At 44.7% G+C, this 144,179-nt stretch overlaps 4 protein-coding genes, 1 non-coding gene and 6 pseudogenes across 10 annotated transcripts in view; 6 read left to right on the top strand and 5 right to left on the bottom strand.

Annotated features, from left to right (window-relative positions):
- Window positions 1-18,708: 18,708 nt before the first annotated feature.
- Window positions 18,709-23,078, top strand: LOC136504514 (probable inactive purple acid phosphatase 1; annotated as a pseudogene).
- A 20,330-nt stretch (window positions 23,079-43,408) lies between these two features.
- Window positions 43,409-49,100, top strand: LOC136504313 (uncharacterized). 6 transcript variants are annotated; one of them, XM_066499190.1, is made up of 6 exons: window positions 43,409-43,666; window positions 44,571-44,702; window positions 44,971-45,868; window positions 47,721-47,927; window positions 48,011-48,165; window positions 48,246-49,100. In XM_066499190.1, the coding sequence occupies exons 3-6, from the start codon at window positions 45,049-45,051 to the stop codon at window positions 49,005-49,007; spliced, it is 1,944 nt and encodes a 647-aa protein (XP_066355287.1). In that variant the 5' UTR covers window positions 43,409-43,666; window positions 44,571-44,702; window positions 44,971-45,048; the 3' UTR covers window positions 49,008-49,100. The 6 variants fall into 6 exon arrangements, with proteins under 6 accessions (XP_066355287.1, XP_066355286.1, XP_066355289.1 ...); XM_066499189.1 differs by having other exon boundaries at window positions 43,409-43,770; XM_066499192.1 differs by lacking the exon at window positions 44,571-44,702.
- Window positions 49,101-58,927: 9,827 nt separating this feature from the next.
- Window positions 58,928-60,251, top strand: LOC136503726 (NAC domain-containing protein 20-like; annotated as a pseudogene).
- A 3,621-nt stretch (window positions 60,252-63,872) lies between these two features.
- On the top strand, window positions 63,873-66,626 carry LOC136503725 (uncharacterized; annotated as a pseudogene).
- A 10,965-nt stretch (window positions 66,627-77,591) lies between these two features.
- LOC136505837 (uncharacterized) lies at window positions 77,592-80,545 on the top strand. Its single transcript, XM_066500977.1, has 4 exons — window positions 77,592-77,850; window positions 78,625-78,813; window positions 78,887-79,110; window positions 79,834-80,545. Exons 1-4 carry the CDS (start codon window positions 77,694-77,696, stop codon window positions 80,440-80,442), a joined length of 1,179 nt encoding a protein of 392 aa, XP_066357074.1. The 5' UTR covers window positions 77,592-77,693; the 3' UTR covers window positions 80,443-80,545.
- A 7,758-nt stretch (window positions 80,546-88,303) lies between these two features.
- LOC136503724 (uncharacterized) lies at window positions 88,304-93,166 on the bottom strand. The gene is made up of 6 exons (XM_066498714.1): window positions 93,068-93,166; window positions 92,711-92,965; window positions 92,165-92,589; window positions 91,828-92,111; window positions 89,642-91,323; window positions 88,304-89,548 (listed from the first exon to the last, which is right to left on the bottom strand). The coding sequence occupies exons 1-6, from the start codon at window positions 93,164-93,166 to the stop codon at window positions 88,304-88,306; spliced, it is 3,990 nt and encodes a 1,329-aa protein (XP_066354811.1).
- Window positions 93,167-107,848: 14,682 nt separating this feature from the next.
- LOC136503723 (probable inactive purple acid phosphatase 1) lies at window positions 107,849-111,645 on the bottom strand (annotated as a pseudogene).
- Window positions 111,646-112,092: 447 nt separating this feature from the next.
- TRNAK-CUU (transfer RNA lysine (anticodon CUU)) lies at window positions 112,093-112,165 on the bottom strand. Its single transcript has one exon. It is a non-coding gene; the product is annotated as a tRNA-Lys (tRNA).
- A 182-nt stretch (window positions 112,166-112,347) lies between these two features.
- Window positions 112,348-117,056, bottom strand: LOC136504256 (diacylglycerol kinase 1-like; annotated as a pseudogene).
- A 2,770-nt stretch (window positions 117,057-119,826) lies between these two features.
- LOC136503722 (L10-interacting MYB domain-containing protein-like) lies at window positions 119,827-121,875 on the bottom strand (annotated as a pseudogene).
- An 18,368-nt stretch (window positions 121,876-140,243) lies between these two features.
- Window positions 140,244-144,179, top strand: part of LOC136502544 (uncharacterized) — an 8,410-nt gene continuing 4,474 nt past the window's right edge. Inside the window, exons 1-6 of the mRNA XM_066497809.1 lie at window positions 140,244-141,064; window positions 141,151-141,196; window positions 141,271-141,377; window positions 141,527-141,646; window positions 141,947-142,009; window positions 142,124-142,183. Of these exons, the coding sequence (XP_066353906.1) occupies window positions 140,762-141,064; window positions 141,151-141,196; window positions 141,271-141,377; window positions 141,527-141,646; window positions 141,947-142,009; window positions 142,124-142,183 (699 nt within the window). The 5' untranslated portion in view covers window positions 140,244-140,761. The remainder of the gene's footprint in view (window positions 141,065-141,150; window positions 141,197-141,270; window positions 141,378-141,526; window positions 141,647-141,946; window positions 142,010-142,123; window positions 142,184-144,179) is intronic.

The following is a 144,179-nucleotide window of genomic DNA, read 5'->3' as shown; positions in this document are numbered from 1 at the left end:
CTGGCGCTGATCGAACCCGCGAATTTGGTTCCTGAGTTGTACCAAAGGTAACCCACGGCTACCCTTGCTAAGTATGCCAGGGTGAGAGTTAGGAATACCCCCTCAGCTGAGTTGCAATTCGATTCGAATCGCCATCTCTCCCGGTTAGTGAGAACTTGACGGGTTTATCTCCAATGTAGATACACTTAATAACATAATGGTTCGGAAATGATGATATGATGATGACAGCCTTATTATACCTGCTATGGTTAATATTGTTTGCTCCTAATAAGTGAGTGCTCTAGTACAGGTGCTAATCTAGTAGACAGGTAAATAATGATAAGCTTGATGCTAAGTTTAAATTGGTTACTGTAATCATAAGCTCTTTTATGCAACTGTGTCAAGCTAGCCCACCTGAAAAGCCTTGCATGATCCTTGGTGTCTTTTGTTTCTGATTTTCGTCGGGTAAGTCTAGCTGAGTACCTTCTCGTACTCAGGGTTTATTTCCCACCTGTTGCAGATGACCAGTTCTACTTTGGTTGCTGCAAGTACTGCCTTCTCCCTGCCGGGGATGAAGACTAGACCGTTGGGCGCGGTTTCTACTAGTTCTCGTACCTGATAATGCTTTTGTGGGACATGACTCTGATCTTGGCAATGTATTTGAAAACTATGATGTTTTGTACTAAACTATGTTGCTTCCGCACACTCAAACTTGGTTTGTAATATTTATTTGACTCTGATGGATGTAACCCGAATGCTACTTATGAAATGTTGTAACGGATGATGTGTTGTGTTGAATCATTACGATCTTGGTTTGTATGTCGAGAGTTGGTTGAAATCCTTCGTGATTTCCAGACTACCGGGATTATGGGAGCTTAAGTACAGGAATTTGATCGCTTCGGTGATTGTTTTTGTACTTACGTTCTTATGATTTGGTCGGTTCTGTTACAGCTGGCATCAGAGCAAGATTTGACACTAAACACGTCATTTGTGTATTTAAAACAAAAGTATTTGTGAAAATCCTAAATTAAATACTAAGTATTGCCAGTGGTCATATCCCTTATGCCCAAATAAGGACTCTTAGGTGGCTTATTAAAGTACTAACTTGGGGGTTCCTGCTTGTTTCTGTTTCGTCGTCCATACGGCGTGCTATAGTATGGATGCCATCCACTTGGGTGGTAATGTATGGATCAAAATACCTCTACGCTCTGGTAAGTGTGAGTTGTGAGAGCATGACCGTCCAATCGTCGGTCTAGGGGAGAGTAGTTGTGGTTGCTCGCATACTTACATGTTTAACCATGTATTTATGAGAGTACTTAATTGTGGGTATCTCTGACGGGTAGCTGTGATACTAGGGTATATACATCAGGGGATGTATGTATGAAAGTATTTAGTTATTGCCTGCTTTTATGCATTTTGGGAAATTACTGGGCTGAAATGAAATCTTCTGCAGGTACGCTAACAACGTATCGTTGTAGATCGACTAGTTATCGTATACGAGAGAACGTATGTATGCCACCGTATATTTCGCTAGCCTTTAAATTTTTCTAGGTTTGTGAGGACGTACGGATCGTGCATGCATCATGTTCAAGCATACATGGCATTTCTTGCATTACTCCCTCCTTAAAATTGATGGTCCCGAATAATTAAATTTCGCATCCCTTAAATGATTCTTCCCTTACGTTATAACTTTTTGCTACAGATGGCGCGCACGAAACGCACTGCTCGCAAGTCCGCTGGAGGTAGGGCGCCTCGTCATCGTTTAGCTCCTCGTGAGCCCCGTCCTGAACCTACTGAGGCAGAAAGGCTGAGGGCAGAGCTAGCTCAGGTGACTGCTGAAAGGACTGCAGTTCAGCAGCGTTTGGAGCAAGTCATGCTGGAACGGGATCAAGAGAACCTAGAGGTTCAAAGGTTGACAGTTGCTCACCGCAACTGTGAGCGTATGTTGGTTCACATGTTAAACCAACGGAATGAAGCCTGGCACGAGGAGAATGTGTTGAGAGCAAGGCAGGTTGAGCTAGAGCAGCAGTTGGCAGCTGCAGAAGAGTACAATGACAATCTCCATGAGGAGGTTCACCTACTGCATAATCAACTTCACCCTATCCTGCCACCAGATGATGAGAATGAGATGGGTTCTGGTGTCATCATGGCTGAAGGTGATGATGACATGGAAGTCAATGGACCTGAGGACGCTCCACCTGATGAGGAGGAAGATGAGGAGTTAGAGCCTCCTAGTGATGAAGATGGAGGAGAGATCCTCGACACTGACTCCGAGGACGATGCGTAGTTTAGCTTACTACTGAGCTAATGCACTAGATCTAGTCTTTTGTTGATCATCATGCATGAACAAGTAACTTTGTAGCAAGTTAATCGTTGGGATGTAATATCGAACCCTATGTTACCCTTGATGTAAGTTGGGACCACTATGGCTCGATGTAACTTATCAAACGTATTATGCTTCACGTATGTGAGCTTTTGTGGAATTTCGCCTTTGCGATTTATGGATCTCATTGTTGGTTAAGTTCATCGCATTCATAGGTCAATTGATGCGCTTGATGAGTTGTGTGATTGTGATGAATGATTGTGCCTCGGTTGATTATTTAAATACATTCCCTCCAATGGACCCAGTTTGGCATAATTATACGGTTCATCTACAAAAATTTCCACATCGTCAGTGCTCATTGGCTATACATTTTGCAGATGGCTCATAACCTTCGTCGCGGTCGTGGCATGGGAAATGAGGAACAACCACCTCCGCCACCGCCCACACCAGCTGAGCTAATGCAGACAATTGTGGAGAGTCAGCGCATGCTAGCTGAGGCTATGCGCCAGATGGCCAACCGTGAGGATCGGCATGCCCGCCAGGGACCCGAGCCGAACCAGTATAGCACTTTTAAGGACTTCATGGACACAAAGCCTCCTATCTTTCGTGAGGCAGAAGAACCCTTACAAGCGGATGAATGGTTGAGCACGATAGAGCAAAGATTTGGATTGCTCCGTTTGACTGAAGGCATGAAGGCTACGTACGCAGGACACCAGCTCCAAGGTCCTGCAGGCATCTGGTGGACCCATCATAGGACCACCTTCCCTGCTAACGTTGAGATCGTCTGGAACCAGTTCCAGGCAGCCTTCAGGGGACACTTTATCCCTCCTGGTCTCATGGCCATCAAGCATACTGAGTTTATGAAGCTCACCCAAGGCAATAAGAGTCTCAATGAGTACCTCCAAGCATTCAACAACTTAGCAAGATATGCTCCTGAGTTCGTCGATACTGACGCCAAGAGAATAGCTAGCTTCAAGAGGGGACTTTCCCCAAAACTAATGAAGTCAATGGGCAACTGCAAGTGTGTCACCTTCAATGAGTTTATCAGTGACACTCTGACTCAGGAGAACAATGACAAGATATATGCTGCTTCCAAGAACCGAAAAAGGAACTTTGAGGCTGGTGCTTCCCAGTCCAAGGCTCCAATGGTATCTAAGGCCCCGTACCGTCCACCCACTGCTAATGTCCGGTACCGCCCACCGCAGAAGAAGAACCAAGCTAAAACCGGTTTCCGCAAGGGGTATACCATTTCCTTGCCGAAGAATACATCTGGGCAGAGTAGCTCCAATGTTCCACCATCAAACAGGCCGTGCTGGAACTGTAACCAACCTGGTCATTGGGCAAACAGATGTCCCCATCCTCCTAAGAATGCTCAAGGAAACGTCCGTCAGGGGCGTGTTCACTATACTACAGTGGAGGAAATTCCTGCTGGTGAAGTGGTCACCGCTGGTAAGTTTCTTGTTAATGATCACCCTGCAGTTGTGCTCTTTGATTCGGGTGCTTCGCACTCCTTTGTGAGTTCTACTTTTGCATCTGAGCATAATATGAATGTGATTACAATCGTCAAGGGTGGGTATTGTATTAGTGCTGCTGGAAATAATATCCTGACGAACCAAGTAGTTAAGGATGTAAAGATTGAGATCGGGGATCGAGAGTTCCTTGTGGATCTTGTAGTTCTACCGGGGGTAGGAATCGATGTAATCCTAGGAATGAAGTGGATGAGCGGGAATGGAGTGTTGATCGATACATCAACCCGTGTGGTTATGTTGAGGGATCCTGTGGATAAGAAGGGTTTTCTAGTGCAGTTACCTCGTGATATTGCTATCCACAGTGCAGCCAATGCTACCTTAGCCAAAGCCATTAAGGATCTACCGGTTGTCTGTGAGTTTCCAGATGTCTTTCCTGATGACTTGCCTGGATTACCTCCGGACCGTGATGTAGAATTTAAGATAGAACTCATTCCGGGTACGGCTCCCATTTCTCGAAGGCCCTATAGAATGCCGCCCAATGAGTTGGCTGAGCTGAAGAGTCAGTTGAATGAGCTATTGAAGAAAGGGTTGATTCGGCCTAGTTCTTCTCCTTGGGGTTGTCCAGCTATATTTGTGAAGAAGAAGGACGAGTCTCTACGCATGTGCGTGGATTATCGCCCCCTTAATGCTGTTACTATCAAGAACAAATACCCTCTTCCTCGCATCGATATTCTGTTTGATCAGCTTTCTAAAGCTAAGGTATTCTCCAAGATCGATTTGCGGTCTGGCTATCATCAGATCAAAATTCGTCCTGAAGATATACCTAAGACGGCTTTCTCTACTCGTTATGGCTTGTTTGAATACCTCGTCATGTCATTTGGGTTGACCAATGCTCCGGCACACTTTATGTACCTGATGAATTCTGTATTCATGCCGGAATTGGACAAATTTGTCGTCGTGTTCATTGATGATATCCTGGTATATTCTCAGAATGAAAAAGAGCATGCTGAACATCTGAGAATTGTTTTAACTCGGCTACGTGACAACCAGCTTTATGCTAAGTTCAGCAAGTGCGAGTTCTGGTTGAACAAGATACCTTTTCTTGGTCATGTACTATCTGGTGATGGAATTTCGGTTGACCCTACTAAGGTGCAAGAAGTTCTTGAGTGGAAGGCACCTACTACGGTCACAGAAGTCCGAAGTTTTCTGGGTCTGGCTGGCTATTATCGTCGCTTTATCCCAGATTTCTCAAAGATCGCCAAGCCCATGACTCGACTACTGCAAAAGGATGAGAAGTTTGAGTGGACTCCGAAGTGTGAAGAGGCTTTCCACACTTTGCGGACCTTACTAACCTCTGCTCCTGTATTGGCACAGCCTGACATCGGGAAGCCTTTTGATGTCTACTGCGATGCATGTGGCACCGGTTTGGGGTGTGTCCTTATGCAGGAGGGTCGAGTAATTGCTTATGCTTCGCGCCAGCTCCGAAAGCATGAAGTCAACTATCCTACCCATGACATAGAACTGGCCGCAGTTGTTCATGCCCTGAAGATTTGGAGACATTACTTGCTGGGTAATGTGTGCAACATCTATACTGACCATAAAAGCCTCAAGTACATTTTTACTCAACCCGAGTTGAACATGCGTCAACGGCGCTGGTTAGAATTGATCAAAGACTACAACCTTCAAGTGCATTACCATCCTGGTAAGGCAAATGTGGTTGCTGATGCCTTAAGCAGAAAGGCCCATTGCAATTCCTTAGTTAGTGAAGACTTTCATCTGGCACACCTCCTTCATCCTGTAGTACTCCACAATATCACTGTGGATTGCTCTCTTAGAAGTCGAATTATCGAACTCCAGAAGACGGATGTGGGTGTGTTTCACATCAAGCGGAAAATGAAAGAGAAAGAGACCAAGCACTTTAAAGTCGATGACAAGGGAATTCTCTGGTTTAATGATAGGCTTGTGGTACCCAAAGATAAAGAACTTAGAAATCAAATTATGAATGAAGCCCATTCTTCAAAATTGTCCATCCATCCTGGTAGCAGTAAAATGTATCAAGATCTCAAGCTATATTATTGGTGGACCAAGATGAAGAAAGAAATCGCAGCTTATGTGGCAAGGTGTGATAACTGTTGCAGAGTCAAGGCTATTCACATAAGGCCCGGACTATTGCAGCCACTATCTATTCCTGGCTGGAAGTGGGAAGAAATTAGTATGGATTTTATTGTTGGACTACCCACTACCAAAAAGGGTTGTGATTCCATCTGGGTTATCGTAGATCGTCTAACTAAATCTGCTCACTTTATTCCGGTCAAGTCTACCTATCATCCTCACAATTATGCTGAGATTTATTTTCAACAAGTGGTACGTCTCCATGGTGTACCCAAATCCATTGTTTCTGATAGAGGCCCTCAGTTCACGGCTCGCTTTTGGGAGTGCTTACATCAGAATCTTGGCACTCATCTAATCCGCAGTTCTGCCTATCATCCGCAAACATCAGGACAGACTGAGCGTGTTAATCAAATTCTTGAAGACATGCTTAGAGCTTGTCTTATCTCTTGCAAAGGCTCTTGGGAAGACTGGTTACCTCTCGCTGAATTCTCTTATAACAACAGTTATCAAGAGAGTATCAAAATGGCTCCTTTTGAAGCTCTTTATGGCCGCAAGTGTAGAACTCCTTTGAACTGGGTGGAACCCGGAGAAAGAAGATTCTATGGCATTGATTTTGTAAAAGAAGCCGAAGAGCAAGTCCGAACTATACAGAAGGATATGACTGCCGCTCAGGCTAGACAAAAGAGCTATGCTGACAAGAGGAGAAAACCTATTGAGTTTGAAGTAGGTGACCATGTTTATCTGAAGGTATCCCCTATGAAAGGAGTCAAGCGTTTTGGAATTAAAAGGAAGCTTGAGCCCCGATATGTTGGACCCTACCGCATTATCGAGAAAAGTGGAAGAGTAGCCTATAAACTCGATCTACCCCGTGAGATGGGAGCTATATTTCCGGTATTCCATGTGTCCCAGCTGAAGAAGTGTCTTCGTATTCCCGAGGAAAGAATAGCAACAAGGAAAATCAACTTGAAATCTGATCTTTCTTATGAGGAAAAGCCCGTGCAAGTTCTGGATACTCAAGAAAGAGTGACTCGTACACGAGTGGTTAAGATATACAAGGTAGTTTGGAGTAATCATAGTGAGCGGGATGCAACCTGGGAGCGGGAAGATTATTTAAAAGAAAACTATCCAGCTTTTTATATTAAATGGTACGCTTTCCAAATCTCGGGACGAGATTTTTCTAAGGGGGGAGGGCTGTAACACCCTAGGTGTTTGGCTTCCACTAATTGCATTTCATTCATAAGCATGTGCATTATCTATATCATCATGTCATTATCATTGAAACATACATATGCAACATTTGAAATTGTATGTGTTTCGTACTTGAGTGCTTATGAATGATAGTAGTGCAACTTGAGAATGCAACATGAAATTCTTATACTTGGAAACATGGCAACATGGTAGAAAGATGACAAGTGTAGAATAACAACCAAGCCATGAAACATATGAAACATTTCATTGCAACATATGATTGAATTGTTTGTTTTAATTGTTTTATTTCATGTGATCATTAGAAGTGATATAACAACTTTGTAAAATGGTTGATCATGGTCTAATACACCTTAACTACATTTAGTTTACTTGTTGGAACATTGTTCATGTAGGTCAAAATGACAGAATTGCCCTTGAATGGAGGTTTGACTAGAATTGACCATAAGAGTCTCATTGTTTGACTGTTTAAAAAGTGCAACTTAGAGACTTTGCATGGCTGTGCACTCTTTACAAAAGTTGTAGCAAATTTATCAAGGAACAAAAGTTGTTTTATAGCCAAGTCATGAAAATGTGTGGAACATGGTCAAACATGGCCCACAAGTCAGAGATACACGCTGTTTTCAACACTTAGAAAAATATTCTAAGTCATAGTGTTTTCCAGTTGCATCAAGCCAACTCTAGCTTCATATAACTTCGGATCCATGACTTTTTAGGTGTTGATCTTTGAAAAGAAAGTGTAGAGGGCAGATAGGTCTATAGTTTTGATGTTCAAATCTTCCACTAACTCGTCACGGTTTGGGAGCAAATGATCGTTGAAATTGCTCTGTCAGTCACCTTCGACGATGACTGAATCGCGTTTTCAGAAGAACGATTCAGTGAACAGGGCCGACCGGGTTCAGAAAGCGCCAGACGCGTGTGCGCCGCGCGTCGACGGCCGGCTGACCGCGCTGGCCACGCGCCGTGCACCTCCTGGCGTCGCAGCCGCGTCTTGAGCACCCCGCGCGCCTGTCTGACGCACTCGCCTCCCCATTTCGTTTTCCTCTCCTCCCACAGAACGTAGCAACGCACGAGCTCTGCGGTCCGCCATTGCCGACCAAGCATCGCCGCTGCTGTACGAGCTAACCACCGCGAAAACGCGTTGCCCCGTCCGCCTGCAGCCTCGCCGTGACCCCCTCCACCTCCTCCACCCTTCAGCCGGGTCGTTTGAGCCTCGGTAAGAGCGCATTTCCATTTTTTCCCCACCGCAGCCATGGCGGGAGCTCGCCGGAGTTGGCGCTCCACGTGGCCAGCTGCCCTCGCGCCGCTCCCATTCCTTCCTCGGCCGCGCGCTAGGTCATAGGAACACCACTAAAGCTTGTAGGGTCACCGCTAGGAACTGTGTCGTCGTCGGTCCACCGGAGCCGGCCGTGCCGTGGTCGTGCGCCGCCGTGTCAGTCGCCGACCCCGCTAGCCACCACCATAGCACCGATTGAGGTCACCAATAGATGCGCATGTTCAAGGCGAATGTCGTAGCGTAGATGGTCTCGCCGGAGGAGCCACCGGCGGCGAGCTACGCCACCGACCGACGCTCCTCCCCTGTTTCGCTCACTGCCGAGCGGGCCCTCCCTGTCAGCGTCGTGGCTCAGGCCGGGAGTCCAGCTCGGGCCGCGCCGTAGTCTTGGGCCGCCGTTCTTGGGCTGGCCCGTGTAGGGCTGAGTGTTGTTTTCCCATTTTATTTCGTTTATTTATTTCACAGATTTATGTACATCTTGAAAAATATGTAGCTCCTAGTATATAAATCCAAATGCTATGGTTCTAATTTTGTTGGTTTCCTGGTCATGTCTAGTATTTAACAAAAATATTATATGGGCACTTGTTTTAGAAATTTTTGATGATTTAAATAGGACTTTGAAATGTGTTTTTAGGAGCATGCAAACTTGTTTGAATTTTATCTTGAGTTTCTGTGGTCCAAAAATTATGAAATTTTGTGGGTCCTCTATTTAGGTCTATTAGAAGCTCTGGTAAAAATTTCGGAGCTAGTGCATGTGTAGTTTTTAAGTTATAGAATTTCCTTTTATTAATAGGTGGATCTTGTGTGAATTTTCATAATTTTTCTATAGATCCAGTGAAGGTGAAATTTTATGGGTATTATTATTATGCTATAATGATGCTAGGAAAAATGTGAAATCTGTTGCTTGACACTTTTCATTAGGATTTCTTAATTATGCCATTTTAAGCTAGTATGCCTTATTATTTTTGTGTAGACTGTTATACTTACTCAATGGCTTTGAAATTTTTATAGTAGTCTATGTGAAGCATGAAAAAGCTACTGTAATTTTTGTAGATTTTTCTGAACAGGTTTACTATATATTGCTTTAATCACCTAATTAACTAGATAAATTAGAAAAGGATATTAAAGAATTTATTTAGAAGTTAGCACTGTACTTTCTGATGTTGCTTAGGTATGAAAAACAAGTTGGTTAACTTGGTTTGGTCAAATTAGGCTTTTGCACCATCATTAAATAATTAAGTTAGCAACCCTGTCATTGCGGGACAGATTCTAGGTCTACGGAAATTGGAGTTGGTCAACTTTAGAATCATGCTTTGATGTTTACAAATAAATTGTAGAGAATTTCATAAGCTTTCCAGAATGTCCTCTTGTACGTCATTTGGAGTTATAGAACTCGGGTTATGATAGATTTAAGTTGCTACTTGTTGCATATGAAGCTTTAACTGTTATTTTAAGTATGTCTTTACTATCCTAAGTTCATGGTACTGTTCCTAGGTGTTAGGCCTTTAACTGAAGATGAGCATCTTTATCTTAGGTTATGCAAGCTAGGTAAGTTGCTCTTGTTATTAAGTTAAGTTGGATACATGCTTAAAGTGATTTGAATAGAGCTAAGTACTCGGTAAACGAGTGTCCAGTAATACTTTCGTAAACACTCACTGTGATTCATTCATCATAAGCATCACGCCATTCCTTATGCATCCATGATATTCATCGTTTGCATCGGCATGCAATAGGTGTACCGGAAGGAGTAACCCTGCTGGAATTCGAGGAACTGAACGAGCAGCAGCAGCCGACACCGGAGATTCAGGAGGAGCAGCCTTCAGGAGAAGTGCCAGACGAGGTCGCCGTTGAGTGCCCTGACCACCGTCCTTGCAACTTTGTGAAAGGCAAGCCCCGGAGCATATTAAGCCTCCTATTTTCCGAACTGCAGTTACAGTATTGTTATTACATATATTGTTGCATTAAGTTTAGGTGTTGGATGCAAACACTTGCTGCATTGGTTACCCATTCCTTGTCCAGATATTGTTACCCTGAACCCTATGTAGCTCAGGCTCGAGTAGTGCTTAGCCCTGCTTAAACGCGGTAGAAGTCGGGTGATTTCCTGTCACCTGCGAGATATAGGATGATACATGTGGCATGGTTGGCTATATTTGCTATCGTGGAAAAGAACCAGTCTTAATTTGAAATGAAGACCGGACGGAGGCTTGCCGGTTTGCAGTGACTCCGTCTGTGTCGATTAAGGACTGGATCTTGGAGCCTTTCCTGTTCATGTTGAACGCATGCCTCTCTCTTAGTTGGCCGGCCTGAAGACCGACCGCGAAGCCGAGTAGCTCAACTCAGGCCGGGAGTCGATAAGTATAAAGTACACCTCGGAAGGGAGCCGTAGGCGTGAGTCCAAGGGCAGGTGATTTAAAAGTCCTGATCGTCCTGGCAGAAGGGTAATCCCTGAGAGCGCTGGCGCTGATCGAACCCGCGAATTTGGTTCCTGAGTTGTACCAAAGGTAACCCACGGCTACCCTTGCTAAGTATGCCAGGGTGAGAGTTAGGAATACCCCCTCAGCTGAGTTGCAATTCGATTCGAATCGCCGTCTCTCCCGGTTAGTGAGAACTTGACGGGTTTATCTCCAATGTAGATACACTTAATAACATAATGGTTCGGAAATGATGATATGATGATGACAGCCTTATTATACCTGCTATGGTTAATATTGTTTGCTCCTAATAAGTGAGTGCTCTAGTACAGGTGCTAATCTAGTAGACAGGTAAATAATGATAAGCTTGATGCTAAGTTTAAATTGGTTACTGTAATCATAAGCTCTTTTATGCAACTGTGTCAAGCTAGCCCACCTGAAAAGCCTTGCATGATCCTTGGTGTCTTTTGTTTCTGATTTTCGTCGGGTAAGTCTAGCTGAGTACCTTCTCATACTCAGGGTTTATTTCCCACCTGTTGCAGATGACCAGTTCTACTTTGGTTGCTGCAAGTACTGCCTTCTCCCTGCCGGGGATGAAGACTAGACCGTTGGGCGCGGTTTCTACTAGTTCTCGTACCTGATAATGCTTTTGTGGGACATGACTCTGATCTTGGCAATGTATTTGAAAACTATGATGTTTTGTACTAAACTATGTTGCTTCCGCACACTCAAACTTGGTTTGTAATATTTATTTGACTCTGATGGATGTAACCCGAATGCTACTTATGAAATGTTGTAACGGATGATGTGTTGTGTTGAATCATTACGATCTTGGTTTGTATGTCGAGAGTTGGTTGAAATCCTTCGTGATTTCCAGACTACCGGGATTATGGGAGCTTAAGTACAGGAATTTGATCGCTTCGGTGATTGTTTTTGTACTTACGTTCTTATGATTTGGTCGGTTCTGTTACAGCTCGAGTCGCGATATAGCGTGGAAGACTGCTTTCCAGCAACTTTTGGTTATATCATGGTTAGAAGCTCCCTGCCATAGTTGTGACAACTGGCCCTCCTTCCTCCTCCAAGAGAAGATCACGCCCTCCTCCTTCCTCAAGACTGCCCATGGCATCAATGAATTTGTGATGCACTTGATCTTGCAATTCATTAATTGATTGGGGATCTAATTTTCTTTGCTATGTGTAGATCCAAAATCAAACTGCATAGCTTCATTTAAGGTAATTTAATATCTAGTTTTGTGATGTTTGGATTTTCAAGTAATTCAGATAATTATGATAGGAGTTTATGGCTTTTTGGTCCTTGTGCACAGTGTGACTAATAATGATAGTTCATTCATATGATAGGGTTTATATTTTAGAGTAAATTGCACTGCCGGTCCTTAAAGTATTGAGCTAATTTCGTCTAGGTCCCCAAACTATTAAATCGCACAGTTGGCTCCCCAATCTACTTAATCCGGCCATTGTAGGTCCCAAACAGCCCAGTCAGTGTCAAGGCTGTTCACGTATGCACGTGAGGCACACGTGACCGTCAACAGGTACTTGCTTTTTGGCAAAACACCCCCCGCACGATCTCATCCTCTCCACCTCACTTTTTTCCTTTCTCTCCTCTCTCGGACCGACATCGACAAAAGGGGGAATAGGGGAGGGGTGGAGCGTGGCAACACCGACAACTGGTGCTGTTTGCGGAGGCAGCGTGGGCGGAGAGCGAGGACGACTCGATGGCCACACCTAGAGTCAGAAAGGAGAGTCAAATTGTGGGCCCTCTAGGACAACTCGACGGCCACACCTAGAGCGGGCCCTCTAGGAGCGGGCGGTGGGGGAGATGACCACCAAATTGTGTTAGAAAGGAGAGTCGGTGCCTGAATACAGTGAGTTGAAGAAACCCTATCTTCATCTGGACCCTCTATTGAGTGTTTGCTATGGATTTGTGGACATTATGGTAGATTTAGGCCATTTTCATTTGAAAGTTGTTGATTTGTAGGCATGAATGGTAGTCTTCTAGGGTTCTTGGTATGGATGAGAAAAATTTTGAACTAAATGTTGAAAATTGGTTGAAATGTAGGTCCAGGGTCTAACCAGTTCAGTCTAGAGGTGCATCATGGTGGTTTTTTTGTTGGTGTTTGGGAGAACCGTGCTTACCTCGATGAAAAAATTGACTGGTTTGATTAGTGTGATGCTGATACTTGGTCACCCCTATGGATAAAGGACTTTGTGGAAGAGTTAGGTTATGATAAGGAATCACGTACACTGAAGGTGCATTGGTTATTGCTAGGGAAGACAATAACAGATGGTTTGAGACTTATAGAGACTGATAGTGACACAATGGTCATGATGTCTGTGATTGATAGGGTGAGGAACCTGGTCATTTATCTTGATCATCATGATATGATTTGTTTTGGTATCAATTGGGATGACATTGTGCTGAATCCTATTTGTAGTTTGCCCAAGGTCTTAAGTCATGTTAAGGTTGTGACAATTGAAAGGAAGGAAGAGGAGAAATTGCCAGTGTTTTACACAAACCTAAGGAAGGCCACTGAGTGGAACCAAGATCAAGTACATGATGGCATTGAGGCAGATGACAGTAATTCAGATGACTCAGACTTTAATGATAGTGATTATAAGATTGGATTTTCTGATGATGACCTGTTTGCTGACAATGTCGATGCTGGTGTGTTTGATGAAGGGGCAACTAAGGGTTGTAAAATGTTCAAATAGAAGAAGGCTGCGGACAGCAAACTCAAGAGGAAGCAATCTATGAATATGTTAGTTGGAGATGAGGATGAATCAACAGAAGAGGAAGAGATTGACTTGGCAGATTGTGATGAAGGTAGCAGTAGGAACAGGTTTAGGGAATTTCAGTAGGAAGATTTGCTGAATCCATCATTCAGTGTAGGGCAAGTATTTGGTATAGTTGAGCTTGTGAGGAAGGCCATCACAGAGTATAGCATTAGGAATAGGGTAGAGATCAAAATACCTAGAAATGATAGGAAGAGAGTCAAGGCTCATTATGCTGAAGGGTGTCCATGGAACTTCTATGCATCCATGGACAGTAGGACAAATTGTTTTCTAGTGAAGACATACAATGGCCATCACAACTGCTAGAAAAAGTGGGTGATCAAGACTTGTACCTCCAAATGGCTTGCAGAGAAGTACTTGGAAACATTTAGGGCAGACAACAAGATGACCTTACCTAACTTTGCAAGAATTGTTCAAAAGGAATGGAACCTTACTCCATCTAGAACCAAGCTCTGGAAAGCAAGAAAATTTGCATTGGAGACTATATATGGTGATGAGTTGAAGTAGTACTCTCAGCTATGGGATTATGGGCAAGAGTTGAGAAGGTACAATCCTGGTAGCAGCTTCTACCTTAATCTAATAGAAGGGGCATTTAGTAGTTGTTACTTATCACTTGATGCTTGCAAAAGAGGTTTCTTAAGTGGATGCAGACCAATCATCTTTTTGGATGGATGTCACCTGAAGACAAAGTTTCGAGGGTGGTTGCTTACTACTATAGGGATGGATCCAAATGATTGCATCTTCCCAATTGCTTTTGCAGTGGTGGAAGTTGAATCTCTCTTGTCCTGAAAATGGTTTCTGCATAGCCTGAAAGATGACCTCCGCATTGACAACACATTCCCATGGACTATCATGACAGACAAGCAAAAGGTAAAATAACATTTGCACAAAGTTTTCTGCATAATCAGTGACTAATAACAGTGGCATGTTTGTTCACTAACACATTACCACTGTATTTTTGTAGGGTCTTATCCCAGCTGTGGCATAAGTGTACCCCTAGACTAAGCATAGATTTTGTGTGAGGCATCAGTACCAAAATTTCTAAGTCCATTTCAAAGGTGATAACCTAAAAAACCAGCTGTTGACATGTGCTAGGTCCACCTGTGTGAGTCATTGGGAGAAGAACATGCAAAAAATGAAAGAAATAGATGCAGCTACCCACCAATGGTTGGAGCAAATGACACAAAATACCTGGGTCAGAGCCTTTTTCAGCACTTTCCCAAAATATGATGTGTTGCTCAATAACAACTGTGAGGTCTTTAACAAGTACATCTTAGAGGCTAGGGAGCTACCCATCCTAAGTATGTTGGAGATGATAAAAAACCAAATAATGACTAGACACTACAACAAACAAAAGGAAGCAAAAAACTTTGTTGGAACTGTTTGCCCAAAGATAAGGAAAAATTGCCAAGAATGCTAAATTTGCTAATATTTGTTATGCCATGCCTGCTGCCTAGGGAATATTCCAAGTGCAGTCCAAGGAAAACACATACATTGTTGATATTGTCAACAAGCAATGTGACTGTAGGAGGTGGGATCTCACAAGTATTCCATGTTCCCGTGCCATTTCCTACTTGAGACATGAGAGGATACCTCCAGAGATAGTGATCCCTGCCTGTTACTCTGTTGAAGCTTTTACAACTGCATATGCCAACAACATTTGGCCATGTAAGGACATGGCTGACTGGGAGAAGACTGATGGACCTCTAGTTGCTCCACCAGTTTATGAGAAAAGAATTGGGAGGCCACCAAAGGCAAGGAAAAAGCAAGCATATGAGGTTCAAGGCAGAAATAGACCTAAGCTAACAAAGCATGGGTCCAAAATGCACTACAGTTGGTGCAAATCACCATATCACAATGTGAGGACATGTGAATTGAAGAAGGCTGGCATCAGTCCAAGTGGCATTGAAGAAATACCTCTAATAGTTACTGATGACCATGGTGTATGTACTATGTTATGTTCTGTTACACTAGACACTCATCCCTTTAGTTGTTAACATTACTGTTCTTGTAGGACGACATAGAGGCCGAGGCACCACCACCTTTTGATTACCCAATGCAAGAAGAGATGACACAGGAAATAATGCTTTCACAGATGCTTTCTCAGGTTTGTGTGATTTCAATTGTACTCTACTGTGTGCAACATCTATTTTACTCTACTAATCTCATACTGCCTCCTGTAGCCCACTCAATGCGGCAGCCTAAATCAGCAGTTGGGACCCTTGCCAGACTCTACCTTCATTTAGTCCAACCAGCCAACTACAAGACCAGTAGTGAACAAGAAGACCACAGTTGGACAAGGGGGAGGGAAGAAGGGCAAGAAGACTGGAGGAGTTCAAGGCAAGAGCAACGAAGCTGGACAAGGTGGAGGGAAGAAGGGCAAGAAGATTGGAGGGGTTCAAGGGAAGAATACCATAGCTGAAAATGCTTCATGAAACTGTGGACATGGCAACCTAACTTTTGTGACTGGAATAGGAAAGCGATATAGTTGCCTTTTGTTGATAGCAACATGGAATAGGGTAGCAGTATAGTTGCTTTTGTGGATAGCAACATCTTTTGTAATGCTTGGTGTAGCTAAATTACATATCTGCTGGTAGAAATGTTCACTTTGCTCCATGTGTGCCATCTGGTCTTGCAGTGTCCATAGATGCTAGCAAATGGGCTACAACAGATGTCTAGATCGACATACACTATAATAGGCCTTGTCTTCTGATCAGTACTTTCAACTTGTGAGGAGCAATCTGAATATAGTTAGTGGAGTCTTACTGTAACCCTTGTAATTGAATGTTTTGACCCTTATGAGGGAATCTCATGACTTTTGATTTCCAGTGAATCTAAGTGGGGCTACCAGCAGATCTAGCATCATATGTGAAGGTATGCCCTTGCAAAAACCATGCCAACTATGAAACCATAGTGGAAGACTGCATAGGTGATCCATCAGCCATTAAGTATGTCACAGACTCATAGGATTGAGTGGGCAAAGTATAGGTTGCTACCAACAGATCTTTGACAAGAGTCCCAACACTTCCAGAGTCAAGGAGAATCAAGATTTCAGTCAGATAACATACATGAATCAAGATTTGCATAAGTGATATGTGTTCTTCTGAAATTACAGTCACAAATACCACAAATTTTAGTTAGATAACATACATGATCGATACCATAAAGCATTACCAGTTCTTACATGGAAATGTTACAAGTTCACACAAAAACAAAAGCATTCCTACTCCCCAAACCTACCTCACATTCACCATTCACTTCTTCATCTGAACAAACACCAGCAGCAATTGCACAACTACAATTATCAAACACATACAGAGAATGCATTTCAAGGGCCCTGCAATATCATATCCTATATTGATCAAAGTTCTAAGCTCTACTTCAACAGCTATGGCATGCTCTACTTCAACAGTTGTGGCATCTCCATTTCCTAGGTCGACATTCTTCTCCAACAGGCTCTCAGTAACTTCATTAGATTGCATCCCAGCTGCCTTTTCTTTTGCTGCTGCTGTCTCCAAGTGGTTGATGTATCCTGCCTCCTAAAGAAAAAATGGGCAACCAGTTCCATCCTTCTGCAGATTCATCAAACAGACAAAGCACACATACTCAAAACTTGACTCTAATACTCGGATTTGGACTGAACTCAAACTGGCAAACCTAACTTACATTGTGATCTAGGTAGGTGTAGAAGATCTGATCCAAGGACCATGGCTGCTTCGAACGACACTTTACTACCTTATGACGATGGCATCTCGGGCACGTAATCAGTCGTGGCTCATCACCGCGCCTCCTGGTCGCACCGAGCTCGATTCGGCGACCGTCAAGTCGTCCTCGCTCTCCGCCCGCGCCGCCTCCGCGAACAGCACCAGTCGTCGGCGTCGCCACGCTCCGCCCCTTCCCTGTTCCCCCTTTCGTCGACATCGGTTCGAGAGAGGAGAGAAAGGAAAGGAGTGAGGTGGAGAGGATAAGATCGTGCGGGTTTTTTTTGCTAAAAAGCAAGTACCTGTCGACGGTCACGTGTGCCTCACGTGCGTACGTGGACAGCCTTGACACCGCCTGGGCTGTTTAGGACCTACATGGGCCGGATTAAGTAGATTGGGGAGCCAACTGTTCGATTTAATAGTTTGGGGACCCAGACGAAATCAGTCCAATACTTTAAGGACCGACAGTGCAATTTACTCTATATTTTATATGGGCCTCTCTATGGAGGTGTAAAAAATTATTTTTCTCCATTCCTTAGATGTGTTAGCTTGCATTTAGTGGTTTTTTAATTCTTTGTTGTTTGGTGAAACCACAAACATTTTTCAGACATCACCAAAATGTTATTGTATTTCATTTTAGAAAATATGAAAGTCTTCTAGCGGAGGATTGCACGAGAGATCCAAAAGAAGCGAGAAGAGGAAAGTTACTCAGAATAAAAAAAGAACAAAATTAAGGTGAGCTACTCCTTTCAGCCAATTAATATTATATTATATTATATATATTATAATAAATATAAAAAGATTGATTGTATGTCTAATATCTTGATTGGTCATGTACCCCTTTGTTATAGGGAGCAGAGGTGGTCTTATCCTGTTAGAAAAGTAATGTGGTACTATTATTACGTCGCTTCATACAATTTATTTAGATTAGGGTAAAGCTAATCATGGGCCTCTTAAAATTGATCTGGGCCTAATTTGAGTGTCAACGGGATGATATGATTATATTGATATTTTTTTGAAACACATATGGTCTTTTTTTTCTTTTGCGACGTGAAACACATATGGTCTACTCCCTCTGTCCCTAAATATTTGTTGTTTACGTTTCTTGAAAAACAACTTTCATTAAATATATATTAAAAAATATTAATATTTATAGTACATAATTAGTATTATTAGAAGATCTTTGAATTTAGTTTTTTAATAAATTTATTTAGAGATATAAATGTTATACGTATTTTCTATAAATTAAGTTAAATTTGTAATACGTACACCAACAACAACAGGTAAATAGAGACGGAGGGAGTATATGACTATGCAATAATTAGTTGGTCAGGGTCTGGAATTCTCTTGTTTTGTCGTGACATGTAGCATGGCTACCTCGACAGCAGAGCTCTCCATGGCGACGGGCGCCCCTGATCCATATTTGTAATTGCGCGAATTTGACCATCATGAGCACATGGCTGGACACCGACACTGACAGAGTCAACGGCGACGGGCGAGCTTTATGTGCGCGACGCAGCCAACGCTCTGCATTCGCGGCGTTCTCAGTTCCGCACGCCACTCTGGTTCCGGGATATTCCGCTCCTGCTCCCCTCCATGATTGGGTATATCCGCAAATCCAGCACTGTTCGTCATCAAGTCGCTAACTTTTTTTCCCCTTGGAGATTGCTACAACAAGTGATTAGGGATTTCAGCTGCTGTTTGTTTCAGGCTCTCTCAGCTGGGAGTTCGTCAGGGCAGCATAAGGGCGCCGCTGCTGCTATGGGCGGCCGCCACATGGCTGGCCGTCAGCGCCGTGGTGGCGCACCCTGGCAGAGGCGGCGGCGGTGAGCAGCCGCTGTCGAGGATCGCCGTCGAGAGGGCGGTCCTCGCCGTCGAAGATGCCGCGCACGTCAAAGCGTCCCCTTTGGTTCTTGGGCTCAAGGTCAGCTCCAGTCCTCACCGCCACTCTTGTTTGGGGAGTCAATTTCTGGTACACTGACAGTCTAGGGAACTTGTGGATTGTGGCGCTGCAGGGCGAGAACAGTGAATGGGTGGATGTGGAGTTCTTCCATCCCAACCCATCCAGTGACGATTGGATCGGTGTGTTCTCTCCTGCGAATTTCAGGTAATAGTTAATAGTATTGGTGTCTGGCTAATTGATTGGATCAACAAGCTCATTCAACCAGATGGGGATAAATGTCTCCATAATTCTCCTTTGCAAAGAAAGGGCAACATTCAGTCTGATGTTTCTTGTTTGGGCATTGTCAGTGCTGCAATCTGTGAGCCTGAGAATAAGAGGCAGTCTCCTCCAGTGCTTTGCACTGCACCTATCAAGGTCAGCATGTACCCTGTTCTGTTTAACTCGACTTTGTGTACAATAGCACGTCAAGTTTCAGATTTTCTGAATCCATTTATTTTTGAACCCTGACTGGGTTTTCTCCCCATATTTTCTTCATGCATTGCAGTACCAGTTTGCAAATTTAAAAAATGATGACTATAACAAGACTGGAAAGGGCTATCTGAAGCTTCAGTTGATTAACCAGAGGGAAGATTTCTCATTTGCACTTTTCTCAGGAGGCCTCTTGAAGGTAAGCCAAAAAAGTTACTAGCATCTTCTGAACTTCTCTACCATCCAGTATAATTCTGAATTTTTGAAGGTGCATTCATTCATGTTCTCCATCTGAACAAAAAGCCACTCCTGTAACAGCCCAAGCTGATTGCTGTCTCAAACAAGGTAGCATTTGCGAATCCAAAGGCACCAGTGTACCCACGTTTGGCACAAGGGAAGTCTTGGAATGAAGTAAGCTTTCTTGTCATTCCACAATGGCGACAAACGTTTCAGTTTTATGGATTAGACGAAACCTTGTGCAATGTGTATGTTTTTTTGTAAGAAATTAGTTTAGTATTCTGCTCTCAGCTCAACGTTGTATCAACAAAGGAAAACATACATTGTGGAGATAAATTAACTATGGTGATCAATCTAAGAATGGGACTCTATTGCCTTTGTTTTTGCAGATGACAGTCACCTGGACAAGTGGCTATGATATTACAGAAGCAGTTCCTTTTGTTGAATGGGGAGAGAAAGGAGGAAGCCGGTTTCTTGCTCCAGCTGGAACATTAACATTTGACAGAAATAGCATGTGTGGTAAGTTATTATTATTTTCCTAATCTCCGTAGATATGAATGAAGAATCTGTCGACAGTCAGCAGTTTACTAGCAGATTGATAATTCTTTTAATTTCTAACCTGAAAACTCAGGGGCACCTGCGCGAACTATTGGTTGGCGCCATCCTGGTTACATTCATACTAGCTACCTGAAGGATCTGTGGCCAGATTCATCGTATGGGTTCTGTCTTGCATTTGTATTTGGCTATTTAAACATTTCCATATGTTCAACCTGTTTTGTGAGCTAATAAGCAACATGTTTATTTGCAAAAAATCAGGTACTCTTACAGGCTTGGCCATAGGCTAATGAATGGGACCCGTGTCTGGAGCAAATCATACAGCTTCAAAGCATCACCTTACCCTGGACAAGATTCTTTGCAACGAGTCATCATATTTGGAGACATGGGAAAGGTACATGTTTCCTTCCATGTCTATCCTAGTTTCAGTCAAATAACAAATGGAAAAAGTCTACATCACCCCCCACCTTTCATGCTTGGTCTACTTCACCCCCTCTAACTATGAAACCGTCTGTTTTAACCCCTGAACTTTCCAAAACCGTCAATTTTACCCCCTGGGCGGTTTTCTGACAGCGGTTTACCCCCTGAAAAATCTAATTTTGTATTCAAATTGCTACAGTAGCGTTGGGTTTGCTACAGTTCCCGTGGTTTTGAATTTCCTTTTTTTTATTTATTTTCGGTGAATTTTTGAAAAATCATAGTAAATCATAGAAAAATCATAAAATAAAAAATCTAATTTTATTGGACTCCACATGAGTAGATCTACATAGTGAATATATAATACGGTATACTTTAGTACAAAATTTTTACTGTAGCCTTAGATTAATTGGAAAATCTAATTTTGTATTCAAATTAATTGGAATAATTCATAGCTGCAGCTTCTATTGTCCAATTATGGTGAAATTTTTATGGTACGCTAATTATTGTTTGTTTGAACTATAGTAAAAATTTCGTACTCATTGGACTATGTATAACTTAGTTATAGATAAATTCTAATTAATTACAGACAAAATTGGATTTTCCAATTAATTTGTACTGTAGCAAACCCGCTGTTACTGTAGCAAACCCGCCGCTGAAAACCGCCCAGGGGGTAAAACAGACGGTTTTAGATAGTTCAGGGGGTAAAACAGACGGTTTCATAGTTTGGGGGGAAGTAGACCAAGTTTGATAGGTGGGGGGTTAAGTAGACTTTTTCCTATTTTCGTTCTCAAATGTACTCAACCTTCTGACATTTTCTTTTTACAGGCAGAGGCAGATGGTTCAAATGAGTTCAACAACTTCCAGCCAGGTTCACTAAACACTACTCACCAGATCATCAGTGACCTAGAAAACATCGACATGGTGGTCCACATTGGGGACATCTGCTACGCGAATGGCTACTTGTCTCAATGGGACCAGTTCACTGCACAGATTGAACCAATCGCTTCAAGGGTGCCATACATGGTTGGAAGGTCAGCTGAGTGTCTCAGTTCGATACTTTATTATGTTCCACCCATGTATTCCTGTATACTGTTTACAAGAAGAGGGATTTTTGCAGTGGTAACCATGAGAGGGATTGGCCTGGCACTGGTTCATTCTACGGAAATCTCGACTCCGGTGGAGAATGCGGTGTCCCTGCCCAAACCGTGTTCTACACTCCAGCTGAGAACCGTGCAAAATTCTGGTAACTATAGTGGTGGCTCAGCCAAGGCCATGGCAGGTTCTTCAGACGCCATTACTGACTGAACATTGATCCTTTTTCAGGTACGCAACAGACTATGGCATGTTCAGGTTCTGCATTGCTCACACGGAAGAGGACTGGAGGCCGGGGACCGAGCAGTACAAGTTCATCGAGCAATGCCTGTCTTCTGTTGACAGGCAGAAGCAGCCATGGCTCATCTTCCTTGCGCACCGCGTTCTTGGGTACTCGTCCTGCGCCTACTACGAGTCAGAAGGCACGTTCGTGGAACCTATGGGGCGGGAAGCGCTGCAGGAGCTCTGGCAGAAGTACAAGGTCGATCTCGCCTTCTATGGACACGTCCACAGCTACGAAAGGACATGCCCAGTCTATCAGGTGTGCCTTCAGTTTCCATCCACAATCAGCACAATTGCTTGAGTGAAGCACTACCTGTTGTCTGAAAACTTACATGTCCTGTAACTGTTATATACACACACCTGACTGTAAAATCTTTCGATTGTTGCAGAGCCAATGCGTCGTCGACGCGTCGGACTACTACAGCGGCCCATTCCAGGCGACGACGCATGTTGTCGTCGGCGGCGCAGGAGCCACCTTTCTGAATTCACTGCCTCAAAGATCCAGTGGAGCCACTTCACCGACTTCGACCACGGGTTCGTCAAGCTCACGGCCTTCAACCACTCGTCCCTGCTGTTTGAGTACAAGAAGAGCCGCGACGGCAACGTGTACGACCATTTCACGATCTCGCGGGACTACCGGGACATCCTCGCTTGCTCTGTCGACAACTGCCCCCGGACCACACTGGCTTCATGAAGTCTCACAATCACAATGGTTTTCAGGCAAGGAATTCGGACATTCAGTTTCTTGCAGGGCAGCAGCAATTCAGTTACTGTACATAGTTTTTTTAGTACGGCAATAAATGAGGCGTTTTCTTTTCTGCCTGCATTATTTTGTTGTACCAGCAGGTGAAACTGTGAGTGCCTTTTGTTCTGCCCTTAGCTAAAAGGAAAAAGTCCGTTTTTGGCCCTCCAACAATGGCAGCAGTTTAGTTTTAGCCCTCCAACTTAAAAACCAGACACCCGCAGTCTCTTAACTCTCAAAACCGTTTAAAATTGGTCCTCGCATCGATTCGACCACGATATCCGCACAGGAAATCCGCCACGACCCCACCTATCAGGCCTTTTTCTCTCACCGCCAGATTGGATCACCTGTCATCCCCTCTCTTCACGGGCCCCACCTGTCAGGCCTTTCCCCGACCTCCCCGCCACACGTTGCCACCACGGCGGCCAGCATAGGCACGCGAGCTCTCCAGTGCTCCTCGTGGACGCTGCAGTTCATGTCGGCAAAAATCTCCGGCTGCCCAAAATATCTACACTACCACCGCCTTACTTGCAGCTATAAAAGGCCGGCGAGGCCACCGTGGCTCTCGACACCTCCGTCGACGGACACAGGAAGCTTGAGAACGAGCTCTGCTTCTCTTCGGCTGCTTGCTCCAGCGCAGCCCTTGCCCTCGCCGTGCGCGGACCGGACCCGACCCTCGCCTGCGAAACTCCAAGCTCGAGCTCGAGCTCGAGCTCGCACACGCACGGCACGGACCCGCCGAAGGCAAGCGCCGCCGCGCCGCAGGACGCCGGAGCCGCGCTTAACGAAGCTGCCCTCGCCCAGCCCGCTGGACCACCATCCGCGCCGCAGCGACTGGATCCGCCGAGCGCCACCAGGAGCGCCGCTGAGGTGCTGACGCAGCAGCCAAGCACCGCCGTCGTGCTACTCTGTTTTCCCCTCCGTCCCTGCTCTGCCCTGCTCCGGAGAGTGGCGCAGGGGTGCCGTGGCGACAGAGCCCAGCAGCACCCGGAGCTCGGAGGCCGCCAGCTCGGCCTAATGGAGCTCTGATGGCCGGTTCAGGCGGGCCAGCTTGCCGACAGCGTCAGGCCAAGTGGCGGCCAAGTGGCGGCCGTACGCCAGTGCGGGCTCCACACGTCAGGCCGGGAGGAGCAGCATGATCGCCGTGTCACGCCCGTGTCCTCTCTCTCGCCCGCATTGCCTCGCCCGGCTCACGTTCACGCTCGCCGCGGAGAAACCGAGCTGCTGCGATGCCGAGGAGCTCCGCCGAGCTCGTGCGCCACCGCAGCCGCGCCATTGCCTGAGCCAGCACGCCAGTAGCTTCGCCTTGCTTCGCACCACCATCTCCACCCACTCGCAGCGTCAATCGAGCCTAGGTGAGGGCCTATTGGCCACTTCCACCGCCGCCCGCCATGACCGGGGCTCGCCGGACTTCGAGCTTCCCGTGGCCGGCTATCACCGGAGCTCTCTCACTCCCTTCTCTTCCTTCCCTCGTCTTCCCCGCGAACCCTAGAAGCTCGTACCGAGCTTAGCCGCGCCCGCCATGGTCGGATTTCGCTGGAGCACCGTCGGGCCCTCGTCGTCGTCCGCCATGCACGCTGCCGCCCTAGTTAGAGCTCGGTAGGGGTTAAACCCTAGGCACCTTTAGGTGCGGCTCGTCACGAAGAGCATGCCAGTGCCCTCGGTTTCGCTGAATTCCTCGCCGACGGCGAGAAATCACCGGCCATCTCCCTCCCCTGCCTCTGTTTCGCTGCGCCCTCTTCCATCGGCCTCCGCCGCCTCCGCTGCTCCCTCTTCTTCATCCTCCTCTCCTCTGCTCTCTGCAGCGAGCAGCGAGCAGGGCACCACGGTGGCGCAGGCGAGCGACGAGCGGGGTGTCGGCGCCACGCGGGCGAGTAGGGCACCGCTGCGGCGCAAGCAAGCGGCGAGCGGGGTGTCGGCACCGCGCGGGCGAGCAGCGAGCAGGGCACCGCGGCGGCGCAGGCGAGCGGCGAGCAGGACTGTGGTAGAACCTCATAAATTATCACTTTCATTGACCATCACTACTTCTTCTGGATCTTCTTCTTCCTCCTCTTCCGGTTCATCATCATCTGCTATGATGACACCTGGGTCCATTGCATCTGCCTGAGGCTCATGATTTGGATTCAGTAGATTATTCAGCCTATGGACTTCTTCATGCAGATTGGTATAATATTCTTCTAAGTCTTCTACATAGAACTCTAACTCATGAGCTCGGGCTCTAGCTACATCTTCTCTATGCCAAGCTTCATTTCTTCCTTCCACCATACGAACTAACATACTTATGAGCGGTGGTGCGACGCCTCAATTGATCCTGTAACTTGCCCACCTGAATGGCATCCAAGGCCCTATCTCTAGTAGCCTGTGCTAATTCTGCTGAAAGCCTTTGTATCTCAGCCTAGGGATCAGGCCTAAAGCTGCTACTGCTAGCACCGTCACTCCTAGGGGCAAGCTGGTGACGAGGAACTCCTTTGGGTCCAACGGACTTACGGGGTGTTATCTTGGTACGAGCCATACTATAGAAAGCAAGATTTCAAAACAGTAAGACGATCAGATAAAAGTCTAAAGAGCAGCAAGGATGGATTACACTACTCAACCTAGACTAAGAGGGAAAGTAAGTAACAAGTGAATTAATTATGATGCATAAATCGTCCGTACGAAACTTAAACATCAAAGCTCCTATAGTACATAAATAATAGTTCTTGTTATATAGGGCATAATAAGATTACTACTCCACCATACAAAGCCTTTTTAATCAAATAAGGAATGAAAATAATGAATTAAGATAAGTCAGAAGCAATTTGGACCAAATTAACATGTTAAATTTATTTGTCCCAAATCGTTTTGAAGTTTTGTAAAACAATACTACAAAAACCTTTGTAATGGTCGCTCTGATACCACTCTGTGGCAGAAACCTCCTAAATTATCACTTTCATTGACCATCACTACTTCTTCTGGATCTTCTTCTTCTTCCTCTTCCAGTTCATCATCATCTGCTATGATGACACCTGGGTCCATTGCATCTGCCTGAGGCTCATGATTTGGATTCAGAATATGATGCAAGGGAACCGTGGTCGTAATTATCAAAGACAAGAAGCTACATATGTTGACTTCATGGATACATGACCACCAGTATTTACCAAGGCTGATGAACCACTTGAAGCTAATAATTGGCTTCGTACCATGGAGCAGAAGTTTTACCTCATTCCATGTACTGAGTTCCAGAAGCCTGTTTTTGCTGCCCAACAACTTAGAGGTGCAGCAGGTGCTTGGTGGACAAACCTTGTGGCTATGCAACTAGCTGGTATTTAGTTAACTTGGGCCGAGTTCCACACTGCTTTCCGTGCCCATTATATTTCAGAGGGAATTATGGCCATGAAGCTTGATGGGTTCCTTGCTTTGAAGCAAGGTGATCAAACAGTCATGCAGTATGTGGGCAAGTTCAATCACCTTTCACAGTACGCACCTGAGCATGTTAACACAGATGCCAAGAAGAAGAAGTGGTTCATGCATGGCCTTAATACCAAACTTCAGACCATGATGACTACCTGCACCAATGTCACGTATCATGAGGCGGTTAACATTGCTATTGCTTCAGGGGAGAAATATCGGCAGCATAAGGAAATAAAGAAGGAGAAGAGTGTGACATCCGGATCTTTTAGTGTCAATCAAAAGAGACAGAAGATAATCTATCATCCAGTGAATCACTATCATCCTCCTTATCGTCCACCATAGTTTCAAGCCAGTCAACAACCAAATGTCTGTCCTACCATGACTTATCCAAACTCACAATAGTCAAATATTCCTGCTGTTCGTGCTCCAACACCTCAAGGCCACAATTACCCATGTTTCAATTGTGGGAAGTCAGGTCATTTCTCAAGGGAATGTCCGTATCCTAAGCAGTATAATCCAAATTTTTAGAAGGCTCCTGGAAATCAACAACAGGGTCAAGTTCAGGACAAGAACAATAATTAAAATGCTCAGAAGGGCAAAAATGAAAAGAAGATGGGGCGGGTTTACTATATTCAAGCTGGGGAGATTCCAGAAGGGTTCGTCTTGTCTGCTGGTAGTATGTCATGGAGGAGGTAGTTGAGGTAAAGCGTTCTCCAGTCATCGGGAGGGTTGGACTCCGCTGCTGGGTTCTCTTCAAGCTCCATAACCTCGGGGTCAGGCGGAGCAGTTGGCGGATCGGCCCCTGTGGTCAGACTAGATGGGCCATCGTCGGCTTGTTCCGACCCCGTGTAGCATACCGAGAGTTTGTGTTGATCGCTGGTAAAGACGCCTGTCGGGACTGGCTCTTGGCCGGACGCTGCTTTCACGAGCGTGTCGGCTACTTTGTTGAGGCGCCTTGGGATGTGATTGAGTTCGAGGCCATCGAATCTATCCTCCAGTCGTCGAACTTCTTGACAGTATGCCTCCATCCTAGCATCATGGCAGCTTGACTCCTTCATGACCTGGTTGACGATTAGCTAAGAGTCACCCCTAACGTCGAGGCGTCGAATGCCCAGCTCGATGGCGATTCATAGGCCGTTGATGAGTGCTTCATATTCTGCAGTATTGTTTGATGAGGGGAAATGGAGCCGAACCATGTACCTCATGTGGACCCCAAGGGGGGATACGAAAACTAGTCCTGCTCCGGCGCCCTTCTTCATTAGCGATCTATCGAAGTACATTGTCCAGTACTCTTGATCGACAACTGTTGGTGGCATCTGGACCTCGGTCCACTTCACAATGAAGTCAGCCAGTACCTGAGATTTGATAGCTGTTCGGGGGACATAAGAAATGCCCTGATCCATCAGCTCAAGTGCCCATTTTGTGGTTCTTCTCGTAGCGTCATGGCTACGGACGACCTCGCCGAGGGGGAACGATGTCACTACTGTTATGGGGTGTGATTCGAAGTAGTGGTGGAGCTTCCTCTTGGTGATGAGGACGGTGTAGAGGAGTTTCTGGATTTGGGAGTAACGGGCTTTGGAATTGGATAACACCTCGCTAATGAAATACACAGGACGCTGCACCTTGAAGGCGTGCCCCTCTTCCTCTCGCTCTACTACCAAGGCGGAGCTGACCACTTGGGTGGTGGCCGATATATATAGTAGGAGGGATTCTCTGTTGCATGGAGGAACTAGGACGGGAGGTTTAGTTAAAAATTTCTTAACCATGTCAAGCGCCTCTTGAGCCTCGGCTGTCCACTCGAAGCGGTCAAATTTCTTTAGGAGTCAATAAAGGGGGAGTCCTCGTTCGTCGAGCCGCAAAATGAATTAGCTGAGGGTGGTCAGGCACCATGTGATCCGCTGAACCCCCTTTATGCTTTGGATCGGGCCCATCCTTGTGATGGCTGATATCTTCTTCGGGTTGGCTTTGATGCCACGCTCGAAGACAATGAAGCCGAGCAGCATGCCCCTCGGGACCCTGAAAATGCATTTTTCGGGATTGAGTTTGATGCCGTTTGCCTGGAGTTTCACAAAGGTTTGTTCAAGGTCGGCGACAAGGTGGTCAGCGCGCTTGGACTTGACTACGATGTCATCGACATAGGCCTCAATGGTTTGCCCGATGAGGTCTCCAAAGCAATTGAGCATACAACGCTGGTAAGTCACCCTAGCATTCTTCAGACAAACAGCATTGAAATGTAGCAAAACGATCTGAAGGGGGTGATAAAAGATGTCGCGAGTTGGTCGGACTCTTTCATCGTGATTTGGTGGTAGCCGGAGTATGCGTCAAGGAAGCAGAGGGTTTCGCACCCTGAGGTGGAATCAACTATTTGGTCTATTCATGGCAAAGGAAACGGATCCTTTGGACATGCTTTGTTGAGGCCGGTGTAATCGACACACATTCTCCATTTCCCACTCTTTTTCGCATAAGAACGGGATTTGCTAACCACTCTAGGTGGTATACTTCCTTAATGAATCCTGCGGCTAGCAGTTTGGCTATCTCCTCGCCGATGGCCCTGTGTTTCTCCTCATCGAAGCGGCGCAGGCGATTGAAAGGTCCTTGTTTGGTTTTGGTAATTGAGTGACAACCTAGGTGGACTAATTGTGTTTATGTGAGATACATAGGTGATTAGTCCACAGGTACATGTGTGTGAGCAACATATGCCATGAAGGTGAAAATGGCTTGGAGATGTTGCAAAGCTCACACATGTGATGATGAAGGAGCTTAAATGCACATGAGACATGACATTGAGTCATGTGATCAAGGTGGAGAAGATTAAGACAAGACTTGGCTTGATGGACCGGTTGCAAGCGTGAAGGGCAAGTCGAAGGCTTTGGAGTGATGGACCACGTGGCAGTGAAGCTTGAGCAAGACTTGGCGCCGATGGACGATGGCAACGATGAAGAGCAAGTAGAGTCAAGATCGATGAACCAATATGATCATGTGATGATATGAAGTGGATCATATCATTGTTGATCGTGTTGGTGCATGTGTTGCATCGACATTGGAGGAGATGGAATGGAATGCGCAAGGCAAAGGTATAACCTAGGGTATTTCATTTCACCGGTCATAGGTGTGTAGAGAAGTTAATGACCGGGTTTAGGATAGATGGCCGTACTATCAAGAGGGGCAAACTTGTTTGCATATCGGTCATCTAGTGCCACTCGAGTGATCTAACTTTGCATTGTCGCTAGGATCGAGTGGCGTGGCAAGTTGAGTGGCTAACATCCTTTGGGAAATGATTGTGAAAATGCTAACACACATACACATGGTGGTGTACACTTGGTGGTGTTGGCACATTTACAAAGGAGGTGGTGTTTGCAGGGTTGAGATGGGTTTGGGTCCCTCTCTCCCTCCCGCCGAGCTTGCTCGGCGGGATTCGGCGCTTTCGGGAAAATGGAATGCCTATTTTCTATTGCGCCGGATGCAAATTCTTGGTGGTTAGCTCATTGGAGCAAGGGTGAAGAAGTTAGAAGTAAAAACGAGTTGGTCGCAAAGATGCCAGCGTCGGTCAACTGACCGGACGCTGGATCTGAATGCACCGGACGCTGGAAGGCTACGTCCGGTCAGGCTGACGTACGGTGACGCAGTAGCTGGAGAGTGACCGGACGCTGGCTGCGTCCGATCGTGTTCGACCGGACGCGTCCGGTCATGCTCGGGAGCTTACTGGAAACGACCGGACGCTGGGGGTTCAGCGTTCGGTCAGTTGAGTGCTACTGCGTCCGGTCAGGTCAAGTGACCGTTGGAACCGGGACACGTGGTCGTCTGTGGGCGACCGGACGCTGAGGTCCAGCGTCCGGTCAACACGACCGGAGCGTCCGGTCGGCCCGACCGTTGCCCAGTGAAGGGGTAACGGCTAGTTTAGCCCTTGGGGCTATAAATAGAAGTGGCCCTCGGCCATGGCAGGTGTGGAGCACCTCAAGGGACTTAGTGTCCATGCTTGTGAGTGCTTGGGAGACCTCCATCACACATATACTTGATAGTGATCATTCGATTGTGTGAGTGAGCGATTCTAGTGCGATTGCATCGTGAGGTTGCATCGAGTGGCACTAGGTGATCGAGTTGCAAGCCAGTGGTGCTTGTTACTCTTGGAGGTTGCCACCTCCTAGACGGCTTGGTGGTGGTCTCCGTCGAAGCGCGCAAGAAGCTTGTGCGGCGCTCTGGAGAAGTGCTTGTGAGGGGCATTGTGCTCGCCCCGCGGGAGTCGCGAAGAGCAACTTTAGTAAAGCGTGTCATTGAGCTACCCTCACTCAAGGGGTAGGTTCTTGCGGCACCCGACGTGCGGGCTTAGCGGGTGATGCTAATTAGCCGCCGAATCACCAAGTGAGCGGTCGACACAACGGGGACTAGCGTGTTGGCAAACACGTGAACCTCGAGAGAAAAATCGTCGTGTCAACCTTGTTCTTCCCGTTGGTTTGCATCCCCGTTACACAAGCTTGCGTTTACTTTCATATACATTAAGCTTGTGTTGTTGCTCTTGTAATTAGATAGCTTGCGTAGCTTGCTAATTACCTTCTTGCTTGTGTAGCATAGAAGTAGCTCCCTTGCGTGGCTAATTTGGTTTTAGTAACCTTGTTAGTCACTTTGCTTAGTTTGTGTAACTAAGTATTTGCGCTCTCTAATTAGGCATTGGTTGCCTTGTTATTGAGCATTGCTAGTGAGTTTAGTTAGCTTTGTGCTTTTGCTTACTAGCATGTGTAGGAGCTCCCTTGTTGCTTAAAGTACTATGGCATAGGTTTGTGTAACCTTGCTCCTAGAATTGTTTAGGAGAGCTCTAGCTAGCCCGGCACCTTTTTTGCATAATTGTTATCTTTGTAAGGTGCTAGTGAACACATATAGTGGGGTGTAGTCTTGGCTAGACCGTTAGTTTAAATTCTGCATTTGTATCGGTTAGCCGACGTGATTAAGTTTTAGAAAAGACTATTCACCCCCCCTCTAGTCGCCATCTCGACCCTTCAGCGTTGCTTCACCGGCTTGGAGCCCGGGTGAATTTTTAAGGTATGCTCGGCGACCTCCCTCGGGATTCTCGGCATATCCGAGGGTTTCCACGCAAAGATGTCTTTGTTATCGTGGAGGAAGTCGACGAGTGCGCTTTCCTATTTGGAGGAGAGCGCGGTCCCAATACGGACTTTTTTGCCCTCGGAGTTGCTGGGGTCCAAGAGGACCTCCTTGGGTCCTTCCGCTGATTCGAACGACCTGGATGGCCTCTTCGCGTCGGGTGCCCCTTCAATGACCTCCTCCCTGAGGGTGACCAGCTCTTCGGAGGCGATGACTGCAGATGCGTGTCCGCAGCATTCGACCTCGCACTCGTAAGCGCGCTGGAAGGAGGTGCCGATGGTGATGACCCCGCGGGGGCCCGGCATCTTTAGCTTAAGGTATGTGTAATTGGGGACGGCCATGAACTTCACGTAGCATGGTCGTCCTAGGATGGCGTGGAAAGTCCCTGGGAACCCCACTACATCGAAGGTAAGGGTCTCAGTCCGGTAATTGGACCGATCCCCGAAAGTGACGGGCAGATCGATCTGCCCTAGTGGCATGGCTTGCCTACCAGGCACGACGCCATGGAAAGGCGCTCGGATGGGACGGAGGTTCGTTTGGTTGACGCCCATCTCGTCGAGCGTCTTGGCATACATGATGTTGAGGCCGCTACCTCCGTCCATCAGTACTTTTGTGAGCCACTTTGGACCGACGATTGGATCGACGACAAGCGGGTACCTTCCCGAATGTGGGATGGCATCTGGATGGTCAGTCCGGTCGAAGGTTATGGTGGATTTCGACCACCGGAGGAAGGCTAGCATGGCCGGTCCAGCTGTATAGACCTCGCGGTGCACGACCTTCTGGCGGTGCTTGGAGTCGTAGGCCGTTGATCCTTTGAAGATCATGAGGGCATCGGTCGGAGTTGGGAAGGCGTCGTCCTTCTCCTCTGCGTCGTCTGTGGCGGGAACAGGCTCCTTCCCCTACTCCCCTTTGTTAAGGCCCCTGGACAAGTATTTGCACATGAGGCCGCAATCCTTGTATAGATGCTTGGCCAGGAAGGCGTGGTTTGAGCATGGCCCCTCGAGCATTTTCTCGAAGTGGTTCAGAGTACCCTCCGCGGGCTTCCAGCCACCTTTGCGGTCAGCAGCGGCCATGAGCGAGTTGTCGGGCCGTTGCTTCTTGTTTTTCTTTTTGGCGGAACGGTTGGAGGCGTCTTCGTCGGCGTCCTCGTCCCGCCTTGTCCTTCCATCGGAGCGATCGAAGATGGCTCCAACCGCCTCCTCTCCAGAGGCGTGACTGGTGGCGATGTCTAGGAGTTCCTTGGTAGTTCACGGGCCCCTGCGTCCTAGCTTATGGACCGGGGATACACAGGTTGTCTCGGATAAAAAGGCTCCTATCATGTCGGCATCGGCGACGTTAGGGAGCTCGTTGCACTACCGAGAGAAGCGCCGAATGTACCCACAGAGGGTTTCATCGGCCTTCTGGCGGTAGTTCTTGAGGTCCCATGGGTTCTCGGGGCATTTGTACATGCCCTGGAAGTTGCCCATGAAGATCTCTGTCAGATCCGCCTAACTCTGAATGACATTGGACGGTAGGTGCTCCAGCCATGCTCGCGCCGAATCGGCCAAGAACAGCGGAAGATTGCGAATAATGAAATCGTCATTACTCGCACCACCGGCCTGACATGCAAGCCGATAGTCTTCAAGCCAAAGCCCAGGATTTGTTTCGCCAGAATATTTAGGGATGTTGGTAGGCGATTGATACCTTAGGGGGAACGCAGCATTGAGGATGTGCCGATCGAAGGCCTGAGGACCTGGTAGGCCGAGGCTCGGGCTTCGGTCATCATTGCTGTCATAGCGTCCGCCACGTCGGGGATGGTAGCCACGGCGTGCTGCTTCTCCATCGTCGCCATGGGTGTGTTTCCGAGCATTGATGATGCTGCGTACGTCACGGCCATGGCCGAGGCGTTGAAGTACTAGGACGGCGGAGGGCTGCCCGCCGCCTGGCGGTGTTTGGTGAACAGACGCGTCCCTGGTGGGACGCACTGAGGGCATGCGCTGGCTGGTGTCGGGTTCACATCATCGAGACAATGAACTTTCCGCCTGCTGCACCGCCGCACGCTCAATCAACATGCGAATCTCTCTGTGGGCCCGGCGATCCTCAGACGTCGCGGCCTTTGGGAGGCCGTGAAGCAAGGCTGTCACGGCGGCGATGTTCTGGCTTGCCCGAGTGAAGTGAGGGAGAGTCCCATCATTGATGAGGATCCTCCAATGCACATCATGGGCCGAGGCGCGTGCGTGCCCACCGTCTTCGCGATGCTTGATTTCCTCCTCGATGTTTCGGTACTCCCAGACAAGCTGTTGTCCGGCGTCATCGATCTCTAGCTTTCATGCTCTTAGTTGCTCCATCCTTACGTGGGATGGAGCCACCGTCTCCGCCCTGATCCTGGCATTGGGGTTGCCTATTGGGGTTGTCTCCTCTCCGGAGATGCTTCGGACGTGCCCCTCGGGGGTTTACGTCATGAAGCATTCCTAGGAAGGGTGATGGCTCCCCTTGCTGGAGTTAGAGCTGGAGGATGACTCTGGTTCCTCCACGAGGAGCCCATAGAGTGTCTCCGGATCGTGTTTGATTACCCCCACGAACTCGTTGTCCGTAGGCGGCTGAACCATGCGTAGTGCCAGAAGGTGGCCAGCGGTCGCCGCGGTGTTACGGAGACCGAACAGAAACACTGTCGGGGCGCTTCGTACGGGGCCTTCCGGAAAAAGGTTGATGCTGCACGGGGGCTCCCTAGATAACTGGGGTCCAAGGGAGTCACCCCGCGGGCCCTCAAGCCTCAGACGGCTAAGGTTGATGGAAGGGAGAGACTGTGCGGCCATGTGGGTCAGCGCCAGTTCTCCTCCTAGTGTGACGATAAAATCTAGGTCGCCCAAACACACATGTGCGCCCGGGGCCCAGCTGATTGCATGGGTGGCCATCCGAGGCCTGATTTGGAACGCACAAGGCCCCTACCTGGCGCGCCAACTGTCGGTGTTTTGTATAAGCACCGGCAAGTAAATTTATAGTAATGCGCGTTAGGCTTGGATGGTGCGCTAAAGGACACAAGATTGATACTGGTTTGGGCCGAATGTCCCTACGTCTAGTTTGTTGCTGCTCGTGTTATTAGCACCGTGAATGGTTTGTAGTAGGGGGTACAAACAATCGAGAGAGGGACTGGTCCCAAGTCTCTGATGGAAGGGTTGAAAGGGGGTCAAGAGCTTGGTAACAGCTTGACTGTGTGTGTGTCTTGTATTGTTCGGTCCAAAATCCATCCCCTTGATGGAGGAAGCGCATCCCCTTTTATAGATGAAGGGGGTGGCTTTACAAGGGTGAGGGCTTTAGGATGCGTACTCTACTTAGTCTTGCAGTTCACGTCTACCCAGCCTGGTTCTTCATTCGGATGAGTGCGAAGGAAGATAAGTGCCTACAATACTGTCGATGTCTCTGTAGAATGTTAGGTTGATTACCGAACGCTGCCCTGCGTAGGGTATGGGCTGTAGTACAGTGGTTTTGACTTATTAGCCTCCCCCAGCCTTGCTTTGCACGCCTTCTGGTTCTTGTGAGTCTTCATCGAAGGGACGTGGGGTCGAGGTCTGAAGTAATGCCGTGGCCAAGGTCTTCTGACTTGGTGGACCTGAGGGGTCGGGAAGTGGGCGCTGCTCCCTTAGGTCCATTGCGTGGTGACGGAATATCCGTCATTCGTGGAGATAGCAAATCCTTTTCTAGAGCATAGCGGTTGTCGTATATCTTCGTTGGGTTCCGTGTCCCAGGGCTAAAGGCAGCACCTTCAACTCTATAGGGTGAGGAGTACGCACCTTTAATACCTTTCAGGCTCTACGGCACCCGGAAGGGTCTAAAGCACCTATCCCGTCGTTCCCTGGAAGTACTTTTCCTGCCAGGGCGCAGGATATGGTCCTTGGAGCCATGGTTAACCCGAACATCTTGTCTTGCCCTATACCCATCATCTTGAGGGAACGGGGAGAAGTTGTCAGGTAAGATGAAATCAATCTTTAGATATCGAGTAGGGCGAGGCTCGTTCCTGGCCGTTGGGTGAAACAGAGACCAATCCCTATCTCTTAGGCGAGACCGACCCTACCCCTCCGGGGTCAGGCGAGGCAGAATCTATCCCTCAGCCCTCGAGCGAGACCGACCCTGCCCCTCCGGGGTCGGGCGAGGCGAAATCTATCCCTCAGCCCTCGGGAGAGGCAGAGCCACCTCAAAGGCATCGGGCGAGATGGAGACTAGCCCTGAGCCCTCGGGCGAGGCAGAGCCACCTCAAAGGCGTCGAGCAAGGCGAAACCAAACTCCTGTCATTTGAGCAAGGGACGCTACAGCACCCTTATCCGTCCAGAAGTTTTTAACGTTCGGTGGTTATTGGTTCCACCTTCTGGGGTACCCCGGTATTAGGTCCCCGACATCTATGTACTAAGAAAATGGTGTACCAGGTACCTATAAACCTAGGTGGGCACATTTTTCCCACAACCATGATTATTTTAAAGGATCAGGATATAGATGTGATCTTGGAAATGAACTAGATGTATTAGCATAAAGCTGTTGTAGATACTTTGAATAGGACAATAAGGGTGAGTTTGTTAGATAGTAATTCTTAGCTTCTTATCCAACTTCCAATCTTAAAGAGATCAATGGGAAAAGTTTGTGCAACTTCTGTCAAGGAGATTAGAGATATTCCTGTAGTTTGTGAATTTCCAGAGGTTTTTCCTGAAGATTTACCCGGTCTACCACCTGATAGGGATGTTCAGTTTGGAATAGATTTAAAACCTGGAACAGCTCTGATCTCTCGGAGAGCTTATAGAATGCCTCCCAAGGAATTAGCCGAGTTGAAGACTCACTTGCAAGAGTTGATTGATAAAGGGTTTATCCAACCTAGTTCATCACCTTGGGGATGTCCTGTAATTTTTGTGAAAAAGAAAGATGAGACCCTGAGATTGTGTGTTGACTATCGTCCATTGAATGAAGTGACAATTAAAAAGAAATATCCCTTACCTTGGATAGATTTACTTTTTGACCAACTGGCTGGAGCCAAGGTTTTCTCCAAGATTGATTTGAGGTCAGGTTACCATCAAATCAAAATTAAGCCTAAAGATATTCCCAAAACGACATTTACCACCAGATATGGATTATATGAATACCTGGTAATGTCTTTTGGTTTGACGAATGTCCCAGCTCATTTCATGTATCTGATGAATCTAGTATTCATACCTGAGCTAGACAAGTTTGTAGTGGTGTTTATTGATGACATCTTAGTATATTCCAAGAACAAGAAAGAACATGCGGAACATCTCAGAGTTGTTCTGACCCACCTAAGAGAACATCAGTTATATGCCAAGTTCAGTAAGTGTGACTTCTGGCTAAAGGAAGTATAGTTTTTAGGACATGTCTTGTCAGCTGAAGGAGTTGCAGTAGATCCAAGCAAAGTTAAGGATATACTAGATTAGGAACCACCAACCACTGTTCATCAGGTTTGGAGTTTTCTAGGAATGGCGGGTTATTACCGTCGTTTTATTCTAGATTTCTCTAGAATATTCAAGTCCATCACGGGATTATTGGAGAACCAAGCCAAGTTTGTCTGGTCACCTGAATGTGAAGAAGCTTTCCAGACTTTGAAGAGATTATTAACCACTGCACCAGTGTTAGCACAGCCAGATATCGAGAAGCCGTTTGACGTTTATTATGATGCTTCAGGTATTGGTATTGGGTGTGTATTGATGTAAGAAGGCCAAGTCATTGCCTATGCTTCCAGACAACTTAAGCAACATGAAGAACATTATTCAACTCATGATCTGGAGTTAGCAGCAGTTGTCCATGCTTTGAAGATTTGGTGGCATTACCTGCTTGGTAATACTTGCCATATTTATACAAATCACAAGAGTTTAAAGTATATCTTTACTCAATTGGAATTGAATATGCGGCAAAGAAGATGGTTGGAATTGATTAAAGATTATTACTTGGAGGTGCATTATCATCCTGGTAAGGCAAATGTGGTTGCAGATGCACTCAGTCGTAAGAGTCATTGCAATTGCCTGACAGTAAAAACAATGGATCTGACTTTATGTCAAGAGATGGAGAAGTTGAAAATAGAGATAATTCAACAAGATAGTTTGACCAATATAATTGTTGAATCAACTATTCGAGACCAAATTATTGCCGCTCAGAAGGAAAACAAGGGTATAACCCATATCAAAGAAAGAGTTAGGAATGGAAAAGCGGCATGCTTTGGGATAGATGATGCAGGTGTGCTATGGTTCAAGAATCGTTTAGTGGTACCATAGGTTCCTCAGTTACGACAGTCAATTCTTGAAGAGGCACATACAATCAGGTTATCTATTCATCCGGAAAGTAATAAGATGTACCATGACTTGAAACAGAGATTTTGGTGGACCAAAATAAAGATAGAGATTGCTTGATATATAGCCAAGTGTGATACTTGTCAAAAAGTAAAAGCTATACATTTGAGGTCCGCTGGAGAGTTACAGCCATTGCCTATTCTAGCTTGGAAGTGGGAGGATATTAGTATGGACTTTATCGTTGGTCTACCCAAGACATCAAAAGGTTTTGACTCAATATGGGTTATTGTAGATCGACTAACTAAATCAGCATATTTTCTTCTAGTCAAGAGTATATATCCTACTATCCAATATGCCAAGATGTATTTAGCGAGAATCGTGAGCTTACATGGTATACCAAAGATCATTGTGTCGGATAGAGGTACACAGTTTGTCTCCAACTTTTGGAAACAATTACATGCTTCGTTGGGTACCAAACTTTTGTATAGTACCGCTTATCATCCACAGACTGATGGTCAGACTGAAAGAGTAAATCAAGTACTTGAAGATTTGTTAAGGTGTTGTGTCCTTAACTATTCCAATAAGTGGGATGAATGTTTGCCTTTGGCTGAATTCTCATACAACAATAGTTATCAAGAGAGCATTAAGATGGCTCCGTTTGAAGCACTCTATGGTCGTAGATGCAGAATATCACTAAATTGGTCTGAACCCAGGGAAAGATGGTTCTTTGGAGTTGACCTTGTGAAAGAAACAGAAGAGAAGGTTAGGCAGATACAAAGTAATTTGAAGATAGCTCAGTCCCAACAAAAGAGTTATGCAGATAAACGACATAGACCATTGGTGTTTAACAAGGGAGATTTTGTATATCTGAAGGTATCACCAATGAAGGGAGTTATCCATTTCGGTGTTAAAGGCAAATTGGCACCTCGATATATTGGACCATTTCAAATTTTGGAGAGGTGTGGAAAGGTGGCATGTCGCTTGAAGTTGCCAGAACATCTCTCAGCTGTACACAATGTGTTCCATGTTTCCCAATTAAAGAAATGTCTTCGAGTGCCTGATTAGAATGTTGAGGTTGAAGGAGTTGAACTTGAACCTGGTTTGATCTATTCTGAATATCCTATCCGAGTTCTAGATCGGAAAGACCGTGTCACTCGAAGGAGGACAATCAAGTTCTATAAGATACAATGGAATCAACATTCCGAAGAAGAAGCTACTTGAGAATCTGAAGATTTCTTGCTAGAACAGTTTCCATAATTTCTTATGTCAATATAGAATAATGTTAGTTGTGCTCTGTCATTGCAAATCATGTTTGTAAAGGGACCTTAGCTGTTTTATGGACATGTTTTGAATGTTTTTCCTTGACACATTTCCTTTTCCATTACTTACCCTCGGACTTTAAATCTCGGGACGAGATTTCTTTTAGGGGGGGAGATTGTAACACCTCTGGTGTTTTAAACCCTAAAACATGCCATGTCATCATATGCATTGCACATCATTCATGTGTTAGTGAAAACTTTGATATGCATCCACTAAAATAAGTTTACTTTTATGTTATATGTGTTGACTTGTATGGATTGAATCAAGTTCAAAATCTTTGTATTGATTTGGAATTTCCGAAAACCCTAACTTTTAGCATGTAAATTCTACTCTGGAAACCTAATTCAAAATCTAAACACATTTTGGGGTTGAGCCTAAAATAAAAGGTGTAGAGTTTGTCTTTTTGTACAAAGTTGGTTTTTGGAGTTTTCAAAGTTATGTAAAATTTGAAGTAATTTGAAAAGGCGATAAGTTCTTAAAGTGTCCCCTTTTGATTTTAAAGTAACATTTTAAAATGTAGACATAATTTGAGTATGGTTGTTAAAGCAAAGTTGTAGAACATTGAATTTGGAACAACTTTTATTTTTGAAGATTTTTGAGTTACCATGCAAATTTGGGAGTAATTTGAGAAATTAGACGAGTGGCAATTCGGTAAATATGGTGAACAATGTCAGCGGGCGACACCTCACCGTCGGTGAGCTTCTGACGTCTTCCAGGCGCACCTGTGGCCATCTCCGACTTCGCGCTGGCAGGGGAAGGCTGTTGCGTGGGTTCTCCTTGCTTCTTAGCCGTGCTATAAAGCCTGCGCCGTCGCCGTTCTTCTCTTTCTTCTCCTTTGTTTTTCCCGTCGTCACCGCCAGCTCTGACGAGCTCGCGCCATCGCCGTAGACCTCTCCCAGTCGCAGCAAAGCATGCCACAGCTCCACCTGCTCATTGCGAACCCAGCCAACCAGTTCTAGCAGCCTGACTTCGTCGAGATACGCTGCACGTCGCCCTTCTTCCTCACGGCCGGTAGCATCGCCGTCGAGTGTGCGTCACCGTGGCCAGCACTCTACGGTGCATCTTTGCTCTTGCTCAGTGTAGTTCCATCTTCTCCGTGTTGCTGTGATGCTCTATGTCTTGATGGTTGATCCGTACATCCACCGTAGCCACCGGAACGTTGCCGTCGACACCAGCTGAGCCGCCGTGACTGCCTCGATCGTCGACCAACTTCTTTGTTGCTTCTTCGGTTAATCCTTCGGCTCGAGCGAGTTTGGGGTGAGCTTCTGAGTCTTCCTGAGCCTTTTGTTTAATCGCTACCGACCTCACTTCGCCGGCGTAGCGCAGCCACACCACCGTGTCCGCCATGGCCGATGTCGAGCTCGAGTTGTGCAGCGATTGGTGCAATTGGTGCCACCAATAGGTGTGCCTTGTCGTAGGGATCACGATGGTGCCTTGGCCATCGCCGGAGACCTCGCCGTCGGCAAAAAATCATCGGTCAGCGAGCTTCGCCGCCGTGGTCAGTGCGAGGCACTGTGCTGACGAGTGGGACCCCGCTGTCAGTGACGGTTTGAATTAGAAATGGAAATTTTTCTATTTTTAGAATTGTTTAAATAGTGCTGTGTTTTGTTTATTTTGTGTAGAATTAAATAGAGCTCCAAAAATTATGAAAATTTTTGTGTGACCTCTCTGAGATGTAAACTATTTAGGAAAAATATTAAATGTTACTTTTCAGTACATTTTGAATGTGATAAAAATTGCTCAAATTAATTAATAAATGGGTTTCCATGATTTTTCTAGGCTTAAATAATTATCCAAAAATTATGAAAATTGTTTTGCCACTTAGTGATCATATGATGAGTCTTCACAAAAATTTTGAGCTCATTTGGAGAAAGTTGATTTATTTCATAATTATTAATTAGTTATTAATTAATAAAAACAAATAGTAAACCCTAATGACTTACGTTTTGTTTGAATTTTTGGATTGGGTGATGACCTTGGGTCATTAGCATATAATGATCCTTAGCAATTAAAGTAAGTGTTTGAGTTTATGAAAATGTTTATTTAGTTGTTGGTTTGCAACTGTACCGCGAAGGAAAGTTGTATTCAAGTTACTAACTTTTATATCCATCGTCAAGCATCATGTTTTATATCGCACATCATATTAAACATAGCATTATTACTACGTGTAGTGAATGAAAGTGAGAACGTGGTAGTCAAACAAGTTGTTTAGGAAGTTAATCCACCTATTGAGGTCGGGTTTGATATCTGTGGAACATCCCCGAAACCTGACTTTTCTGACAACCAAGGCAAGCCCTGGATGCATTTAAACCTACCTTGTGTTTTACAAATTTATATCGCTTTTGCTTTCAAATACTGCATTAAGTGATTAGGAGTTGAGTGGAAACCTAATTGGTGCATTACCAACCTTATTTTTTCATATCAACCTTGTTACCCGTTTCAATCCAAGAATGTCTAATTATGCTTAGCCATGTTTAGAACGATAAAAGTCGGGTGATTACCTGTCACCTGCGAGGTATAAATGGATTTTTGGACACGACTGGTTATTTATGTTATCATGAGATATAATCTTGTGGAGTAATAAATCTAGATCGGACGGACTCGGTGTGTGAGAGCCACAAGACATGGATGTCTTGTGAGCGGGTTCTTTTCCGCCTGTGTCGATTAAGAACCGTCCGTTGTTGAATTGCATGAGGTGAGACTTTGTAGTACTAGCCACATACTCCGGTAAGCCTTAACTTGGCTATTCTATTACGAGAATGACTACTCGCGCACTGGGCGTGGAGAGATGGTGAGAGTAGCGTGTACCCACGTGGCAATGGACTGGATTGGTGGAGTACTGTATTCTCGGGTGGCGCGGATCCGTTCTTGTTTTAGAGGATCTGAGGGTAGGTTGGTATATGTAGGTCGGGGACCTGCATATGTCGTGTGGTTGGGAATCCCCAGCTGGGTTATAATCGGTTGGAATCGTCGTTGCTCCTCGGTTATGGAGACTCAACTCACTGTTCATCATCGTAGTTAATAAATGAAACTTGAGGAAGAATTGAGAAAGAGTTTGATATGAAGTTCATGATCTCATTACGGATCATGGCAGATTCATATATAGTCTTTATGAAGAATTAAATGTTGAAAGAAAGAATCTTTTTAAAGAGTTTTTACTTAAAAGAACTTTGTTTATTGCTAAAGCCTTACCTTGAACCCCTGAGCCTGAATCCCTGAGTCTTATCAGTTTTTATTTCGGTTAAGTCTTGTTGAGTACTTTTATACTCAGGGTTCGTTAAACCCTTGTTGCAGGTGAGTCTCATGCACAGGTCTGCTTTTGGACCGTGTTGCATGACTGTTGTTCAGATCGAAGATGATAAGTAAATGTGTGGTCTTTGGGCAGGGCACTTTCCTTGTGTGTTATGTTTATGTTACTAATGCCACTCCACTACTATGGTTTGTAATAATAATCGTACTTAGTTTGTAAAGTTTGAAATAACTGTTTTGTAAACTAAGTTATTGTAAGACTTCCGCTATTTTACTCTGATGTATATTAATGAATAAACTGTTGTAATACTGCAATGACTCTGTAATGGATCCTGCTCGGAAAAATCGTGGATGATTCAGGGTTCCCCGGGGACACCCGACAGACTTCTTAAGTTAACGGGAGCATATGCATAGTCATCAGAGGTCATTGGACAACGACAGGTGCATATGGGCCCTATAATTTAGGAGGTTCTGCCACAAGGACGCGGGGCCCACGCAGGCGAGCAGCGAGGCCTCCTCTGCTCCCTCTTCTTCCTCCTCTCATCTGCTCTCTGCGGCGAGCAGCGAGTAGGGCACCGCGGCGGCGTAGGCGAGCGGCGAGCAGGACGCGGGGCCCGCGCGGGCGAGCAGTGAGCAGGGCACGAGCAACAGGAGCAGCAGCCATGGCGCGAGTAGCAGCAGTAGCCATGGCTAGCGCTGCCTGTGCTGGCCGCCGTGGTGGCAACGACGTGTGGTGGGGAGGTTGGGGAAAGGCCTAACAAGCGGGGCCCTAGAAGAGAGGGAGGGGGATGACAGGTGGTCCCAACCTGGCGGTGAGAGGGAATGGCCTGACAGGCGGGGTCGTGGCGGGTTTATTGTGCGGATACCGCGGTCGAATAGGCATGGGGGCCAATTTTAAACGGTTTTGAGAGTTAAGGGACTACGGGTGTTTGGTTTTTAAGTTGAAGGTCTAAAACCAAACTGCTGCCATAGTTGGAGAGCCAAAAACGAACTTTTTTCTAGCTAAAATATGTTTTTAGTAGGATGAGGTGCGGTGCTTTGCAAATTTTCAAGTTATTTCTTTATATATCTTGAATGGGACGACTAGCGCTCGTACGTCCTGAACGCGGCGTCTGTTTGGTCGCGGAGCAAACCACCAACCTTATCTCATTTTCATCCCCTCGCCCAACCGTGGCATGTGAGGGCCTGCAGCCACCGTGGCGTCGCAGCAGCACATGCCAGGACGACGGTGAGCAGCTGCTCCAGCTCCGGGCGCATTCGCAATTAAAGGCCTGCGAGGTGAGCAGCGGGCCAGACCCCTGCAGGCGCGGCGGTTTGAGCACCTGGGCACACAGATCCGCCGCCACCACCATGTATCACATCTGGAGAAGGTAACGACGGAGGACACCGTGGCCTCCTAATCCTTGCTCGCGAGGATCTGAAGCAGCCGGCCAGTCGCCACCGCTCCGCCGCATCGTCCCAGCCACCACGCATGGTAAATCTGCTCCAGCTTCACCCACGCCTCTCCACTGCCATGGTCTCTTCCTTAACGCCGCCGTCGTGTTTCTCAGCACCGCGGCCACCGGCGTTTCCCAGCGTAACCCACCCTCCTAGCCAGGATACGATAACCTGCTGATTTCCCTTTCCCAATGCCACAGTGTATCCAAACATGGGTTATGGTTTAACAGTCTCCTCGTATCCCATACCCACCCCTCATTTCCCACTTCCCAAACGCCACCTAAATAGATGCGTCGAGGCCTCGATGCCAATCTATCTTTTTTTTATACAGTATAATTTTTTTTTGACAATTTTCTGCTGGGCATTTTCATGTACGACAACAAATCCGTTGCTTTTGCGGACGAAAGTTTCTGTCTGACCGTTTGTGTGGCGGCATCAATTTTTTCCACCAACAGCATACCATTTATGCATTTATACATGGCTCAAAAATTAACTATGCTCTGCTCCAGCAATTTCTTTGTGAATTTTTAATCTTTTTTCATGCTGTCGTGGTCCTATACTCCTGTGCTTGGCTCCTCCTCGGGATGTTCTTCCTGCTCCCTCCAGACAAAAAAATCCATACCCAAGTACCCAAATCCGACCCAAAAACGCCTGCTTCACAGTGATGGTCTGATGGATGCTCCCCTCCTACTCTAGCCCCAACTCGCGCCACCTCGCTTCCTCCCTTCGTGACGCCGGCATTTCATCGCCGGCGGCGGCGCCTTATCCTCCTCTGCCCTTCTTGTGGGTGAGATGAGATAAACAACCGGTTCTTTTTCTTTACTGCTGTTTCTGAAGGTTTCGGGGCCAGCTCAGCCGGATCCTGGCTCCACGGAGGCGGCCGCCGCAGCTCCTCAACCTGTGGAGCTGGTGGTGCGGAGGGGAGGGAAGATCCATCCCCAGGTGGCGGTTTCATTTCTTGTTTTCCTGGTGAGTAAACCTAGTTCTCTTGGAGATGGTTCTCTTGGTAGTTCTGTCCTGACGGACTGCGGCTGCGGCCACGAGCGGGAAGTCCGAATCTTTCTCGTTTTCCGCCCAAATTTGTAGCACCTATGTTAGTTGGTACCGAAAGCGTGGGTGCAGTTTATTTTTCCCAAAGATTTTGGGGTTCACTGAACCCAGCATATGCTTTATGCTTATTTTTAATGTTGATGAGTTAAAGCTTTGTGCATGCTCTAATCAGGTTTTGTTCATGTAGATTGCTCAAGCAACTGTGGACATGAAGAGGCTTCTCTGGTGCTGTTGAAGAATTAGTGCCAGTCTAAGATTTCTCCCGATGGATAAGCACAACAACCCCAAGAATGGGGAAGTGGGGAGCAATGTGTTTCGTAGGATGATTCTTAATCAGATTTCTGGGGACTTAGGTCTGGATGAGGAGAATGTGCCTTGCAATACTCCAAGAAACTCTGTTCACTCCGCATTTGGTGGCTCATCAGGTGGCAAGGCAGTTGCTTCTACTAGCGGCAGCCGCAACACTGATTCGGTGAGCCCAGGCGAGTATGTGGGGGATCCTGGATCCCTACTGAGTTTACAACCATGGATTTTTAAAAGAAACAGCTCACAAAACCATGGGGAAAGTTTGCTTGCGAGTGGTAGCAAGGCAGCTGGTAAAGGCAAGAATCTGGTCAATGCCCTTCGAGAGGGTCAAGCTGTTGAAGTCACCCCAAGGAGCCCTGCTCTTGGTTCTGGGCCTGGAAGAGGTTGTGGAGCTCTTAGGAGCAGAAGATCTCGTAGGAATTTGATGAAGCCACTTGTGCCAATGGACAACCCCTACGTTCCACAGATTTACAGTGAGAACTTTGAAATTGAAGAGTGCACGTTTGCTCCAGCTCCCTCCCCAGCTTCTGTTAGGCCATTCATTGTGACAGAAGGTAGAAGGATAATTAGTAAATCACGCTATGAGCCAGTACCTCTGCCCTTTAATATCAGATTAGACAAGGAGGAATGTAGAGGCACCTCAGTGATGCCAGGAAGTCTGATTGGAATTGCTCCTCTACCTGACCTGAAGAAACTCAAACATGATTCCAGAAATTCACATGATGCAAGGTTTGGTCTGTCTGGTTCTCAGCGAAGTAGCAAATCACATGAACAAGCAGGTACTTACTTTCAGCATCATTCCTCAACGTTTGCTACATGATTATAGCCGAGGAATCCCATGCTTGAAATAATTAGCTGCCAAGACGTTTTCCCTATCATATACTATACATTAAATGGAAGTGAGTCAAATACTGCATTCCTTGGACATTTTGACGCCCTCATATATTATGTTGTCATGATAGGCAAAATTCCTGACTTCAAGTTTCTCATATCGATTAGGTCTGTCTATACAGTTTGAAGTAAAAAATAAACATTTAAAATAAAGTGCTAACTCCTAAGATAAATGGAAACTTTACAGTTAGACTGCAAGAATTATAGACTTTTGTCATAAGTATTTGCATAGCCCTTTGTCCTTTGTGCTGTTTTTTACTGGTACCGTTACTATCACATAGGAAACTTTCATCTGCCATTTTTGTATAAACTCAAATCAAACATCCATGGTCTGGTAATACTAATTAGTTGTACCTGTAGAGAGTTTGTGATGACTCATGTCATGTGGACTTGTGGAGCTTCTGTTCCTTTTGACTGATGATCCCAGTTGAATTATATTGTGACTAGTTAATTGTCATGCCATACTCTTCACTAGTAAGTTCTGATATCATCATAATCTAAATATGAAACAATGGTTCCAACTTCCAAGACATGAGTTATTCTGTGCTCACTGCTCTGATATCCACTGATTTATATTGCATTAAGGAGAAGAAATACGCAAGAAGTACAAACCCCAACACACACACTCAAATACACCCAACCTCAACAAGTCACATTTGCACCAGGTACAAGGAAAAACATGATCTCCACCAGGCCACCTTGCAGCCCCAAGAGACGCTGCACCCAGACCCAGCTGGCTAAACCCCCAATTCCTGCTAGACACCACAGCTCACCCTTCCAGGGTAAACCTTAGGATCTGCTGAACATTAGGGAAGCACCATTGAAAAACGAAATCATTGCAGTGTTTCCACAACATCCAAGCACCCAAGACAACCAGAGAATTAAGGCCCAGCTTCATGCTTCATGCTTCATGCTGCCCTGAATGAAGTCATTAATCCTCAAGCACCAGTCACTGAGCACCACATATCCGGCCTGAGGGGAAGGGGAGAGTCCAACTCGCCGGAGGAGAAGAAGCCACACCTGCCTAGAAAACACGCAGCCTATCAAAATATGTCAGATGGTCTCTTCTTCTTGATCACATAAAGGGCAGTGGCTCAGGTGTGGAAGGCCCTTCTTAGCTAGTCAGTCTGCTGTCCAGCACCTACCATGTGCAGCAAGCCGTAAGAAAAATAGGCATTCCTTTGGTGCCCAAGTTCATATAAGCTCGCAAGGTTCAAAGACAACTAGACAACATAACCAAAGAAAAATGCCTTGTAAGCTGACTTTGCAGAATATTGGCTAGACTCAGTAAGCCTCCACAGTAGACATCAGGCTGCAAAATAACATCAGAAACAAACTCCCAGATATCCATGTACTCCAAAATAGCAGCAACCGAGAGGGCACCCTGAATATCCTGAATCCATTGAAAATTTGTGAATGCTTGTAATCATATTATCAGTTGTCTGAGTTCCCTTTTCATTTATGTTTCTACTACATACTTTCCTTTAGCATCATTGGTAGTACAGTTCTGTAGTCTAATTTCACACATGAGGATTTGTAGACACTCATGCGTCCCAGTAACCTGTTTCACGTGCTGCTAATGACTGTAATTGAAGTAAATCCCAACCAGTAAGGTTATATTGAAAGGGTGACTTCTCTCTATGAATGGCATGCTTCTTCATTGAATTCATTCCATTTTAGATTTTTTTTTTCCTCTTTGAAGCATTTGTCACATCCTAAATATGCATATTTGATCTGCAGGTTTACATGATCGACTCCTCCTATTCTCTATTGGGGTGAGCATCGGTATTCTATCATCTTCTCTGTCAAACAAGAAGGAATTTGATACGTTGAAGGGCACACTGAAACAAATGGAGAACTTAGTTCAGGATTTACAAGATGAACTGGAGATGAAAGAGGGTTTAACTGTGAAAGAATTGCCTAATGAAACTTCTAGCGAACATGATGGTAAAGTATCAATTGTTAGAATTTCTTACAACATTTTAACTTATTTAAACCAAAAGCTTATGTATCTTATCTGCTGACAATAGATGATAATAGCAAACTACATGTAGTTGATTCAGAGCCAATGAGCAAAATCGAAGCGGAGCTTGAAGCTGAGCTTGCAAGACTGGAACTGAATATCACTTCGAAACGTGTGGAAGAAGAGACATCTGACTTCAATGAGGTAACCAGGGGCCTGGAGGTAACTATCTTTCTCCAAAATTTTCCACATACATCTGTATGTAGCCTACAATTCTATTTATTGAAATTCTACATGTGCAGGTTGATGAGGAGTTCATTGGTGACATTGTTTGTGGGGAACTGAAAGCTGATATGATCCCTCGTGACCACACAGATTACAGCAGTGAATGTGACCATGGCAGGGACAGCAGGGAAAGTTCCCCAGATTACACATGTGGAGCAAACTATCCCGTCTCGCCTAGAGATCTCAGCATTCGTCTCCACAAGGTGATCCAACGTAGGCTTGAAGACCGAATCAAGGAGCTTGAGTCAGCAATTGCCCACAGGCAGAAGCAGACGCAAGTGCAGATGATGGTGACTGATCAAATATTCTCTGAACGAATATGCTCAAACAGTGAGTCAGGTTCATCTTCTGGCCAGGGAAGTCCCATTTTCATACAAGAAACTAGCTCCTTGGCAGAACCATATTGTCTAAACCTATCTGGAGACGCGCTTGAAGCTTATGACGAAGCTTACGAAGAATTCATGAGAATTGCGGACTCCCCTTGCACCACAAGTACAAATGGGAAGCCGCAGACAACCGAAGATTACTTGGTAGACCGTGGTTTAATCTGGGGAATGGAGGACAGCTCTAGGAAGCTGAAAGAAGTACCCACTTGGGAGAGAGCTCTAAAGAGTGCAAATCCTAGCAGAGATCAAGACAGCGATAGAGATGATTCAGGCAATGACGACGATGACGACGATGACTGTAAAGTGCTGATTCAGCAGATTGTAGAGAGAACTAAACAAGGTTCACCTGTACTCGTTAACGCCCAAAAACTTCTGTTTTCCGTGGATCAATAGGCCACTGCGCTATACACCATTTTTTTTTTCGAGATATAGCATGTAGTGTCGAATTATTATTGAGAAAAGGAAAATATTAATTGTGTTGGTGCTTCTTCTCGTGATGTCTTTTCAATGCTTACAGAATGCAAATTGAACCCCTTTCTGCTGTATGTGGCTATGAGCCTACGACACATAACAGAGATGCTGCTGCCATCTGAAGACATCATTTTTCTGAATTTTCGTTTGGGTCAGGCTCAGGCATGCTCGGACAAGGACATTCATATGAACATGTTGTAAGATCCAGCCAGAATAATCTGTGCCGGAAACCAAACCAGATGAAACTGAAAAACGCATACAGGAACACAGACGAGAGAATAAGCTAGCATATGAAGGTATAGGTAAAAAGTAAGACAGAATAGTCGTTTTGGTCCCTGAACTATTACTCGAGGCTCAGTTTCAATCCTGAACTTTCAAAACGGCCGTTTTAATCCTCAAATTCTACTTTGAGGCTCAATTTTATCACAGAACTACGAAGACGATCGTTTCAGTCCTCAAACTTTGCATTATGGGTTCAATTTCATCCATAAACTACCAAAGTGCATTTTTATCTTTAAACTTTTATTTTTAACTCAATTTTGTCTATCCAAAAAGAAAACTTTATGTTTTAGGCACAATTTCATCCTAGAATTATCAAAATGCATTTTTGCACAACTTCATCCTTTGTCTAGCACCACCCACGACAGTCATCGTTAGCGTTAGGTACTTTCAACATTTGTATTTATGTTCTAAGACGAATATAGATAGAAATCTAAATATTCTTAAATATGAATTCTTTTTATCCCATGGATAAAAATAATTATTCTATACACATGGTTATTAGTTGAGCCTAACACTAGAAGTATTCAAGAAAAAAATTATAGATCTGCTATTTAATATATCCATGTATTCTTAAGGAATAGCGTTTGCTCCTAAAAAAAACATTTATAGTCGGATATATATAAATAGTACCATTATAAGGTGGCGCGTGCGTGTGTGCGGGGTGTGTGGGCCGGCCCAGCCGACAGGGTTGAATCCCCTTTGCCGAGTGCCCTCTGACACTCGGCAAAGGGTTTTTTAAATTTTTTTAACCGTCACTTTGCCAAGTGCCACCTAGCCTAGCACTCGGCAAAGAAGTTTTTTTTTTTAAAAAAATCCTTTGCCGTGTCCACGATCTGGCACTCGGCAAAGCGTTTTTTTAATTTTTTTAAATTCTTTGCCGAGTGCCACCTGATACTCGGCAAAGAGGGTTTTTTATTAAAAAAATTGCAGAACTCCTTTGCCGAGTGTCTTCTTCTGACACATGGCACAGAGGCTCCTTTGCCGAGTGTCATTTTTTGACACTCGGCAAACCATATATTTTTTTCACTTTTGACCTCCAAATTTTTTCTGCAGTCCTCATACAAATACCTGGTACTCCATGTTCCAATATGGCACATTTCTCGGGCTTTTTCTATATTTCTTTAATTTATTTCATTTAATTGAATTTTCTTGGATAATTCAAATTATAACGGCTAGTCATTCGAATAATGAAAAAAATGAATGGAAAAATGATATTCATGTTATTTAGTATAATGTGATGCCGTATCCAGGAACAGACCACCAATTTCGAACATCTTATTCACGAAACATGACCACGAACTTGTAGTCGAGTTGTTTTTAAATTCTATTAAAAGCAAACGAAGTCCGAAAATCATGAAACTTGTCAATATGTCATGATATCATATGTGGAGGCTGTGATAAAAATTTGAGAATGTTTCGCGTAAGTTGTCACGTATGATGCTTACCACCTCGTTGGCCTCTTCACGAAATCATGAAACTTCTTCGGAGATTCTTCGGTTTGCAAGCATCGTACGTGACAACGTGCACGAAATCTTCTGAATTTTTTATCATAGCCTCCACATACGATATCACGACATCTCAACAAGTTTCATGATTTTCGGACTTCGTTTGCTTTTTATAGAATTTAAAAACACTTCGCACGCAAGTTCGCGGTCATGTTTCGTGAACAAGATGTCCGAAATTTCGGGTCCGTTCCTGGATAAGGCTTCACACTACACTCAGTAACATGACTATCATTTTTTGAATCATTAAATTCCATTATTCGTACCATGTGCAGTTCAAATTTATATTTTTTGAAAAAATTCAAGTAAACGAAATAAAGTAACTAAATATATAAAAAAGCCACAAAAAATCCCCAAATTCTAACGAGGAGTTCCTGGTACTTTAAAAGGGCTGCACAAAAAATTTGGAAGCAAAAAAAAAACTTTGCCGAGTGCCGGGGCATGACACTTGGCAAAGGGGTCTTTGCCGAAGAGGATTTTTTATTTTTTTTAGAAATTTCCTCTTTGCCGAGTGCCTTCACAGGGGCACTTGGCAAAGACATTTCAAAAAAAAAAAATATTGAATCTTTGCCGAGCGCCGTGTTAGAGGCACTCGGCAAAATATTTTTCAAAAAAAAAATCTTTGCCGAGTGCCTAACAGCAGGTACTCGGCAAAAAAAAAGGACGTGGCCAAACACCGTTACGCGGGGCAGCCTATGCCGAGTGCCGCGCTTTTGTCGAGAGCCTGGCACTCGACAAAGAAGTCCTTTGCCGAGTGCCCTTTTTTGCCGAGTGCCTGGCACTCGGCAAAGAACTCTTTGCCGAGTGCAATTCTTTGCCGAGTGCAGCACTCGGCAAAGAAGGTCTTTGCCGAGTGCCCGATTTTTAACACTTGGCAAAGCAGTTTGCACTCGGCAAAGGCTTTGTTTCCAGTAGTGTGTAGGGGCATGTGATTGTCAATAGTTCATATTTAGTATATCAATATTACCATAAACAACTCGTGATTATTATCAACGGAGTCATATATCAACAAAGCTCCATAATTTCCATTTATCAATGGATGGAGAGTGTACTCAACCAACAGGAGTTTCTTGCCAATAATAATGCGACGAGGGTTAAAGTGTAATATCCCCTTCCATTACAGTTTTGGCCTGGTTCGATTTGCGTGCTCATTAGTGTGATTGATATGAGACCATCTTCGATGTATTAACAGATATATATCCTATTCTTTTTCATTAATTGTGGGACAATCTTAAAGCACTGGGGGAATCCTATGGCAACATATTGGTGGGACTCACGACTCATGGCATGTCCTCTTTGCTTCTCAACGAAGCCAAGCCACAAGTGCGGCTATGCCGTAGCTATGGCTAGATGCAACGTCTACCACACTACACTTTTAGCTAGTTGTGGCAGCAATATACAATACGACGACAACTAAGCAAGGTGCACTATGTAAAAAACGATTTTTAGCAATGGTTTAATTTTTTTTGTAGGGGCGGCTGGTGATGGAGCCGCCCCTACAGTGGCGTGCTCGGGTGCCTAGATACCAGCCGCCCCTACAAATGGAACAACAGGGGTGGCTGGTGTTACGAGCCGCCCCTACAAATGGGGTCTAATTTGTAGGGGCGGCTCAATCACCAGCCGCCCCTGGAAATGCTATTTGTAGGGGCGGCTGGTGATTGAGCCGACCCTACAAATCAGACCCCATTTGTAAATTTTCTTAAATCTTTGGCTGTGTTACCTCTGCTAACACTTTAACCTGTCGTATATACAGGTCCCTCCTAAAACTCGGAAAAGACGACGTCGACGTCCGCGACATCTCGCTGGACAAGACGGAGTAGAGAAAAGGAGAGCAGAGGCAACATCCACAGAGACGGATCACGATGCCTCTGCTCCACAACCTCAAGACACAACCACGACTACCCAGCCTAAGAGGAAACGAGGGGATAGAAAAGGAAATCTATATCCAGATAAGGCATGCTATGTGATAACGGAGGTTGGGCCAGCAGGGGAGATCCTTGAGCCGAAGGAATTAAGAGGATGATTCCATAATGCGATCGGGGCCCTAGTAAGAGATAAATTGAACCCAATAATCCCTAACTGGAAAGAGGTACCAGAGAAAAAAAAAGAATGAACTATGGGATAGGCAGCTGAAGGTCAATTTTAGATTTCCGGAGGGTAAGCACGAATTGGTAAAAAAAATGCTATCAGGATGATGGGAGAGTCATTTCGACGTTGTAGGTCGGAACTCAACACGAAGTATATCCAAAAGGGGTTAACTCCCTTCAACGAGTTCGGCAAAATAACTCCTAGTCAATGGGAGGAGCTCGTGGCTCAGAAGACTTCACCGGAGGCATTAGAGCTCAGTGCCCGTAACACCGAGCTGGCGAAGAGGAACAAACACCACCATCATTTAGGCCCCAGTGGCTACTATGCCAAGGAAGAGCAGTTTAGAAAGATGGACGAAGAGGTCATAGCTGCTGGGAATATCGATGTGACGAATTTGATGGTACGCTCAAGGAACTGGATATATGCGAGGAGTATAGAATCATCCGACAGTAATCTTAAGTTTGATAAGCCGGAGATCTAAGAGGCGGTATCAAGGATACTGAAATATGCTGAAGACAAGGAGAAGGGCTCATTCAATCATTCCAGAGAGAGGGACGAGCTTAGCCTTGGCTTGGGAAACAAGGAGCACACATGCCGCACCAGGGGGCTAGGGAAAAGGATGACCTGAAAGCATGGATTCGAAGAGGATAGGCACATGTACAAGAAACATGGCCGAGACCGGGAGACTAGTCTTGAGCTCCAAGTGAAGGCTCTAGTTGCGAAGGCGCTGGAGGAGCAAGGATTGTCTACGGAGCCACAGATATTAGTGACGCCACCGGAAGAACTGGCATTAGTTGGCAGCCCTCCGAAAGGCCCTAGTAGCCAAGGTTCCACTGCAGCCACAACCCCAGTCGATCGCATACGGGAACCAACTAGTTGCACATTGGTATTTCTCAGCGGCCGACAGAACACTGTGATGGAGGTGGCAACGGGTGTGGAACATCCTCCCGGTGGCTTACACCACAATAATAAGATACCGCCGGACTACACTAGGGTCTAGGTTCATACAGTGAAGCCCGAGTTCATGCAGTGGAGGATAGACTATGCAACTCCCGAGGGGCTGGTGTTACTCGGAGACGTTATTTGGCAGTTCATCCTCTAGCACAAATGAGACATTATATTGACTTTTTCTTCGCCGCCTCCCCCTCTCCTAAATTTGGAGCGAGTTGTTGAGGTCGGGGAGATATTTTCACCGTCTCATGACCCCCACATTCCTGAGATGCCACATTCTTCCCCGCCTCCTAGCGAGCATGTGCCTGATGAGATGCCACAACTTTCTCTAGCTCGTACTGAGCAAGTGCATGATGAGATGCCACGGTCTTCTCAATAAGCACAACCGATACATGAACAACGAGTGCCTCCTGAAGAAGGTGATGCACAAGAAGATAAGGACGTGCCTGAATGGGAACTTCGAAAGAGGATTCCAATCAACATAAGGCCAGTTTATGTTCCGATCAAAGACGTCTCGTCGATGTTCAAGTGGTATTCCCATGACCAGTTTAAGCCTGAGAACCAAGTTAAAAAAAGTCCCATCACGGGGTTCTGAGGAGGCCATCACTAGCAAACTCCACCAAATTGCAAAGAAGTATCCAAATGTTGATGCCATCGAATGGTCAAAGGATTGCCTGAAAACATATGAAAGAGGCAAGCCCTTCCAACCAAACCGGAACATCCAACGCCTACCACTTGGAATGAGAAGGTTTCATGATTGGTACTTACATGTTCTCCCAACGAGCATAGATATCATACAAGCATGCTTCCCCATCGGCACATTTGGAAGGCTTTCACTTGGGAGAAATGGAGATGAATCTAATTCGCACGTGGTGCCTATAAGTCCTTGTCCTCCCGATATGATATGAATGTAATCTTTGAATTTTGTTGTAACTAACCTACGCCGTGATTTGTAGAATGTAAGTGCACATTATCAAACAAATGCCAAGTGTGAAAGCCGGGTATGTGGACCCTCAAGCTATAACCCAAACAAATTTTAATTACCCTAAATGGTGGACACTGGATGCCAAAGAGCTAGCTACTGCAAAGACTCTTCGGGAGAAAGAGCGCATCCATACGGCGAAACTAAGGGAAGAATCCCTTAAGGTTGCGGCATACATTGCCCTGGCTTTCAAAAATCTCCAACAACACTCTACTATATGGCTACCATACAACTTTGAGTAAGTTCAACTCTATACTTAAAGCTTTGTTCGATATATTTTATTCGATGCAAAAGAGCTTATCTAGTTCTATGATTAAATTCATGCAGCAACCACTGGATTTGTATAGCCGTCGATGTCGGGAGGAGCATGGCATGGATCTTTGATTCATTAGATAAGGACATGGTGACATACAAAGACTTCATATCAATTCTCAAGACGTATACATATCGACAATCCTCATTAGCTTATATGTTTGTATACATACTTGTAACGTTCACTTTTGGATACTAACAAGTTGTATTTGCTAAAATAATTCGAACAGGGCATTTAGCTTCTATGTCACTAATCATCATGGAAGGTATGATCCAGCAAGGAAGGAAAAGCTGGCTATAAAAACACTATGTGCGGTAAGTGTAACTTACTTCTTCAGTACTCCGTTATATGGCTGTCAAAAGCATTACTTAACATTTTCATATGCAAAACACACAGTGCCCAAGTAGAGGCCTGGGAGTGTACATTGTGGATACTATATATGTTCTATGATGAGTAACACCGGTGCCTACAGGAGACACCCTTTAAGGGTAAGTTTGAACCTCTTCACCCGTAGTATAAAAACTTCGTACATGGTATGAAATACTAAACCGAAACTTGTTCTCTTGTAGTGGAGAGAAGAGAAAGGAATGAAAAGAGACCCATACAAGGATATCAACTCTTAGAGCTCGTCGACGACCTTTGCAACTTCATATTGGACCAGATTGTACACGTCAGAGGCGCCTACCATGACCGAGAGTCTGAGTTAGGTATGAATTCTCAGTACCAACACATTCGTGAGACTAAAAGGCTAGCTTTAGGACGTTGATAACAATGTGTATGGAATTTGTATATTTAATGATGGATTGTATATATTCTTGTGAATTGAACTTGTAATTGTAGTTTATAGAATACTCTTGTGCTTGTAGTCGCGATCGCGGGGCGTTCGGCAACGCGAACGCGGTTCGGAACGTTGGTCGTGAGACGTTCGGCAACGCGATTTTGAATTGTAAATTTGAATTTTTTTGCGGGAAAACGTACTGTATGGGCAGCTGGTATTACAACCGTCCCTACAAATCGATTTATAGGGGCGGCTGGTAATACGAGCCGCCCCTACAAATGCATGATTTGTAGAGACCCTTACGTAGGGACGGCTGGGCAAACCGCCCCTACAAAGGATTACCAGCCGTCCTTTGAAATGCTTTTTTAGTAGTGGTGCAGGCCATCCAAGAAATCTCACTACTAGCTAGGAAACAGAGCTACAGAGGTGGTAAAAAATGTTCTACAGCGGTGGCTACATTTATCTGCCTCTTACAACATATCTCTGTTAATCCGGAAAGCATAGGCAGGAGATCCAACCGGCCATGAGACCTGATACCGAGTCTAGTGCCATCAAACTCGGCCTACCTCTGAGCCATGCATCATCATATCCTCCTTTGGGTGATCCAGGTTAATCCACAATGGATCGGTCCTCCTTGCCAGGTTTAGAGACATACGATTAACATCTATCCTATGGTGACAAATATATGCTACTTTATAGTTTTTATACTAACATGAAATTATACCTTGTTGATGAGACGAGTGTGGGGTATATTCCCTACCATATCTAAAGTGTGGTTGCGGATGCTTGTGTGGTGAACAGGTGATGATAGATACTTGGGTCGATTCCTTCCGGTTGGGACACACCCATAAGATGACTTTAGAGGATTGACCCCATTCAAGCTAAGCAATTGATAAGCATGTACGTTCACGTATATCACACCTGGAGCCTCTCCTGGATGAGATGGCACCGTACCCATGGTCGACAAGCACACATTGCCGCCACTTTTCTAGGGAAAGTATAGCATGCCATGCCATTTCACCGGGCCTAAAGCACGTAGACATGGACTCAAGAATGCACAATGTGTGATGAATCGATATGGATCAGAACACAGCTTTACTAAATTAATTCCTTTGAAAGTAAGGAATTGAAAAGGAAAATATCCCCCGATGCATGCATAAATCAAGCGTTCATCGAGAACCGAGCGTAGCTCGGGTGGCAAGGTCCGGTGGTTGGGACCTTGCCAGCTAGGGATCGAGCCCCAGTGGCTGCGATTTCCTGGTGTCTTACCGGGGTTAGTCCCCAAAATAATTCTGTTGCCTCTCGCGCGTGGAACCATAAAGGGAATGTGACGCACCTTGTCGTCTACGGATCCATGGACCCGGTGATCTCACAAAGGACGCGATCGTGAAATCTAGGTGTAGTTGTAGGATCTGTTTGTGTACATGTGGTGTGAGTGCGGTGTGTGTGAGTGTGTGGTGTTGGTGTGTATCTGTCCATGAACAGATACTACAGTTGTACCTAGATGAGAGGCGCAAAAAAAATCAAGCGTTCGTCGCCACCTGTTCCTTGGCTGGCTTAGTAAGGGCAGTACTAGTGAAAGAAACTAGTAGTTTCTATAACATAGGATACCGCACCAAAAAAGTACTGCTTTTCAACCCATGGTTTCTATGAGTAATAATTATTTTCTCTTTCTCTCTCCCAACTCTATCTTCTTCCTCCAATAGTAGTGCGACACGAGCTCCCTAGAAACTGGTGGTTTCTCCCCAATGGCGATTTCATGGTTTCTTGGTGCATTGGGTCAAGAGTAGATCTGATTTCTTCATGAGGAAACCATTTCTATGATTTTTGCTCTCTTTCTTCATTAATTATGTTGCCATGTCAACGTTTTGCCTACGTGACAAGTTATTTAATGAGGATAGAAACCATCATCAATACACCATTGGGACTGCCCTAACAGGCTAACTGACCATGGTTTCCAGGGCTGGCACGCTCGGACGCATACTTGTCTGTTGGGCACCGATCTATGCACGGTTTCTACATGACAATGGGCACATATATATACATACACAGCTATAGCACACCGTATCGGCACAACGCCATGCGCTCACGCGTTTCTCCATGCACCAAAAAATTGATTGAGTAGTGAACAACATGACCCTCCGGCGCCGCAATGATCGACACCAGATCACAAAGACCGGTCATTGGCCTGCTTGCAGATTGGATGCCTACGACTACAGCAGTCCCTGCACTACATGCAAGGCAACATGGACCCCACGGCTGGCCTGTCCACAACTTTCTATCATGAAGGCCTTGCGGCAGCCCTCGGCTGCAGACGCGCGCATCTCGACATGGGCGGCCGCTATCCGCAATAACGTAACCCTCTTCTTCATGCAGACAAGGCAACGGGCGGAGCAGGCCTGCCTGCATCCATGAGCGGCACATGAACACATACGTCCACAGGAAATGCAGGCCAGGGTAGGCAAACTGGAGGGAGGTCACGACAGGTGGCACGCTTCACGCCGCACACAAGCAGAGACATTCCATAAACCCAGCACCTATCGCCAGTAGCGGTCGAGGCCTTGGCCCAAAAGCGAGCCCTGGTGCACGAGGACAAGCGTGGCATGGTTGGAAAGAACAACAGCCCAATGCCCAGTAGAAACAGTCATCACCGGAAAAGACGGGAGACAAACAGAGGCATGCGGATTCAGCGGAAAGTAGCTTGCGCAACCTGCCTATTTAAGTCGTGTGGCAGTGCCTGACTCACTGCACCACAACAACTCGTCCTGCATCCGTCTTGGTGAGCGAGCGAGCGAGAGACCTAGACTAACCGGCAGGTCAAGAAAGAGTTTGTGCATGTATGTATACTGCTTTGTTTTTTCAGTACTATCTAGAGATTCTTCTTTGTTGCTTGATACGGTTGTTGGTGATTCTTGGATCTGATCTTAGCTGAGGAGCAAGAGAACCATGGCGGACCAACAGCAGCCCCAGCAGCAAGAGATGAACGCTGTTCGAGCCGGTGGCCTGCCTCCAGGGTTCCGCTTCCACCCAATTGACGATGAGATTGTCGGCCACTACCTGACGAACAAGGTGCGCAACACGGACTACACCTGCATCGCCATTGGAGAGGCCGACCTAAACAAGACTGAGCCATGGGACCTCCCGGGTACATAACAAGCAGCCTCGACCTACATACATATACTCCTTGTTCTTGTTTGATCCGTGTAGTGGATGCATGCTTCTATGCTAGTCATCGACTAATATATGGCACTTGATTCGCATGCTGCAGATGAAGCAAAATGGGGAGAGAAAGAGTGGTACTTCTTCTATCAGAAGGACCACAAGTACCCGACGGGGCTGAGGGCGAACTGGGCCACAAAGACCGGTTATTGGAAAGCAACAGGAAGAGACAAGGAGGTCTACAACACCACAAAAGGGGTGGTGCTGCTAGTCGGCATGAAGAAGACGCTCGTCTTCTACGAGGGCAGGGCTCCCAGGGGTGATAAAACCAACTGGGTGATGCATGAGTGCAGACTTGAAGGTAGCGGCAAGCTCCTCAGCCCTGCATCCGCATCTAGCTCAGTCGCTAACACCGTTGCGGCCATGAAAGCTTCAGCTTCTACTGACAAGGTGCGTGGTAGCGGTAACAACACCGGCATGATGCATGCATCCGTATACTATTTTCTTTATTTGCTTAGCCTAATCTGATTTTGCTCCCGATTTACAAATGAAATTCTCACAGAATGAGTGGGTGGTCTGTCGTGTGTTTGACAAAACCACTAGGATCAAGAAGACGACTGCACCAGTGTACTAGGTGGCCATGGCTGGCGCTGAGATTGATCAGAATCAAAACAACATCTTGGCCATCCCCATCCCCATGCTGCTGCAGCTGCCACTGCCCGTGCCCATGGCCATGCAATTTCCCATCCTGCCAGACTTCGCCATGGACCCGGTGGCCCCCTACTACCCCAACGACGGTGTGGGGATACCGCCTATGGCAGGTATTGGTGGTGCCGGCGGGCTCGAGATCAATGGCGCCCTGTTAGGCAATCCGATGGCCGCGCCATCGCCGATGAACTTCTACCACCAAATGGACATGGGGGCAGTAGCTGGCCAGATGGGCATGGAGGCTATAGCTGGCCACATGGACATGGGAGCAGCTAGCACTGGGGGCTTCGATGTTGCTGCGCCGGAGAGTAGGCCGTCCTCGATGGTGTCGCAAAAGGATGAGCAGGCTAATGCCGCTGAGATCTCGTCAATGATGTCCGTGACTGGCCCATGGAAGTACTGAAAGAAGTGAACGTGGAGGGAGGAGGCAAAGTTATGAATTCGCATAAATATGAATGTTATATCTATATCATCTGCATTGCATTTTGTGAAATAATGCATGGTTTGTATGTTTCCGTAATAACTAGTCGATAAGCTATGTGTGTATGCATGTACTAGTATATGCACCGTATCATTGCATATGTGGTATATGTGTGTCATTTGGTCTTAGTAATGTGGGGCATGATGGTATGCATACCTGGATATATAACATCTGCTTGGTCATGCTAATTGTTGTATTGTAAGAAGCGGATTGGAGTTTGGTACAATATTATCGTGAACCCATATATTATATATATGTGAACTATAGTATGTTGTTTAGTATATGATCTTAATTGCCAAATTAAATGTTAAAGCGTATGTGTTTATATTGTGATTTTTTTTGTTAAGACTACTTGCCGAATATGCATGCGTTAGTTGTCATGCCAGCACACCTCTGCGGCTGTCGGATAGGAACAAAACAAATCCTGCGGCGTCAGCTCAACCTTATATTCGCTTCCTATCAATAACAGCTTGCAACACGGTTTTCTCACTCTCTCATGAGGTAGATTGTCCTACTACTCTAGATTTAAGCATGTCATGGCCAGGGTTCTTGTGGTTAGGGACCGCATATAAAGTGATCTCTGGGAGGCTGGTTCACTTGTAGTTGAAGAGGCGGCATGAGGGGGGGTTGAGATTTGAAGTAGTTTGTGTTGGTGTCAGAAGAGGCTAGCGATGGTTTGCCCCTAGAGCCGTGCGGGATCAGGTGTGGTCGATAGCGGCAACTCGTCTCCTTGGTTAGTAAATTGGAGGGTGGCATGAAGGGCCTATGGTGGGCGGTGGCGAAGGCCGCTCACAATAGGGACTGCCAAAATATTTCTAACATTATCTCTATCCTATCATTTCTTTTGTGTTTATAAGGTGTGTGGCTGTGCGTTATAGGTACACCCTTCTAGGAAAGGCTAATTATTGGGGCCTGCTCCGTTTCATTTGTTTGTCGTCCTCTATCTCTCTTTTGTTTTCATTCGAATGGATGCGGCAACCAATGTGCATGGAACCGCAAGCACCGACAATTACCCCGACCACCGGAATCGTCACCTAGGCCCCCATAAGGTGCCTCCCATCACCCTCCCTTTCCTCCTCCCAATTCTTGATAGCATAAGTTTAACACACATAGAGAATTATTGTGCTAATGGATTCTACAAATTGAACATGAAGATGAGATATTTTAGAGCCATGTAAAAGATATTGGTTGAAGATCTGCGATTGAAATACCTGAAGGTGACATAATTTTGTATTTTTTGGGGAACTATTGTACCTCTGAAACTCAATGCCCTGTGGTGACCGTGTTCGTACTTGTTAACGCTAAAAAACTTCTGTTTTCTGTGGATCAATAGGCCACTGCACTATACACCATTGCTTTTTAAGATATAGCATGTAGTGTCTAATTATTGTGAGAAAAGGGAATGTTAACAGTTTTGTGGCTTCTTCTCATGATGTCTTTTCGATGCTTGTTTCAATTTCTTGGAGCCTTACAAAATGCATATTGAACCGTACCCTTTTATGTTAGATTTGGCTACAACTTATCTGTATATGCTTGCTACAGATAAGACATAACAGAGTTCGTGCTGCTGTCTGATGACATCATTTCACGAGTTTTCGTCTGGGTCAGGCATGCTGGAACAAGGACATTCATATGAACATTCGATAAGATCCAGCCAGAATAATCTGGGCCGGAAACCAAACCAGATGAAATTGAAAAACACATACAGGACACACAGACGACAATAAGCTACCATATGAAGGTATCTGTAAAAAGCAACTAGGTACATCTGCTCTTTAGGAATGACACACATTTCACTGGAACATAATGAAGTTGGTAAATCAAATGTTTTGGCTACCGGATACCAAGCCTATTCTTCCTGTGGGATCTCCAAGTGACCTTGACTGAGACCGCTCCAAAGTCCCCTAGCTCTGCCACTTCTTCATCCGTCCCATGGTACCCAGTGGCGAAGCTACATTGCCACCGTGAACACGGCACTAGTTTCTGGTCGACGTTAGGATGGACTCTTGGATACCCTTTGATGTAGAGATCAAAGTCGCTGTGTCTCTCCACCGCTATAACAAAGCTCGTCATGAAACCCAGCTTATTTGGAGCCACGCCACGAAAAAGCCGGATCACCTCACTGAAGCCGCTGGTCTTGGCGAGCAGCTTCATGTTGACGACGTCATCAATGGCAGCGGAGCGGAGGACTGTAACTTCAACCCGGGCCTCCACTGCATTCATCAGTACCAGGTACTTGATGTCCAGAGCGCACCTTTCGCCGTACAGGCGCTGGTGTTCAATGAACGACCTTGATTCATACAGTGCATCCTTCAATGATTGGACCATCATCACCATTTGCCTCCTCTTCACGCTCTGGGCATGGATTTCAAACTCGATCAATGCACGGGTTGACATTGAAATGACTCGAGTAGGGCTCTTCAGAGACAAACGTGCCGTGCCCTGCAACAAAGTCAGTAATATATTTGAATTCTTTTATCAGTTATTAATAGTAGAGGGGAATCCATCTTCTGATACCTAACACAGCATGTCTACAAGGCAAATAAAAGTGAAACATGCTCCTACACCAAACAATTTTGGTTTTCAAAAAATATGATAGAGTAAGGAGTGAATTGCTGTCAGATAAGTACAAAAATTTCTATAAAAATGCACAAATTTACAAATTGGCAAATTCATAACAGAGTGTGCACTTTCAGATTGAAAAAGGCGCATGCAGGAAGATAGTCGTTGGAGTTTGCAAAATGAATTACGACCATGCAGACTGTTAACTTTTTACAGCACACAATAAATAGGGAAATTTTGCTATTGGACATGCCAAATGACGCGTCTTTGCTGGCGGACACTGCGTTTTTCATCTTTTGCCGTGAGACACTCTGGTTTTTGGAAATACTGCCAGTGGGCACCGCAACCCAGTTGCACCCGGTTTTGGAGAGAGAAAACTTCGTTTTTGACATCGGGTGCCCCTGAACCATACTTGGCGCCGTCCCAACCTGGTCTGGTTCGACCCACTTGAAACGGCCGGCCCGCACCCGACTCCGTCATTAGGGTTCCAGGCTTTCCCCAATCCCGCTGCCGCCGCTCACTCCCAATCGCGCCGCCACCCACTCGTCTCCACTGCTCGGCGCCGCCGTCCACCCAGTGCCCGCCGTCGCTGACAGATCGAGCCTCGGCCGTCATCCGCCATGGGGGGTTGAGGATCTATAGTTCCCCCGCGCCCCAAAGATGAAGTCCCCCAGCTCGAAGAACGGGCAGTGCCCTAGGTCTCTGCCTAGGGTTCCTCAATTCAAATGGCTAGTGAAAGGGTGAGTCTTTTGAATCCCTACTATTTGCAGATGAATGCCTGCGGATGTGGTAGAATGCTTGCGGTTTGAAATCGTTTAGTTTGGTTGTTATCCTTTGTGTTGATTTAGGATGGATCCGACTTCCGCGTGTAGACTGGCGATTAGCGTACCTGCATATGTAGAGCAAAGAGCAGATGGGCTCGATGATTATCATGTAACTGCTAATTACATTCGTGTGGTAGACAAGGATAAATTCTCTTGGATGGGGTTTCTTGGGTGCCTTGGTGAGGAGATAGTCCATGGGGTCGACCAAGAACTGCAGGTCACCTTCTTTGACAAAACCAAGGATGAGACAGTGCGCATAGATTCTGATTCTGCTCTGTTACATGCATTTGATGTGTATTGGGACAGTAGGAAGGTGCCACTGACTGTACATATTGTTGACACTGGTCCTCGTTTGCTAAAGTCTTCTCAGTCTGTTATTATCACTCAGGAGAGTCAGGTTAATTGTCAGCCAATAGCTATGATCTTCAGTGATGAACTTGTACTGCCTAATCTAGTAGCTGATGACAATGGTGAAGCTGTTGATCTTAATGATGATGGTAATTGTGAGGCTGATGCTAATGGTGATGAGGGTCTTAATCTTGATAATGATGGTGAAGATGATGATGCTATTGCTGAAGAAGAAGAAGATATTGCTGAAGATGACTGGGGAGAGGCTGATGAAGTGGAGTATGTAGGAGTAGATGATGAGAATGAGAAGTACAAGGATGGGGTCAATGATGATGGTGATGCTGACCCTGCTTACTATCCTGACAGTGACCCAGAAGATGATGACCCATTAGTTGTGGACGATGGGAGGGACTGTGACGGTGTTGTTCATGTCACTGACATAGATAACCCTAAGATAGGTCTTGGTGTTACTTTTGAAGATGGTTTCTGCTTTAAGAGATGTATTAGACAATATGCTGTGCTTAATGAAGTTGAACTTGTAGTTCCATATAGTGCGTCACGGAGGTACCGAGCATATTGTAAGGCCCAGAGATGTCCGTGGAGGATTCATGCATCTCAGTTACCTGATGGCAAGACATGGCAGGTATGTGAGCTTTGTAATGCTTCATTTAGTTTAATTTAGTTATCAATTGTTGTGTGTAACCGTTGGTTGATGGCTGCAGATTAAGAAGCTACCACACAAGCATAATTGTGCCAGCACAAGCAAATTCCAGAACAACTGTATGGCTAACAATCACTGGGTGAAGGACAGAGTTATAAACTGGCTTAGGGAAGATCCAACTATTGGAGCTAAAGATTTGAAGCAGAAGTTGGAGGAGAATTTTTGTGTACAGCTGAGCTACTACGTGGTTTGGGACGGCAAGCAAATGGCCTTAGATGAGATCATGGGTGGCTGGGAAGATAGCTTTGTACATGTGTTTTCTTGGAAAAGGGAGATTGAGAAGAGGAGTCCTGGCAGTGTTGTAGAGATTGAGTGGGAGATTGTAGATGAGAAGAGAAGATTCAGTAGGATGTTTGTAGCACTAAAGCCATGCATAGATGGCTTCCTGCAAGGTTGCAGACCTTATTTAGGAATTGATTCCATAATTTTGACAGCAAAGTGGAAGGGACAGTTAGCATCAGCTATAGGGATAGATGGCCACAACTGGATGTTCCCAGTGGCCTATGGAGTATTTGGCAGTGAGACCAAGGAGAATTGGAAATGGTTCATGAAGATGCTGCACAAGGAATGGTTCATGAAGATGCTGCACAAGGCTATTGGTTCCCCAAATGGTCTTGTTATTTCAACTGATGCAGGTATGTTGCATTCATTGTGCTCTTGTTTTTCAATTGAGTGTTGTATGTTCCCCACCTGACATTGTTTCCATGCTTACTAACTGTAGGCAAAGGAATAGACAAGGCTGTTACCAAAGTTTTCAGTAATGGGGTGGATCACAGAGAATGCATGAGGCATTTAGTCAAGAATTTCTAGAAGAGGTTTAGGGGAGAAGTGTTTGAGAGAAACTTATGGCCTGCATCAAGGTGCTATAGATAGACAACCCATGATAGGCACTGGAATGAGATGGACAAGGCATGCCCCAAGGCAACTAGGTGGCTGCAGGACAATCACAAGCAGCTATGGGCAAGGTGTAAGTTTAGCACAGCAAGCAAATGTGACTATGTCACAAACAACATAGCAGAGACTTTCAACAGTTGGATCAGGGAAGAGAAGTCATTACCTGTTGTAGAGCTAATGGACAAGATAAGGCAGTTGATCATGGAGAGATTTTGCACCAGGATGCAACTGCTGTCCAAGTTTTCTGCCTTCAAGATTCTGCCAGCTGTCATGAAGGAGCTGCACAACAAAAGTAGAAATCTGAAGTACAACATTCACAAGAGTGGCCCAATGGTTGGTGAAGTTGGAGGAGTCAACAAGGACCTGGTCCCTTGGAGGTTCATTGTTGATCTAGACAAGAGAGAGTGCACCTGTAGAGGTTGGCAGTTAACTGGTCTGCCATGTGTTCATGCCCTAGCTTTCATTGGCACCAGAAGGGTAGACTTAGAGGACTATGTTGACCACTACTATTCTGTAGACATGTTCAAAGCAGCCTATGCAACTCCAGTGCCTCCAATGCCAAGCAAGGATGAATGGGAAAAGCTGAACCTTGGCTTCAACCTCCTTCCACCTAAATGCAACAGAGCAGCAGGAAGGCCAAGGAAGAGAAGGATAGTTGGAGTTGAAGAAGGTGGCTCCAGCAGCAAGGGCAGGAGAAGGTGTAAAAGGTGTGGTGGATTTGGACACCTGCAGAAAACCTGCAATGAAACTGTTACAGACCCTGATGCACCACCACCTGCACCTCCAAAGAAGAAGAGAAGGACTTATAAGCCAAAGGTTGTTGAGATCATAGAAACAACAGAAGAGCCAGCCAAGAAGAAGAGAAAGGCCTCCACCAAGGGGAAACAAACTAGCAAGAAGAAGACAACTCCAATTGAGCCTACACCTCCTGAGCAATCAGTGCAGTAAGTGATCCATTTCTTGCCAGCACTGTTCTTAATCTAAAGCCAAGTGCAGTAAGTGTAAGTTGATAACATGGTCACATCTGCCATCTTACAGGGTTCCAAGATCCCCAGTCACTAGGAGGCAGGCCAAACAGCAAGCTGGAGGTAGCCTAGGGGCATAGACTAGGAGTCAGAGCCCAAGCGCCTGCACTAGGAGCAAGAGGGGAGGGGCCTGATGCCTGCACTGGGAACATCAAGACAGAAGCAACCTTTTTGAGCCACCTGTGCTTTTGGTGTGCTTTTGTGTGGTTCTATGAACTTGCTATTGTAATCTGTGTGCTTTTGAGCCTGGATATTGTTGGTGTGAACCTGGTACTGTAATCTGGTAATGTAGTGAACTTGGCTATTGTTGGTGTCAACTTGATATTGCCATCTGGTATGATGTTCCATAATTAATGATCTGGTATGCCTGTGTTTGTCATGCTAAAATTAAGTCAGCTGTTAAGTTGAAGGTAGTGATGCTGCAATTTTAACTTTACAACTAAAAAAGGGAACAAATCAAGTTGAAGTTACTCCATTCAAACTGCATTTCATTCATATGTAGCAAGAACAAATCATACTTCATGCTTGCTTGTACAATACCATGCACAAAGCAAGAAAGCAAACAACACCTACAAACACACTGGCCCCAACCATCATCCTAACAACTAATTGCTCTCCGGCTATTCTAGCCACAACAGTGCTCTGAGCAACTACAACATTGTTCAAGTTCAACAGAGAATTCTCCAGAGCCTTCAACGCAGCCATCACTGCTGCACCATCCATGCCATCTCCAGCGCTCTCTGGTTTCCACATGAAGAAGTTGCAGGTACCGTTGCCCTATTTCATAGCGAAAGCCAAATCAATAGGATGAACCCTACATCCGATTTCAAAACGCCCAAATGTAGCAAGAACAAAATCAAGAAAACTCACCCAGTCACGATTCCTGCAAGTGTAGAACGGCTTGTCTGGATTTTTTGTGGTTCTCGACGTCCGCTCCACGACCGTCGCCGTGTGGCAGAAAGGGCACAACGCCTGCCCCTCTCTCGCTCCACGCGACCCAGTCGACGAAGAAGCGCCAGATCCTGTAGCCATCTTCTATAGGCCCGCTCTCCTGTCGACCGGCCGGCACCCCCGCCCGACCGGCCGCCGCAGCCTATGCCGCCGCCGCCTCTGCGGTGAAGAGGGGGAACGAGGAGCAGTGGAGACGAGCAGTGGAGACGAGTCGGGTGCGGGCCGGCCGTTTCAAGTGGGTCGAACCAGACCAGGTTGGGACGGCGCCAAGTATGGTTCAGGGGCACCCGATGTCAAAAACGAAGTTTTCTCTCTCCAAAACCGGGTGCAACTGGGTTGCGGTGCCCACTGGCAGTATTTCCAAAAACCAGAGTGTCTCACGGCAAAAGATGAAAAACGCAGTGTCCGCCAGCAAAGACGCGTCATTTGGCATGTCCAATAGCAAAATTTCCCCAATAAATATGGCAGTCACAAACTTTGCATTTACAAAACACTATGCTAAATTTGAACATAGCTAATGTATTGCTGTTTTTTTCATGATAAAAGGAGCATGCATGTAGACAATTGCAGTTTGCAAACCAAATACTACCTTTCACTTCACAAATCCTATAGGTTCAAATGTCAAATTTAAATCTGTTGTAGAAAAAATTGAGACCACTATCCCAAAGTGATACGAGCTAGATGTGGAAAATTACAGTTTTGACATATCCTAGTGTTACATGTACAGATATTTACGAATGATTAAATGGAGCACACACACAGATAACTGCAAGCCTAGAAAGCGTGAATCAAACATAATTACCGTTTTTCGCTTCACAGGAACAGCTTCACAATTGTCAATAGCACGCTTATAGATATAGTTGCGCAAGGGCTTGATTGTGTCTAAAGATTTAATTGTGTCCCGTGCCGCGACAAAACCAAAAATCTTGGCTCGACCAGGACGGCTGTGTTGATAACCAGCAATCTTAACATCAACGAATTGAATCAAGTCCATCGGAAGGCAACAACATTCCATTAAGCAATCCTCAACATTGGTCAAACTGACTGTGAAAAATCGATGATAAAACATAATGTGTATAAAGTGCCAGCTAGTTTAGAATATATGATATATGAGATGAAAGGGGGAAGCAGAAAAAGAAACTTACTTTCAGATTATCATTGAGATTATATTCTGAATCAAATAATGCCTTCCACTTTTGAATGGAGGGAAAAGCATCGTTGGTGAAGGCCCACGAAGTTTAGTTTCTGGATTTGCAAATACCAAATCAGATTGCTCGTCATGGTCCCAACTAGCCCTTGGAAAATTATCGACTGTAAAGGGGCTACACATCCCTACACCAAATAAAATATCATTAAAATCAGCACAAAAAAATGCAATCCCTTACATGAATTGTTCCAACAAACATGTAGTATGTTGAAATCAGTTGTAATTCACGTGTCTGTATATATGTATAAAAATTACTGATATTTTTTTGAACCTAAAAATTACAGATATTAAATTCTCTTATTTATACCAAGGTGTTGTGGATAGGTTATGATGGGGTGAAGGTTATAAACTTATGATCGTGGGAATCTATGGGATGTTTTGAATGTACAAAATGAAAGTTTAAGCTTCTTATAGGGAAAACGTATTAAATAAAGATGGCAACGGGCCCTGATACCCGATACCCGATGGGTATTTGATCCATTAGGGGACGGGGATGGAATCATATCTTTACCCGCGGGCATCTAAATGGGCAAGAATCCATACTCGACGGGTATAGCGGGTACGGGAACGTTCCCTGTTTACCCGTCCCCGTTACCCGTTGGGGAACCCGACTATTTGAGCTGTCATGCGAGTATTAGGCCCAAAGAAGCTCAACATAGGTATTTTGGTCCAAATCTGAACAGTCATATATATATAGTTTGTGTGTTCTAGGAACCCTCGTTCAATTTTTCCTCACCATCTCCGCCAGCAGCACAAGCACGCCTGTCTCACGAGCGCTCGTGCCCCTCGCTTCCTCAGTTCGGTCTCTCTGCCATCTTTGCTCGTCCTCCTCGCAACCTCGCTCCTTCTCCTCGGCATCTCCGAGACTCCGACACTTAACCTGGGTGAAGAAGAAATGTCTCCGATTGCAAAGCTGCGACCCCAAGTGTCCTTGTTTATCGGGTATGCAGTACCCGTCGGGTATCTGTTACCCGACCGATACCCGACGGGTACGGGGATGGGTAAGAATCTATACCCGAGACTGTTAATGGGGATGGGGACGGGATGAATTCTCCGTAGCGGGGAAGAGAACGTTCCGACGATACCCGACGGGTATATCCCCGTTGCCATCCTTAGTATTAAACCATGAGCATACACTTATTAGTTTATTATGTCTTAAATCAAGTTCAGATATCAAAAAGAACCAAACTGTGATGTCTGAACCGCTGCAACAGAGGAAATAGTTCACGCAACATTGCGAAGCAATATTTGCAATATTTTACAAACAAAGGAGAAAGAACTAAGATTTTGACAGAAGAGGTGGTTCTAGGATGCCAAATCAGGTCCTCTACAGCAACTCAGTAGGTGTTTTCTTTCCTACGAAATTCCTGTTAGGAATATTATATTATTTAAAATATTTTTTATTTTCTGAAGTGATGAAGAAGCTAACAAAAGCAGTTGAATCCACAAGCATAGTTCAATGAGCCCAGTCATCACTTCACGCATTGACGATGTGTTAATGGTGCTACAGGGATGGATTTTCAGAATTCAGTCCCTAAGCATTTCGATACAAATTTCCAAAGCCCACTGCTTAAGAACGACCCCCACAAGGAGAAATCTTGTAAATGTCTAATTATGTTAAGATCGAAAGATTCGTTTCAATGTTATAAGATTTTGTGAATGATTTTCTTTGATAAAAAGAATTCGGCATTACCAAACTAACATACACGTGATTTTGAGTTTTTACCTTGATTCCCGTAATCGTCCCCTTCTTTGCTGCCGCTGTCGTTGACAAACCATTCATCGTCAGCATCCATGTTAGAAGACTTGGGTGAATCCTCGCCGCAGCGCGGAGAATATGGCCGCTTCTTGCCGCAGCCAACGTCAAGGGTCTCCGCCTATCCCTAGATCCGGGCAGCTAGCGCCGGACGTCCGGACGCGTTCAAGCGCACCACCACGCCCCATCTCATCCCCGCGCAAGAGAAGCACGCCCGCCGCGCTCGCGTAATAGGAGCGCACCTGCATAATAGGAGTGCACCTGGGTAATAGGAATGCCGTTACCCCCGTTGTGCCGTAATAGAAACTGGAGAGCGCCTGCCGCGTCACCTGCGACATCCTTGTCTCGGCTATGCCTCGCCCAGCCACACCCCTTTCCGTGCTGCGCCCACCGTCGTCCGCCACGCTCTGCTCCCATCTTGTCTCATGTCATTGCAACGAATTCAAAATTCAGATCTACTTTTACAACATCTAGATGAAATACTTGCAGCATACGTCTGAAACAATTCAAAACGCCTTAAAACAATTGAAAGTATATGCAACATCCAGATAAAACACTTGCAACATACTCCCGCTGTCTCTAAATAAATGTCGTTCTCGCTTCCCGAGAAAATAACTTTACGAATTTTATACAAAAAATATTAATATTTATCGTACATAACTAATATCATTAGATAGGTCGTTGAATCTATTTTCATAATAAATTTATTTGGAGATACAAATGTTGCACATATTTTTTACAAATCTAGTCAAACTTATGGCACAAAACAAAAAACGACAATTATGTAGGGACGAACGGAGTATGCGTGAAACATATGCAACATCCAAATAAAACACTTACTACACACGTCTAAGAAACTGATGAAACATTTGGAACGGACCTTTACAACATGCGGATGTAGCTATTGTAACATATGCAACATCGCAATCTACTTTTGCAACATCGATGTGAAACAATTACAACATACCTCTGAAACATCTGAAACATACGCTTGCAACATGCACTTTCAGCAAAAACCTGGGCACGGGCGGAGCACTGCACAACGGGGATCTAGCGCTAGGTCACGGTGGAGAAGAAGGATGGCAGCGGGTGGCCAACTGTGCGGCCCCTGGTGAGTGGCTACGCTGCCTCCGGTAATAAGGCGACTGTGATGCCCCCCAGCGAGCGGCACCCGCGGTGGAGGCGACAACGGCGATCGAGCGGGTGTGGCCTCCCGCAGCGAGGCACCCTCGTTCTAGAAAAGGTCATGTCGAGCGACCCCGGCGGTGGAGAAGGTGAACGGCGGGCGATGCGGAGGAGGCGCCGCGGGAGTTGGATGGTACAGTGGAGGCGCCCGCGGTGGTTGGATGGCCCGGTGAAGGCGCATGCGGCGGTCGGATGGTGCCATGAACTCCACAACGGGCGACCGGGCAATGAGGAAGAGAAATATGTTCGTTTTTTAGATGGACCATGAGGGGAAGCAGGCCCAAGAAAGGCGCGTCAGGATGGACGGACGCTCTAACCAGAGCATTATCAGACCTAGATAGGTATTGATAGTTCATTCGTCTACTCACCAGTGACTTCGTCTTCCAATTTTTTATTTATATTCTATTGTTTCATTAAGTAGAGGGTACGGTATAATATTTTATATTTTACATTATTATTAATGTGTCACTTTTTTATCATGTTTGTTATTTTTTTTATTACTAGCAAGCAATAGGTTTTGCGGTTAACTTAATGGTTTGCGTCTTGGAGATTTATTTAGTAGTAGTTATATGTTTTAATACGTCTTGAAATCAAACTCTGTACTCCTGCTTGATGCGCCTTGAGTCTATAATGTTGTTGAATGTGTGTTGTTCTTACTTGTGTAAGCATAGACCATGAGTCTGTGCCATATACGGGAGAACAAGGAGCATAACGATATTTCGACATATAAAAAAAGATTGTAAGAATTTTATTTCTTTTTAATATTATATAGGTAGTAAAGAAATATGCATATCGATATAGTTCTAATATACATAGCATCTCATGGATATTATTATTAGTTTTTTTGTACAAACAATTTATAGAACTTAGGTCACATGTTCTTTTTTTAAACGGTAATGCTAGCATCCGGATGTTCGGATGGACGCTCGCGTCCAGACGCCCGCAGCTGCTGGGCTGTTGCGTTGCTCGTCTGCCTACTCGCTCGCCTGCCTGCCTGCCAGCTCACTTGTGCTGCTCCGTGGGGATCGCCTTCGGCCGCCTTGCTTCCCACGCGCACGTGGGGACCGCCTCCACCTGCGCCCGCTTCCCGTGTCTGCTCATAACATGTGCAATGTCTCGATCTACTTTTGCAACATCCAGATAAAACATATGCAACATATGTCGGAAATAGCTGAAACACTTGCAACATACGTCTGAAACATTTGAAAAACACCTGAAAACACTTGAAAACATTGCAAATATACGCAACAACATATGCAACATCCAGGTAAACACACTTGCAACATGTGTCTGAAAAACATATGAAACATTGAGAACAAACACTTACAACATACGCGTGCAACCACTGCAACATATGCAACATCCCGATCTAATTTTGTAACATCCATAAAAAACACTTGAAACATATATCTGAAACAATTGAAACACTTAAAAACATGGAACATGCACTTTCAGCAAAAAAACTGGCACTGGCGGCGCGGAGCACTGTGACAGCGGGGACCTATGGAGAAGGAGGATGGCAGCGTGCGGCCGACTGTGCACCCCCGGTGAGTGGCTGTGCTGCCTCCGGTGATTGGGCGGCTGTGATGCCCCCCCGCGAGCGACACCCGCGGTGGAGGCGACAACGGCGATCGAGCGAGTGTGGCCTCCCGCAGCGAAGCACCGCTGTTCTGGAAAAGGTCATCGAGCGACCCCGCGGTGGAGAAGGTGAGCGGCGGGCGGGCGGCGTGGAGGAGGCGGCGCAGTAGTCAGATGGCACGGTTGAGGCGCCCGCGGTGGTTGAATGGCCCGGTAAGGCGCATGCGGCGGTCGGATGGTGCCGTGAACTTTGCAACGGGTGACTGGGCGAGGAGGAAGAGAAATGTGTCCGTTTTTTTAATGGACCGTGAGGGGAAGCAGGCCTAAGAAAGGCGCGTCCGGACGGACGGACACCCTCACCAGAGCATTGTCGGACCTAGATAGGTATTGATAGTTCATTCATCTACTCACTAGTAACTTCGTCTCCCAATTTTTTATTTTCTATTGTTTCATTAAATAGAGGGTACCGTATAATATTTATATTTTACATTATTATTAATGTGTCACTTTTTTTATCATGCTTGTTATTTTTTATTAGTAGCAATATTCTCGGTGCATTGCAAGCAATAGGTTTTGTGGATAACTTAATGGTTTGCGTCTTGAAGATTTGTTTTGTTGTAGTTATATGTTTTAGTCTTGACATCGAACTCTGTACTGATGCTTGATGCGCCTAGACTCTATAAGTCGTTGATGTGTGTTGTTCTTACTTGTGCACAAGAATATTATTTCTCTTTAATATTATATAGGACGTAAAGAAATATACATATCGATATAGTGCTCCTTATACACATAGCACCTCGTAGATATTATTATTAGTTTTTTTGTACAAACAATTTACAGAACTTAGGTTCGCATGTTCTATTTTTAAACGACATTGCTAGCATCCGGATGTTCAGATAGACGCTCGCGTCTAGACGCCCGCGACTGCTGGCCATGGGGCGGATCTATATGCATTGTATAGGGTGTGGGCGCACCTACAAAATATCAAAAAACAGTGATTATGATTAAATTTTCACCATATTTGCACCCATACGGTAAAATCCTATGCACCCATAAGGCAAGCGCACCCCTCGCATTTGCCGAGCTCCGCCTCTGGTGGGCTGCTGCGCTGCTCGTCTGCCCTACTCGCCCGTCTACCTGTCTGCCAGCTCGCCTGTGCCGCTCCGAGGAGATCGCCTTCGCCCGCCTTGCTTCCCACGTGCACGTGGGGACCGCCTCCGCCTGCGTCCGCTTCCCGTGTCTCGCTCGTAACATGTACAACGTCTCGATCTACTTTTGTAGCATCCAGATGAAACACATGAAACATACGTCGGAAACAGCTAAAACACTTGTAACATATGTCTGAAAAACTTGAAAAACACCTGAAAACACTTGAAATTCATTGCAAACATACGCAACATTCAGATAAAACACTTGCAACATATGTATAAAACATATGCAACATCCAGATAAATACACTTGCAACATGCATCTGAAAAACATATGAAACATTGAGAACAGATGCTTACAACATATGCGTGCAACCACTGCAACATATGCAACATTTCGATCTACTTTTGCAATATCCATATGAAACACTTGCCTATATCTGAAACAACTGAAACACTTAAAAACATAGTCTTGCAACATGTCTAAAATGCTTGAAACACTTAAACACAGAGTCGCCGCGCCCATGGCCTGCCTAGTGGGGAACTACAGTAGCCAAAAGTTTGGATCAGGAGGACATCAAGAACAATGGGCCAGCGTACACCTCGGCTACTAGACTTCCCTTCCTCCCGTGGTGTCTTCGGCTGGCTACAGGAGACGATGTCCAGGCCGACGACGACCTGGTACCGGGTTAGTGGTGCCCGGTGACGCCCACAGCTGTGACCGGGGAGGTGGAGTAGGGCGCAGCAGGGGTTAGGGCACGACGCGGTGGGAGGAAGCGCATGTCGTGACGAGGGACGTGGTGCAGCAGGGGAAGGGGCATGGCGACATTGAGTTGGGCGAGCGGATTGCAAGTACGAAGAAGAGGCAGAGCAGGGGACGGTGTCAGTGGAGGCTAGGAAATGAGCGGATAAGAATTAACGTAGAAAATGAGTGATGAGATGAGGCTAGAGTCGGTCTGATATTTTTGGGAGCGCCGGACGGTCGGGTTGCAGCGTTTCCATTTTTTAAAAGAATAGAGGGAGCTGAGAGGCTCCACATGAATGATTTTTCCATTGATTTTGGGCAAGCCAGTGTTGGACTATGGTGTTCACCATAGTCAGTTTTTTGTTAGAGGCGTGTTCTATTCCATCCGTCCCATTAAAAGGTATTCTCACTTTCCTAGAAGTCAAACATTTTTAATTTCGACCAAATATATAAAAAAATATTAATAATTATAATACATAATTACTATCATTAGATAGGACCGTTGAATATACTTTTATAATAAACTTATTTGAAGATATAAATGTTGTACGTATTTTCTACAAATCTAGTTAAAGTTGAGAAAGTTTGACCTGTTCGCATTCTATAGCAACTTCTATGTTTGGAGAGAGAGAGAGAGAGAGTAGGTTGGAAGGCTACATAGAGGAGGAGAATTCGCTATTACATTGAGAAGATTGTACACCATGAGTTCCAGACATGCCGCATACCACGAGGAAGGCGGTACCCCTAGAGGCTCGCATTTTCCTTGCAAGCTAATAGAAGTTGAGGTAGGCAGAGCGTTGTTGCGGTGCTTCCACAGCTACCAGCAGCGCACCAGGATAAAGGTGGGCGAGGAGCACCGAGGCACGTGTGTGCTCGGTTGATTCTAGTTGGTACGAAAGTGCTTTCTCAAACATGAGGTCTCGTATTTGAGGCCCTAAGTAGCACCACTTTTTGAGATTTTTTATAAAAAAAAAAGAACAACGGAGAGAGTGATGAAACAAAGGAAAGTTTGTTAGCTTGATGTATTGATGTTGTTTTCTTAAAAATTAATGAAACACTAATGTTGTGCTAAGGATGTCCGTCCGTCCGTCCGGATGTTCCCATTAGTGGGCCACAACACTAGCTCAACAGCCCAACACTCTCTACTTGCGTATGCGTTCGTCCAGTCGCCTCGAACCATATCCGCTCGTGAACTCAACACTCTTTACTTGCGTATGCATCGACCTGCCACCGTCCTTTCTCTCCACCGCGCTCCAACGTTGCCGCCACCATCCTTCCTCTCCACAGCTCGATCCGCCCACCACGGCGTTCTCCACCGCATCGGCCACCCTCTCCAATGGAGCGGCCTTCTCCACCGGAGCTACGCGCCACTCTGAGGCATCGAGCCCCGCGCCGATGTCGAGCTCCACGTCGACGAGCCTCCATTCATCCAAGGCAACAAGTAGATGTTGCGCTAAAAGCGCATGTCGTTGCAAGTGTATGTTTTAAGTGTTTCAGATATTTTAGAGGTATGTTGCAAGTGTTTGTGATGTATATGCAAAAGTAGATCGGGATGTTGCATATGTTGCAATATTAAAAAAATATGTTACAAACGTCTGTTCCCAATGGTTCATCTATTTTTCAGCGTATACTATAAGTGGGTTTATCTGAATGTTGTATATGTTTCACACGTACGTTGCAATTTTTATCGTGATGTTGCATATGTTTGCAATGGTTTTCAAATGTTTTTCAATTTTTTTTAATGTTTCAGACGCATGTTTCATCTGTCTTCAGACATATGTTACAAATGTTGCATCTGGTTTCAAAAGTAGAACGGATGTTACATATATTGTAATGTGATCCACCTGCTGCAGCGGCTGGAGGGGGCGCGAGGGGTCGTACCAAGCGCAGATGCATGCAACGTCTGGGCGCTGCCACTACCGTTAATATAAACACGAGGTTTCGTGATCGAGTGCCTCACGTGGCGCTATTTTTTGAGATTTTTTTTTTTTTTTTTGAGAGAGACGGAGACGACATCGGAATCGGATGGACGGGAATTCTGCAGATTCGAGACAACATATCTTTTATTTTAGGGTTGAGATATTGTTTGTCCAAACCGCATAATCGTTTTTGCGCTGGCGAAACTTTGGCCTTCAACCAAGTTGCCACCAAAAATAAGTTCCAAAAAAAAACCAAAAATTCCTCGGCACGGCCAAATTTTGGCTTGGTCACTGGCGTCATAAACCAAATTGCGCCGTCCTCATCTATTGCACCGATCGGTCGGTCTATCGTCTCCACCCCTCCAGCCCGACGGGCGCATTCCTCTCTCCCCGCCGCCGCCGCCTAACCCGCCGGAGCATACGGGCTGAGAAGAGATTTTGCTGAGTGACTCCGCGGCTCCTCCTCTTCATCTACGGCTCAGTGAGAGTGAGGTTAAACCAATGGCGACTGAGGGAGGCGGATTGACCGCGACACCTGTTGCTGAACGCGGCAGGAAGCGATCGCCTTCGCCTCTCGCTCTGAGCGACGATGAGGATTTATCCGACGGCGAATGGCTGCTTAGCGACAGCGACGAGGATGAGGATCAGGAGGACAAAGGTAAAACCCAAATCACCCACAACTTACTGCAACCTTTTCCTCTCTTTTTCTCGGGCGGATCTGCTAAATTAGTTTGATAATAATGCCAAACTTATCAGGAAAAAAAAACTCTTTAGTTTTCCTCTTTTGTGGAATGTCTGTTTTCGTTGTTAACACAATATTCTTAATTTCTAATGGGAATTTCGAAGGGAAACCAAGTTCTAGTGGGAGTGGCTGTTTCCATCTCCTACCTGTGTTCTGCAGAATCTGCGCATTTCAAATGCGAGGAAGAATCTAATTCCCCATAAAACCAACAGTTAACCGCGATCAGGCTCTACAAGTTCTATGAATAAAAATATAAATTCTAGACATATTTAAGGATGTATAATAACTTGCAATAAGATTAAAAGCCCATAATCATATTCATAGCCGGTGCTGGAGGTGGCCTCCCCGAGTAGGAGGTGGCTTAATTAGTCACTGGGCACTAGGAAGCAAGTGGTCATGTGAGAGTAGGGTGTGGATTCAGGAAAAGGCACATGGAGAAGGTTATTTACCCTTACTAGGCTGGGCTGTATCCGAATTGTCTAGTTTATCCTTAATTATTAATATTTAGTTTAATCTGGATACTCAATGAATACGATACTTACCTGATACGCATATGGATGTTTTTGCATGTATTTTTATTTCATTCTCCACAATACCCATCATGTCAATGAACAGAGCATATGAAGCTTTCATTAACCTCCATAGACCATTTTTTTCTCTATTACTGATTTCAGTTCTTTTTCAATGCAGGGATATACCGACCTTTTACGGTTGATGATATCCCACGGCCCAGTTGTGACCATAAGCAGCAGACTGATGTTTTGCATAAAAATCCAGAAACTAAGGTTCGAGGGCCTTTACCAATAAGGCTCTTTCCTGCATTCAAATCTGGCAAACATATCTTTGGTTCAGAGTATAATCTTGCTGATAAATCTCAAAGTATGTTGTCCTTCTCATGCCCCTCTCCCATAATGAACTAATCCTAAATATGCTTCTGTTATTCATTTTGTAGTCAGTCTCGATAGTGTTGGGGATTGTCCAAATGAATGCTATTGTTATCCAATGGGTGTGCTTCAATTTGTTGATATCAAGATTGCTGGGTATCGACATACACATCCTGGACGGGTCAAGATGTATGGTTTCATTGCAGCACGGGAACCAGAAAACCCCTTGCGCAACTATGTCTACTGTCGTGAGATAGAAAATTGTGAAAGTGTACCTGTGAAGCAAAAAACGGTAAATATGTTTGTCCACACTCTGTAGGCTTGCAGTTGTCTTTACACCATTTTGTCAATTTTAAAGACTAGCATCATGCTAAAGCTTGATTTTGCCATCTCTAGATTAAGGCTTTGTTTTTGTAACTATGTGATGCTGATCTGAATCCCTGATGTAACAACTTTGATTTTCATATTCTAACTAACAATATATGTGAAAGTAAATGTGGTAATTCATATTGCAAACTGCATTTGTCTTGCCTGCTCTCATTTGACTGCCATTCATTTGCGACGTCCTGATTTGGGCATAAACTTAGTAAATATATTATTGTCGCTTGGTAAAGAAACTAAGAAACCGCATGGTGATTTGTTTTCCAAACTTGCCACATCTACATGTTTATGCTCCTTTAGAAATCAGTGGGCGTATCTATTAGAAACTGGCAGTTGCAAATGTAGGCAACTTCTAGACATTTGTGATACTTATCTGTCATCTGAATTCAATGTTGTAGGATTTCAAGTATTATTAGATCAAAGGCTTCGGCCCAGCTTTATTAGACAACTTAGTGACATACTGTAAAAGATTTCATATAATATTTTTCGAGAAAAAAAATCATGTAATATTGTCAAAACTAAATTGTCTCCTTTGTTCGCAGTATATGCATGCAATCTATGGACATATGGACAGGAATATTCCTCGGCTATTAACTGATAAAAAGTTCAAATTTGTGACATGATTTGTTTGCAGGGTGTTGCAAGGTTGTCACCAACCGGCCCTGCTCGAGTCATTTCAATGATTAGTCACTCGTTGATCGAGTTTGAGATCCATGCCCGAAATGAAGATGAGACCAATGCTGATGACGACTTGATCATTGAAGGATGCACCGAGATTGATAACTTTTTCGAGTCAAAATCGTTCATTGATCACCGGCGCTTTTATGGTGAAAGGTGTGCTCTGGACATCAAGTATATAGTGATGATCAATGCGGTGGAGGCCCTGGTTGAAGTCACAGTCCTCCACCTCGACACCATTATTCCTGGTGGTGTCAACATGAAACTATTTGCCAAGACTAGTGGCTTCAATGACATAATTCCTCTATTCCAAGGCGTCGCTCCTGAGCCAAGTGGCATGATGAGATTCGCTGTAGGGGTGGAGAGGCACAACCGCCTTGATCTGTACATTGAGGGGTCTCGGAGCGATGATGCTACCCTGTGCTGGCACTGTGGTTTCTACTCTGGCTACCATGGGACAAATGAAGAAGTTGCTGACCTGGGGGTGTTTGCAGCATTTTCAGTCAAGGTCACTTGGAGATCGTACAGCAAAAAAACCTGGTTGATGAAAAAAAAAATAATTTAGTAATGTCAGCTATGTCGCGTGTTAATTAAGTATAAACGAGGTCTTTGGTTGTGTAACGGTGTAACCTAATTACTTGCCGTTCATTCATATCGTGGAGCATATATTGTTGGCATGCCAAGTATCTACTAGTCTTTCTGATGTTCTTCCCTTTGCATGCATATATTAAGTTTTTTGTTCTTTCCTTGTGTGTTCAGTTTTAAGTTCTATCTGGTTTTGCTTTCCTGTGTAGGGTCTGCTAAAAAGAAATGGAAAAAGTCTATTTAACCCCTCCACCTTTTATACTTGGTCTACTTCATCCCCTCAACTATGAAATCGTCTGTTTTATCCCCTGAACTTTCCAAAATATACAGCTGTTTGCTACAGTAACAGAGGTTTGCTACAGTAACTGTGTTTTGCTACCGTGCCGGTGGGTTTGAATTTTTTTATTTTCGGTGAATTTTTGAAAAATCATAAAATAAAAAGTCTAATTTTATTAGACTCCACATGAGTAGATCTACACAGTAAATATATAATACGGTATGCTTTAGTATAATTTTTTTTATAGCATTAGATTAATTGGAAAATCTAATTTTGTCGGTAATTAATTAGAATTTATCTATAACTAAGTTATACATAGTCCAATGAGTACGAAATTTTTACTATAGTTCAAGCATACAATAATTAGCGTACCATAAAAATTTCACCACAATTGGACCATAGAAGCTGCAGCTATGAATTATTCCAATTAATTACAGACAAAATTAGATTTTCCAATTAATCTAAGGCTACAGTAAAAATTTTGTACTAAAGCATACCGTATTATATATTCACTATGTAGATCTACTCATGTGGAGTCCAACAAAATTAGATTTTTTATTTTATGATTTTTCTATGATTTACTGTGATTTTTTAAAAATTCACCGAAAATAAATAAAAAAAATTCAAAACCACCGGCACCGCAGCAAACCCACCGTTACTGCAGCAAACCCGTTGTTACTGTAGCAACACCGCTGTCAAAAACCGCCCAGGGGGTAAAATAGACGGTTTTAGAAAGTTCAGGGTGTAAAACAGACGGTTTCATAGTTTTGGGGTGAAGTAGACCAAGTATGAAAGGTGGGGGGTTAAGTAGACTTTTTCAAAAAAGAAATCAACTTCCCCCATGTAATCTCAGTTTTGCTCCGTGACTTTTTTTTTCTGGTTCATAATATGTGAAGATAATTTGGGGCACCTGGTGAGAAGAGTAGACAATCCTGATCTGGGGTCATGGTAACTAGCCTTGGTTAAGACCTGGTGGTCGGATTCATCTTGGTGCTGCTCACCCCGGTACTGGCAGGGTGATCGGCTGTCCACTAAATTAAACAATTTAATAGCAAAATCACGAGCGGAGAAGAGAGATCCCCCAACACGTCGTGGGGACTGGGGAGAGGGAGAGGCGAATTGCAGGAGACCCCAGTACCAACGGTGTTTAGTGGCACAGGAAAAGACAGTTTTGCTCCTCAACGTGACCAAAGTTACTTTGTACAACCGATTAGTTAAAAACTGTTCGCTTTGCTGAAATTTGGCTTATGCTGATGCTTATGTCGATTTGTTGTGAGAGGTAAACATTGTTTGTTCGCTGAAAAGTAATACTGAAGTAGTTCAAGCCAGTTATGGTTATAATATCAATATAAATGTGTCAAATATTAAGTTAAAATATATAAATATATTTAAAGCAACAACCTATATAAATTATATGTTATGGTTACTAATATGATTTTAAAACATTTGCATTGTTAGTATAATTAGTATATATATATTTATCACTCTTGCATGCTGACACAACGTGTTTGCTTACTTTAATAATCAAATCTTAATATATTAATATTGATAGAAGTGAGTAATGTAGAAACATACATGCTATATGGTTATTTAAACAATTTTTTGTAGAATATGTTGATAACTCTTATATGTAGATTGGAGAGGACATTTATTTTTTTCAAATGATAAGATAAAAGTTTGGCTATGTAAATTATCTATTGTAATAAGAGTACGTGGGTAACTAGATGCAAATTTAGGTATACCTTAGATCATGTTTTCTTATTGGCATATGTGGGTAGTTTAAATGCAGAGTCATGTGTTACTTTATGTTGTTTTACACAATATCAATTAGAAAATAGAGTAGATCCAACAGCTATTATTATTCATGGTGATTAGGTTATACCGAATTGATGGTCAAGTGTTTTGAATTTTTGTGAGAATTTCTAGGATCTACCTTTTGTTTTCCTAGCGTGTCTCGTTAGGATTAACGTGGAGGCTCCATTATGAAACTCTAGTTAGAATTTCTATTATTTATTTTTTTTTCTAGTGTGATATGTATTTAGTTGAAACCTAATATTAAGATATATAAACAGTTGTATAAAAGTGTACCAACATAGAAAATATTATCAACATTTGTATCTCCAAATAAATTTAGTATAAATGTGTGTATTCCATGCTCAATCTAATACTCCATTCTAAATCCTAAGACATTTTGGCATTTTCATACATTGCTTTTATTATGTATCTAGACATAGTATATATCTAGGTACGTACATAATTTATGTATATAGAAAAGTCAAAATGTCTTATAATATGGAACAAAGAGGGTAATATTTATTATATATCATAAATATTAGTATATTTTTATACATATTTTGTTAAAATTTAAAAGATTTAACTCCTTAGGAAGTGAGATATGCATTTATTTTGGGATAGATATTTAGAAAAGAAAAAATAACATATAATTTGGAATGTAATTAAAAACAAAGGATGTCACTGACAAGACGCACGTCAATTAAAAAGCAAAAGACGTATGCATGGTGTAACATGGCAAAGGTGAGCACACTGCACACGAACTCGAACCAAATCCAAGCGCAGGGGCATGGATGAGAAAAAAAAAGGTCTAGAGAGGGAGACCAGTGCACCAAAGAGACGTCTATACTGCCGCAGTCTTTAAATAAATGTACCTCTCGCTTTTCGAGGAGTAAATGTTTTTAGACTTTTGCTATTTATTTGTTGACAAACTTTTTAGTACTAAATCTATCAGATTTCTAGTAAAAAATTAAGAAAGTTTACTCCTCGACAAGAGAGATGTGCATTTATTTCAGGACGGAGTGAGTATCTGCTCATGCCTACTTTTCGTCTCCAGTCTCGATCTGTAGTCTTCGGATGATCAGTGCGGCAACATCCCACTTTAAAGTACTCTCTCAGTTCCAAAATAAACGCATTACATCATTTCTCGAACAATCAAAATTCTTTAAAATTTAACTAGGAGTATAGAAAATAGTTTCAACATTTTTATCTCTAAATAAGTTTATAATAAAAATATAATACATGCTTAATCCAGTTATACTTATTATATGTCATAGAAATAGATATTATTATATTTTTATATAATTCTAATCAATTTTAAAAGTTTGAGTTATCATAATGTGAGATGTGCGTTTATTATGGGATAGAGGGGAGTACGCCGTTGCTCTCTGGTCTTAAAAAAATAAAGATTATGGGTAGTGCTAAGGTGCTAAAAGCAACTTCTCCGGATCCCCATTGCCTTAAAATTCAGTATGGGATTGAGAAAACCTGGTTTATGTTTTTAGGGGAGTGTTGCTACATTTGAATGAAAAAGCCCATCCCCTTTTTCTCTCCATTACCACTCTCTCTCTCTCTCTCTCTCTCTCTCTCTCTCTCTCTCTCTCTCTCTCTCTCTCTCTTGGCGCCCTCCCATGGGCGTACCCGTCCTCTAGTTTGACTTCCGACGCGGCAAAGCCCAGTCGGGCCTGACACAGCTCGTTCGTGGGCAGCGCGGCGGCTAGTGCGGCATGCATTCTCGGACTCCGGCACCCCGCTTGCCTTGATGGTGTGGGCCTAAGACGTTAGTGAGAGATGAAGAAAGAAAAGGGATGAGAAAAACTCATGCTCGTTCTCTTTGTTTGCGGGATTGAGGAGGATTTCGAATGATTGAGAAATTTTTTTTAAGAACAGGAGATTGGGAAGGGTATCTGCTGGAGCATGTTTTTTTTAGCCTCACAGCAGTTTTTTAGTATTGAAAATGAGATAAGTAATATGTTGGAGATGCTCTTAGTCAGACAATAAAGTAAGTTGTCAACATAGGTGATGATAGAACAACACGAGATAATGTCAATGAAGAAGCCATGTCACAACTGGATTCAGGTTCTTTGCCGAGTGCCTGAGCCACTCGGCAAAGGCCAAATTGCACTCGGCAAAGCCTTTGCCGAGTGCGGCACTCGGCAAAGAGCACACGGCAAAAATTTGATCGGCAAAGAAAAGCGACCGTCACGGCGCCGGTCCCGTAGACAGTCACTTTGCCGAGTGCCAACCCTGCAGGCACTCGGCAAAGATTTTTTTATTTTTTTTAAAAAATTTCTTTGCCGAGTGCCAACCCGTCAGGCACTTGGCAAAGATTTTTTATTTTTTTTAAAAAAATTCTTTGCCAAGTGCCAACCCGGAAGGCACTCGGCAAAGAGCTTTTATTTTTTTTGAAAAATTTCTTTGCCGAGTGCCAACCCAATAGGCACTCGGCAAAGTGTTTTTATTTTTATTTTGAAAAATATCAGATCTCGCATGTAGAGATGTCCTGGTTTGTAAGCATCGTACGTGACAACGTGCATGAAATCTTCTGAAATTTTTATCATAGCCTCCACATGTGATATCACGACATCTCAACAAGTTTCATGATTTTCGGACTTCGTTTGCTTTTTATAGAATTTAAAAACACTTCACACGTAATTTCGCGGACATGTTTCATGAACAAGATGTCTGAAATTTCGAGTCCGTTCCTGGATACGGCCTCTCACAACACTCACTAACATGACTATCAATTTTTGAATCATTAAATTTCATTATTCGTACCACGTGCAGTTCAAATTTTGATTTTTCGGAAAAATTCAAGTAAACGAAATAAAGTAACTAAATATATTAAAAAGCCACAAAAAATCCCCAAATTGTAACTAGGAGTTCTTGGTGCTTTAAAAGGGCTGCACAAAAAAAATTGGAGGCCAAAAACAAAAAAACAAAAAAAACTTTGCCGAGTGCCGGGGCATGGCACTCGGCAAAGGGTGTCGTTACCGAGTGCGAGGCATAAGGCACTCGGCAAAGAGGGTTTTAAATTTAAAAAAAAATTATCTTTGCCGAGTGCGTCTACAGGAGCACTTGGCAAAGAAATTATAAAAAAAATTAAATATTTGCCGAGTGCCGTGCCATGGGCACTCAGCAAAGTATTTTTTTTAAAAAAAAAATTCTTTACTGAGTGCCAGATCTGAGACACTCGGCAAAGAATTAAAAAAAATAAATCTTTGCCGAGTGCCAGATCTGGAGCACTCGGCAAAGAATTTTTTTAAAAAAAATCAAATCTTTGTCGAGTGCCTAACAGCAGGCACTCGACAAAGAAGGCCATGACCGAACACCGTTTCGCGGGCAGCCTATGCCGAGTATAGAGATTTTGCCGAGAGTCTGGCACTCGGCAAAGAAGTCCTTTGCCGAGTGCCCTTGTTTGCCGAGTGCTCGACACTCGGCAAAGAATTCTTTGCCGAGTGCAGCATCCAGCAAATAAGGTCTTTGTCGAGTGCCCGATTTTTGACACTCAGCAAAGTCTCTGTTTCCAGTAGTGTGTATTACTTTTTTTTTTTTAAACCAAGCCACTACTACTGGACATGATATAATGTTGAGTGGCATGAGAGGATCCAGGCTACCTGCTGCACTAGACACTTCATATATTGACATCGTGGTGTTAGCCAAACATATATAAGAGCAATATGCAAATCACAGATACTTTGATAAAAACGTTAATGATGAAATAATAAGGTTGAACTACACGCTAACCGCACAATTCGCATGGACCACTTCGCTAGCTAGTTTAGATTATCACAGCATATATACGTAAACAAAGTTCATGACGTGGCCTCATTACAAAGGAACCAGTTCGAGATGTATAATAAATATAAATATTAACATGAGAAGCAATAACTCAGCACTCATTGCACCATCATTATCTAATATTAACATTAGAAGCGACTCAGCACTCATTGCACCATCATCTATCGCCACTGTTTTTCACTTGCTATGGCTGCTGCCGCTCGCGCCGACAGTCTTCTTAGGTTTGGATCCGCCTCCGCCTCTTGTGTCCTCCTTGTCATCCTCTTCTAGCCACCTGTCCCATGCTGACCTGCAGAGGATGCTAAACTCTTGTGCTATTTCCTTGATCACTGTACTGCTTTCCTCAGTCAAAACAACAGTCTCTTGTTCTCGGTTCTCTTTGTAGAAATTAAGGCACTTTCTGCACCAGCTGTTGATCAGTTGCTGGAGATTGCCTACAAAGCCATTCTTCATCTCCCTGATGAATTGCAGACACTTTTGGTACACAGCTGGGAATCGTGGTGCCTCATACAACATCACCAGTATGATGGCTATTGCACCGTCAGAATCTCCCGTGCTGTATGGGCCACCAGGGTATGGAAAGCATCGGTTATCAGGTGATAACCAACCCTGCACTGGTCAGCGGTAGTGCCAAGCATAGCATAGTACCTTGAGAATGTGTGGAGGGATCTGGAACCCACCATCATTTTTGGGCTCATCCCGTCAATTTCGTATCTGTCACCTGAGTCCGTCACAAATCCTCTCAACCATGTCTGGTACTTTTGTGCGACTAGGCGAAGGGTCTTTGTGCCATCTGTGATGGCGATAGTATAGGCACCAGTGGGGGATTCATCCACACCAGGGGTCAAGGGAAGATATGTCGACGACGCTCGCTGCGGCGGCGCCGGAAAACGCAGAAAAGGGGAAACAGGTCCGCCGGACAGGCTGACGACCGATAGCGTGATTAGGTTTTGACTTTTACAGAGTTGTTCGTTGGCACTCTTCCTCACCTTCCTTCACTCTTCTACTCCTCACGGATGGGCTTGGGCTCACAGACGTTACAAACCCAATCTGGGCCAGTCACTCTCCTGTTCTTGGGCCTCATGCGATTTCCCTTTCTGGGCTCAGCATTCATTGGGTGTGGTGTGGTGACACCCCCCTCCCCTTGCGACCCGGCATGTCCCCAGGCCGGAGCAAAAGGAAAGCGTTGTTGTATAGCCTCTACATCTTCCCAGGTGGCAAGTTCTGGAGCCAGACCGGACCACTTGATCAAGAACTGAACAACCGCACCTGAGCGACGGGAATGGAGACGGCGCTGCAGAACTGCTTCAGGAACTTGCAGGCCTTCCTCAGATTCTGGAGGATCCACCGAGAGAGGGAACTTGGTTGATGGGGCAGCCTTAAGTAGAGAAACGTGAAATACCGGATGAACAGAAGAGTAGTCCGGCAGGTCCAGCTTGTATGCGACAGCTCCGATCTTCTCCAGCACCTTGTATGGCCCAAAGTAACGGAAGGATAGTTTCTGATGAGCACGAGGGGCAAGAGACGCCTAGACGTAAGGTTGGAGCTTGAGGAACACCATGTCGCCGACGTTGAATGACCTCTCTGAGTGGTGCTTGTCAGCATGCGACTTCATGCGATGTTGAGCTCGGAGAAGGTGTTGGCGAACCAAATCAAGCATAGTGGAACGCTTAGTCAGCATGGACTCAACATCAGGAACAGAGGATGCCTCAGGAGGAGAAAGGCCGAAGTGACGAGGAGAGTGTCCGTATAGTACCTTGAATGGCGACCTGTTGAGTGAGGAATGGAGACTGGTGTTATACCAATACTCCGCCAAGGTGATCCAGCGCAGCCACTGCTTGGGGCAGGAATGAACAAAGCACCGGAGAAATGCTTCGAGGCACTGGTTCACCCGCTCCGTCTGGCCATCGGATTGAGGATGGTAAGCGGAGCTCATGCAGAGCTGAGTACCAGCCAAACGGAACAGCTCCTTCTAGAAATGGCTGGTGAAGATGCGGTCGCGGTCGAAGATGATGTGAGTTGGCATGCCGTGTAAGCGGTAAATATTGTCCAGAAATAACTGAGCCACTTGCGGAGCTGAGAATGGGTGAAGTAGAGGCACAAAGTGGGCAAATTTGCTAAACTTGTCGACGACGACCATGATACAGTTTGCAGCGCCCGAGTGTGGAAGCCCCTCGATGAAATCCATGGATATGACTTGCCAGGACTCTGCTAGGACAGGCAGTGGAGAAAGAAGTCCTGGGTACTTGGCATGGTCGGGCTTAGCCTGTAAACAGGTTGTACAAGAAGCCACCAATTGTTTGATGTCAGACTTCATTCCTCTCCAGGCGAACAACTTTTTGATTCTGCTGTAGGTAACAGGGAACCCAGAGTGGCCCCCGATAGCGCTGGAATGCAACGCTTCAAAAATTCTCAGCTGGAGGGTCTTGTTGTCACCCACCCAAATGCGGTCGCCAATGTGAATAAGACCATGGAGCAGAGTGTAAGGTGGGTGGAAGTCTCCGTTAAGTGTCAGATCCTGCAATAGCTTTCTAGTGGTAGGATCAGAATCATATCCCTCAGCCACATCGGTCAACCATGTTGGTGATGAAGAAGAGATGGCGTTGAGCTGCTCTGGAGGCAAAGGGTGCCGGGAGAGAGCATCCGCAGCCAAATTGGAAGGTCCTGGCTTGTAAACAACCTTGAACTGCAACCCCACAAGCTTGGTGTAAAGTTTCATCTGCCATGGAGTCTGCAATCGCTGCTCAGTAATATGCATCAGGCTTCGTTGGTCAGTGAAGATTGTGAACTCGCCATGTTGTAAGTAGGACCTCCAATGGTCTACTGCCACCAGAATAGCTAAATATTCCTTCTCGTAAGTAGATAAGCCGCGCGAACGAGGACCAAGCGACTTACTAACAAAAGCCAATGGGTGACCATCTTGAAGGAGAACTACACCGATGCCGCCATCACTTGCATCAGTCTGCAGTTGGAAGGACTTGGAGAAATCGGGCAGGGCCAGAACTAGAGCTTCAGTGAGTGCGAGCTTGAGAGTGTCAAAGGCGACAGCATGGTTGACAGTCCAAATAAAGAGCACACCCTTCTTAAGCAGATCTGTCAGAGGCCTGGCAATCACAGCATAGTGCTTAACAAACTTGCGATAATATCCTATGAGTCCGAGGAAGCTACGGAGCTGCTTGACATCAGATGGTGGCGGCCAGGCTTGCACAGCAGCAACCTTTGATGGGTCTGTGGAAACTCCTTATGCACTGACCATATGACCCAAGTAGGAGATAGATTGCTGAGCAAAGCGGCATTTGGATAATTTAACTAGCCACTGATCCTTGGAGAGCAACTGGAAAACTTGAGTCAGGTGCTGAACATGGTCTTCATAAGAGGAGCTGTACACAAGGATGTCATCGAAGAAGACCAAGGCACACTTGCGAAGTAGGGGATGTAAAGTATTGTTCATGGCGCCTTGAAACGAACTTGGGGCGCCAGTTAATCCGAAGGACATGATAGTATACTCGAACTGGCCCCAATGGGTTTGGAAAGCAGTCTTGTGTTCTTCCCTAGGTGCAAGGCGAATCTGGTTGAAACCAGCCCTTAGATCCAAACAAGAGAACCAACGAGCTCCGGATAGTTCATCCAAAAGTTCATCGATGATCGGAATGGGGAACTTGCTCTTCACAGTAAGTGCGTTGAGTTGGCGGTAATCGACGCAAAAACGCCAGCTATTGTCCTTCTTTCTGACCAAGAGAACTGGCGAAGAGAAGGCGCTGGTACTGGGGCGAATGAAGCCAGACTGCAGCATCTCTGTCACCTGAGCCTCAATCTCTGTCTTCAAGGCCGGTGAGTAGCGATAGGGGCGGGCAGAGACAGGCTGAGCTCCTGGAATGAGGGGAATGGAGTGGTCGCAGGCCCGTCGAGGGGGCAGCTCGGTTGGCAATTTGAACAAGTGCTGGTACTGAAATAGCAGCGCTTGAATCTCCGGCAGATCACTGTGCACTGCTGGAGTGAATGCAGGTTCCTCAGCAGACAACTGATGTAGCTGAATGACAGAACAATGAAGCTGCTCGGAAAGACTACCATGTAACACCACAGTGTGGAGACCATAAGGAATCTGAACCCATCGTTGAAGCCAATGTACCTTCATGGGAGAGAATGCCTGTAGCCAATCCATCCCCATAATCATGTCATATGTGCCAATGGGAATGAGTTTGAGGGTAGAATGGAAAACATATCCTTGAATAGACCACTCTGCATACGGTATTTGAGCAGAACAAGTGATTGACCCGCCATCGGCAATTTGCACAGAAGTAGGAACTGACAGCTGTTGGACCCCCGTGAAAGAAGCTGCCAAGTTGGTATCGAGAAAGGAGTTGGTGCTCCCAGAATCTAACAAGATGTTGATACTCTTGCCTTGGAGCATGCCTTGAAATTGCAAGGTGTGAGGGTGGAGTGACAGAGAAACAGCAACAACAGATAGGAGCATGAAGGACTGATCGGCCGTGACAGGAGTATTGGGCTCTGAACTGTCTGTCTCGGTGAAGAGATCCTCGCAAAGATTCCAGACCTCCTGTAAGGCATGCAATTGGAGAGCTGGAGAACATTTGTGGCCCTGGTGCCATTTCTCACCACAACGCATACAGAGTCCACGGGCTTTCCTGTAAGAAAGGAGGGGCTGCAACTTATGATCCACTGAAACTCTATGGAAGTCTGGACGACGATCTTCAAGCTGTTGCTTCGGTTCGGGCTGCACGGGAGGAGCAGGAAGAGCCAAGCGTTGGGGAGGAGCAGGAAGCGGCAACGGTCCCTGAGGTGCCACTGGCTTCATGAAGGCGGAAGCATCGGTACGCCGGAATTCCCATCGGCGTGACGGCTCGACGGCCTCCTCCTGCAAAAGGGCAAGCGAGCAAGCAACATCTAGATCGGCGGGTCGCTGAACAAGAATAACAGAACGGATATCGTCGCAGAGACCATCGATAAAGCGGGTGGTGTAGGAAAGGGTATCTGGGTTAGGTGTGTAAGCCGAGAGTTGCTCAATAAGATCAACAAATTGATCGATATATTCTTGAACCGAGGCGGTTTGCTTAATGTGAAACATTTGGTGGATGAGAAGTTCATGTTGATCGCGGTAGAAACGCTCACGGACCAACGCACAGAAGTCTTGCCAACCAATGTGTTCGAGGTGGTGAGCAATGGATTGAATCCAGCGTTTGGCTGCACCGGTGAATTGCATCGTAGCCACGCGAACCCACATGGATTGATCAACGAAGTACATATCAAAGTAGGAATGGGCCTGAGTGATCCATAGTTGGGGGGTCGTGCCATCGAATTGGGGAAAATGGATTTTGGGTAATTGGCCGAGGTGGGAGGATTGGTGGTGGAGAGGTGGAGGATCTGGTGGATGGGGTGGAAGGTGGGCGTCCGTGACGTTGAAGGTAGGGTTGGGATTGGGAGGGAAATGGGGATATGGAACTGAATGGGGAGGGGGATCTGGAGGACGGCACATACCATTGGCCGGGGTCGGAGCTATGGTTGTGACCAATCCATAGCCCCTCTCCCGTGTAGTCGATTCGACGCGGTGCCCGCTGGGCCAGTCGGTCGGAGTCCCGGCAGATGAGCGCGCGGTGACCAACTCCGGCTGCCGCAGGGTGCCCGATGTAGGCAGCTCCACTGCAGCTCGACCATCCCTCAACCGGAGGTTCTTCACCACCGAGCGAAGATCGTAGATCTGACCGTCCACCTCCGGGCGCCAACTGACGAGCTCCTCCACGGCGGTCTCGACGGCGGCTACCCTGTCGTCGCGCTCGTCGTTGATCTCATGGATGCGGATCAGCTCGAGATCCACCATCCGCTGCTCGAGGTCGGAGACGCGCTCGTCGAAGTGTCCCCCCCCCAGTTGTCGGCGACGACGGCGGCAGTGTACTGCGCCGAGGCAAACTCCTCCAACGACTGGATGCGACGGTCCACCGCCTCGTTCCGCGCCTGGAACTCTGATGTCGCCTCCTCGAAGCGGCGCTCCCACCGCTCCCATCGACCGCTGGACTCGGCGCGGAGGTCGTCGATCCCCTTGAGTACTTCGTCGAAGAGGGAGCGCACGTTTGGATCCATGACTCCCCTGGCGCGCTGAAGACGGGTGAAGTGGGGGTGTGGCTCCGGCGGATCCAGCCCTGGGAGGCGCCGGATCGATGGCTCTGGTACCAGATTGTCGACGACGCTCGCTGCGGCGGCGCCGGAAAACGCAGAAAAGGGGAAACAGGTCCGCCGGACAGGCTGACGACCGATAGCGTGATTAGGTTTAGACTTTTACAAAGTTGTTCGTTGGCTCTCTTCCTCGCCTTCCTTCACTCTTCTACTCCTCACGGATGGGCTTGGGCTCACAGACGTTACAAACCCAATCTGGGCCAGTCACTCTCCTGTTCTTGGGCCTCATGCGATTTCCCTTCCTGGGCTCAGCATTCACTGGGTGTGGTGTGGTGTCAAGATAGCGATCAAGCTTATGCTCATGGTCTCCCTCGACTGTGAAGGTGAACCCCTTACCTGATTCTGTTTTGATGAACTCAATTATATCTGTCACACACTTCTCATAACTCTCAGCCATTTTCTCAGGATCGCCCAGGTTCAGTGTGGCGATAGGATCAGGTATTTCCTGTGAATAATTAGACACTGAATTAACACGAACTTGTCTGAAAGAACATATGGCGCCCCGATGAACCTGCTTTTGACCGTTGCATCGATTAGATAGCGTTACCTCAAGAATTGCATCGGGGAGATCAGCTTGTGCAGAACTTGCAGGAGCCTTCCCTTTCCCTGATGCTTTCCCTTTCTTACCCAGACGAGGTGGCGCCATAGGATAGGAGATACAAACTGCAAGCACACGAATGATATTAGATCTCCCTCTATTCCAAATTATAAGATGTTTTGGCTTATAGAAGCTGAGAAATTAAAGGAGCGTACAAATGCAGTATTTAGCAATTGTTAAGGTTACTGCATGCTTTTTCACCAATCATGATCCATATTGCGGGCTAGTAGAGAAAATATAACCACACAATTGTTGATTATTAAATCACTGTCTTCTATTAAATATCCAGCGTGTAAATGCAGAATCGCATTTTGTCCAGAGATGAGTATTATGGCTAAACTATATTTCCAAGATCAAATGTGTACCATTACAGGGAACAAAAACCATGCATGGGAGATATCTAAGCCAAGTTCTTTAGTTAACTTTCATTTTGAAGAGATCGGTTGCTAAGGCCAACTTTAGTGTATGTTTTTTTAAAGAAAGAGCAAGAGCTCTGTCCTTCAATGTCTAGAACTAAAAAGCAACAACTGATTTTTGTGGGCAGCAACTTTAGTGCACAAACTGCAAGATGCAAGCACACAAATGAGATTAGTACTCCCTACATTTTAAATCATTAGTAGTAGCAAATACAGGCATGCAGGTGCCACATGCCAATGCAAACTGGAAGACATTGCATTGTGAAGTAGTGCTACTATTGATCAAATTGACAGCAACGCCATGCATGTAAACGGACGAGAGAGGGAGGTGATCAAATTGGCTTATAGAAGCTGAGAAATTAAAGGAATATACAAATGCAGTATTTAGCAATTGTTAAGGTTACTGCATGCTTTTTCAGCAATCATGATCCATTTTGAGGGCTATATATAGTAGAGAAAATATAACCACACAATTATTGATTATTAAACCACTCTTCTATTAAATACATATCCAGCATATAAATGCAGAATCACATTTCGTCCAGAGATGAGTACGTGTTATGGCTAAACAATATTTGCAAGATGAAATGTGTACCATTACAGAGAACAAAAGCCATGCATATGGGAGATATGTGGCCAATAGGTTCTTTAGTTAACTCTCATTTTGAAGGGATCGGTTGCTAAGGCCAACTTTAGTGATGTATGTTTCTTTTCAAAGAAAGAGCAAGAGCTTTGTCCTTTAATATCTACAGACTACAACTAAAAAGCAACAAATCACTTTGGTGGGCAGCAAGTGTACAAACTCCAAGCACACAAATGCATGATACTAGCACATTCCCTACATTCTAAATCATTAGCAGTAGCAAATTAATATAGGCATGCAGGTGCCATGACATTGCATTGTGAAGGAGTACTGCTAGTGATCAAAATGACAGCAACGCCATGCATGTAAACGGATGAGAGAGGGAGGTGATGGGAGAGACAGTCATCTATGTTCCCATCACAAGCACGCACGCACGACGAGGGCAGGTCCATCCCCGCACCCCGCCGCCGGAACAACCATGGCGATAGCCGTTTGCACTGCCGCGCGCGCACCAATCGCTGCCGCCGGCCGCCGAAAACTTCCGCCGCTGCGTAGTCGCCGCGACTCCGCGAGCACCCGGTGTCCCGCTGGCGGAGACGGGCGGGGAGTAGCAAGAGAGCGAGGACACCGGGAGTAACACCGCAGACGCGGGTGGTGGGTAACTGGGGTACCTGGCGTCGGAAGCCCGTGGAGCTGGCCGGGGTCCGAAGTTCGCTGGGGCTGTCACGATGAAGTCCGCCGCCCGCGTCGTCGACTTGTCGGCGTCCTCGCGGAGGCTGGCCAATCCGGTTGAAGGACTTGCAACCAGTTTTGCGGCGAGCTAGTGCTGCGGTGGTAGCGATCGAACGGGTGCGGCGGGGGGCGGCGCAGCGCAGGGTACCACCACCGCCCAGCGCCGAGGAAGCCACGCACGGCCCTGCCGAACGTCTCCGGCGCGGCGCGGACGGAGAGATGCCGCCGCTCTGCGCTGTTCTACAGTCTCTAGCGTTCTGCAGCAGCGCAGCGAAGGAAGTGCTGCGGTGCGGCTAACCCGCGCGCTTGTGGGCCAGCAGGCGAAGAACAGAATGTTGGGCCAGCCGGATCCTCCTCGGGGGCGGGGCAACTCTTTCTTTTTTGTTTTTTTTTTCCTGCGAGACCCAGTGATGCAACACTAATCTACATTAGCAAACAACTAGTAATGCCCTCGGGTTACATGGGACTGAACAATTAGTCTGAACTTTAAGAAATTTATTTAGATTTTTATTATTTTTAAAAATTGGAAACCATCTTTTAAGTAAGTGGGTATTTGGGACTGCTCCGCTCCACGTTTTTTAGCCAAACGGTTTCAGCTCCACGCGCTCAGTTCGAGGAAAAAGGGTAGAGTTGTGAGAGCACCTAAAGAGGTACTCCACAAACTCCAGTTTTTTTGTAAAGCTGCTCCACGGTGGAGTTCGTAGAGCAGAGTTTATAGAGCAGTCCCAAACACCTCCTAAGTCAATCAGAAGAAGACCAAGATTGTCTCATACCCTAAGGGCGTAATTGGTTGCTACGGGGATGGCGAGCCGAGATGGAGGGCCGATCCAGGCTCGTGCGAAGCAGGCTGAAATTGTACACTTTGCTATGTTTGGTTGCAACTTAGTCTAGATACTTGATGACAGTCATTGTATTTGGTTGCATGCATGGATCAAAGTTTTGGATGTCTGACACATGGGTCCATGCACCATGCGTGCATCAACCCGTCCTGGTTCATGTGGGAAGAAGAAATCAAGAAAACAGAGGTGTGCGGGATAGAGGCAAAAGGAATAGAATGAAGCAGGCAAATGGTGCGAGGCAGGGAACCAAACAAGACCGAAGTGCATCGTGTGGTGCCGGGTGGCCCTTTGAACGGTCCAAGTAGGGTAACCAATCACACCTTATGTGCACTGGTATTGTTCCTCTTCTATTTCTAATATGCATATGAATATATGAAGTGGTTCGTTGCAGTGTACATAAATCTATTATTTTGATACGGCTGCTGCATGATACATATCTAGTTCTCTCTTTGACCTTAACCCTGCTACTCTCTCCGTCCTAAAAAAAAAGATGCAATTCTTGAATAGTATTATGTTTTAGTATTGACTAATTATAAATAAAAAAATATATATTTATAATATCAATAAAACATCATTAGATTAATTATGAAATATATTTTTATAATAAATTAATTTGGAGTCATAATTATGAATACTATTTACTAGAAACTTAGTCAAATATGAAGTACTTTAATCGACACGCAACACATAATTATATCCTTTTAGGGACAGAGGTACTCCGTAGTACATAGTAGTGTTGATGTGAGTTCATCTCTAATTTTTATTTCATCATATTTCGTTCAACGAATGTCGATGAGTTTCTAATACTCGGAGATTGTAATTTGCAATATTTACATCTTATAATTCGCCATTTCTTAGGTAAGCCTCCCTAGCTACTTTATTTCTCGGTCCTCCTGCACTGGTGATATGCACGCGATTCTCTCGCTCGAATCTGTGGTGGGGCCGGGCAGTTTAGGTGGTGCCCACTGCCCACAGTGCTGCCCCCCTCGCAGCTTTTCCGTACGGCATACGCCCCCGGCCGCCAAAAAACGACAAGACGATCCCTCTGCGTGAGGGGAGGGCCCACCTCCATGCATGCATGGCACCATGCATGGGTACGCAGCCGGCAGCCTCATACGTCATACCCATCCATGCATGCATGGGTATGAAGGATGTACATGCATGCAGCATATGTACTGTGTGTACAATGGTACAAGTACCATAAATAAATCTAGATCAAAATAAATACACACATTACCCACAAAAAAAAAAAAGAACGCAATACCTATGCCTTGCTACGGATAATAAACATCATAATTTTTAATTTGTTCTATGAAGTTGTAATAGCAAACTACACATAATTTTTTTAGGAACAACTTTTTTTCGTTTGGGAACCACCTAAAATAGATAAAGGCGTATCCATTCGATGAATATAAGGAAAATATGAAAATTGTTAGCTTGACTTAATTTGATAAAACATGAGTCAACTTTAAGTATACAATCAACCTATCAAAATACAATTTATGAAACAATGGAGTCAAACCAGCCGAGGGCTCATTCATGGTCTATCTCTTCTCTGGACGAGCACACGAGCAGGCAACACCACCATCGTTTTTCCCGAATAACGAGTAGAACAACCAACACAATAACGTGTTCCTTCCCCTCCCCCACCTGCTTGTTCCACGGCGAGCTCCAGCCATGGACGCCCTCAGCTCGAGACCTGGTCCGGTCGCCTCCACTGTCGTCAGGACCGAACGCCGCCCTCCTGCCGTCCCCACGGCCTGGCCGGCCGGCCTCTCCCCCGATCTCCCCTTCAAAGGCCGCCGGATTTGGAGACAAAGAGGGGGAGAGTCGCCGGATTTGGAGAAGAATGAGAGGGAGAGAGGATCGAGTATTGAGAGAGAGAGAGCAACAACCGAGTGTTGTTTAGCATTTCTCAAATTTATTCATAGTCATTGGTTTTTTGTTTTAGCATGGTGCGCTCGCACCCCCTGATTTATTCGTAGATCCGCCCCGGCGCAAGGTTGAGTTGCTGCAACCGACATTAAGGGTGTTCATTGGCCCGTGTGAACTGTGTGACCGCTTAGACCAAAAAAGTCTAAAGGGCCCTATGCTAATATCTATTACTCCATCCATCACAAATTATAAGACATTTGACTTTTTTACCTCAAGTTTGATCACTTATCTTATTCAAAAAATTTATGCAAATATAGTCAACTTTAAGTCATTCTTGAACAACTTTTATTAATAAATCAAGCCACAACAAAAGAAGTGATATTTTGCATAAAATTTTAAATAAGACGTGTGGTCAAACTTGGTGTCAAAAAAATCAAACATATTATAATTTAGGATGGATTGAGTAGTATACTAAGTAAGTATTATGTATTAATTTTTTTCTTAAATATCTGTGAAGCCCAAATGGCATAAGCTAAATCTAGCACGTAGTCGATCGTAATGCGTCCGTGCATCATGCTTTTTCAGCTCTCATGAACTCTAATAGAATCAAGGATCGGACACTACGTAAAAAACGATTTTTAGCAATGGTTTGAATTTTTTGTAGGGGTGGCTGGTGATGGAGCCGTCCCTACAGTGGCGTGCTCGAGTGCTCAAACACCAGCCGTCCCTACAAATGGAACAGCAGGGCGGTTGCCCTACAAATGTGGTCTGATTTGTAAGGACGACTTAATCACCAGCCGTCCCTGAAGTTGCTATTTGTAGGGGCGACTGGTGATTCAGCCGCCCCTACAAATGCCCCCGTATATATAGCTCCGATTTGTAGGGGCGGCTCAATCACCAGCCGCCCCTACAAATGACCCACATATAAAACAGCTGCAGCATATTCTTCCTCCTCGGGTCACTCACTCTAACCCGTAAAAGAAAGGTGGGGAGACCTTGCGCACCTCCCAAAAATTGCTCTACTAAGGGGGAAAGGTTTTGGTCTCAAATCCTTTGTTGGAGAGGTTGTAGAAAGTAAGAAAATGCTATTCCACACTTTTTTTGAAGTTTTAATGGTTGGTTAGTGAGTAATTAGAGTTTTGTTTTTCTCTCTCTTCTATGGTGCTTGAGCTACTTATGAAGCAAATTATATCCAAGTTTTAAATGTACAAGGGTAAATTAGGGAGGAGAACAAGATCATACCCTTATTTGATCTATGTTTCTTGATTTTAGTGAACAATTAGTTAGTTTTATGGATGTTTCATGTGCATGTGTATCTAGATCTAGGGTTTGGTTTTTTTATTAATTTCCTTTTTGTAAATTTATGTTTGATGAAATTGGACTAGGGTTTGTATGAAAGATATTGGGTAAAGTATAATTGTTGCTAATTATTATCTTTAAAATTGTTTATTGTAATCAATAAATATGTATTTTAATTATTTATGGATAAATGGGCCATTAATTAATTTTCCTCTACCATGGTGTGTTTGTATGCTTCATGTAATTATATTAGATTTATATTCATATATATCTGAAGTATATACAATTATTCTCAAGTAATTATTAATTTGTTTCATTTTTATATATATCTGAATAAGTAGTCCTTTAATGTTTGTTTTGTTGTTGTTGTAAAAGATGGAGTACAGGAACTCTTGGATATATGGTTCGTTAAGGTTCAAGGCAGGTTTCCGTGAAGAGGTGGATAAATTTATTGAAGCCGCAAAGAAGCATGCAACGACATTGAAAGAGAATAAGGATACAATTATTTACCCATATAAAGATTGCAAGAACCGTATGGCATGGACAGATGTGACTATCATCAGATCACATTTGATTATGCGAGGATTTGTTGAGGATTACACAGAGTTGATTCAACATGGTGAAACGGTTATTGTTAACGACGAGGATGATGACGAATATGACGATAAAACCATAGAATCCCTGTCTCAATATTCAGTAGAGCTTGATGCACGAATGGATTTCGAGTTTGGCAATGAATAAGGTGGTGATGCTGGTGGTTGGGATGGTAACGACGAAGGTGGTGCCAATAATGATGGTGGAGCACGTGTCGGGGATGAAGATGATTTGGAGGACATGATTCGAGCCCTTGGACCAGAGATTTTACTAAATAGCCCGAAAAGTCTAGAAAATTTGGAAAGGGTGATAAAAGCATCGAAGGAGACTGTGTATGATGTTGAAAAGGGTTGTCCGACACATTGGATATTGCTATGTTTTGTGCTTGAGCTGCTCATCCTGAAGGCTAAGTACCGCTGGTCAGACTGTAGTTTCAATGATCTATTACATCTCCTGTCATGGGTGCTGCCACAACCAAACTCAGTTCCTGCCAACACATACCAAGCGAAGAAGGTCATAAGTCCATTGACAATGGGTGTTGAAAAAATCCATGCATGCCCCAACCACAGTATACTTTTTTATGGCGAAACGTTCAAGTCACTGAATAAATGTCCCTGGTGTGGGGCCAGCCGGTACAAGAACAATGAGCTTTACGGTGGGGACGAAGCCTTCACGGGGAAAAAGAGAAATAAGAAGGGTACAAAAAAGGTGGTACAAGAATCTCAGCCCCCAGAGGACACTCCATTAGGCAACGATGCAAAGCAGAGAAGAATTCCTGCCTTGGTAATGTGATACCTGCCAGTGACCGACCGCTTGAGACGTATCTTCCTAAACCCTAAAGAAGCCGCACTCATGACATGGTAGGATGATGAGCGCAAGGTGGATGATGATAAGATTGCACACCCAGCTGATTATAGTCAGTGGCAAAGGTTTGATGAGAAGCACAAAGAATTCGGCGATGACCCAAGGAATGTACGGTTTGGCTTGAGCACCGATGGAATGAATCCCTTCAATGAGAGGACGAGTGACCACAACACATGGCCAGTGATCTTGGGAATGTACAACATCCCAACATGGTTGTGCTAGAAGAGAAAGTACCTTCTCCTCACTATTCTTATTTCTGGCCCTAAACAACCAGGCATTGATATAGACGTGTTCCTCGAGCCTTTGATGCAAGAAATGGAGAGGCTATGGAGGCATGGGGAGCAGATGTACGATGCGTTCCGAAATGAGGACTTCATATGTAGAACAATAATATTTATTACTACCAATGATTACCCCGCGCTTTTTGCTTTGTCTGGACAGATCAAAGGAAAGACGGGATGCTTGGTTTGCTTGGATGGTACTACATGGGTGTACCTAGATGCATCCAAGAAGATAGTTTACCTAAGGAACCGATGCTTCTTAAAGACAAGTCACAAGTACCGCAGCAAATTGTTCTTTAGATTTTATGACAACGCCCCGGAGATTGAACCCCCTCCGGAGAGACGTCATAACGGAGAACACGTGTACAGAATGGTGAAAACATACGCGTCGTCTATGGAAAGAAGAATTCGGATGGGACGAACAGAGATAGAAGCACACCTCCTGTCGAATGAGTACCTTTCAAAAAATAATCGATCTTCTTTCAGTATCTGCCTTATTGGCCAGACTTGGAGGTCCCTCATGCCACATGCAGAAGAATGTCTTTGAGAGTCTCATTGCTACCTTGATGGACACAGGTAAGTCAAAGGATGGTCTGAAAGCACGAAAAGACATGGTGCGGCTAAATGTGATGCCACAGCTTCACTCGGTACCTGAGGCTAATGGAAAAATACACTCTGCTCGCGGCGTGCTTTAACCTAACACCAGACGAGAAGAGAGCTATATGCACTTTCCTGAGGGGGGTCAAAGTCCCGACTGGGTTTTCAGCAAATGTGAAGAAGCTAGTGTCGATGAAGGACTTGTCAATAACACACTGCAAGGCTCACGATTGCCATGTGATATTGACAGTGTTTCTACCTATTGCAATCAGGGCTATAAAGCCAGAGTTCTTGAAAATGGCCATCACCCGCATGTGCTACTTCTTTTCGAAGATCTCACAGAAGACGATTGGTAAGCAAGAGCTGAGTGACCTACATAAATTTGTGGTGGACACAAAACCAACTGGAGATGTGTTTACCTCCTGCTTTTTTGATATAATGTCACATCTCATGATTCACATGGTTCATCAGATACAGGCGATGGGCTCTTACTACTTGCATGAAATGTGGTCCTACGAGTGGTTCATGTCGATTCTAAGTCGATACGTGTATAATCGAGCATACCCAGAAGGCTCCATGATAGAGGGTTACAGTACTGAAGAAGTCATCGAGTGCTGTTAAGAGTACCTAAAAGTACAGAAAGGGATTGGTAAACTCGATTCTCGTCACAAGGGTAGGCTGGCTGGGAAGGGCACCAGTGGTAGAAAAGTGTTCATCGACCATGATTACAAAGAGGTGAGTCGGGCGCATTATAGTGTCTTGCAGAGTACACAACTGATGCAACCGTACATTGATGAACACTTGGCTATCATTATGGTGGAGAGAAATAGCCGTTCAGATGATTGGGTCATGAAACAACACAAGCAACGACTAACTACATGGTTGAAGGACCAAAACATACCGCCTGGAGAAACCATAGACTCTATTACCATCAGTAGGTTAGCGGAGGGGCCATCGAGACAAGTGACATCTTGGAATGCTTATGACATCAATGGGTATACATACTATACCCACGCAAAGGATAGTAAATATGTGAACCAAAACAGTGGCGTTCGAATAGAGGCTCTCGATGGATTGGGGCGAAAGATCCAATACTTTGGCATCATTGAAGAGATATGGGAACTTGACTATGGAAGGGATATAACGGTGGCCCTATTTCGATGCCGCTGGATCAAACAACACCAACTGAATGAGATCGGATTAAGAGTCCTAGACCTCGAGAATCTAGGCTACCATGATGACCCTTGGGTGCTCGCTTCACGTGTCGCACAAGTTTTCTATATGTCTGACCCATAAAGTAACCTCCCCCCCTCTGAAGAAGATAAAACACGTGGTTGCCTCTGGGAAATAGCACATTATTGGAGTTGATGGCATGGACGATGTTGAAGCTTACAATAACTACGATGAGATACCGCTATTCACAGACTTTTCTAAGAAGATTAGTGTTGTGGAAAAGAACCTTCCCAAAGACATATTGCCATGGGAACGAAAAGGTGTCAAGAAAAAAATCGTTACAGCGGGCTAGCTAGTTGTTGAACATGGAGTGTTTATATAAGTGTGTGTTTGTAAAACTTCATTTATGGATGCATGTGAAACTATATATTTATGTACGTGTGTAAGACTACATATTTTTGTATGTGTGTGAGACTACATTTATGCATGTGTGTGAGACTACCATTTGCAACATCCAGATGACTCTATTTGAACATCCACTCTATTACTACTAAAACTTTATGAAATCACTTAACAATTTATGAAATGAAGAAATGACCAAAATAAAAGTAGGAGATCTTGACAAGTTATACAACTTTTATATTCATCATCTTTACAGTTGAAATCATTTAGTGTTTGAAAATCAGGTTTGAAGCTGTCATTTTTAGAAATTTAAAATTTGAATTGTTCAAAATTAGTGACAAAGATAGACGACTAGACTAAAATGATAGAGCATGATTTTAGAAAATTTTAGGAAAAACCCCCATCACATTTGGAGTTAGTATGAGGGAGAAAAACTGGTTACAAGTTTCTGCCACAGATTAAAATAAAAAATTACACTTGTTCATCATTGATCATCATGAACAGTTGTGCTTTTACTTTTTAATCTCTAGATAAAATTTGTAACTAGTTTTTCTCCCTCATACTAACTCTAAATGTGATGCTTTTTTTTCCTAAAATTTTCTAAAATCTTGCCCTATTAAGTTAGTGTGTTGATTTGGTCATTCTTTTCATTTGACAAAGTTTGAGCACTTCAAATTTTCAAATTTAAAAAAATAACAAGTTCGAACGAGATTTTCAACCATTAAATGATTTCAGCTGAAAAAGTGATGAATACCAAAGTTGTATAACTCATCAAGATCTAAAACTTTTATTTTGATCATTTCTTCATGTGACAAAGTGATATTAAACATTGTTCACAAATCAACATGTTTCTCGTATAGTTCAGGAAACTATGAGTTATATGTGAATTTATGGACAATGTTTACTAATACTTTGTCACATGAAGAAGTGACCAAAATAAAAGTTGTAGATACTGATGAGTTCAACAACTTTTATGTTCAAAACTTTTATTGTTGAAATCATTTAAGGTTTCAAAATCTTGTTTGAAGTTGTCAATTATTGAAATTCAATATTTCAACTATACAAATTTGGTCAAATGAAAATATGATCAAAATAAAAGTTGTACATATTGATGAGTTCTACAACTTTGGTATTCATGAGTTTTTCATCTGAAATCATTTACTCTTTCAAAATATTGTTTCAAGTTGAAATTGTTTGAATTTCAAAATTTGAATCGTTCAAACAAAGTCACATGACAAGATGACCAAAATAAAAGTTGTACATGTTGATGAGTTATACAACTTTTATGTTTACAATATTTTCATTTTATTTCATTTAATGCCATAAAATTGTAGTCGAAGTTTTAAAATTCAAATTTTAAATTTTTGTTTTTTTTTCTATATTGTTTTGACTATAATTGTTTTTATATATATTTCTTCATATATAGAATAATACAAAATATTATATTTGTGCATATACACAATTATTTTTATATTACTTTTATTTTGGTCACAATTACATATACACAATTGTTTTATATATACACAATTGTTTTTATAATACAGAATTAATAATTTAAAAAAATAAAAAATATTTGTAGGGGCGGTTGGATCAGGAACCGCCCCTACAAATGCATTTGTAGAGGTGGCTGGATCAGGAACCGTCCCTACAAATCATCCCGACTATAAAACCAAGGGCGCACGGGTGTTGTCTGTTGTTGGGAGCTCTCTTCTCCTCCGATTCCGTCAGGCTGCCCCGCCGACGCCGCCTCCCGGACCTGTCCCGACGATGGCCCGCGCCCCTTCCCCGCACCCGCGCGTCCCATCTCTGCACCCGTGCGCCCCCTCCCCGCACCCGCGCCCCTGCTCCTCCCCGCCCTAGGGTTTCCACCGGCGAGCGGCCTCCGCGCACCTCCACCAACGGGCGGCCTCCGCGCACCTCCACCGGTGGCTGGCGGCGCACCCGCGCGCCCCCTCCAACGGCTAGGCGAACCCCGCCCCACTTCGCCACCTCTTCACCGGCGACGGTCACCCACCAGGTATGCCCACTCCCTTCTCTCCCCTTCCTTCCTTTGCGGAGCAATCTTGGTGTGCCGTCAATATCTTTTCTGTTTCTCAGTTTGAGATCCTCAAAAGAAAGTTCCATCAGGCCATTTGAGCTAGGTGACAGAAATTTACAAAAATCAAATGTGCCATCCACCCCTGCCAAGAACATTCTGTTCACTGAAATTGTTGGTTGCAATCTGAAGCTCCCGCCATGGGAACCTCTTTATTTGCCCAAACTCAAGCATACGATCATTCTGACCTGGAATTGTTGAACATGTTTGTCTTTTATCAGATAAAAGAAGTTAGATATTTTCTTTCAGAATGCTTAATTTATTGAGCCATTTCAATCTGTGGAAATATGTTTTCCTCATTGAAAGTTACCACTATGGTAATTATTTAACAAACATAGTGACAGACCTGACACGGCAATGAAGCTTTCAGGCTGGTAACGCATTCTTTGCCACCATAGCAAAACTAGAACTACTGTTACAAAAAGAGTGACTGCTCCAGCATGCTTCCAATAACCACCTTTAGCTTGGAATTTTTTGACCCACCTGAATGTATTAGCAAGCATTCATTCTGAGAAAAATGCCCTCAGTTTCCCTCCAAATGTAGTCTCAATTTGTCACTATGGTTTACCAGTTTTTCTAGTAATTACCTGTCCTTGTGCTGCCTCCTTCACATGGAAATAAATTTTGGCCACAATTCAAGTGGTTGCCTGTAAAGCTGGGAAGCAAAAATCATCTACTAAGGATACTATAAAGTAGCACACATGAAATGATGAATTTTGTTTCTGTAATCTGCTTTCCTACAGTTATATGACATACTTGTAATGAGCTGCCTGAAGTAGATGTTGTGGGATTTCGCCGCTAATATTATTATGTCCTAGATTACTGCAAAATAAATTGAGTTATTTTACATGATAATTGAACAACTATTCACTTTCTTGAAGAGGTACTTTCTCCGTCTAGTTCATCCAAGGACAACTCAAGGGTAGAGATAGAAAGGGGTAGAGATGGATTCCTATAGCTTTTAGGTCTTAAGGATAGCGATACTCTACTTCTACTTGCTTACTTAGGGCACTAGAGATCACCTGGTCTGCCAAGAATGCCAGTCTATAGCTCTACGTTGTACCTGAACGTGGGGGATTACAAGGGACGGATAGGGCTGTCACCACTTGCCGCCTACCCCTCAACCATAGAGTATGAGGCAAACGAAGGTGGCCTCTAGCTTAGACACCACGTCTTCGCTATTGACTACTACTCTAGTGTTGTATAGGGTGATCCGTCTTTATCGGAAGCCCTCTACTAGAGTATCCGCCATAGGGACGGACGATGAACCCACAAGCAAGTATAGGTAAAGCTCAACTAGACAAAAGGCATAAAAGATTATAAGAACCACGAACACTTACTTAGCCAAGATCCCGTTAAGAAGCCAAGTACTTGTTCATAGAGCTACAAGATCGGGAAGACACCGACAAGTCCGATGCTTCCCCGCTCTATTCCCTCACATCTCACTTTCTCACTCTAGCTAGCTAGTAGAGCATAGCCCTTTGGAGTGGTGCTCTAGATCAAGTGTGGTAGCTCTTTTCTCCCATGGAATGGTGTGTGTGAGAGGGGGGAGGCCCTCTAGTCTTTATTTCCCTATCCCTATCTTTGTTTCCCCTTATCTAAATATGGGATTAAATCTATCCCACCTCTTATTTTCCCTATCCCAGCCCCCCATTTCCCATTTCCCAAACACCGTTTGATTACTTTTTATATAGTGTGATATATACACAGATGGGATTACATAGATGAGGATTATATTTTATTCTAGTTACTTTCGGTAATGATGAAAGGAGTTAATTTACATTTAGGTTAGTTTTAGGGCCCATGGATGGATAACGTTGGACGTTTATATGAAGTCCCTCGAACGTGGCGTTTGGTCACACACACACACCCCACGCAGACGCACTCATTCTCCTGGTTGGTTGATTGAAGAGGTCCTAGCGTAACTCGTAACGTCTGGCTTCCATGCATGCAGAGTAGCTGCTAGGATGCAAGACGCCAAGACAGGTTATACTTATCCCTAAATTTGTAAATTGGCTTTTACAGGCTATATGGTAATCCACAAAAAATAAATTCATTTACAGGGACAACCCCACACATTGCATCCCTACTAGTTGCAGGTGCAGTGTCTGAGTCTACCACTACCGTAGAAATGTTTTTTAAAAGCATTCTACCTATGCGACTCTAGAAATCAGCAATTTCTTAAGGTGGGGTGGACATTCAGCCGCTTCTAGAAATCGTTTTTTAAAATTTTAAAACCAGACAAGAAAATGATAAAAAATTGATTAAATCTAGGAGAAGCCCATCAACCAACCCCTCACGACATGTCATGAGTAGCCTCATAAATTACTTACTTAGAGCAACTCCAAGAGACTATGTAAAAATAGTTTCCAAAATTGTATGATTTAGCCATTATCTAAATCTAAAATAGAAAACCCTCAAAAAAAAGGTAGAGTACTACAACAATGAAAATTAAGGAATAGCAGCTTGCTAATTTTAGACAATTGGATGGACAGTCTGTTGGAGTCCTATTTCACACCAAATTCTCCAAATTAGAAGTCATGATGGGAAATAGCAACTCTATTGGAGTTTGCTCTAAGCAACCGCATCTAAAAATAGCATTTATAGTGATCTTAAGCAACCACATCTAAAAATGGTATTTATAGTGATAATTACTTAGGTATCTGCCTCTACAATTACCTCAATTTTTAGAGGCGGCTGTCTAATACCACTGTACCACCCCCACAAACACACACACACCACCATCACCACACACGCACACACATCCACACACACTGTACTGGTCACTATTTCTAACAGAGCCTATACAGTAAAAAATGAGGCGTCGGCAAAAATCATTTTTTTAGCAATGCAATAAATTTACTCCAGTTGGAAGAATTTTTATAGTTAGTTATCGAGTTGGAGTTTGCAGCGCCAAACATACCTGTAAACATTGTTTTCTAGAGCATCGACAATAAACACCCAGAAAATCAGTAAAGATTCCTTTAACTAACTAGATTTGACAGGGTATCAAGCGACAACATCACATAACTATACCAAAGCATCACATAGTGTATCAACACATGTCCCTACAGAGTCCGGAGCTTGATCAAACGGCTAATGTGCTACGGGGGCAATTGTCGATGGAGCAGGCCATAATGTCACGGTAGTCGCGCGAGATTGTGAAATGATCATACACATTGCCATCACGGCTCTTCTTGTACTCAAACAATAGGAACGAGTTGTTGATGGCTGTGAGCTTGCCGAACCCAAAGTCAGAGTCCCTGAAGAAGCTCCAATATGGCACATTGTTTCTGAATGTAGAGAGGCTCGCCCCACCGCCACCAACAGTGACATGGGTTGTCGCGTTGAATCGCCCGCTATAGTGGTTAGATCCATCCTGGACACATCGGTTCTGCAAATAGAGAAACTGTCATGCTAATGATTTTGTACAGTAAGTTGCTACTCAAGAGTACTTTTGACTGTACCAAATCCGCAAATGAGTTCCTTCTCATCTAACTTTTTTTAACGACAGGTAAGATAACTGCCTATTATATGAATTGATAAGGAACCAAACTGGCCTAAAATGGATGGTACAAATCTGACTAGGACAAAGGGGGCAACAGGATTACTGGCAGGATGGTGGAAATTAATATACTACCAAACTTCTGCAATATACACCCTGTTCGCTTATGCTGAAATTTGGCTTATGCTGAAATGTTGTGAGAGGAAAACAATGTTCCATGGCTGAAAAATAGTTCTGAATAAGCTCAAGCGAATAGGGGGATAGTTTCTGAAACAGAAGTACAAGTTCAATCTTGCCTGATAGATGGGGCAGGTGCGCTCATAGCTGTGAATGTGACCGAAAACCGCTAAATCGACCTTGTACTTCTGCCAAAGATCTTGGAGCCCTTCTCGGCCCATCGGCTCCCCATATGAACCCATCATGATCTCATACCAGCCACCTGATGAGTACCCAAGAACCCGGTGTGCGAGGAAGATGAGCCATGGTTGCTTCTGCCTGTCGACTGACGACAAGCAATGCTCGATGAACTTATATTGATCGGTTCCTGGCCTCCAGTCCTCTTCAGTGTTAGCTATGCAGAATCTGAACATGCCATAATCTGTCGAGTACCTAGAGGTCACAATAGTTTCAGCCATAGTACATGTAGAATTTAACTTAAACAAATGATGGTTCTGGGTTTATGCGGTAATTACCAGGATTTCGCCCGGTTCTCGGCAGGGACATAGAACATAGTCTGAGTAGGAACACCACATTCGCCACCGGAATCGTTGTATCCATAGAATGATCCGGTGTCAGGCCAATCTCTCTCATGATTACCACTGAAATTAAGAAGAGTTATCACATATTTACCATCATCACATAATTAAGATAGCGTAGTTATTCTTGAAAGTTCCTGAAAAATGAACTGAACTGAAACTGACATGCCAATCATGTAAGGCACAGTTGAAGCAATCGGTTCTATTTGCTCTGTGAACTGATCCCACTGCGACAGATATCCATTAGCATATGAAAGATCTCCAATGTGGATGACCATGTCAATGTTCTCCAGATCCTTAATGATCTGTTTGGTTGTATTCAGAGAAGCTTGCTCGTAGTTACCGTACTCATCCGAGCCATCTATTTCTGCCTGAACGAACGAGTAAATGTGAGTCAAAGACTGAACCAAACTGTAAGAAAAATCTACAATCATCAACAGCGCACCTTTCCCATGTCCCCAAAGATTACAACACGTTGCAAAGATTCTTGCCCGGGAAAAGGTGGTGCACGGAAGCTGTAAGACTTGCTCCAGATGTGAGTACCATCTGACAGCCTGTGACCAAGCCTGTAAGTGTACCTGTAGCATGAACAGAAAGAAACAAACGTTGCCTTTCTCTGTAATAGCCTAGTATGCAATGTCCCAAGATCCAAAGAATCAGTTTAGATGCATACAAGGCATCAGGCCACAACTCCTTCAGGAAACTTGTATGAATATAACCTGGATCGCGCCATCCGACTGTCCGTGCTGGTGAACCTGCAGTCAGTGTTTCAGAAAAAAAATGTAAACATGCTATGTTAATCGGTACATGTACATACAAGAAACTTATTGCAAAGTGAAAGGCAAGTTGACAAAAGGCCCACAGCAACACAGCAAGACCCCACAGGCATTGCCAAATGGTGGGAGGAGGCAGCAAGCAAGGTGCCAAAGCAGAATCGAAGGCGGTTCAATGGAATCCTCATTTACATTGTATGGAACTTGTGGAAGGAGAGGAATAGGAGGATCTTCGAAAACGAACACAAAACGGTACAGCAGATGACCTCATTGACAAAAGAGGATATCATGCAAAGACGCAGGGCTGTATCCTTTGATGGGTAAACACCATTAGCGGTGCGACATGCTTGTCCTCAGTCCTAGGACCGTAGTGTTTGGCGCCAGGGGGTGCCTTCTGTAGATAAACTTCTTTATCCTTACTTAATTGAGCGGTAGAGCTCCTACCTTTTATTAAAAAAAAAAGGCAAGTTGATATCATAAACCTACCACACATGCTGTTCCTTCCAAATGTCAATGTTCCAGCAGGAGAAAGAGTTCGATCTCTGCCTTTAGGGCCCCATTCCACAAAAGGCACTGCTTCCTTGATGCTGTATCCACTTGTCCAGGTGACCGTCATCTACCATGATATTAACAATAATCCAATCACTGAATCATAGAGAGATAGACGCCGACAGAGACGTATCAAGAAATGCATTGGCTCTCAAGGAACCATCATCCATGCATTGCACCAGCAAATCAGAGGAAAAGAAATTGAAACTCACTTCATTCCAAGACTTCCCTTGCGCCAGCCGAGGGTAGACAGGCGCCTTTGGATTTGTAAACGTCACATTGTTTGAGACAGCAATCAGTTTGGGCTATACATTACAGTTTATTAAAAACAAATTGTCAGAAAATACCATCCAAATTATCGTATGGCCGTAGTTCATTAGACAAAATTAAAGTTGAGAACATGGGCTGAATTGAAGTCTTACAGCTGAGAAGCCTCCAGAGAAGAGTGCAAAGGCGAAGTCCGCTCTCTGGTTGATCAGCTGCAGCCTCAAGAATCCCTTCCCACTCTTATTATAGGCATCATTCGTGAAGTTTGCATACTGGAACTGCAGGTGAACCCACTCACCAAAATTCAGTCTCTGATGATCCATGTCATGTACGGTGCTCATGTAGTAGTAAGATGGAAGAGCAAGTAGTACTGAATACTGATGACCTTTATCGGTGCCGTGCACAAATAGGGTGGTTGGTCCATCCAGTTTTCAGGCTGGCAGGTTTCAGAGCTGAACATGTGAATGAAGAGGTGAAATGTCATCGTCTGAAGAAGGGACAGTACGGGTGTCATCAGTTGCAGAGCTCACCTGAAACCTGAAGGAGAGAAGACGCCGACCCAGTCGTCGTTGGAGGGGTTCGGATGCGAGAACTCGACGACCACCCAGTCACTGCTCTGACCCTGGAACACCACCAAGTGACCATGTCCCAAGCCGAGACACGCACGATCAGTAGCAAGCACGTTTTCAGTTCGAGGAAATGGGAGTGAGCAAGAGATAAGTGGTACTGAAGAAGAGAAGGTGAGGGACGCAGGAGCACCTTGAGGCCAAGAACCGTGAGGTGAGCATTGATGCTGGCCGAATCGACGAGAGCGGCCGTCGCCCTCTCGATGGACGATCGTCGACAGCGGCTGGTGGCCGGCGTGCAGCACGTCGGCGCAGCCCAGGATGTGTGCAAGAACCGCCCATAGCGCCACCAGGAGCCTCATTGCGTTTGCTATTTGCTATTGCTGGTGCACAAGTCGAGTCGGATCAATGAGGGGAACTGAAGATGAACAAAACAGGCTTCGTCTCGTATTATCGTATATATGTATGTACCTCTGGACTCTGGTGAAGGAAGCATTGCATTGACTGGCTGATCACCTCGAGAGTGCAGGGGAGTAAAGAAATGGAGATCAGCTTCAAGGGACAAACATTGGAAGCCGCCAGCTCTGACCGGCATCTCAGCCAGCCAGTAGGCCAACAAGTGGGCTCCAAGACAAGGATGGTTCCACGAACCGGTTGGCCGCGAAACGAAAACCAAGAAACTCAAGAACATGGTTTTCGAAACCAAGACAAGAATAGAAATGGAGCTGATCGAGTACAAAATGAGCAAACACACGACAAAAATGAAGACAAGTGAAAAATGCAACAGAGCAAACAACAAAAAGTTAACCCGCCCACCGTGGGGCTCGAACCCACGACCACAAGGTTAAGAGCCTTGCGCTCTACCGACTGAGCTAGACGGGCTTGCTTGTTACTGCTGCTAGTATAAATCTATTTTACTTTTGTTATATAGGACAAACAGGGACAAATATACAAATTATGTGAGAAGATGAAAAATGAAACCCAGTACAAGAACAAGGCAGAAAAACCGTTGTTTAAAGTTTCAGCAATCCATACGACCGGTATCAGAATTTCCAGCCTCAACAAGCACAAGAGCGCACAGATAAGCTTTTTTTATTTTTGCAAGGAAGAGCGCACAGATAAGCTTTTTTTTTTTTTTGCGAGGAAGAGCACACAGATAAGCTCTTTTAGTGCAATAAGCAACTAAGGCTCAGATCATCCCAATAGGGTGTACAAAATTTTACACAGAATTATACACAAGCACAATCCAATCAGGCATAAGATACCATGACCGTATGTACAAACGACCAGGCGGTGATTCCCTAGTAGCCCGGAAGGAAGCCTCTGGCAGCTGAGAACGTGAGAGAAAGCTATAGGGTGAGCTACACACAACTAGAAGCACTAGCGTTAGAACTGTCCTACAAAAGCCTAGATGCTATCTCCTGGAGCAAAGTCCTCTTCTGCGAGGCTGAGATAATGCCACTGTTCTCGGCGTTTTCCAAGATGTCGGCCATTACCGAAGCGGCATGACCGAGTGGTTCTTCGGAGACTCTCTTAAGCATGAAGGCCTGCACAAGAGAGGCATCGTTGTAGGCCAGGGAAGACAGGAAAAACGCAGATGCAGTTAAATTTATATAAACTAAAGGGAGAGAGGTGAACCTGGCTATGATGAGAAACCTCTATGGTGCCCTGGCTCCTGGGACCATGGCTCTCCATCAACTTGAATTGGCATTGTAGTACTGATTTCAACCTTTATATGATGACCTTGGGCTAATCTTTTTGCACGAGAAAGCCCAATCCTAGAGCAAGTTTAGCCATTATCCATTAATCAGGTGGTTAATTATTTTATTATATCAGGTAACCAACACCATAGAGCCTAGAATGAGGAAGATTACTTCTTCCATACCTGCAGTCTTCCGAGATGCAGCATTCCTGTGAAGCTAACAACTTCCAGTTTCTTGTCATGCATGGACTGAGGGAGGTAAGTGTCAGAGACATCATCCTCGTTCTTCCAAAGGTCAACCCCTCCCATGTAGCTCCTGATGTTGGCGACAAGGATACCTTCAGAGTCCTGCAAATCAAAGGAATAAAAAGTAAGGCCACATAGTTTTACTAGAAGATGCTTCTCCAATATGTTCAAAGGACATAAGAAGCCTGCAAAAGTTCCTTGAAGTGTAGTAACTATATTTCGTCATTAATTGTGCATAACTGGGTTTCTTATGAATTCTTTCTTGCAGATATGCCAGTCAAAATAATGTGTTTACGACAAAACGTAAAAAGAGCAGAGAAGAATAGTCACAATGCAATGCACTTGCCTGAGGAATATCAATTTTGGATCCATCTATCTCGAGCTTGACATCCCAAGGAAAACAATCAAATGTGTTATCCATAATGTTCTTTGCTCCCTCTCTTGCATACAGCACCTTGTTCATAAACTACAAAAATAGTTGTATCCTATTCAGGGATAGGAAAAAACTGTGTAACTAATACATAGAATGGTGCATGTGCAGAATAAACAGCGTGAAAAATTGTCAAGCATGGGAATATGATTACCATATGAAAGTTCAACTGTAGCAATTAGTAATGCAAACATGACTACATGAGTCTTCAAAAAGTTATCAAAGAAAATAGATTATCAAGATTTGAGTAAAACCCATTTTCAGATTGCCAAAGCAGTGTATAAGATAGACCTATTCAACAATTTGAAACCAGCACTACTACATATTTTCAGATATATGTGCTACCAAACAGTAGTTAAAGCAATAGGAATATTTAATATTTCCAGCACTACTAGCGAGTTTAAAAACATATATTTGTACATTTGATGTAATAATATCTATTATACTTTATACAGATATAATAATCAACAAACAATATGTACAGAAGTTAAAGCCCTCAAGCTTGTACATATTGCCTGATGCTACTCTGAACACTAAATTTTCATAGCATAATTCGTCCAAGAGAAACTGGGAAAATAAAGAACAATAGAGCATTGTCATCCTTGCAAAAGTGCAACACAAGTCCACCAACAAGTGCAAAGGAGTCAGGAAACATAGCAGGGAGTCAGGGTGCAAGCGAGCAGGTGTTACCTGGCTATAAAACCGTTCAGGATTCTCTTCCCTCAGATTGTGTATATCTAAGGCAACCTTTGCATCACAGCCAACCCCTGAAAAAGCAAGAGTATTATGGTTATCTGACTATGCAGGAATCTACCTAAAGAATCCTAGCAAAGAAATAGTTGCATGGACATACCAAAGTAGTTGTTCATAAATTTTGGTGGTGCCATAAGTTTCCCTTGGTTGTCCTTTATGGTGATCTTCCATCTGTCAAGAACAGTGACTGCTGCATGCTCTACATCTTGCAAAACTGAGAATAGACCTCCCCGCTTCTCAATAACACCAAGGCCACCACCCCAACATAAAACCCTAGCAAGATCATTACCAGTACCAGGCTGGAAGGATGGCTACAGGAGGTGGAGTTTCAAACTTCTGTTTCTCAATGGCATCCAAAACCCATCCAGCAGTGCCATCTCCACCACATACAAGAACTCTGAAATGGGTTACCTTCCGAAATAAAGCTAAACCAACATCTGGACCTTGCTGTTTGCTCAACTCGAAAACCTAACGGAAATGAGTTAGTACCATAATAGAAAGTTGCTTCTAGTTATATCATCAAGAACCACCAGAACCAATAAAATGAATCAGTTTAAAAAGACAAGGTGGAGGATTAACTGAACTTAACTAAGCAACTTGAGCTAAACTTTACCGATACAAAAGGTTGTGCGCAGAATAAAGTTTTGGATAAATCGAGTATAAGAGGATTTATTAAAGCTGCAGTCAGCCCTAAAGATATATAAGCCACACGATAACATTACTTGATTTGTGCTAAAAAACAAATATATATATATATAAAATAAAAAGGGGTGCTAGATGTGTCAAAAAAACAGAGAAAATCTTCAAGGAAACGTACACAACTGAAAACTGGTTAAAGAGCTTGAAGCATACCAACCTGCACAGGATTAAGAAGAATCTGCAGGCGCTGTCTCAGTGAATCACCATTCTGGGCACCACTTCTCTTGTTAATGAAAACAAGAAGCGGCCTAGAATCAGAAGGCACGTTGATAATTTCATACTTCTGATTGTTCTGTACATGAGAATTCTCACGTTGTACATTTGATCTATTAGTTGTAGCTGCGTTATCTGGTACATGTTGCTTATCTTTCTCTGATTCAGAGCTTTGATGTACCTCATTGAGTTCGCCATTGGCCTGATCATCCCTCCTCTTTGCTGCGCTGTTTACTTCTTGTGAATCTCCTTCAACATCAGATGGTAGCTCAATAGCCCCAGAGCTATCTGAATCAGCAGAAGCACTACTCCTTTTGTACCTTTTACTACGAATCCGAATTCTCTCTCGGACAGTAGAAGCCAATTCATTAGCCCCATTTGTGATAGAACTCAAAATCCCAGCACCTGTCCAATGAAGCTCCTTAACACAAAGAGGTGATAATATCAACCGCTTCAGTGGTCCCAAGTCACAGATATCACCAGTTTCCTTGGCCAAGCTGCTGTGACAATCAACATGCACCAGCCTCTGACACCACATACAGTACCAAACCGGAGACCCCGCAAGGAAAGCCCCATTGCAAGATTCATCACAGTAGCAACAGAAAGAGTCTTCTTCAGAGTGATCCGCACTGTCGATCCATTGCACAGCCCACTGGTGAAGCACATGGTCCAAACCAGCCATAGATACACACTTGCAATCCTTGTGCGCATTCCCCGAGCAGCTCGGATGCGCGGCGGCGCCGCAGATATCGCACTGATGGATGGTCCCCCCAGAGTACTGAGGAGGTGAAACGGACTTCAAGCACACGCAGCATTTCAGGCCTTTACTGCAGGGGGACAACTTCTTTCCTCCAGATGTGGGACGCAGCGGGCACCTTGTCCTTCCATTTCTTGTACCTCTTGGCCCTGGCCTTGATAGCCTTTATCAGGCTCAAGCTGATGTTCTTGTTCAACTGATTGACTGTGTAGTAAATTGTCACCGCACCAACAAATGCGAAAACAACAGTGGCGATTATCACAGACCAATACTCCGAGACGTACGCAGAGACGCCGACCCAGCTAGGATGCAGCATCTTGTGTGTCCCTGCACCAACCATCAGGTAAGGACACAATTCACTGAAACAAATTCAGTGTGGTGGTGGGGAGACCGATGGTTGTACAATACTAATAAGCAAAAATTTTTGTGCCTATCATCTAGACTCTAGTTATGATTCTCTAGTGCTGTATTGCTGTTAATCATTCCAAAGGGTTGCGACTTGGGAGTTCTGATTTCTGAACCTGTAAGCGCCCATTCAGCGGCTTGCCACTAAAACAAAAAAAAGTCAGAAATCCCACACGCAATACAACTTATTGAATCCTTGTACGCACAAAATGATCGAACGAAGGCCTCAGCCAGATACAGCCTCGAATGAACCAGCAAGTTGTTCACCAAATAATCCTCCTCGAAACCCTAATCGCTAATCTCATCGTAGCACTCGTAATGAACAGCCAAAAAGCAGGCAGAACTTGCTGTCTGTTGCATAAAACAAGCGGAGAGAGGGATCTTACGAGATCAGGGCACCCGGGGAGAGGATGCGGGTCGGGAATCGGAACCAACCCGCTCGTGCTCACATTGCGATCCTCGAACGGCCCGCTCGCTCGCCGTCGCTGCTGCGCTTTCCCCCTTCCCCTCCCTCCGCTCTCCGATTCGCTGCCGCAGGAAAGGCAAAAGCCGCGGAGCCTGTGGTAACGATAATAATTGATAATAAAAATAAAAATAATATAGTAATACTAAATTAATGGGGGATTAGCGAGGTAATTGCGCCGGATGTGCGGGCTCGGATGTCTCGGGCCACGTCACGAGGGCGCGATCATGGCCGTTGAGGGAGGAACGGACGGAGGAGATTTGGAGGTCACACGTGGGGAGGGGAGCAGGTTTGATTCAGGCGTATCGGGGGCCCACCTGCAGTGTGATGAGACGCCGACCTCGAGACGCTTCTCGATGGCGTGCTTGACGGGCCGACATTCGATGCTCAGGCTCAAAATTAAAATCAAACGAATTTTTATAATAATATGTTATCTTTTAGAACATGGAATTGCTCTGAATTGATTTCATTATTAGACCATATTTTATTTCACGTCCTTGGCCGGACCCAAAATCTCTTCCAGAGCCCACCAGAATTATTTATAAATTCATTCTTTGAGAACAATAATTTCATCAATAAAAAATAAGAAAAATATGCTCCACTCGCTAAATGAATATGCAGGATTTAACTTTCACCATTTCAAATGGCAAAAAATTTTCTTCCCGGCAATTTAGTTGGATGGATTTTTCTATTGTGCATAGTTGATCTTAAAAATTTACTCACTCCATCCAAAAAAATGCAACTATAAGAGTTATGCAAGTCAAACTAGCCTAAGTTTGATCATTTTTTTAGTGAATAGTATTAATATTTATATCTCCAACTAGGTTTACTAAAAATATATTTTATAATTAATTTAATGATACTTATTTAGTATTAAATGTTAATATCTTTTTTACTCCCTCTGTCCCATAAAAAATCATTCCCGCTTACCTAAAAAAATCAACTATCTTTAATTTTGACCATATATATAACAAAATATTAATACTTATGGTACATAATTAGTATCATTGATAGATCTTCGAATATATTTTTATAATAAACGTTTTTGAAGATATAAGTGTTGTTAATATTTTATATAAATCTAGTCAAATTTAAAAAGTTTTACCAGTACGAATCCTATGGTTCCTGATGCAAATATACAAGAGAGAAAGGAAATATAAAAGTGGTTAGGATGATTAGAGTTAATCCCGGATTGTGATGTAAAATTGTCTTCTACTCCCTCCATTTTAAATTATAAGTCATTCCAGAAATCTTGGAGAGTCAAAGCATATCAAGTTTGACCAAATTATAGAGAAAATTAAAAAAATTATAACATCAAATTGATATACTATGAAAATATCATTAATGAAGAATCTACTTAGCTTGTACCATAAATATTATTATTTTATCATATAAATTTAGTTAAACTTGAGATCCTTTGACTTTCCAAGATTTTTGTAATGACTTATAATTTAGGATGAAGGGGGTATATTTTAGGACCGAGATATTCGAAACTGTTAGAGGAATCCAATAAATATGCTCAGCCACTTGGAAAACTTGTTGATTTACCAAGTGTTTTTTTTTTTTGGGAACAATTGGAGATGCTCTAACTCCTTTCTCTTCCCTTGGATTTCTATATCTTCATCCAGGATCGAAGAGCTTGTGCAGTCTCCTCCAAGGCTCCGAACATATTATCCTTAACGCGTGACCATGTTTCTATGCTGCACCTGAATCCATCATTTGTCTCACGCTCGTGACACCACGTACTTGAACCTGACAATAATAAACAATGGATGTGTTTGTTTGAAGAATAAGGTGATGCATCTTCTTCTTACTTCTTTTTCTTATTTGATTTGTGGAATGGAATAAGTTAGTCCATCACTACCCCATTCCTCACAGACTAATAATTAGTATATACATGAGGAATATGTTGATTCTACTAAAATTTATGAGATAAACTCATGATGCACCACCTCATGAAGTTTGCAGTGATTCCACAAACCAAACACACTATATATTTTCTAGGAGTTGCTGGAAGGGGCAGACAAAATCCATCGTAGTTTCTCAAAAACTCAGACATAATTTTGTTGACGCTCAAATTAGGCCCAAGCTGGTTTTAGAATCAACCCATGTCCGTTTTGGCCTAATCAAAGAAAAACTCTATGAAACAACAAATGACCAAATTGGTTTTTCAACGGAATAAGACAACCCCTACTCATTATAAAATATGGGGTACACAGCCGATTGAGGTATATACACAACTACACAATCAATCTTTTATCAAATTGCCCACTTTTTACCCATTATCTCTTCCAACCCCCTTGTATTATCGCATCTTCTCAAAAACCTACACGAAGAATGAACGTAGAAGATACCCCATCTAACAAACAATATATCAGAACATATAGGGAAAAATCCAAAAAAAATAAAGATAGCAGTTTTGTTCTATCGATTCATAGACCGCAATACTAATCTAATGTTGATAATTTTAAGTCAACGAGATCAATAGCGACATCAAATATTATGTCTGTGGCCATCACATAGCAAAGTACATGGTTCTTTTCTAGATTTTAGATGAAACTAATGATTGAGAAAATAGTAACCATCTCCAGACCAAAAAATACAATTGGACAATTAAATATTAATACATATACCTAATTTTGAATAACAAAAAATAAATTAATTGGCAATGAAGGCATATGTGTTCTTTGCCGAAGACCATTTCTCCCACATGCATCCCTTCTCTTCTTTGTGTTCCTCATCACTCATTGGTTTTGAAAAGTAGGTAGTAAAGCAATAGTTAGGATAATACTGAAATATGAAATGTTTCACACATCTTTTTAGTTAATTCAAAAGAATCCAGGATAGGGCATGGGAGAGGTGAGTACTCCATGCTTCACTTGCACTGCTCAGCAATCTGCATAGGTTAAGTGTAAGTGGTAGCTAAAATAGTACAACATCAAAGAGCGGAACCTATGGCAGGAAAAGAAATTCAATGTAGGACAAGTGTATTCTAACCGTAGGTAACTACTATGCTAGTTTGTAATCAACACCGAATTTTATTGTTTTAGTGAACTTTTGACAGCAGACAACATATCTCATTTAAGAAAAGTGACACTAGCTAGATCGATTGCATCTTTGACAACAAAAACCATATATCTCAGTGAACCATTGAATTTTCGACAATAAACCCTAACAAATCATATATGCGACATCCAAAGGAAAGTGTGTGATATCATATGAGGGGTCAAGAAAAACGACACTAGCTAGATTGATTGCATCAACTGCTAGCCAACCATCTACAAAGCTAGCAACAACATACATACAAGCAGGTGGCTAGTCAAGAAAATTGTAACTTTGTGTAAGTAGAACACTACATTAGGTCATGTTCTAACACTACACTAGGTCATCTTCTAACTATGAGTCTTAGCTCCTTTCAATAAAACAGTCTTAGCGTCAAATTAGTCTCATTATACAGGTTCAGTTAAGATGATCTAATGCTATAAGAGGAGAAAACAAAGATGACAAACAAACATATCTAGTGCTAGAAGAAGAGAGAAAGCTAAGGCAACAAGCAAACACACTGGTGAAATTTTTTTCTTTAGCCAAATTAGTCGAACATTTGGATTTTTTTGTCTTCATAAATATTTGTCGATTCATCTCAGATTGGAAGAGCTCATTAGCATCTGCCTTCTGCTCATCAGTTAAGTCTTTCATGCCATCCACAACATCAATGCACTTCTCCACACAATAATCATCTTCCTGTTTCTTCTCATCTATTTGGATCTTTCTAAACTCTATGAATTCGCTTATTTTAGCAGCCATTTGACTTTGCTTCTGTATTTTATTTCCACTAGCACCTTCTTGGTCCTCTAAATTGAGATTGGATGGTACAGATTGCACTTCTGGGCCCTTGATTTGAGGAAATGGATTTGTACCATTAACAGCAAAATAGATGCCAATGGTATCAAAGGCAACAACTTTGTTATGCATACTTTGTTCAGTGTGACTTCTTTTTGCTGGAGGTCTTGCTGTCTTGCTAGGAGGACGTTCAGTCGATGTAAAATTCAAATCTCTAGTGGTGATACTTCCTATTAAAAAACAAAATATAAATTAGATGCTTGACTAAAGGCAAAATTACCTCACAACTCTAACACTCTTACTTCTAAAGAATAAGTTAATCTATGCTGTTAATCTATATTGACCAGCTACTGCTAAGAGTTATGATCATAAAATACTATCCAAACTTCAATGCATAATCTATCAATCCCGACTAGTGACCAATGAGTCATGACAGCAGAATGTAAAATTGCCAAACAAACAGGACAACACACAACTCATATTCTAGTGCCAAATAGGACCAAGGGCCAAGGACCAGAACCAAGACATGAATTTTTTAGCATCAAATCAAATCAAAAGAGAAACATTTGCCGCATTATGTGATCATTACCTGCATACAATGATGCCAAGTTTTCATATAGAGGAAATGACTTCTTTTGGAACTTACTAACTTTGGCATTCCCCTATTAAATGCAACAAAACAACATTTTGATTAGCTTTTTAAAAGAACGAAACCATAACACAAACATAGCTAGCTTTATAAAGAGTGAAAATGACTAACCTCGATCATTTCATCCCAAATCTTTGGTTCAGCAATAATCATGCATAATGACCCATTCCAACTAGCATCACTATTTTTCCTAGCATCTCGTATTATCATGTAGTTCTCTTTCAACTCCTTTTCCTTTGATTGTATTTGTTGTTTTATAAAATGAGCCAAAGGAAACTTTTCATTGAACTGTTTGGTGATATTTCTCCAACCCTCTCTTGTCCAACCATTTTGTTTCTTGTACATAGGGATATTGGCATGCTCTTTCATTATGTCCACAAGTCCTTTCTCATATGTATAGCTCCATACAGCCCTTGTACTCTGGGATGTTGACATGGCTGACAATAATGAGACATAAATGTAACAAGTTAAAATGTTGATAATGATGGACAATGCTTTAAATCACCATCTAACTATTATAGGCAGTTCACGTTGCTTGCACTATTTGATCTCGTAGTGTGTTGCTATCATTCGATTACATCTCATTTGGGTAATTGTTACCCCCTCTAGCAAATCAACAGAAGTGGCTGGGTCAATATGTTTGTGGTTGGTGGTCTACCCAACTATCTTGCCTATTGTGCCCACTTATATTTTTTTCCACAACAGCAAAGCCGAATTTCATTACTTGACAACAACGAAATTACAAGAGTTTGTAACGTAAAAGCAAACTATGTAAACTGCAAAATGCCACATTAGACTGAACACAGAGGGTTCATCTAATTGGCACAGCCCCGACTACGACACCTAAAAGTATTAACCCACAACGTCAAGCGTTCGCCGCTATACAACGAAACCAAACCCAACGCAACATAGCAAATCTATTACAGCCCAAATGGCTTCTTTGACAACACACAGGCTATGATCAGTTCTCTAGCAAAAGACTCTTCGCAATATGAAGAATCAACAATTGCCATAATCTCACACAGCACGCTCTATGACCCCTTACCCATGCCGTCTCATCAACGTATGAATCAACAAATTTTGGAGAGGAACTTGGATAGGATCTTGGAGCTAACCTAGAGTGGATCTAGATCTAGAAGCTAAGGCGGAGGTGGCGGCAATGGCGGGGATCGTGTGTCGACATTGAGTGGACCCGAAAGCCATGTGTCGAGGGAGAGGCTGCCGATGATCTAATGCTATAAGAGGAGAAAACAAAGATGACAAACAAACATATCTAGTGCTAGAAGAAGAGAGAAAGCTATGGCAACAAGCAAACACACCCGTGAAATTTTTTCTTTAGCCAAATTAGTCGAACATTTGAATTTTTTGTCTTCATAAATATTTGTCGATTCATCTCAGATTGGAAGAGCTCTTTAGCTTCTGCCTTCTGCTCATCAGTTAAGTCTTCCATGCCATCCACAACATCAATGCACTTCTCCACACAATAATCATCTTCCTGTTTCTTCTTCTCATCTATCTGGATCTTTCTAAACTCTATGAATTCGCTTATTTTAGCAGCCATTTGACTTTGTTTCTATATTTTATTTCCACTAGCATCTTCTTGGTCCTCTAAATTGAGATTGGATGGTACAGATTGCACTTCTGGGGCTGCCGATGGAGAAGAGTTATTGAGGTGAGGAAGAAGATAGCGGCGGCGGCGAGGCGAGGAGCCAAGGATGACAGTGGGGGCAACGCTTCCATCTTGCGCGTTGACTCATTTAGGAAAAAGCTGTCGGGCTCGAGCGTGCAAGAGCAGCCGCCCCGAGGAAAATTCAGGGTTCAGGTTGACCTTCCCCTTCGTGTGGGCTTCCAAATGAAGAGGAAGCCTGGGCCATGGTTGAGTTTCGCATGGGCTTCTTGCTAGGGGAAAGGCCATGACATGGACATGGGTGAAAGCATTTAGGCCCCTAGTTGAATTTTGGTGATTAATGATGACACGATTACTGTGACTAACGTGTGTTTTGCAGAGGCAATTTGAGTTAGGTCATGGTAATGATGATTAATTGGGCAATTATGGTATTCATGCCCCTGTCGATGAAAATCATTTTGATTTTCAAAGGATGGACGACAAGGTTAAGTACGGACTAGTTCTTAGTGTCATTTGGCGTTGGAGAGACACTTAGAGTAGTTTAGGACTTTGTTAGGTGTGGTGCACACTTGTTAAACTTAGCACTAGGTAGCTCAAGTATAGCCCAAAGATTGATTGAAGTCAAACTCATTCACAAAGGTGCATGATTTGGAAGTGAATGGAGTTTTGTTTCATTGATCGAATGTGGTAGAAGCAGTGATCAGATGCTACTATGCTGAGTCCGGTCAGTTGTTGGCATGCGCTGCAGGAGCAGAAGGACGACCGGATGCTGGCTCCTAAGCAGGTGTGCGCAACCATAGCAGAGAGCGCACAGCACTGACAAAGGACCGGACACTGAGAACGTTGTGACCTAACACACTAGAGGTCGCGTCCAGCCAACAACAGTAAGCATCTAGAGAAGGAAATTGCTGATCGGACGCGTCAGATGGGTGACAATCTGATGCTGGATAGAGTTCGGTCTCTGTTATGGTCTGATGATTGTGCTTGTGTCATGTAGCCATTGGCTACTGACCGAACGTGTCCGGTCACTTTGACCTGAGCGTCCGATCACCCTAAAAATGCTGAGTTGGACCCCAACGGGTATGTTTTGAAGTGGGGAGTATAAATACTTCTCCCACTCATCCAACTTAGCTCTCTTACCCATTTGTTCAGCTAAGAAACACCTTTAGAGTGCAAGGGAGAGCAAGAGCCTAGTGGGGTGATTGAGATTTAAGAATCTAAGATTAAGGACCTTATTAGTGCATAGGGAGTAGCAAGTGTGCATCCACCTTTCTCATTAGGCTTGTTATGGTCAAGTGAGAGTTTGTGCTTGTAACTATTGGTGATCGCCATCACCTAGATGGCTCGGTGATGATTGGAAGCTTGGTGATCATCCGGTGGAGCTTGTGGATGACCCAAGTCATAGTGTGAGCGGTCATGGGTGATTCACCGTGATGGAGTGTTGAAGAATTAGCCCATAGAGAGCACTTGATCCTTGTGTGGATCAAGGGGGAGCTACACCCTTGCGTCGGTGCTCCAACGAGGACTAGTGGAGAGTGGTGACTCTCTGATACCTCAAAAAAAATATCACCGCTTTCCTCTTCTTCTCTTTACTTTGAGCATTAAATTTGAGCAATTCAATTCATGTATTTACATTCTTAGAATTGCTATGCTAGAGTATGCTAGAGTAGGATTAGAACCTAGGGTGCAAAACTTTTGTGCGGTAGAGCAATAGAAACACTTCTAGGCACAAGAGGGTGAAATGGGCTAAGTGTAGGACTTAATTATTGCAAAAAATTTAGAATTAGCCCAATTCACCCCTCCCTCCTAGGCATCTTGATCCTTTCAATTGGTATCAGAGCCTCATGCTCCTTAAATTAGGCTTAACCGTCTAGAGCAAGATCTTGAGTGTTCTCTCCATTGACAAGTATGGGCATATTGTGATGGTGCTTCATCAAGGTGATCTTTCCACCGCTACACCAACGCAAATATTGGGGAAGATCAATGCACATCACTCCACAAGATGGATCTTCCTCCACCAAGAAGAAAGATTTGGCATTCTAGGCTAGCCAAGAGAAGAGAGGCAAAGCAAAAGTTGATCATGATAGCTCAAGTGATGATGAGATTGATAATGCAAGCCTCGCTCTCATGGTGAGAAGAACCACCAAGATGCTCAAAAAGTTAAACAAGAATGGTGTCAAGTTTGATGGCAAGAAGAAATTCTTCACTAGTAGTAGAAGGAAGCCCATCTCCAAAATGGATTGCTACAATTGTGGAGATCTTGGTCATCTAGCTCATCAATGCCCTAAGCCCAAGAAAGACAAGTACAAGAAGAAGTACAAGGGCAAGAAAGATGACTCAAGTGATGATGATGATGATGAGAAGAAGAAGAACAAGCCATACAAGAAGAAGAATGGCATAAAGAAGGAATTTCACAAGAAGAAGAAGAATGGCAAGGCCTATATTGTTGGTGATTGGCTCACGGACTTTGAATCATCAAGTGGCTCATCCGATGATGAAAGTGAAAATAAGAAGAAGAAGGTGGCCGCTCTTGTGATTGGCTCTTCACTATCTCCACCGACACCGTTGTCATCATCCTCTACACACCTATGCCTCATGGCCAAGGGTGAATGAAAGGTATAAAATGATGATGATAGTAGTGGTGATGACAATGCTAGTGATGATGAGAATGGTAGTGATAGTCATGAAGAATTTGAATCACCTTCTTATGATGATCTTGTCAAATTGCTAAACCAATACACTAAAATCATTAAAAAGACAAGAGCAAAAAATAAGAAGCTAGAACTTGAGAATGACTCACTCTTAGCAAAGTATGACATAGCCGAAAAGCTAGTGATGAGCTTAGAGAAGAGAATAAAATTGTGTCATCCAAACTCAAGGAGCTCAAAACCTCTAAAAGGGAGCTTAGAGAAAAACATGATAAACTTGAGGGGATACACAATGAGCTCACCACTAGTTACAACTTGCTAAAAGAAGAGTACACCAATCTCAAGATTAATCATGATAATCTTGTTCTTTCTCATGAGTTATTGCCTAATGAGCTGCATGATGCTACTAGCAATGTTGTTAAGATTGATATAGCCACATCATGTGATGACTTGATTGTTGAGAGCATTGAGCAAGGTTCTAGTAGCAAAGGCAAGAAAGTGGTTGAGTCCAACAACTATGATGATTATGTCAAGCTCAAGAATGAGAATAAAAAGCTCAAGAAGGATCTTGAAAAGCTATCGACCACCAACACAATTGTGATAGAGAATCTTGACAATAATCATGATATGGCTATTGAGAATGAGATGCTTAGAGAAGAGAACAAGAGACTCAAGATGGAGAAGAATCATGATGAACTTAGAGAAGAAAATAAGAAACTCAAGTTGGAGAAAGAACATCTCAAGACCGGTTTAAGCAAGTTCACAAGAGGCCAATATCTTCAAAGTGAGCTACTTATAAATACCGTGATGAAGATGGATAGAAGTGGTATTGGGTTCTTGGCAAATCAAGAGAAGAAAGCTCAAGCTCAACATCAACAACAATAAAAGTCAAAGCCTAAGCCAAAGAGATGCTTTGAGTGTGGACAAGAAGGTCACTTTACTCATGAGTGTGAAACTCTACCACCACAACCCTTGCCCAAGCATGCTAGATCCTTTGCTTTCAATGCTCACTACATGCTTAGAAAAGATTATAGTGGAAATATGAAAGTTATGTTCTTATGTCCACCCAACAAGAATAGGCCTAAGCAAATTTGGGTTACTAAGTCACTAATTGAGAAAGTCAAGGTCCCTCATCAAGTTTGGGTCCCTAAACAACAAGCTTGATCTCTTGTGTGTGTGTAGGTGAACTATAAGACCGGTGGAAGTCATTGGGTTATTGATAGTGGTTGCACTCAACATATGACCAGTGATCCTCGTATGTTCACCTCACTAGATAAAGAAGTAGATGGTCAAGAAAGGATTACATTTAGTGACAATTCAAAGGGCAAAGTACAAGGGTTGGGTAAAGTTGCAATATTAAATGATCACTCAATATCAAATGTGCTATATGTTGCTTCATTGAGCTTCAACTTGCTATCCGTTGGTCAATTGTGTGATCTTGGCTTTCAATGTTTGTTCACCAAGAAGAAAGTGGTTATGTCAAAGAAAGATGATGATCAAGTTATATTCAAGGGCTTTAGATACAACAACCTATATCTAGTGGATTTCACCTCCGAAGATGCAAACTTAAAGACATGCTTATTCACCAAAACATCACTTGGATGGTTTTGGCATAGAAGACTTGCACATGTTGGGATGAGCTCACTTAAGAAGTTAATGAAAAATGAGTTGGTGAGAGGTTTGAAGGATGTGAAATTTGAGAAGGACAAGCTTTGTAGTGCATATCAAGCCGGCAAGTAAGTTGCAAACACTGATGCAACCAAAGCTTACATGTCAACAACAAGAGTGATAGAGCTTCTTTAGATGGATCTATTTGGGCCAACAACTTACAAGAGTTTAGGAGGCAACCTCTATTATCTTGTGATAGTTGGTGACTACTCTAGATACACTTGGGTGTTCTTCCTTTATGACAAGACCAAAGTGGCTGCATGTTTCAAGAAGTTTGTCAAGAGAGCACAAAATGAATTTGAAGTGAAGCTCAAGAACATAAGAAGTGACAATGGGAAAGAATTTGACAACACAAACATTAAAGCATATTGTGATAAAGTTGGGATTAAGCATGAGGTCTCCACAACCTACACTCTACAACAAAATGGTGTAGTAGAGAGAAAGAACCGGACATTAATCACCCTTGCAAGAACAATGCTTGATGAGTATAATACACCTCAAGATCTATGGGCGGAGGCCATCAACACCGCATGCTATGCATCTAACTACCTATTTCTCCAAAAGTTTCTTGGCAAGACCCTTTATGAGTTCTTCAATGGGAAGAAGCCGGATGTCTCATTCTTTCGGGTGTTTGATTGCAAATGCTACATCTACAAGAAGTGGCAACACCTAGGGAAGTTCCAAAGATGTTGTGATATTAGTTTTCTTGTTGGTTACTCATCAAAGTCCAAAGTATATAGAGTATTTAATCATGCCAGTGGCTTGGTTGAAGAAACATATGATGTGGAATTTGATGAATCATAGAGAGTCCTTCAAAGGGTGTAATGACTCGCTCTCAAAAACTTGCTTCATTTATTGAACATCACTTGTTTGTTTCTTGCATTGAGCCTAAGAATGTAGAAGAAGCTCTTCAAGATCTAGATTAGATAAATGCCATGCATGAAGAATTGAACAACTTCGCCCGCAATGAAGTTTGGACACTTGAATAGCGACCACAAGATGCAAGTCATTAGAACAAAGTGGGTGTTTCAGAACAAGCAAGATGATCAAGGCATCGTTGTGAGGAACAAGGCAAGGCTAGTTGCAAAGGGATTCTCTCAAGTTGAAGGGTTGAATTTTGGAGAGACCTTTGCATCGGTTGCAAGACTTGAAGCCATTCATATCCTTCTTGCATATGTATCTCATCATGAAATGAAATTATATCAAATGGATGTTAAAAGTGTATTTTTAAATGGCTTCATAAATGAACTAGTCTATGTTAATCAAGCTCCTAGGTTTGAAGACCCTAGATATCCTAATCATATTTATAGGTTATCCAAGGTGCTATATGGGCTAAAGTAAGCCCCAAGAGCTTGGTATGAGCGTCTTCGGGGTTTCCTCATTGAGAAGGGCTTCACCATTAGGAAGGTCAACACCACACTATTCACCAAGAAGCTTGATGGAGAGATCTTTATTTGTCAAGTATATGTTGATGATATCATATTTGACTCATCAAATGAAGACTATTGTAAAGAGTTTGGTGAATTGATGTTGAAGGAGTTCGAGATGTCTATGATTGAAGAGCTTACATTTTTTTCTTGGTTTTTAAGTCAAGCAAATGAGAGAAGAGATTTTCATCTCTCAAGAAAAGTATATCAAGGATCTTCTCAAGAGGTTTAAAATGGATGAATATAAGCCAATCAAGACACTAATGCCATCTAATGGACATCTCAACCTAGATGAGAGAGGTAAATCGGTTGATCAAACTCTCTACCGTTCTATGATTGATAGCTTGTTATATTTGACCGCATCTAGGCCCAACATCATATTTAGTGTGTATGTGTGCTAGATTTCAAGCTTGTCCTAAGGAGGCTCACTTAGTTGCCGTTAAAAAAATCCTTAGATACCTTAAGCACATACCAAGCATTGGCCTTTGGTATCCCAAAGGAGCTAGATTCTAACTAGTTGGCTATTCCGATTTGGATTATGCTGGTTGCAAAATTGATAGAAAAAGCACGTTCGGAGGGTGCCAATTGCTTAGTAGATCACTAGTGTCTTAGACCTCTAAGAAGCAAAATAGTGTGGCCTTGTCCACCGCCGAGGCAGAGTACATTGCCGTAGGTGCTTGTTGTGCATAAATCCTTTACATGAAGCAAACTCTTATAGACTATGGTGTAGTTCTAGAAAATGTATCTCTTTTGTGTGACAATGAGAGCATGGTAAAACTTGCTAATAACCTGGTTCAACACTCTCATACCAAGCACATAGATATCCGTCATCACTTTCTTAAAGATCATATTGCTAAAAATGATATATCACTAGAAGGTCTAAGGACCGAGGATCAATTGGCGGATATCTTCACAAAACCGTTAGATGAGGCTACGTTTTGTCGGTTGAGGAATGAGCTCAATGTGCTTGACCTAAGTAACTAATGAGGACATCACTACTTCATCGCATATAAGCCAAGTAGAGGAGGAGGTCTAGCATGGGCGTCCAATTCATCTTTTTCATGGTGGAAGCCCAGTCCAACTCAAGTTCGAGTCCGGTTCAGGCTCTAGGACCAGTCTGCCTTAAACTGGTCACCCAGGACGCATCCGGACTCCGTTTTCGACGATCCATATATGGTTGGAAAGCTAATTTGATAAGGAAGCCAATACAAGTGGTTTCACATCAAAAGACCTTCGAAGTCAACAGGAATCATTGAAACAAGTCAGTGTCCATAATCTGCCAGGGTGCTGCGACACCGTCTTTTGGTCCGTTGGACCGTGTATCGTGTTTGGGTCCATTAGGAGGCACGTCCAGGGGGCTAACGCCCAAGACTCTATAAATAGCAGCCGTCACTCTCCTTAGGGTCTGGGTTTTGTTTAGTTCTTGATTTCCTTATAAAACAGACATCGTTTTGCTGCAACTGTCGCCGCCAAGGCTGCTTGCTGTGAACCAGGGCCCCAGTTTTTTATCTTGTTCGCCTGTGGCGATTAGTCCTTTCGAATAAAGACTTTAACTCCTTATTGATTTCATAAGCCTCATATTTATTTGCAATTTTAGATTGCGTTCATTCCGTTCTTGCTTGTATTCTCGATTCGCTAGTAGGGAAGCCTTCTCGGTGAGGTCAATCGCGTTCGCGTGGTTGATAACCAACAGAGCAGTGGTGTAACGGTTGCGGGGGTCCGAATCAATCTTGGTTCGAAGCCTAGATCATGAACGTCGAGTCTCCACCAATCGACGCTATCATACCTTTCGGAAGATCGGGCCTAGTCTACATCAAGTGGTATCAGAGACCTTGTTGCCTGTTAGGTATAACTTTGTTTCCCCTTTAGATTGTTACTGTTTTTGCGTTACCTACAGTCCACAAAAAGCCAAAAAAATATACATCGTCATATATTCCCTATCCTATAGCCTTATTGTGCCATGCAAGTTCGTCTCTGATTTGCGTTGTTGAGTTTGTGCCCTAGGTCAAGTTCTTGTTGCTGGTTTTAGATCGTTTTTTAGTCCAGTTTGTGTTTTCCTCTTTGTTTTTTTATCATAATCCGTGAACACCTTCAAGTATTGTTGTGATTCCTTTGTATTCACCAAATCCTAGTCCGCGCCATCTTATTTGTTACACTTGTCTTCACTGTTTTTATCAAATCCTTGCTGTCGTGACCAATTTTGCGTACATTGTTCCCGTTTTGTCCTCTAATTCGGAGTCCGTTCTTAAAATTGGTCTAGTTTTCGCATACGAACTCGGATTTCGACATTCCATATATCAAAATCGATCAGAAAAAATTTTCGGATCTATCCATCCTCGGCTTGGCTCGGGTCAGAGATTTTTATTTTGGTCAAAAAGTGGTCACAAGATTATCTTTTCGTGGTCACAAGGTCTTTGTCGATTTTGAGCACGTCTTCTAAAAATTCCACAGGCCACGTCTTTCACTTGTTTAAGCTCATATTTTCTATGGTTACTTCTTTTGTGCTCCTAAGCGAAGAAAAAATATCAAAAAAATAAAAAGAAAAAGTCAAAGAATCCCAAAAAAACAACGACAGCCCAAAAAAATAGAGAAAAAAGAGAGGGGCAAAAGTGGAACAATATCTAGAGGAGCACATAGAGAGCGTCATTTGAGCTGTGTTTGCGTGTGCAGATTTCTACCTTATTCCTAATCATATTCTTGGTGTTCACATCACTTGATACATCTGGTACTTGGAACGTGAGTAGGCCAGCAACTAAGACAAGTACTTGGGATACTTATTTAGCTTTGCTATTTAGTTGCGAATTTTGTTATTCATTGCTACTATATTATGCCTGTCCAAGCTCCACTTTCTTCTAACCAAGTACAGGTTCGCCTTGCAACTGTTACACTCAAGCTACAACGGTATCACAGTCACTGACCGATTGCACCGCCTGTTGCTTTGATAAGAACACTTGTGTTGTCCCTTGCATTGCATTGTAATATAAAAATGAGCTTGTGTTATCCCTTGCATTGCATTGTAATATAAAACATGTTTAATTTTTAGTAATGCACTTAGGGCTTGTCTAACATGGTTAAGATAACCGCTGAAAAGTGTGTGAAGAAGCTTAACCTTGGATCAAACTTGAGAAGCAACTAGCTTTACCTTTCTCGTATTGCATTGCATATGCATGTGTTTTGCTTTGTCGTTTCTTTTCGGTTCTCGTTTGAGCATCTGCTATGTTCGTCCACAAATAGGGAGAGCTTTTGAACCTCCTAATGGTTGAAATCCCTATTGTGTGGCCACATGTTGCTCCTCACCCTATTTTTGTTGTCTATTTTCTTAAAAAGAATTATAGCCGAAGGCAAATTATTTTGAAAATTTGAGGGTTTGATAGAGGTCTCTCATATCTATCCCAATTAGTGTTTATTTGGGTCTTATTGAAGTTGGGACTTGATTGGGAGAAAACATCGTGATAGAGGAAGAAGAAATAGCTGCTAAACTGAGACTGGACGCAGGGACCGGACTCACATTTGGAGCGTTCGGTCAGTTCATCTGGGAATCGAGGGAACTAAAGATGAACAGTGTTTCTCGCGCGTCCGATGAGAAGTTGAAGCCACCTCCGGTCAATGCAAGAAGCAACACAAGGAATGACTGGACTTTGTTCTGCATCCGGTTAGTAGAAATTGGACGCGTTAGGTCGATGTTGGAGGCTTTCTGGAGCTCTCTATTTGTGATCGGACTCTAGAGGAGCAGCGTTAGCTCATTTGTGTCTGTGCATCTGGTCACTACAGTGTTCGTGCAACCTGTTTCAAATCTATCTGACGCGTGAGGCCTACATTCTCTTCCCTTCCTCTATTAGTCGGGGCCAGCATTCTCTTCCCCTCCTCTTTGGAATCCAATCACACCCCATGCCCGTACATCGTGTCGCCACCGCTCTAATCCTAACCACCTCCGTGACTGTGCCTCTCCGACCACCATGCTACCACCACCTTCGCGCCCTCGTCTTCACGCCTCCACATCATAGCCATGCCTCGCCTGCACACTTGCATGCCTCGCTCACGCCCCCATCATCGTGCATGCGCCACTCTAGCCGCCGTGCCACCATCGCCGATGCGCCTGCGCCTCTCACCGTGCGCGCACTTCCTCACCACCACCAATGCACCACGCCTCGCGTTGCCTCTCCACCACCACGCACGCCTATGCCCTCTGCTTTCGCACCCTCCTCACGACTGTGCCTAGCTGCGGTCTACCACCACCGCAGCATCGCTCCCCCACCGGTGCGCCATCTTCCTTCTTGGCTCAGGCGACTTTGCGTCCTCAGCCTCAACCTCCAGCATCGCACCTAGGCAGATTCCTTGCTCGGCGTTCTTTCCACCTTGGGTGAGCACCCACTCTGCACACTAGTTGCTCGATCTTTTGCCTCACCCATACTAGATCACTATTTTTTATCAAATCCTTCACCTTCTGGTCTTGCAGTGCCTTTGCTGAGTCTCCATGGTGCCCCTGTGCTCATATTCTTACCTATTCATAGGGTTGTGTAAGGTAGCAAGCCATCGCTCACTTCTTCTCTTACTATGCTTGCTTCAATTAGGTTAATCGCTTCTCTAGTGCATATGTGATGCTTATATACTCTTCTATATTCTATCGTGCAACGAGTTTGGGCAGTGAGGTGCTTGGTCAGTGTTTCAGTGGTAGATAAACTCGGGGCCAAGCCCACGAGTATGGATTGAGGCTAAGCCTCGCAAGTGTTAGTGGGCAGTGATGGCATAAGTAGAGGGAGTTCTTGTTGTCAGTGGCAGTGGTTCTCTAAGTCAGGGGGAGTCCTTGCTTGGGTGTTTGATTTGACAGTTGATCTTTTTAGTGGCATTTGCTCTTAGTGAGTGTCAGTATGCCTTGTTCCAAGAATGTCGGGGGTGGTCCCAACGATGATGAGAGTCATCCGCCTCATCTAATAGAGTAGGAAAAGGTGAAGGGGCCAAAGAAGACGGTTACAAAGAATAAGCGTAAGCGTAGTGACATAGAGGCGGAGAGAGTAGCAGCAGTGGCCGCCGCCATAGAGCATGCTGAGAGAGGTGGCAGAGGCAGTGGTGTTCGTATTGGTGATCAGTTGTCACCAGCTCAGAGGGTTGTAGTGGAGGAGTTTGAGGGTAGGCATGGTAGTCCATGTGGTACTATCATGCTTGGAGGTCAGCATGTATCTCTAGAGGATGCACCAGAGGGCACTTGTGTAGAGGAGATTGAGCCCCAGGAGGAGACTGAGCAGCACTAGGAGGAGGCAGAGCAGCAGTAGGAGCAGCCACTATGACACTCAGGTCATGCTCGTGCTCAGGTGACACCTAGTTCAGAGAGGCAGAGGCATGGTTTTCGGCCACCTTCTAGACCACGAGGCCTGCCACTAGTAGAGCACTTGGACTCGAGGGTAGCCATAGCTTGGTAGGTGTAGCAGCTTCGCTTTGTGCAAGTTGAGCAGTGGTTCCCACCTCAGCGGGATGAGAGGGCTTTAGAGGGTTTCTACATAGTGTTGCAGGAGGATTTCTATAATGCATATCTAAACAGTGGTATAGCCTTCAGATCTCAGAAAGTGTGTCATTTGGAGGCTATAGTAGCAGCTGGAGGAGAGCAGGTTCGTCCCCACCTCACTTTCCTACCTGGCTTGGCAGACCTCTTGGGGCGGACCGACGTGTACGTTGCTAGTTGGGTCAGAGAGTTCTATGCCTCTCTATGGATCGACCTCGGTCATAGGTATATTCACTTAGCTTTCAGAGTACATGACCGTAGGTTGTACAACAATAGGGTCAGAGAGATACTGAGGATTCTAGAGTCAGCCACCAAGATTCACCATATCTACTATGGATAGATTGAGCCACCAAGACGTCATCACGGTAGAGCAGTGCCACCCACAGACTTAGTCTGAGCCTGCTTTTGAGAGCCATTCGAAGAGGGTTCGAGGTGCACTCTGGGTGCCCTTACACCTACAGCTCGTCTCTTAGATGTGGTCATGAGGAGGACCCTGCTTCCAAGGGATGGCTATCCACGAGAGTTTGACTCATATTTAGCTTTGGTTAGTCCACCACTTGATCTCTCAGACACCGTTTGATATTTGGGACCTAATACTTTTAGAGATGGAGGACACTCTTGTAGAGGGCTTCAAGGGCCACTATCAGCTATCGTATGCCCATTGGATCTGTTTTCTCATACTACGGGCATGTTCACATATACCTCCTGAGGTAGTGACTAAGTTGACTGGTACTACTACTGAGTTCCCCAAGTACAATATGTGCCAGCTGATGGGTTTTAGTACTAGGAGTAGGACACCAAGGTAGAGCTGTCGCCAGAGATCAGAGGTGCCAGAGACAGAGGCTGAGCAGGATGAGGCCATCAGGGCTTTGGCAGACTCCGAGCTTGTAGACTTAGAGGCACAGACAGACGACGAGGATGACCTATCTGATAGTTCAGACGAGGACTACTTGCCTATTCGATGGATGCCCCCATGGGCTCATGACAGATAGGCCAGTGGTTCTAGCTCAACACCACCTTAGCCATCGCAGACAGACCCTACTCTGATAGCGATACTTGACATGATGCAACAGGAGCAGACACATTAGGCATAGACCACAGCTGCAGCTCTCGCTCAAATGCAGACCCGACAGGACCAGTTCTAGCAGCAGTAGCAGGTCATTCAGCAGCAGCAGCTAGAGACTCAGTAGTAGCTTCTTGGCTTCATGTAGCATGTCCTTATAGCTATAGGGATTGATCCTTATCGACTGACATTGCAGCTTGGTTTGACTATTACGAGTACCCTAATGACTCTAGCTATACAGCCTAGTGGGCTTCAAAGTCAGGGACAGACAGCTCCATAGTTTGCCTTAACCACCGAGCAGGTTTCGTAGTGGTTTGCTACACCAGGGACACAAACTCAGGGCTTCACTCTGATTGTCACCGGATTCACCCCTACTCAGTCCGAGTTAGTGTTAGTGATAGATACACCGGTCTACAGGAGCTTGGCTGCCATTTTTAGCGAGATCATAGGTCACCCCACACCTCCAGAGCTTTAGGTGCCTATTACTACAGCAGCAGTTCTAGTCATAGGGACTACCTTTACTCTGTCGTCTTCTGTTGCTTCGTCAGAGCCACCTCGGATAGTCACTCCTACACTTGAGGCCTTAGTGATAGAGACAGAGATAGTTGTGGCTCCACTTCCTATAGGGATAGCTTCAGAGCCATAGGGTCTGGCTACATCTTCAGCTTCCACTTCTTAGCTAGCCGACCTAGTTACTAAGACCGTAGCACAGACCTAGACCGCACCACTTCCTCCTTCAAAGTCAGAGGGTCAGCTGCCGATTGCTCTAGCCGGTTCGACAGTTTCGAGTCTAGAGTCAGATGATGATGCGCCTGACTCGTCTGCTCCTACCTCATCGTCCGACCCTTAGGTTTTGGTGCTTGACGCCAAAGGGGTAGAGGGAGCGAGTATGTTAGATTTATGGGGAGTGTGTGATACTTTATGCATTCATGTTTACTTTCATACATTGTGTTATATATGTGATTGTAAGACTCTTGTGACATGTGTGCTCTCAACTTTGATATATATGTCATGTCACTTGCTTTTGCTCATTTGCCTTGCTTCCGCGTTATACTCTGGTTCAAATGAGCTTTACTTTGTGTACTCGTGCTTCTTTCATATCTTGTGAGTACATCATGTTGGCTTGGGTCATATAAGCATGCCTAACCCTCTTTTGTTCTTATTGTCAATTGCTTATATAAACCAAGCATGTTGAAAACCTCACCCATCTCTTACACACATACTCGAGGTAGTGTTGTCATCAATCACCAAAAGGGGGAGATTGAAAGCATCTAGGCCCCTAGTTGGGTTTTGGTGATTAATGATGACATAAGATTACTGTGACTAACGTGTGTTTTGTAGAGGCAATTTGAGTTAGGTCATGGTAATGATGATTAATTGGGCAATTATGGTATTCATGCCCCTGTCAATGTAAATCGTTTTGGTTTTCAAAGGATGGACGACAAGGTTAATGACGGACTAGTTGTAAGTGTCGTTTGGCGTTGGAGAGACACTTAGAGTAGTTTAGGACTTTGTTTTTCCTTTGGTCGTACTATTAAGGGGGGTATGAACTAGTAGCTTGACATAGGTAAGTCTAATGTGTTAGGTGTGGTGCACACTTGTTAAACTTAGCACTAGGTAGCTCAGGTATAGCCCAAAGATTGATTGAAGTCAAACTCATTCACAAAGGTGCATGATTTGAAAGTGAATGGAGTGTTGTTTCATTGACCGAACGCAGTAGAAGCAGTGATCGGACGCTACTGTGCTGAGTTCGATCAGTTATTGGCGTGCGCTGCAGGGGCAAAAGGACGATCGAATGCTGGCTCCTAATCAGGATCAGACGCGCAGGTGTGCGCAACTATAGCAGAGAGCGAGCACCACTCACGAAAGACCGAACGCTGAGAACGTTGTGACCTGACGCACTAGAGGCTGCGTCTAGTCAACAACAATAAGCATCTAGAGAAGGAAATTGCTGACCAGACGCGTCATATGGGTGGCGATCTGACGCTAGACAGAGTTCGGTCTCTATTATGGTCTGATGACTATGCTGGCGTCATGTAGCCATTGGCTACTGACCGGACACGTCCGGTCACCCCGAAAATGCTGAGTTGTCCAGTCACCCCGAAAATGCTGAGTTGGACCTCAATGGGTATGTTTTGAAGTGGAGAGTAAAAATACTTCTCCCACTCGTCCAACTTAGCTCTCTTGCCCATTTATTCAGTTGAGAAACATCTTTAGAGTGCAAGGGAGAGCAAAAGCCTAGTGGTGTGATTGAGATTTGAGAATCAAAGATTAAGGACCTTATTAGTGCATAGGTTGTAGCAAGTGTGTATCCACCTTTCTCATTAGGTTTGTCTTGGTCAAGTGAGAGTTTGTGCTTGTTACTCTTGGTGATCGCCATCACCTAGACGACTCGATGGTGATTGGAAGCTTGGTGATCATCCAACGGAGCTTGTGGATGACCCAAGTCATGGTGTGAGCGGTCGTGGGCGATTCACCGCGACGGAGTTGAAAGGATCAAGATGCCCAAGTGAGGGGTGAATTGAGCTAATTCTAAATTTCTTGCAATAATTAAGCCATACACTTAGCCCATTTCACCCTCTTGTGCCTATAAGTGTTTCTATTGTTCTACCGCATAAAAGTTTTGCACTCTAGGTTTCAATCCTACTCTAGCATGTCAATTCTAAGAATGTAAAGACATGAATTGAATCGCTCAAATGTAAATGCTCAAAGTAAAGAGAAGGAGAGAAATGTGGCGATGTTTTTTCGAGGTATCGAAGAGTCGCCACTCCCCACTAGTTCTTGTTGGAGCACCCGTGCAAGGGTGTAGCTCTTCCTTGATCCACGCAAGGATCAAGTGCTCTCTACGGGTTGATTCTTCGATATTCCATCGTGGCGAATCATGGTGTGAGCGGTCGTGGGTGATTCACCGCGATGGAGTGTCGAAGAATCAACCCGTAGAGAGCACTTGATCCTTGCGCGGATCAAGGGGAAGCTACACCCTTGCGCAGGTGCTCCAACGAGGACTGGTGGGGAGTAGCGACTCTTTGATACATCGAAAAAACATCGCCGCTTTCATCTCCTTCTCTTTACTTTGAGTATTTACATTTGAGCAATTCAATTCATGTCTTTACATTCTTAGAATTACTATGCTAGAGTAGGATTGGAACCTAAGGTGTAAAACTTTTATGCGGTAGAACAATAGAAACATTTCTAGACATAGGGGGTGAAATGGGCTAGGTGTAGAACTTAATTATTGCAAGAAATTTAGAATTAGTCCAATTCACCATCCCTCTTGGGTATCTTAGATCTTAGGTTTCTTCCTAATGTTGTGACTCACTCTAAAGTGTGTTTTTGTTATTGTTGCTCGTATATAAATAAGTATCATATTCATTTTTTATCTCTGGTGAAATAGGTCCGGTCCGTTCCTTGCTCGCTTAGTCGTTTCTTAAGTTACAAGATTCATCGAACTATACCATCTGTAAGTATGTTGCCATGCACCTCATATCGAGTATTTTATATGAAGATAACCTCACAGCACTACTGCAGAACACGGCGCTACACATTTAACACTTGCAACTCACTGATATCTGGCTTTCCAAACATGCTAGGAAGCATTGGTCATATGCATGTGTATCCGTATATATGGAGAGGACAGTACAAATTGTACAAGTATGGTAATAAGCATTCTCCTACAAAGATTCTTGAGATTGTTGCTATACATGCTCCTACAAATATTCTTGAGGTCGTTGCTGCACTTGATCTTCAGGTATGGCGTTTGTATGTTTGCAACGATTGTGAAAGTAACTAAGGCCCCGTTCGTTTCCCGCGGGAATGACACCAGGAAGAATTTCTGGCCGGATTCGTTACTTAATTTATATAAGAATTTTCTTGGCCGGAACAATTCCTGGCGTGATACGCCCTAACCGAACGAGGCCTAACTGAGATTTGATTTGATTTTTTTTGGTCCCTGCATCCTACAAGGCGTTTGGTTCCTGAAATGGTAACGGAAATGCAAAGGGAATGGAATTGCGGGAGAAGGCAACGTATCGTTATCTAATTACGCTGAGGTTGGAGCTGTATCGGTTTTATATAGTGCGGTATAAGAGCAAGTATAATAGCAGGCCGTAAGCCGATTAAATGCTGAGGTGGAGGAGAGAGGGGAGGAGAGAGAGGACAAGTGGGCTGTAAGCTTACAGTCGGCTTGGGCACAAGAACCAAGAAAGTTTGTGAGAGTGACAAGTGAGCCATATATTAACTGTAAAGAGCTAACTACTGTATGAGTGGGCTAAGAGAAGGCTGTAAAAAATCTTACAGCCAGCAAGCCGGCTATATTATTAGCCTTGCTCTAAGCTAACGGCGGGACTCGATTCCCTGAGTGCGGAAAATAATGGAATCTGTTACCTGCAGTAATCAAATCACGTTACAGTTACGTGAACCAAACGCTATGCTAGTTCCTAACGACGATACACTCACTAAATCCCAATTCATTTCAGTAGCAAAAATCAGATCAAGGCCAGATTCACTGCTTAATCTCACACCAAAGGATTTCACCAACGGTAAATACTCCAGATAACCCACTCTAAACTCAATAAATCCACTCATCAACGGCAACAGATCCCCTCCGCTCCCCGATCCAACGGCCCCGAAATTCCGCAGCGGCCGAAAACCCCTGGCCGCTTGGCCGCTAGCCGTTGCGCCAGCGCCGCACGCCGGCAACGTTACGTTCCCCTGCTTCACCGGCTTCGCCTCGTCTCCTCCTCCTTCCTCGTCTATAAATTCGTTTCGATTCGTCCACGCGGATTTCGAAACGCGAATTCCATCCGATCCCTCTCGGATCGCGCCTCATAAGTCATAACTCTCGCTCATCAACCGCCGCTCGGGGTTTCGAAAGCTTTCGTCTTCCTCCCGGTTTGCGCACGCTTTGATCGGGGACGATGGCGGCTGCGGCGACGAGAGCCAGAGGAGGACCGCGGCGGCCGTTCGCGCCCGTGGTGGTGTCGCCGCCGCCGCTGCCGTCGCAGGCGGAGAATCGGCTGGCGCACGAGGACGCGCCATCCTCGTTCGCGCGGCGGGAGCCGAGGAGGTTCGGGGCGTGCGCCGGGAAGGTCGCGGGGCCCGCGGTTCTTGGCGCCGGCGGCAAGGCGGCCAAGAAGTGCGGCCCTGGGTCGTCCCCGGCCAAGAAGACGCCGGTGGCGGCGAAGAGGACGCTGGGGCCGGCGACCAGGAGGAGGTTGGTGGATTCTTGCACCAAGAACAAGGAGTGCTCGACCCCGGCGGCGGGCACGGTGGCGGCGTACGACGCGCCGCGCGCGCCGGCGTCGGGCGCCGCCGAGGCGCGACGACGAGGTGCGGGCCAAGCTCTCCTACCCCTGCAGCGAGGTGGACCAAGAACGGCGGGGCAGCGGGGCGATGAGGGTCGTGGCGATGGAGAATGCCATGGCGGGCCTCCCGGAGCCCGGCGAGGGCCGCGTCACGTACCTGGTGGACACGTTCGAGCGGAGGCGCCCCCATGGAGCGGAACAGAGGCGCGGCGAGGAGGAGGAGGAAGGACGAGGGAACCGCGACCGCGACAGCGACGGTGTCGTTGCCAGCAACGCCGCGGGGTGCCGAGGAGATCGACGTGTCGTACCCCTCCATTGCGTCGTCGTCCGAGGTCTCCTTCCCGGTCATCCCCGGTGTCGCCTGCATCCTAGACGCCTCCGACCGCACCAGGTCTCGATTCCTCACCCATCGCTGCATATAACGCATTATTTTGCCGTTCTTGACACCTTCTGCTGATGCGCTCTCTGAAAATTCAGCAGGATCAGCCGTGCACGAGGCCAACGGCGGCACAGCCCATACAACGTACGCACCCACGCACGCGGCATGCTCGTAATCCTATTTCTCGTTCAGCTAATGAATTTGCCCATTTTGCGCAGACACTGTTTGCACATCACAGAGCACCGGATCGTCGGATAGGGCCTGGAGTTGCAGCAGGAAGGTGACAAGGGTGACCACTCGGCAGCCGTTCCGTCTCAGGACCGAGGTACGAGGGCCTAGTGCTTCATAACACCTTACGATTGTCCATGCTTGTCCTTCTGAAGAAATTGTCCATGCTTGTACTTCTTTCTGAAGAAATTGTTCATGCCTGTATGTATGTTAACTGAGTAAATTGTGTCTTGTTCCTGTACTCAGCAAAGAGGAAAAGCCAAGGAAGAAAATTTTCTTGAGAGGTTGAGGAAGATGCAGGTAAAGGAGGAGAGGCTGTGCCATCCAGTCACGCAAGGTCTACCCTACACAACTGACGAACCAGAGGTACGCTAGCTACGCCTTCAGTAATTTCAGTTCATAGTGTCCACTTAACACTGCTAGACTTGGTGAATTGTTGCTTGGTTTACCATGGTCGTCATTGCCTACAGGAATTTTCATGTATATAGTTTAGTTCTAGCACCGTTTCCTTTGCCGTGATTAGTTACAGTGGGCTGGCACACAATTTTTAGTCTGTTACTCTGTTACTGTTTCTGAACTTTTAAGGAAGGACCATCCCTCATCAGTTATCCCAGGTGACAAGTGGTAATGTCTGCTCAACCTTTCTCTGATCCTTCTATTCTGCAGATCCCCGCGAAACCTCCAACAAAGGAACCCACGGAACCGATCCATCACGTGCTGCACAGCGATGTGCGTGTGGTCAAACGCGTCAAGTTCGATAGCCAAAGTTGCCCACTGCGATGCTCGCTCTCTGTCGCTGATTCCTGAGGGCTGCTATGCATCGGCTGTCTTTCCATCCTGCAGGTCGCTGAGCGCAATAGCTTCATGGAGGAAGTGAAACTGGAGAGGGAAAGCCAGCAGAAGGTTTGATGCCTATATCCATCTGAAACTTACAGCATGGTATTGGTACGAGTTCATCTTGTTCGGGTGTAAGAAATAAGGCCATCCATGGTACGTGTTAGTCGCTGAATTCTCGCTCTTGGTAGTAGGAGAATTCTTACTCTCATCGAGAGAGGATGACACTAGGAGTTAGAGCAATTTTCTTGTCTATTTCTCACATAAACTCACACAAATGCCATACCAACCTGAGGGGTTGGGGTTACATATTTATAGGCTGCTAGCCAGCCAAACATATGCTAAGATGCTAGCCTAAGATGCTAATATGTTGTCCTAGCTAAGATGCTGTCCTCTAGTCTAAGATGCTGTCCTAAAAACAGAAAAACAGTCACAAGGACCATGTGAGCAGCACAGTCCCACAAAGACCAGCCACACATGAGACTTATCCATCATTCTCCCCCTAAGTCTTATGCGTCGTCTTGTGGGAGAGTTGAACCATTCCGGTCCTAGAGCAGAGCCCAAGGAACTTGATTCTCCCAATGGGCTTGGTGAGCAGGTCTACAAGCTGGTCCTTGGTGTTGATGTAGCTCGCCTTGATGCTCCCTTCCTCCAAACAGCCTCGGATGAAGTGGTACCTCACCCGGATGTGCTTGCTGCGTTCGTGGAACACGGGGTTCTTTGCTAGGGCCAGAGCGGACTTGCTGTCCACCCTGAGCTCCACCGCTCTAGTGTCTCTGCCGAGGAGATCACCAAGCAGTCGAGCGAGCCAGAGCGCCTGAGTCGAAGCGGTGGAGGCCGCTATGTACTCGGCCTCGCAGCTGGACAGGGCCACCACCCGCTGCTTGACCGACTGCCAGCTAACGAGGCACTTGCCGAGAAAGAAGAGGATCTCGCTCGTGCTCTTGTTGGTGTCGATGTCACTGGCGTGGTCGCTGTCGCTGTACCCGATGAAGTGTGCCGCCCCAGGGCACCTTGGGTAGTAGAGGCCGTGGTCGAGAGTCCCCGCAACGTAGCGGATGATCCTCTTCACAGCCTGTTGGTGCTCCATCGTCGGTCGCTGCATGAACCGACTAACGTAGCCGACAGAGAATGCCAAGTCCGACCGTGTGTGGGCGAGGTAGCGAAGGCTCCCCACAAGACGCCGGTACTACGTAGCGTCCACCTCCTCCGTTGTGCTGTCGCGGCTCAGCTTCAGCCTCTCCTCCATCAGAGTGAGAGCTGGGTTGCAGTCGGTGAGCCCAGCTAGCTCAACGACACGCTTGGCGTAGGCGGTCTGTCGAAGCGTGATCCCAGAGTCATCCTGGTGCACCTCGATTCCCAGGTAGAAGGAGAGAGGCCCCAAGTCACTCATCTGGAAGGTGGCCTTCATCTCTTCCTTGAATGCCGCCACCTCCGCATCCTTGGTGCCGGTGATCACCAAGTCGTCCACGTAGACATCCACCAGCAGGGCATTTCCTCCATTGCCCCGTCGGTAGATGGCCGCCTCGTGCGTGCTTTGCTCGAAGCCCATCCCCTTTAGCGTGGAATCTAGCTTGGCATTCCACGCCCTCGGTGCCTGCCGCAAGCCATAGAGGGCCTTGCGCAGGCGGAGCACCTTGCCCTCCTTGCTGGGGATCGCAAAACCCGACGACTGGTGCACGTAGACCTCCTCCTTCAAGTCGCTGTTAAGGAACGCCGACTTGACGTCCATGTAATGAACACACCAGCCCTCCTGGGCAGCTAGCACAAGGAGGAGTCGCACGGACTCCATCTGTGCCACGGGAGCAAAGGCATCATCGAAGTCGACCCCCTCCTGCTGCACGAAACCTCGTGCCACCAAGCGAGCCTTGTGCTTGACGATGGCACCAGCTTCATCCCTCTTCAGCTTGTACACCCACTTAAGGGTGATCGCGCGATGACCACGAGGAAGGTCAGCAAGCTCCCAGGTGCGGTTCTTCTCAACCGCATCCATCTCCAACTGCATCGCGGCGCGACATGCCGCGTGTCTCTCGGCCTCTGTGAACGACCGAGGCTCGCCGTCGTC

The sequence above is a fragment of the Miscanthus floridulus genome, chromosome 14 (genome assembly GCF_019320115.1).
Source record: "Miscanthus floridulus cultivar M001 chromosome 14, ASM1932011v1, whole genome shotgun sequence".
NCBI classification, from domain to species: Eukaryota; Viridiplantae; Streptophyta; class Magnoliopsida; order Poales; family Poaceae; genus Miscanthus; species Miscanthus floridulus.
This window is presented reverse-complemented; position numbering and strand designations above follow the sequence as displayed.

What these genes read in the sequence shown, in the direction of transcription:
- LOC136505837 (XM_066500977.1), top strand. Translation starts at nt 77,694, where the DNA reads ATGGCGACTGAGGGAGGCGGATTGACCGCGACACCTGTTGCTGAACGC. An exon ending in TGAGGATCAGGAGGACAAAG is followed by an intron (nt 77,851 to 78,624) that starts GTAAAACCCAAA and finishes TTTTCAATGCAG; the next exon opens with GGATATACCGACCTTTTACG. An exon ending in TACCTGTGAAGCAAAAAACG is followed by an intron (nt 79,111 to 79,833) that starts GTAAATATGTTT and finishes ATTTGTTTGCAG; the next exon opens with GGTGTTGCAAGGTTGTCACC.
- LOC136504313 (XM_066499192.1), top strand. Translation starts at nt 45,049, where the DNA reads ATGGATAAGCACAACAACCCCAAGAATGGGGAAGTGGGGAGCAATGTG. An exon ending in CAAATCACATGAACAAGCAG is followed by an intron (nt 45,869 to 47,720) that starts GTACTTACTTTC and finishes TTTGATCTGCAG; the next exon opens with GTTTACATGATCGACTCCTC. An exon ending in AGGTAACCAGGGGCCTGGAG is followed by an intron (nt 48,166 to 48,245) that starts GTAACTATCTTT and finishes CTACATGTGCAG; the next exon opens with GTTGATGAGGAGTTCATTGG.
- LOC136503724 (XM_066498714.1), bottom strand. Translation starts at nt 93,166, where the DNA reads ATGGCGCCACCTCGTCTGGGTAAGAAAGGGAAAGCATCAGGGAAAGGG. An exon ending in CCGACCTCGAGCAGCGGATG is followed by an intron (nt 92,112 to 92,164) that starts GTGGATCTCGAG and finishes GCGCGACGACAG; the next exon opens with GGTAGCCGCCGTCGAGACCG. An exon ending in AGCTCCGACCCCGGCCAATG is followed by an intron (nt 91,324 to 91,827) that starts GTATGTGCCGTC and finishes CACCTAACCCAG; the next exon opens with ATACCCTTTCCTACACCACC.